This window comes from Anolis carolinensis, chromosome 6, assembly GCF_035594765.1.
Source record: "Anolis carolinensis isolate JA03-04 chromosome 6, rAnoCar3.1.pri, whole genome shotgun sequence".
NCBI classification, from domain to species: Eukaryota; Metazoa; Chordata; class Lepidosauria; order Squamata; family Dactyloidae; genus Anolis; species Anolis carolinensis.
In genome coordinates this window covers 72,317,077-72,438,972 of record NC_085846.1, presented here as the reverse complement: position 1 = coordinate 72,438,972, position 121,896 = coordinate 72,317,077, and the positions used below count along the sequence as shown (strand labels likewise).

At 39.6% G+C, this 121,896-nt stretch overlaps 2 long non-coding RNA genes across 2 annotated transcripts; one reads left to right on the top strand and one right to left on the bottom strand.

Moving 5' to 3' along the window:
- Window positions 1–347: 347 nt before the first annotated feature.
- LOC134292433 (uncharacterized) lies at window positions 348–13,795 on the top strand. Its single transcript, XR_009999669.1, has 2 exons — window positions 348–1,142; window positions 12,871–13,795. It is a non-coding gene; the product is annotated as an uncharacterized LOC134292433 (long non-coding RNA).
- On the bottom strand, window positions 8,873–106,116 carry LOC134292432 (uncharacterized). The gene is made up of 4 exons (XR_009999668.1): window positions 104,758–106,116; window positions 80,679–80,814; window positions 14,453–14,538; window positions 8,873–11,277 (listed from the first exon to the last, which is right to left on the bottom strand). It is a non-coding gene; the product is annotated as an uncharacterized LOC134292432 (long non-coding RNA).
- Window positions 106,117–121,896: the final 15,780 nt, after the last annotated feature.

The following is a 121,896-nucleotide window of genomic DNA, read 5'->3' as shown; positions in this document are numbered from 1 at the left end:
GGGAGGTTGTTGAAGAAACAAATGTAGCATTATTCTAGGGGATGTTTGTAGCCTTTACAAACATCAGGCTAGCTCCTACCCTCCAAACCTTCCGCACACAATTAAAGACATGGCTTTTCCGACAAGCCTTTGGTCATGTTTAGACTCTCTTATAATACATATGAGGATCGTTAGACTCTTTTTTAGCACTTTACAATTCTGAGGTCGAATACTGCTGTTTTATCTACAGCAAATGCTGTATTTTATTGTTTTTACCGGGAGGCACTGTGAATTTATGATGTTGTGTTGACGGTTTATTGACTATATTTTGTTTTGCACTTGTATTTTGTGTCACACCTTAAGTGTTTTGTGAGCCGCCCGAGTCCCTCTGGGAGATGGTGGTGGGATATAAATAAAGTTTTATTATTTATTATTATTTACAGCTAAATTAGCAGGCAGAAAATCCTTGGTTCAACTTGAATAAGGAAAGAGTGTGATTGCAGCTGCATGATTGAAAACCCACAAAGCAAAGGGCTTTCATCATAAGGGAAGAAAGCTTACCTTTAAATTAATCCCAGATGTCTCCTGAGGAATATGTGTAACAACCAAGTAGCAACACTAAGAACAGACCACGGAACAACAGACTGGTTCAGGATTGGGAAAGAAGAAAAGCAGGGCTGTATACTCTCACCCTACCTATTCAACTTGTAAAAAGAACACATCATGTGATATGCAGGGCTCAATAAATTCCAAGGCTGGATTTAAAATTGCTGGAAGAAACATTAACACACTTAGATATGCAGATAATACCACTTCAATAGCTGAAAGTGAGGAGGAGCTGAGGAAAGCGTTTATCATGCTTTCCAACAATTTATGTGATTTGTAGTTTATCAACTTCCCGTGTTTCTTAAAATCATCTCTACTAAACATTTTAGAATCTTAGAATCTAATAATTATTGAATCTGATATGTTTATTCTATAGGAAGGACCACCATGTCTGCATATTTGTTAACACATATAAATATTTCTGGATGTGATGCTAGTGACTAGACTACTAAACCATTACTTTTGATCTATTTCAGGAATGTTTAAGTGAATACTTAGACCCAATGATGTTCCTGATTGCAAGTTATTAATTCACACCATGCCGAAAAATGTCTCAGGTATGTGTCAGATCCATGTGTCTAAAATGTTCCACAGTAGAGTCTAAGGCAAAGTATACACTTATCATTTCTGTACTCTTGCAAATACTCATGTAATAATCCTTTCATGTGTTTCACATCTTTGTTGTCTAATAAACTAAATACATCCCAGTCTGCTATTTAGCTTCATATCTGGAAGTGTCAAGAATATAATGTCAGAAATATATTCAAATTCTCGTCTTTTCTTTATTGTCAGTTCACATATGCTTCACCAGAGCTTGCATTTCTTTTTTATTTTCATAATTTTAACAAGACCTTTGCTTCCGAAGGTAACATTGTTGCAATTTATAGCTTCCATGCTGTTACTTACTGGCACTATTGACTTGTTCTTGTGATCAGTGTTACAATGGGCTTGGAGCAGTTCCAATTTGAATGACAATTCCACTTGGCCTCCTGTCTAAGAGATGCTTCATAAATGTGTGGGTGACTTGAAGGCAACATATATGCACATGTAAATACACACAACTTCTGTAGCTAAACAATCAGGATTGGAATGTTCAGTCATCCAGGGATTAGATATTTGGATGCATTGCTGGTGCACAATATTAAAGCCTTATCACTGTTATAGTGATTGTATATGACATTACCCTCTGATCCCATCCCTACTAAGTAACAGCATTCAATACCTGCAACTTTAACACTGTAGCTCATCCATGCATCTGCTAAAATAAAGTAAATTGGTTGACCCAAAAAATGCTGCTACCTACCCTGCTTCCTTTCCCTTTTTGTACTGCAAAAGACTGACTTGAATATCTTCCTTAAATATGTTTACAATTGTAAAATATATCAATAGTATGTTATAGTGAGAAGACATCACTTCTTAAGAGAAATGCTCTTATTTATATTTTAGAGATGGGGTACTCATGCCAAAGCAATGACTTGCTCAAGGTTCTCCAGTCCTTGCACAACTGTTGAAATTATACTAATATTTTTAATCCTTCTTAAGCAGATAAGGAATAGAAATTGAACAAGAGTGTACTTCCACCCCATCTCTGACTGCATGAATATATACAAAAATATTATCTGACAAAGTTGAGTATAACACTGCAGGCTGTTAGAAAGGGACCCTATATATTTTTTTGAGTGCCTCCATGTGAAATACACAAGAGAAAATGTTCCCCACAGATAGAAACTATCTGTTAGGGCGAATAAGTATAGCTGAGTCTTTCATCTCCTGTAGTAGCTTTTAATATAGAGCTTTAAGAACATGACTAGCTGTGCCCGGCCACGCGTTGCTGTGGCTTAGTCTGGTGGTGCTGGTCAGTCTACATTAGGTTGTATTTATGCTGTGAGCTCCACCTTCTTTATACTCACATTAGTAGTAGTATTTGAAGTCTGTTACCTTCTTCAATTTTTGTGTTGATTGATAATTGCTTGAGATCCCTGTTGTCTTTGGTTTGTTGTTAGTTGTAATGTCTGATTCTGCTGAGTGCGGTTTATATTTTTATTGTGGTACAATAGTCTTTTTTTTTTTGCCTGTGTAGGTGTTTATTATTATTGTTGTTGTAGTGGTCATGAAGGTTGGATAAGTTAGATGCTACTGTATTTTTTGGAGGCCCAGTGTAGCACTGACTGGCCTCTCAGCCTCAGTGCCTGGCTGTTTCTTGCCTGTGATGGTGTTGATTCTTATTGCTGTTGTTGTTGTCATTGTTATTATTGTAATTGTTTTTTTGGAGGCCAAGTGTGAATGTAGGGATTGGGGAGGTGGATGAGTTGTGTTGTCAAATTTTGTATTTGTTATAGTCACAATGCGTTGTTGTGAGTTTTGTGGGTCCGGATTGTGGTTTTGTGGTGTGGTTGTGTTGTTACAACCGGGAGAAAAGGCTTTTGTGTTGTGTTGCCAAGTTTTGTATGTCTGGGGCATTTAGTTGTGTGCCAAGTTTCGTATTTCTGGGACATTTAGTTGTGTTGTTATAGTCACGATGCATTGTTGTGAGTTCTGTGGGTCCGGATTGTGGTTTTGTGGTGTGGTTGTGTTGTTACAACCGGGAGGCAAGGTTTTTGCGTTGTGTTGTCTAGTTTTATATTTCTGGGGCGTTTAGTTGTGTGCCAAGTTTTGTATTTCTGGGATGTTTAGTTGTGTTGTTATAGTCATGATGCATTGTTGTGAGTTTTGTGGGTCCGGATTGTGGTTTTGTGGTGTGGTTCTGTTGTTACAACCTGGAGGGAAGGCTTTTGCGTTGTGTTGCCAAGTTTCGTATTTCTGGGGCGTTTAGTTGTGTTGTTATAGTCACGATGCGTTGTTGTGAGTTTTGTGGGTCCTGTGTGGTTTTGTGGTGTGGTTGTGTTGTTACAACTGGGAGGCAAGGCTTTTGCATTGTGTTGCCAAGTTTTGTATTTCTGGGGAGTTTAGTTGTGTTGTTATCGCATGATGTGTTGTTGTGAGTTTTGTGGGTCTGGATTGTGGTTTTGTGGTGTGGTTGTGTTGTTGTAACCTGGAGGCAAGCCTTTTGCATTGTGTTGCCAAATTTCGTATTTCTGGGATGTTTAGTTTTGTTGTTATAGTCACTGCGCAAACAACTTTATCATTTTATATATATAGATGGGATATACAATGTTCATTCCTTCAGGAACTATTGGCTTGTAGTTCCCAGTACTTTTCACCATTTGGTATATTATCTAGTTTGACTGAGAATTTCAGTCCAGCAACACCTAGAGATCCCAACTATGTCCCAACTTAAATAATATGATCTCCCATCTGTCAACTATCCTGGTGCAGACGTTTCTTGTGCCTGATTTGTGTAGACCAGGGGTCCCCAAACTAAGGCCCGGGGGCCAGATGCGGCCCTCCAAGGTCATTTACCTGGCCCCCGCCCTCAGTTTTATAATATAATATTTTATATCAGTTTTAACAATATAATATATTCTATATACATATAATATTGATAATAATCTTATGTTATACAATATAATACTATAATAGTAATACCATATGATAATATTAATTATATGTTATATATTACATATTATATAATAGTATAGTGGTATAGTTCAATATAGTAATATATAATGCTAATATTGTGTTATGCTAATAAAATAATATATTGTATGTACATACAGCTGCTCTGAGTCCCCTTCGGGGTGAGAAGGGTGGGATATAAATGTAGTTAAATAAATGCAGTAAATAAATAACTAATTTTAGACTTAGGCTCGGCCAAAGTCTGACATGACTTGAAGGCACACAACAACAACAACAATCCTAATTAACTTGACTATCTCATTGGCCAGTAGCAGGCCCACACTTTCCATTGAAACCCTAATAGGTTTATGTTGGTTAAAATTGTTTTCAATTTTGAATATTGTATTGTTCTTTTGTTGTTGTTGTTGTTGCACTACAAATAAGACATGTGCAATATGCATAGGAATTTGTTTGTATTTTTTTTTTCAAATGATAATTCGGCCCCTCAACAGTCTGAAGGATTGTGGACCGGCCCTCTGCTTCAAAAGTTTGAGGAGCCCTGTTGTAGACCAAGGCCATTTCGTAATACATGCTACATGCTACAATTTGAATTACCATGGCGCCATTCTATGGAATCCTGTAGTTTGTTATTTAGTACGAGAGCTTTCTTGCTGAGAATTCTAATGTCCTCAACTGCAAATCCCAGGATTGCATAGGATGTTAGCATGGCAGCTAAAGTGAAATTATAGCATCATAATTATGCAATATGAAATGTATCCAAATTTTTGCCAGTTTTAATAATTCATCTTGAATATAAGTGGGTTTTCTTTTCCTAATCTCATTTTACAGATTGGAAAGTGAGATTGAACTGGAATTACTTACCCAAACTACTGTTTTCCTCAACCTCTAGGGCATTCTGTGTCCTAAGAAACAAACTCAAATGTGTGTTTTTACAAATATTCAGGAGGGGGCAGTTTACATTCTGCAATTTTGTGGGAGGTTGTTGAAGAAACAAATGTAGCGTTATTCTAGGGGATGTTTGTAGCCTTTACAGCTAAATTAGCAGGCAGAAAATCCTTGGTACAACTTGAATAAGGAAAGAGTGTGATTGCAGCTGCATGATTGAAAACACACAAAGCAAAGGGCTTTCATCATGAGGGAAGAAAGCTTGCCTTTAAATTAATCCCAGATGAGACATTCTTATTTCTACCTCCCTTTGAGTTAGCTTGTAACAGCCTCAGGAACATACACACAACACCATCCTTTAGCAAAACTGGTGCTCTTTTCTCTTCTAAACAAAACACATTCTGGATTATGGATATTGCTTTTTCTTAATAGAAAAAAAAACATGTTCCTTATCGCATTGGGAGAAAAACAAGCTGATATAGGGTGGAATGGCCCTTATTCTTTCATGTTTCAAACTGTTAGTTCAGCCAGTCTAATTTACAGAATTTATATTTTCTTGTTTTTTAAACTCCCTTTGTAAAATTTTCTGCCTTTTCTCTACCCAGTTGATTCCTCCTGCTCCCCTGTTGAAAACAGATAACTGATTTTGGTTTTCGGTTGCTGTGAGTTTTCCGGGCTGTATGGCCATGTTTCAGAAGCATTCTTTCCTGACGTTTTGCCCACATCTATGGCAGGCATCCTCAGAGGTGTGTGGTCTATTGGAAACTAGGCAAGTGGGGTTTATATATCTGTGGAAGATCCAGGGTGGGAGAAAGAACTCTTATCTTTCTCCCGAGGGCCTTCTTGGCAGTGGCCCCCCTGCTCTGGAACTCTCTCCCTAAGGAGATCAGGTTAGCTCCTTCCCTGCCCATTTTCCGCCGGGAATTGAAAACATGGTTGTTCCAGAGCCACGTTTGAATGAATAGGCCCAATAGAGCTGTCATCATAATACTTCTTTATGTTAAAAGCGTATGGCACTTTATCACTGCTACTCATTTCCATGATATAGCACTTTATGAAACCTGTCCCCGCTGGTTTGCTTTTAATTACTCTGATTTTATCTGCTTGGATTTTAATGTATTGTCCATTATTTTATTTTGTGTATTGTTGAAATGTTTTAAGTTTTTGTCAAATATATTGTGTCATTGTTTCGGGCTTGTCCCTGTTGTGAGCCGCCCTGAGTCCCTTCGGGGAGATGGGGCGTGATATAAAAATAAAGTTTATTATTATTTATTATTGTCTGTTTGAGGCAAGTATGAATATAACAACTGATCACCTTGATTAGCATTTAATGGCTTTGCATATTCAAAGCTTGGCTGATTCCCACCTGAGGGGATCCTTTGTTAGAATGTGTTAGCTAACCCTAATTGTTTCATGTCTACAATTCCCCAGTTTTCAGAGTGTTGTTTTCTATTTACTGTCCTGATTTTCAAGTTTTTTAATACTGGTAGCCAGATTTTGTTCATTTTCATGGTTTTTCCCTTTCTGTTGAAATTGTGTACATGCTCATGGATTTCAGTATCATACAATAGGAATGATTCATTGTAACTGTTTAAACAGTATGGTCCAGTTCATGCATAAAAGCAAATCATGGTTCGTTTGTTACATGAATGAATCATAACAAATGTGTGGTCCAATGTATTCCTCCTCTTACTCTCCTTTCTGTTGAAGTAGAGTTAAAATGGAGAGTGGGAGTTCCCAGTCATTAGTGATGTTTTGGGTGTTTTGTTTTCCAAAATGGTATGATATTTCTGGTTTATGAGTTTGGCAAACAAATGGGAGTGTCTGATTTTTTTTACCCTTTAACCCTTGCTTAGATTCTATGTGGCAGATTTTATGACCAGACAAACTACATACATTCCTTATTGTAATTCATTCCAAAATTACATCAGCAAGAATGCTTTGACTAGAACTGTTAAAGGTTATGCATTACCTTTCTTTATTTTGGGGGACAATGAGAGCATAACATTGTTTATGCATAACCAATATCATTGGAATTTGTTTAACTATAATGCTACAGTATTTAGAAGATGAAGCTGCTCTCTAAACAGCTTGGAGAAATAAATCACTAGGAACTGAGAGGGCTGTTGAAAGCTAAAGAGAGAGAAATCTATCTAAATTCTAACAGAAACCTGCCAGCAGGATAGAAACACTCAATGTAAATTTCAACCTCATGAAATTCATTGCAAAGTGGTTGTATTATCTCCCATCCAAGTGAACTGATGCTCCAAATTTTGCAACACACTCTTTTGGCTATATGTGAAGCAAGACATGCTAGAAGTCAAAGTTGGGTTTAGAAAAGGGAAAGGGATTGGGGACCATATTGTAAAGAATATCATAACAAAATCAGCCTGTCCTTTTTAAATTATAGCAACATTTTGATTGTGTAGAGTAATCATGAAAAGCTATAGATTACAGTTAAAATACTTACAGTTAAAAATAAGTATGCCACAATATTTGATCATCCTGATGCCTACCCTGAATACAGATAAAAGGCCACCACCAGAACATTATATGAATAATGTATTATTATTATTATTATTATTATTATTATTATTATTATTATTATTATTATATTTAAAATTTAATTCAATATTTAGGCAATTTTTACAAATAATTTTTATTTATATTCTATCATGTTCTGCTGAGCACATCTTCCATATCCAAAACACCATCAAAACCTCTTGCTATTTTATCTTCTGCAAGCCAAATGTAGCAATCTGTCAATACGTTGACAGTGTAACTCATGAAAATTTTACAAACAGGTATTCCAATTGGCAAGAGAGTCAGGTAGGTTGTTTTTAAACACACTATCTGTTTTAACATGCATGTTGAACATATAATACATTAAGCAGAATAATACTGAGAGGAAGGAGGTGTGGAAGATTTGTCCTTTCATAGCATCAACCAGCCAGCATTCCAATAAATGGTGGAATCTGCTAAGGGAAGGACTGACTGATACTCTCTGTGCTGGGCTGGGAAGAAATTCCTAAATGGAAGTTCTACTGGTTTATATGAGAGACATTCCATGAGATAGCTGTTATCCTTGTCATTGTAATTTTCACTAATGACATTTCAACACTTTAGAAATGAAACTCCAGCGCCCCCTAATTTAATACATGCTAGTTCAGAAAATATAAGCTTGGGGTTGGATAATTTCAACAGAGGAAGGTTCTAGATTGGATATGAAGGGACAGAAAATAACAGATTATCAAAAAGCTAATTTTAAGTTTTTACCGATCACACAGAATGAGCAACACAAATCTTTCTCTCTCTCCTATTACTCCACAAAGAAACACAGACTGAGGGAAGCTTTGCAGAAATCCTTGTGATTGGTTTTCTTCTTGCCTCTTCTTCTGATTGGCTGGCAAGGAAAAAACCGCATGCAGCTACCATTGTCACCTCCTTACCCCCCACCCCACTCCAGACAATTAGGGAGTATGTTACATTGAAAAAACTCTCCAAAACAACAAATTGTTATTAATTTCTCCCAAACATTTCAGAGGGTTCTATTTCGATTCTTAATGCTTTGGAGGGGCCCCAGTCCAATTAGTAATTCAGAGATATGTATTAACAAATCATACAAAATACAAAACAGAGCTCTAAAGCTTTGCACAGCCCTAAAAGAAACAAATCAAATTTCTAATAGACTCATTCAAGCAAATCATGGAACTCATGGTCCTGAGTTTGCAAGATTGAGCAGGGCTGTTCTGCCACCACACTGTCTTTACTTGGAAAGTTAACTGGCTGCGCAAGGAACAGATTGAAGACTATATACTTGAATCAAACAAGCATTTATGAACTGACAAGAAGGACTTTCTCTCCTTCTGAGTCTCACTACAAAGTCTTTATGAGGAGATATAAAGTCTTTGAGAGGCAGAAACAGCTCTGGCCGAACTGAGGCTCTTGAATCTTTACTTCTTATTGTCTCTTTCTTGTATGGTGTTCTACTGTTTCTAAGATGGTCCCAAAAATAATTCCAACTGAACTTGAATACAGCTCCAACTGGAATTACTATTTGTAGACCTTCCAGCTTTCCTCTCTCTTCACCTTTCAGTCACAAAAAAGGCTGACTCTTCCAAGAACCAGAGGTGCCTTGTCTGAGGCTCCACCCTGAGAAGATTCTTAAAGGGGCAGGGTGACGGAGTCTTCAAATGCAAAGAGGCTGTCTAGACTGACCCCAGAAACTGTACATATAATATGAATCCCTCCAACTAAAAAGAGATTAACTAGGGGTAAACATTGAGGGTCTTCATGGAGCATGACAAGGGCTGTTAATAACTAGTGCTCTTGGAGATCTCTCATTTGTAGGGTCCCTATAAGTTGTAGTCAATTTTATGACATATGATAATAAAGAACAATTCCTACTTTTAATTTCTTATATGCTTCTTCAGGGTGATCATTATGAACAACATTGGGTTATTAGGGGCCATTTTCTATTTTTAAGTATATTATTTGCAAATTATAATTAACCATAACAACATATGAATTATGAGTACAAGTAAAAACAAATGGCATCTTATTACTTTAAAAAAAAGCATGTTCTAATTTCTGACTGGCATGACAGACAATACAAAACAAGAGATAGAGAGTCATATCCACCTGACAACCCTACAAGTGAAAGATCGGTTCCAAACAAAATGATAAAGCTGATGAATACCTATCTGTAAAATTTTCATGAATTACATTGTCAAGGCATTCACAGATTTCTACATTTGGCTTGCAAAAGATAAAGTAGCAAGACTGGCAGAGGTTTTAATGGTGTTTTGGATACAGAAGATGTGCTCAGCAGAACATGATAGGCTACAAATAAATTATTTGTAATACTTGATACTGAATTAATGTTTTAATCAATTAAATTGAAAATGCTCTGCAGACAATATAGATGATAAATGTAATAGAAACGCCATTATTGTACTATTGCATAGCGCAGTGAAAAAATATGAATGTCTTTCAATAAACAGACTACAAACAAAACATGTAAGAAATGTATGCCAGACTAACATGTAACACAGAAGCTGAACTACATCTCCCATTAATCTCAGCCAGCTTTGCTAGTGATTTTTTATTGTGTCAAAAGCGAATTAAGAATATACTGCAAGTTGCTTCTGGTGTGAGAGAGTCTACAGAGGCATTGTCCAGGGGACACCTGGATGTATTACCATCCTGTAGGAGCCGTCTCTCATGTCCCCACATGGGAAGCTGGGGCTGGCAGACAAGAGCTCACTCTGTCTCATGGATTTGAACCGCTGACCTTTAGGTCTTCAGATCAGCAGTTCAGCTGGCACAAGGGTTCAACCCATTGGACCACCACGGCTCCCTTTGCTAGTGATGAAGAATGCTAGGAGTTACCACCCATGCTGTAAAATGACTTACTGTAGGTTGGATGTCATAAAGAGTGAATGTCTCTCACTTTTCTGCTATCATTCATTTTGGTTTTTACATGCTATTTTGCAATCCTATAGCCTTTCTTCTCTAATGATTGCTAATATCTGAAATTATTAGAAACATCCTGCTCTATAATGTAGTGTCATAGTCAGAAACCACCAGTAGCAGTATCAGCTTGGCAGATAGACTCATTCTCTATTATACTCTATGTCGTTCTTTGAAAGCCAGGAGGCTTGCCAGCTTTATTCATTTCCATATTTATATATTGCTTTTCTTCCAGTGAACTCAAGATGGCATGCATGGCTCTCATTCTCTCCCACTTTATCCTCACAGCTAGGGATGGGTGAAAAAATCATTTCTGATCATTATTGATGAAAATGTACCAAAGTTCACAAAACGTACATGGAAAATAAAACAGATACATTTGTCCATCAACAAAGCTGTGTGGTTGTGAAGGTAGAAATAGAGTGACTACTTCAAGTGGTGAAAGATGTCTCTTTTTCAAGTATGCACTTTCTCTCATCTGCGTTTATTGTGGCTTGTTTTGTGATTGGTCACCGATGGATTTTAAAGGACAGACTGAAAGGTTATGCAGATTTAAATGCTTCAATAAAACAATACTTCTTAATCTTGCCATGAAAGGATTGCCAATAGATTGCTAATGCTGGTTCCTAATTGCATCTCACTTGTTGAATAGTGCTGGGCAGGATAGCCAGGTTTTCCATCTATGGAGAAGATATTCACATGGACCTGTTGTTGTTTTTAGATCTTCTCTCTCTGTCCCATAATTCTCGCAGCAACATTTAGCAGAAACATGGGAGACAACCTTCTTAATAGGTGCTTTCAGGGTCTGGAACTCCCTCCCTAGGAAAGATAGACTGGTGAATTACTTACTATCCTGTAGGCCAGTGGTTCTCAACCTGTGGGTTTCCAAATGTTTTGGCCTTCAACCCCCAGAAATCCTAACAGCTGGTAAACTGGCTGGGGTTTCTGGGAGTTGTAGGCCAAAAACACCTGAGGACTCCAAGTTGAGAAGCACTGCTGTAGGCAGATGAAGACTTTCATTTCTCCAGGGAAAGAGCCTCACATGATGTGTTACATTGTCTACTAATTGCTTTCTTTTTAATGGTTATATTTTACATGGCTTTATGTTTCCAAGTAAATTGATTATTGTTAATGTTTCTATTTTCCGAACATTTAGCCAAAATGTTTGAACTTTTGTAGCCACCTTGAGCCCCAAATTGGGAGAAAAGTGGAATAAAAACTAACAATCACAGTAACTGTAACAAAAAAGCAGTAATGGAAATAAAACTGACAATGATCTCAAACAGCAATTCTAAAAATGAATGAAATAAAGGGTATGAATTATTATAAATACATTGTATATCAATGATGCTATTGAGATTACTAGCAACCCTTGTTCTGTGTCTAATAATAATGGTTCACCAACTGTGCCTTTATATCAAAGCAGTGGAAAGTACTACACTTAAGCACACGAAACTGCCAAAGAAGTGTTATGGACTTTTGTTTTTGTTTTTGCAAAGCCAAAGTCAAGACAATCACATAGTTTTATCTCATTATGCAAAGCTGACTGGATTTCATTTCAACTGGAAAAAGCTTAGAAGAGAAATGTAGCTCTAGGAGATGGCTGTTAACACAAAGCAGCATTAAGAAAATACAGCTCCAGCTTCTGTGAATGCTACCAGACAGACAGTGATAGTTAATTCTCTAATGCAATATTATACTAGTAAATAAGCACCTATTTAAAATATTTATGTACAGCTTACTTAACTTATGCATTAATGGATTGAGTTACTGCTGCTGAAGCTATGATCCTCTATAATGAGCTCAGCTATGCAACAGAGACTTAACCAGGGTTGATTCTGAAAAGAAATACCTTAATGCCAGGGGGAAAACTGCATTGCCCAGATGAATTATATTACTACTGCTGCATATTATGGAAAGTTTTGTTGACATCGTATTATATTTCTGAAAGTAACTACACATCTCAGATGTTTTTCTCCAGTCTAGATGTTCATCTAGAGCCCATCTCAGGTGCCCATCTAGAATTTTTGCTTTGCTATTAGTATATTGGTTAGAAGCCAGTCTAGATCCCAACCATATATATTCATAGTAAAATAATGTGACACTTCTCACAAGAGATACTGGATGTGTGTGTTATGTCTATATGGAAATTCATTATCCCTATCAGACAGAGAAAGGTTTATGTCTGGATAATCCTAAAGTGCTTAAAAGGTGAGATGCATAACAAACACATTTGTAGTGTTTTCAGGTATTCATATTTTTGCTTTCCTATGAACATTATAGTCTAGATATTCAGAAATTCTCATTGTACTAAGTTTGTGCAGTAGGAAAATTGCACAAATACATGTAGACATCACATCTACCAGTAGCTTTTGTCTCTTGAGACCATGTCATTCTGCACCACATTTACAGGCTGAAGCAAGTAACTGAGAAGGAGGAGGAGGAGCAAAAGTTCAAAAGACATCAAGGCAAGAGAAGTTACAGTGCTGTTCCCGTGAAGGACAACAAAAGTTGAAAGTAGATCACAGTGTACAGTAAATTGAAGAAATTGTTATCAAGTTTCTGCAGCATGTCTGGTTCTTCTTGGTTACTTCTGTTGTTGAGAACAGAAGGTAGCATCTCAACTGGAAAAGTACCAGGACGGTTGGACCTCAAAAATACGGTAGATTGCTTACAGCATGTCAAATGATCAACTTACTTGCACTGGCTGTTTTCGCTGGAGGATTCTGGGGGTTTTAATCCTAAAATAACTTTTGCATGCTCTGGTTTCCTTTAAAGATCTATTCTTTCAGTTTTGAAATCCTTTAGCAAGTCTACTTTTGTAAAATGAACACTTCAGCTTAGATGATTCTCTGCATGTGGGTATTAGCACTTGGGTACAATGTGGAAAATGAAGATAATTACATTTTAAGTCAGTAGGAGCCAGCGTAATAAAATAGCAACAAGTAACAGAAGAAAAGCATGTTAATTATTCTACTGTATAAAGGCAAAAGGCATATATTTAGATAAATGGCAATTGTTCGAGCCACAGAAGCAGATCAAAACCAACATATTATTTACTTGGCTCTGCATAAGAAAGAAGGCTAAAGAATATTCTTCTATGTGCCTTTAAGGAATACATAATAGAGGGTTTCATTCATGAGAGTTAAGTGTGTTATTAATGCAAATAATAATTAGGCTCTGCTGTAGCAGCTCCGTTCTAAAGAATATAATAGAAACTTCTGCAGTTAGAATTCTCTAGAGGATAAATTTGTAATACATAAAGGGCAGATAGGTGTGCCAAGAATTCTCTGTAATGCATATTTTAATAACCACAAATGCATACTTGAGAACTATATTTGCTTTCTGCATCTAGGTGTCATTTTTGCTTATCGCATTACTGTTACACCTGAACGGGGTATTTCCAAACAAGAAAAGGTGACTATTTATTCCAATGTCTAAAACAAAAAAAGTCAGTCCACTTTCCTGTCCCACCTAAAAAAATGACATACATTTGCATAAAACCATACAGATGCAAATTCTGGAAATATCAACTTTAATCCATGGCCTATGAGGAACAGCTTTGGGAACTCAGCATGTTTAGCTTGGAGAAGTGAAGGTTAAAAGAGGACATGAAATTCATGTTTAAACATTTGAAAGGATATCATTTTGTGAATAAGATTGTTTTCTTCTGTGCCAGAGACTATGACACAAAGCAAGGGATTAAAAAAAAAAACAGGAAAAGAGATTCCACCTAAACATTGGAGGGGACTTCCTGATGCTAAGTGCTGTTCAACAATGGAATACGCTGCCACAGAGAATTGTAAAGTCTCCTTCACTGGAAGGTTTTAAACAGTGTCTGGATGGTCATCTGTCAGGAGTGTTTTGACTATATATTCCTGCATGGTAGGGGGTTGGTGTGGATGGTGGTCCTGGTGGTCTCTTTCAGTTCTATGATTCCATGAAGCCAAAATACAGTACATATCACTATAGTGAGGAACATTACCATACTAACCCAAAGATCCGAGTCCTCTGTAGAGTTGTCAGGTCATCCATGCTCTGGTGGTATGTGGGAAGCGTGAGAAGTGTAATCCAATACCTCTGGAGAGAACAAGAATAAGCCAAAAATGAGCTAAACACTTCCTGGGTAAAATTGAGGTATGTGTTCTCATCCTTGTCCTCAGCTGAGAAGCAACCAGAAGAAAAGGAAGATTGCAGGTGTCTGGAAAGATATCACTATATACCTGATTGTCAGTGTTTTGCTTGGTCGTAGGTTGTGTTGACCTACTTTAAGGTTGTGGTAACAACAGGAAAACTACTTCAGAATCATAAATAAATAAATGTTATTATATAACAAAAAGGAGACTTGTGCCACCTCTAAACGTATTGAAACATAATGTTTCAAGGGTTTCAATCCACAAAAGTCTATAGAGAAATAAATCTGTTAGTCTTAGAAGTGCCACAAGACCTTTTTTTGGTGATGTTATAATCTATGCATAATAATTTTGTGAGATTTGGATTTGGGACTTTGCTATTTGGGCCCAGCTCTTTTTAAAAGGTTACGCCCCTTCAATAATAGAATAATATAGCCACCCCTTTGAAAATTTCTGCATTGACTGATGGAGCTGACATCACGAGAGGTAAACACATATGGTTGGATCTACTGAGCAAGGCTGGTAACGTACGGAATTCTGGGATCTGTAGTTTTGTAGGATAGTTATTCTTCTCTGTCAAAAAATGTTGGTGCCACAAAAAAACTGCAAATCCAATTCTACAGCATGGCACCATGGCAGTTAAAGTGTGTGCAAGTGCTATATATTTGCAGTGTAAATGGTCTGTAAATCAAGATGCTGCTCTGTGACTGGCACTGTCGCAGTCCATCCCCTTCCCATATGATGTCCAACCTCTTTGTCTGCTGAAGAAGCCAATAAACTTTTGAAAGCTAGTATGATGCCTTTTACACCTTTCAGTTGGCCTAATAAACCCATCAGAATGATGGGTTTGGATTTAGATGCAATTTGTCTACAACACATTTCCTCTACTATTTGCTTTACACCACCATTATTCCCAAATCTGACAAGAACTTCCATTCTATAATGAATTCAGTTTTTAAAAAAAAAAAAAAAAAAAACAAGACAGCTATCAGTTGCCACCTGCATGCTAACAATTACAACTTGAAAGCCACAGTTCAAAGCATATTATCTTTCAGATGAATTGTATAGACTTTTTCTGATCAAGTGTAATGGGGATAATACTGCTCAAGCAGAAAGATGTATTCAAAAGAACATGTTTCCCATGGATTATTGACTAGAAGTGACTTCTTTCTCATGATCTCTTTGTTCCCCTCCAGGGGGCTTTTGATTCAAAGCTTAAAGAATTCAAAGGTTTTGTTGCTGTTCAGGATATTCAAGTACATGCATAAGTAAAAGACATGATTGTCATGAGCTGAATGAGACTCAGTCACAACAAAGTAACCCTGATAACAGTATCACAAGACAGAGGGGCAATCTGGACCAACTTCCATGCATTGCAATCCTAATGCAAATATTTCTTGGCCACAACCAGGATGAACAACTGTAAGAATCTGTGGGCTAAATTATCTCACTCTCCCCCTTCCCCCAAGACCTTATAGGGCCACACATCCTCATCTCATTCCTCTCTAAAAAAGAAAAATCTTTGTTTGCTCCCAAATGTCCCCTAGAGGGCATATGAGCTGACCTCATGTCAAGGACAGATTAGGTGGCCGAAATGATGGATTTTGATATGACCATGGATAAGTCGAGGCACACATTAAACCTGAAGAATTTTCTTCAGGTCCCATATTTCTGCTAAGGCTTATGAAAGGATCAACACTGATCCCCTAAGAATGTTTTCCACTACTTTCAGGACTTACATAAAATAAATGGTCTGCTCCAGATGGCAAGGTGAATCCAAAGGCATTTAGTAGCAACTCTCTCCATAGTCCAGTCCCCTCACGATTGACCTTTTGGCATACCAATATGTGTTCAAGTATAACACAGATATAAACTCCTTTGTCTTGAGCCAGTGATCTCCTTGGTCCAGCTAAGACTGGATGGTGGTGGGATCTCAGGCTTTAAAGTAAGGCCATGTAGCCCATCGAAACTAAGGCCATGTGGCCCATCGAAGCCATTTATCCGGCCCCCACGGCACAAAGGCAGAAGGGGGTTGGGCTAAATGACCCAAGGGTTCTCCTCTTCTCATTATTATTATTATTATTATTATTATTATTGTTATTATTGTTATTATTATTAAACATTGAGGCTGGGAGGCCATCTGTGAGGGGTGCTTTGCTTGTGCTTTTGATACACAAAGGCAGAAGAGGTTGGACTAAATGGCCCAAGGGGTCTCTTCCAACACTCTGTTGTTGTTGTTGTTGTTGTTGTTGTTATTATTATTACTGACAACATTGAGGCTGGGAAGCCATCTGTCAGGGGTGCTTTGCTTGTGCTTTTGGTGCACAAAGGCAGAAGGGGATTGGACTAAATGGCCCAAGGGGTCTCTTCCAACCCTCTTTATTACTGTTGTTATTATTACTATTACTATTATTATTAACATTGAGGTGGGGAGGCCATCTGTCAGGGGTACTTTGCTTGTGCTTTTGGTGCACAAAGGCAGAAGGGGGTTGGACTCAATGGCCCAAAGGGTCTCCTCTAACCCTCTTTTTTATTATTATTATTATTATTATTATTATTATTATTATTATTATTATTATTGCTTGGTGGCCAACTATAGTCCAGCCCTCCAATGGTCCGAAGGATCGTGAACTGGCCCCCCGTTTAAAAGGTTTGGGGACCCCTGCTTTAAAGTCACTGCACATACACAAATCAGAATTCATTTTGAGGTTTGCCTTCATTGGGACATGTGGGGAAGCACTGGTATTCTGAGTAGTCACTCTATGATAAGACACAGGATAAGATCTCCCCAAAACATACTTGGAACAAGTAAGGTTCTCATTACACAAAACAAACCAAGTCACTCTCATGCACATATATGATTCTGAAATTCAAGGATATAATTATGTATCTGGGGTAAAAATAGATGCCCTGTTATCCTATAATCACTGTTTCAAAATGTCCCATGTGGAATATATGTAAGAAATAGTTCAGCAATTGTCTCTACCCTTTTGTTGGGAGAAGCATCACTGTAATGGGTCAGGCCTACCTTACAAGTTTGGTGGGTGGCCCACTTCGCAGGACTGATTTGCAACCATTTTGTAGGAAGGGCTGATGAGTGGCCATTTTGTAGGCCTGGCAGAGCAAGGGGGAGGAGCAGTCAACCATAGGTGCAATCTGATTGGCTGAATGCAAATGAGAAGTTGCTTAGCAACTGGAGATGGGCAGAGCCAAAGTGACAGTTGGAGCCAGGAATTCTTTTTCAATTAGCAGTCGGGAGTTTGGAATTCTGTCAGTGAGCACTTAGTTTTTGAAAGTCAGTCAGTTAGGAGTTGGTCTTTGGCATTCAGTCAGTTGGAAACTGTGTTTTGAGAAGGAAGTCTCTTTGAGGAAATACAGGGAAAACCTTTTAAAAAGAAAATGCTAAGACCTATATTAGGGAGCTCTAGGGTCTAGAGCACTGCTGTTCAAATCCCAGGAGAAGTGGATTTAAAAGTACATTGTCCTGTTTGTGTTTCCTTGGTGAAGGAACACATTTACACAGAAACCAAGTCATATGTACATTAATGTTAATGAAACCATTACACATATTTACTATTCAAACTACAAATAAACTACAATTTCTTGTTTCTTCTCATATAAACTGTCACGCGTCTCTCACTCTCAAACATCCTGAATAAAGCATTGGTGGCATCATTCGATATAAGTAGCGAGTTCGAATCCTCTACAAATTTGGTGGCAGCAGAAATAGAAACCTCTGATAATTTGAGAAAATCCTCCCCATTGCATATTGTTTAACCCCTCTCCCCATCCTCCATAATCACCTTGCCCTTAACTTTCTCACAATAGTAGAAACATTGTCATACTTACTGAATATGGAATATTCTGAAGCACCATAGTAATTGCTCATCTGCTTTCATCTTTTCAGAGATATATTAGATAGAGTCTAATGAAGGGAAATACTTCAGTGACAGAAATATGTATGTCCTCATGAACAACTTGACATAGAATGGAGTAATTAGAAAAATAATACTTATAATTTTGTTACTCCAAGTGGTTTTTTAAAATAATATTCTAACTATTATGGCAATAAAGAAAAGCTAATTAGTTTTATAAGAGAAGCTACCAAACAGGAGAACACTTAATCAGCATGATTTCCCTTCCTAATTTTTATTATTATTATTCATTTAGTCTGAATACTAGTGCTGAGGTGGTAAGTGCTATGGGATTTATATCAACCTGCCTGACATTAATTAAACCTTTCTGAAAGCAATAGATAGTCAAACATTTTGCTTAATATGCTATTTTGAATAGTGAAAACTAGAACATTGTTGGATTTACTGAGACTCGTTTTTGTCATGTGGATTGGCAAGCTGTGTCTAAAGTTTAACCCAAGCATCATACCAAATCAGTAAGAGAAATCCTGTGGCCCAGGGGTCTTATGCACCCCCTACGGCAGTGGTTCTCAAGCTTCCTAATGCTGTGACCCCTTAATACAATTCCCCAACCATAAAATTATTTTCATTGCTACTTCTTAACTGTAATTTTGCTACTGTTATGAGTTGTAATGTAAATATCTGATATGCAGGATGTATTTTCACTCACTGGACAAAATTCGGCACAGATACTTGATATGGTGGGGTTGGGGGGATTGATTTTGTCATTTGGGAGTTGTAGTTGCTGGGATTTATAGTTAACTTACAATCAAAGAGCACTCCGAACCCAGCCCACAATGGATCATCACCAAACTTGGCACACTACCTACATGACCAACAATGAATACTCGTGGGGTGAGGATGGGGAGATGTTTTTGAATTCTGGAAGTTGTAGTTCACCAACACTCAAAGAGTATCCTGTACCAAACTGATGATAGAACTAGTAAACATGCCACATCTACCCGATATGCCAAACTTTGAATACTGATGGGATTTCAAGGGGATTGACCATAGAGGTTGGAAGTTATAATTCACCCACATCAACAGAGCAATGTGCACCCAACTGATGGATCTGGACCAAATTTGGCACAAATACACAAATGTTTCCAAAAAGGAAGAGAAGGACAGGTAGAAAGTTCTTCAGTCTTCTCTGCCAAAGGGGTTCCCAAGATCATCAGAAATATGTGTTTGCTGATAGTCTTTGGTGACCCCTCTGACACCCCACTCACAACCCACTAAGGCAGTGATGGCCAACCTATGACCCGCGTGTCAGCACTGACATTCCTAGCCATTTTTGCTGCCACGCTGCCACTTGCAGATTGATTGGATGACTAATGTCTTTTGTGACCAAATTCGGTGTGATTTGGGCCAGTGGTTTTGTTGTTTACTCCATGGGAATTATGCACATTACATTATATATTATTCTATTATTATTGTAGTATATTATTATATTATTATTATATTATTCATTATTCATGACTACATCGAAACTACAATAGAGAGAAATCAGCGTGGAAACTGCAAGAGGTACCATAGATTGTTGTACATGGAAACAATGGTAGTAGTTTTTGATTTATTAAATACAGTTATATATTACAATTATATACTTTTGTTATTTGAACTATATATACTGTGAAATTATGGGTTTTTTTTCTCAAAGTGACACACCACCCAAGTCATGCTAGGTTTTTTGGTGAATTTTGACACATCAAGTGCAAAAGGTTGCCCATCATTGCCCTAAGGTGTCCCGACCCCCAGGTTGAGAAACACTGCCCTAGGGCCATTTCTGGCTCCTTATCCACTTTGATACATTCCAAATGATTGGGAAATTAGGATTCCAACTCCCGAAAGCTCCAGAAGTAGCACATTTCCTTTTAAAAGATGATACAGCCTCCCATTGCACCTTGTTTTGACTCAAAATATTAGAATACTGGCCACCAGTAACTTTGTTTCGAGGGAGGTGCTCCTAATGAGTATGGTGGACAAAAGATTGCTACCCAAACTCCAGCAGCTTGGACATTTCTGCACTAAACTTTTGTTTGATCTAGGGAAAAACATCCAATTTTACTGCAGTAGTCTGGAAAATGTTTGTTAAAAATTATAATCGCCAGAAACACTCAGATAATGTGACCAATAGCCATACTGGCAGCGAGATTCTTTGAGTCTCTTTTAAAACCACTTTGAGTTGCTTTTACAAAAGAAAAAGCAGGATAACCACAACATTTTCCAATCTCTTCCTATGTTAAAACAACATAATTTGTGGTGTGTTCAGAAGTGATTATGATTCTTTCAGAAATGGGAGAAAAAGCCATCCCCAATCCCCCTAGAATGAAAAGTTTGTTTGGAAATTGAACAAGTGATCTGGAAAATAATATCTGCCAAGGGAAAGACAATTTCCAAAATCACCTCTCACATAATGCTTAACTCTCATACTGCCTATGGACTTAGGCATTGAGGAAATAACTGACTCTGTATAGAGGCATGGGAGGCGACAGTGTAACCAAGGCAGTGGAGCTTTCTGCTCTACTGGGACTGAATAGGCTCTTGGCTTCAGTGTGTAGGAACTCACTGAACTCTATGTACCTCACTACTCCCAGAGAGATAGCCGTGCTCATTTTCTGCAGCAAAACAACAGATGTTTCAGTACCTTTATTTACTTTTTTAAAGTCTCACTGCTGTTTTAACAAGGGCCTTGAACCTTGACTAAATGTGCAGATTTGCAAATGTTTGAAGCATTTAGAGGTGGTTTGAGCATGAATATGTATTTTTATTTACTCTTTCACAAACACACACTTGGTAAACAGAAGCAAAAGATTCAGAGTGGCAATTTTTTTTAATGATTTGCTTTGGTGTTATTAAATTTTGCCAAAGATTATGAAGAATGCTTTTGGATTTTTCAACCTCCTATCCCAGCCACCCATTTCGTAGTATCTCTGCTACGTTGTTCATACAGTGTTCCCTCACTTATCGCTGGGGTTAGGTTCCAGGACCACCCACAATAAGTGAAAATCCACGAAGTAGGGACACTATATTTATTTTAATATTTATACATTATTTTAGTAGTCATACACTATTTTAAGTCTTTATCAACAAATTTTGTGTTGATAAATCACCTCCTTCTCCTCCCGTTGCTACTTGGGCTCCTTTTCTCCCCCTTTGGCTTCTCCTTCCTCCCTTCCTTAGGCTGTAAATTGTAATTTTTTATGATTTATAATAGTCTTTTAGAGTTTATTGAAAAACTACAAAACAGGAAATCTGCAAAAAGTGAACCGCAAAGTAGTGAGGGAACACTGTATTTAAAAATCAACCAGCTCTACCAAGGCCTGGTTAGTATTTGCTTCCTTTTTTGGAGTGATGGAAACATTCACGGGCAATAGGTAGCTAGGCTGCCCACTCCCACAGAGTGCTGATACTATGATCCCACTTGCAAAAGGTTGGCCTCACATGCCAAAGGAGTGCTGAAACTGTGAAATAGCTTGTGTTATGGTCCATTGCATGCACAGTTTGACCCAGATGCATATTTACATATTACTTAATCCTCTCCATCCATCTTATTCTCCAGTCTATCAATATACCTGACCTAATTTCAAAATTCCTGCTGTTGCAGATGTCACTGACATAGAGGATATTTAGCATATTGGGAATATACATCCATCAGAGCAATATAATGTAGTCCTTTCAGCATCGTCTTCTGTCAGCAGCAGCTGGAGTTATTGCTTGCTTGGTCACCCCAAGGCATTCATAATTGAAAGGCAAGAATCATGCATGCCAATATGGGCTATAAAAGATACATTTATATGCCAAAAGCAGGTTGAAAATGTCTTTGTCAGTACAGCAAATGGTTTCGTTTATACCTTAATGAAGGCAATTTTCTTGCGTTTCATTTTTGTAGTTTGCATAAATACATTTGATCTGGTACAATGAGGCACATTATGATCAGTTGCAGTGGCCCAGACCCAAATTGTTAGTTCCATATGAAGTAAATGATTAAAACACAGACACAATTGAAAATATAACAGCAAGGATCTGGTTTCTTTCTCAGTGGTGAGTTCATCGCAAAACAAAATCAGATAAACATCACCCTTCAGTCCAAACTTTGGAGTCAAATGTCCAAAATCTGACCCCACTATATTTATTTATATATATATTTGCATAAGTGAGAGAAAAACCACAAGCTGCCATACACACTGATTTCAACACTGCAATTGAGCATTGCTGCTTAGGACTAGAAAGAGTCTGGATTTTTTCAGATTTTAGAATAATTCCAAAAAATATAATGAGGGATCTTAGAGATAGGACACAAATTTAAAAACAACATTCATTTATGCTTCATGCACAATTTATACACACTGCCAGAAGGCAATTTTATACCCAATATTTTGATAATTTTGTGCATGAAACAGTTTTCATACACCGAACCATCACAAAAAAGGAGTCACTATCTCACATACCCATGCAGACAATTTTGGATTTTTTTAGTATTTTGGAATTCCATATAGAGGATAGTCAATCTGTAGTAAGAAAATGTTTTAGTATTATTGAAATCAGTGTTAGGGAAAACTCTCAAAACAGCAGAGCATTCAAAATACAAACAGGATACCTATAGTTGAGCATTCAGCTCACAGCAAGCAGAACGTGAAGTGTTATGGTTGGAAAAGAATTTAGAGCTTAGGAGGCAAAGACGCAGAGTTCTATCTTAAACATTACAAAAGGTTTATTTACAAAATAATAACAATTTCTTATTAATAAAGAACTGGGTCTGAGCTACTCTTTACCTCCATCTCTTCTAGGGCTCAAAAGAGAGGGGGAAATCTCCAAGCACTACATCTCTCCTGACACACACAACCAGAGAGAGGTTTCAATATACAGTAGAGTCTCACTTATCCAACATAAACGGGCCGGCAGAATGTTGGATAAGCGAATATGTTGGATAATAAGGAGGCATTAAGGAAAAGCCTATTAAACATCAAATTAGGTTATGATTTTACAAATTAAGCACCAAAACATCATGTTAGACAACAAATTTGGCAGAAAAAGTAGTTCAATACGCAGTAATGCTATGTAGTAATTACTGTATTTATGAATTTAGCACCAAAATATCATGATATATTGAAAACATTGACTACAAAAATGTGTTGGATAATCCAGAATGTTGGATAAGCGAGTGTTGGATAAGTGAGACTCTACTGTACTAGGATGTAAAAAGTAGAAATCTGAAACAAAGACATGCACCTGTAAATTATCCATTCTACATAACCAGTCAGAATGGGAGCAGAAAGAGAGGGAAGAAAACAAATAGACATATTCCAACTGTCATTCAGGAGTCTGCAGGAAAGTGATTCCCTCAGCCTATTCCTAAACTAACTGTTCCTCATTGAGGACTGCAGACTTGAGCAGTGTGGGATTGAATTCCAACAATCAGTACGTATGACAACTTACTGTATTTAGTCCAGTTATGCAAAACAACAATAGTCGTACCTCCACAAAGGCCTGAACTATGTTTCCCTTTAGCTTGTTGTTTATTCGTTTAGTCGCTTCCGACTCTTCGTGACCTCATGGACCAGAGCTCCATGTTGGCCATCTCCACCCCCAGTTCCTTCAGGGTCAAGCCAGTCACTTCAAGGGTAACATCCATCCATCTTGCCCTTGGTCGGCCCCTCTTCCTTTTTACTTCCATTTTCCCCAGCATCACGATCTTTTCCAAGCTTTCCTGTTTTCTCATTATGTGGCCAAAGTACTTCATCTTTGCCTCTAATATCCTTCCCTCTAGTGAGCAGCCAGGCATTATTTCCTGGAGACAAGTAATCAAAGACCATCTTTAAAGCAAACCTCTAACTCCTTTTTAGAGATTTTGAGCTATTAGATCGGGAGGAGTTGGGAGTTGAACTTTTTTATTGTTCCATTAAAGTTTTTATCAACTATTCCTTTGTGTATATCAACTCTGTTCCCAGTAAGACAAGAACACCTCTTGAAACAGCTTGCAGGGGCAGAACAACAACCCAACAACAACCCCAAAATGTTCTCAACGGAAAGCAAAGGCAAACCGTCACTGAACAAATCTTGCCAAGAAAATCTTGTGATTGGTTCACCCTAGGGTCACAATAAGTTGGAAATGATTTGAAATATACTCATAATGAAAATTGACTCAGAATGATCACAAATTGTGGTATCTATTTGGATTAATTTGAATCAAATTCCCTCCGTTGTGTGAAAAGGACAATCACAGCCTGGCAAGATATCAACAGAAAGGTCATCAATGACACTCGGTCTCTTATACCCACATTTGTTCTGGAGCTGTCAGAGTCCTTGCTCACCATAGTTGCATGCCAGCCCTCAGTCTGTGGTGCCATCTGTTCCTATTTCTTGCCAAAGTTTTTCACTCATTGATGTCAAAGTCTCTCATGTCAGGGGTTTTTGTTGTTATTTTTTTTTGCAAACATTCTTATACTAGAGCTTTGAGCGACTTCCAGGTCTCTTGAAATTGGCCCTTTCACTCTCATTCATTCACTTAACATACTGTAGTCTCCTCAAAGCCTACATAACCCTCCCTTTTCAAATATTGAGTAAGTTTGTCTGGTGGAAAGATGCCCACTTTGGCAACTTTACCTTGTTGTAAAATGACAAGAATGTGTCATCAAAGGTGAGAGCTGCTGAATGTCCTAGTTTACAGAGCAATCCTAATGAGAGGATAGCACAAGGGCTAGTTGACCAGACACTAGGCCATCTAATGCCCCGATTAAAGGCATCTACAGTTCACAGGAATTGACAGGGGAATGCCAGTGTAATCCTAAAACTTACACAAGGATATAAACAGAAGTATAGTAGAGGCAGTCCAAGTTTCAAAGAGATAAAGCAATTCTGAGCAGAATTCAAAGCCAAGAGGGGAGTTGCTGGAAATGTTAGTCCAAAAACATATGTTAAAGGTCAGACTGCCAGGCAGCCAGAAATTTTTATTTATTTATATATTTGCCATATTTGTACCCCGCCCTTCTCATCCCAAAGGGGATTCAGAGTGGCTCACATATATATCGGCAATAATTTGAAACCATACAAATATACATCAGCAAATAACTCTATACATTAAAATCCAACCACTAAAAGAATAATAAACATTAAAATCAATTTTAAATTCACGTAATCCAATATCATAGTCCAAGGTCGTTCCAGTTTTCATTGCACCATTCCGCATCACATTAGGTAAAGGTAAAGCTTTTCCCCTGACGTTAAGTCTAGTCGTGTCTGACTCTGGGGGTTGGTGCTCATCTCCATTTCAAAACCAAAGAGCCAGGATTGTCCATAGACATCTCTGAGGTCATGTGGCCAGCATGAATGCATGGAGTGCTGTTACCTTCCCGTCAGAGCGGTACCTATCGATCTACTCACATTTACATGTTTTTGACCTACTAGGTTGGCAGATGATGGGGCTAACAGCAGGAGCTCACCCCGTTCCCCAGATTCAAACCACCAAACTTTTGGTCAGCAAGATCAGCAGCTCAGTGGTTTAACCCACTCCACCACCAGGGGCTCACTGAAAATATCAGATTGGAAGCTGTTGCTCTACAGCAATGGAATAGCCTAGGCTGGGCTAATTTATAGCCAGTAGTTAATCATCCCAGCAGCCTTATTAGTTCTGTGTTTAGTATTTAAAGTAGAGCAAGGTTTTGCCTGACTGTTTACTCCTAATGTTAATTTGCATTGCTTGCAGCATGCATGTCCCTGTTGCAGAAGATGCCATACTAGGCTTCGGTTGGTGACCAAAGTGGAAACTACATCTGGGCCCTTGCTGGGTTTATCCAGCCAATGATTTCAAACCAGAAGTTCAAAATCATTGGCTTGCTCTCCGCTTTCCATGTAGATGCCAGAAGCTTCCTGGCCCTATGGACACCCCCAAGGCTAACTCTCTGCTCCCACCCAGTCCTAAAACTGCTGCTGTGAGATAAGTAATGTACTCCTCTTTCAAATGTTCTTCTTTTGCTTCTTTTTCTATCAGTTTTCTTCACTGCCCAGTTTTTAAAACCATGCATAGACATTGGAAATATGATGACATGGACAATCTTGATTTTAGCATTCGATAATATATCTTTATCTTTACATCCTTGTTCAACTCTATCATAGCTTCTCTTCCAAGACCTAGCCTTCTGATTTCTTGACTGCAGTCCCCTTTTTTATTAATGACTGACCCAAAATCTAGGAATTTTTTCACTTTCTCAAAGTCCTGTTTAAGTTAAGATTGCCTGGCAAATACTTAAGCATGGTTCACAGCCCACTATCAACAAATCAGGACAAGTTCTCAGCAGTGTTGTCTTTGTATTTAGCTTGTCAATCCTTTCAGACATGATTCATAAATCTTCCAAAAGGGGTGGCTACTCTCCAAATGTATGTGACTGGGACTGGAAGCAACACATTACCATTCCCTTACTGCTCTGACCAAATTTGAATGTGAGAGAAATGGAAACTGACAAATTTATCTGAGTACCTTCAATGTGCAGTTGTTAAAAGTGTCAGTTTTACTCCTTGTGTATTAAACCATGCCAGGAGTGAATCAGTTTCCTGGTCTTTTTCCCTAAGAGTCTCTGCAATTTTAAATCCTCTAAGGGAAACAGTACGGCATGGCTATTTTAGGAATAATTGCACCCATTCATTTTGACTGGTGCAAATGTGGGAGGTATTATTTGACTCATTTGCGAAGAATTCACCCAACACTCACAAATTTCATCATATTCAAGAATGAGGATGGAAAGAGGTAAGAAAATCTGAATGTGGAGGAACGTGAAACGGTTTGCTTTTCCCACCTGTAGAATCCAGTTACCTGTGGCCAAGAAAAGTGTGTTTGCATCTTGTTGCTTAATTCTAAATGGCATTTCCCTTTCTATTTTGTACCTGACTCCATTGGGAGTATCCTGAGCTTCAAGTTAAACACAAAATAAACCCTTCTTGCTTTATGTCTACTCATTTCTAGTCTTATAGGAGTCTTTGCTGTAATTCCTTGCTTTGGCTAGAGTTTGTCAATAATGCACAGGCTTAATCCCTACCTGGATCCTTCAAAGCTTCGGCTGGTTTGCATTGTTTTCTGCATATTTCCTGTAACTCATGCTGACAGAAGTGTTGGAAGTGGGAAAGACAGAGATGTACTGTCTTGCACAAGCAATTATGTGCCTACAGGTGGCAGTAAAGATTGAGATTGACAACGCTCTCTGGTGTGTTATCTTTTTGTGTTGTCTAATCTATTACTTTCCCATTCAGAGATATAATAGATACTCTCAATCTGTCCACTGTCTCTTCCTGAGCCAGTCACCTCTTTCTGCAGTCAGAAGAAGCCACCACTCTCTATCAATGGTGTCATTATTCCAATCAATACATTCACATAAGGAAGGCTGAGCAAAGGAAGAGAGACACTTTTGAACTGTGGTGTTGGAAGAAAATTCTGACAGTGCCTTGGACTGCAGGAAGATCCAACCAATCAATACTCCAGGAGATAGTGCCCGACTGCTCACCAGAGGGAAGGATATTGGAGGCAAAGATGAAGTACTTTGGCCACATCATGAGAAGACAGGAAATCTTGGAGTAGAGAATGATGCTGGGGAAAATGGAAGGAAAAAGGAAGAGGGGCTGACCAAGGGCAAGATGGATAGATGGTATCCTTGAAGTGACTGGCTTGACTTGAAGGAGCTGGGGGTGGTGATGGCCGACAAGGAGCTCTAGCTTGGGTTGGTCCACGAGGTCACGAAGAGTTGGAAGCGACTAAATAAATAAACAATAACATTCACTTAAAATGGTTTCTGGACAACAGACACCAAGCATCTATTTCCTGACAAACCAAAAAGAAGATCTTAACCCCACTGATCCCACTTTGAATCTCTACTGTTTTTGAAGGTCTCCTCAAGGAGTATTCAAAACCAGCTTGACCAGCTTTTCCCCCCTAGTGATGCTGAGAAAGAAGATTACAAAATAGTTATTGCCGTCTCCGTAGTCATCCATGCTGTTTGTAGTACAAATATGCTGCAGCAAAATGTATACACTGATAGATCTCTATGGGAGCCTGGAAAAGAGGGTAAACTTGGAAGATATATAAACCTTCCTTGCTTAGTTTCTCCATACCTCACAACTTTTGAGGATGCCTGCCATAGATGTGGGTGAAACGTCAGGAGAGAATACTTCTGGAACATGGCCATACAGCCTGGAAAACATACAACAACCCTCTCAGAAGATGCTCATAAAGTTGTTCAAGAGGAACATTATGTCCTTCATCTGGAATATTGACCTTTAACTATGTCTTTCTGCTGCCCAAGATATCTATATCTTAGTTTACTCTTATAATCTGAGTGGGAACCTTTAGCTGCCTAAGGTGAAGGGTGAGACAATCTCTTCCCTCATCCTACACAAAGAAACTAACTTGACTGCTAGGTATATAATAACAATGGCATTCCCACATTGTAGCTGAGGGCATTTTAGGGAAACAAGGTAGGCCTTGTGACACATAGCTTTGTCTTCAAACAAAGCCAGAAGGGTTCAGGACGTAAATCCAAAACTTGCTTTACTTGCCTCTCTGCATTTGCGGCCTGAGGTAGAGTTTTCACCTTGCCCAGTGATTGGGTTGGCCATGAATAAGGGACACTTGTCACAGAATCATAGAATCATAGAGTTGGAAGAGACTTCAAAGGCCATCCAGTCCAACCGCTTGCCAAGAAGCAGGAAAATCACATTCAAAGCACGTTCTGAAAATCACATTCTGTCATGACAGAAATATCTGTCCACAAAAGCACTGTCCAAAATAGTGATTCATTCTGCAAACCAACACTGGTGAGCTCTCTGCCATCAGCTGTCCCATAGGAACAATTTTAATGATAGTGCAATAAGACTTGTGCCTTCTTACTCCGCATGATAAGAAGATTCCCTGAGTTAGGGACAGTTTGTATTTCATAAAACAGGACAGTCCTAGAACGTGTAGCTCCTCTCTACATCATAGTCTCTGCTGATTTAAATTCCTCAAATAGCTTTAGAGTTGAATGATTATGAGGTTATAGGTAAGCTCTATACTTACATTACTGGCATAATTTTATCTCATGAAGACTCAAATTACTACTTCTCAGAGTTCTTGACTAAAGACAGCTGCAGCTGTCTCACCGATTATTGTTTTTAAACGCGTCATAGACTTCTCCCATATTCCATTACAGGTTTATCTTGGGTGTTGCCTGCTTAATAGTCTTTGAAAATGCCAGACACCAGTCTTAGTCTTTTATTGTTGGGATGCTAATACATTGCAAGTTTTGATGTTTTAATATACGTAGTTTGCCTTTGACTTTAGAGCATATAAAAGACTAATCCGGATGAATGTTTGTTTCTGTGTCACCTTGCTGAATGGGTTAGGCAAGTGCTGCTCAAAGTGGTGGACTGGTCCTAGTCTATGAGCCACCAGTTGCTGGTCTCTGCTGGCATTTCAGGAAAGAAGAAAGGAAGGAAGGAAGGAAGGAAGGAAGGAGGAAGGAAGGGGGAAGGGGGAAGGGGGAAGGGGGAAGGGGGAAGGGGGAAGGGGAAAGGGGGAAGGGGGAGGAAGGTAGGAAGGTAGAAGGTAGGAAAGTAGGTGTAGCCACTGGACACAAATACGATACAGATCATTGGCACTTTAGAGAAAAAATGTTGGTCCCACAACAGGTAGGCTAAAAAAACATTTTTTCAATATGATTTCCTTCTAAAGTGCAATTTGTTTTCTAAGGCACCACCAAAATGAGGTATTTGACAGTTTCACACCCACTATGTAGTAGGTTTCTGACAAATGTGACAGGAATAATTGCAAGCACAAAAACAGAAAAGTCAATATCATAAGGTGTATATCAGCAGCCAAACTAAAACATGCTGAAAGAACTGACCTATTCCCAATTTTTAAGTCAAATATTTTCAGTATGAATGTGACAGTCTAGTATTTCAATGGACAGAAAAGGAGCAAGGAATGTTTTCACAGCAGATTTGTACACAGTGGACAAAGTTAGAAAGCCATTTTGACTCTCCTTTTGATAGATTAAAATAAATATTTTATACTATAGTTAAAGAATATGATTTTTTCTTCAGCACAAAAGAAAAAATAAAAGTATCTATCTGCAAGAGATTTCAGGTGTGAGCAAAGTGGAGAGCTGCTTGACACTTTTATCTGGCCATTTTGCTAATCTCTCTTTTTCTCTCTCTCTCTGTCTGTCTCACACAGGACCTTTGTATCCAAGGTTAGAGGCAAAGATGTTGAGCACAACATCCCCAACCACTCTTCCTTTGACATTTACAGAAATGCTGGGTAAGGTTTGTGTCTGGGTCAATGGTCACCTTTACTTTACTCTTCTCCACCCCCCCCCCCCTCACTATGAGTAAATGTTATTGTGTTTCACATTCTGTGATAAAAGTTTTCAATAAAAATTTATTTTTTTAAAAGAAGAAATGCTGGGTAAGAAGGGTATTAATTGAAGAAAAACATGGTTACAGAGTATCATGCGTAATTTTGGGTGTATTCGGCTCCAAATTGACTGCCAAACATATTGAATGGGTCCTCCCTCCTAGTGCAAATCTTTGCTTCAGGTCAACGATGTTCTGACTTTTGTTTAATATAAGCATTTAGTTATCACCTCTCAATCCATCAAGGTCATTTATGCATTACAGAGCACAACAGAGGACACAGATTTCATCAAACATGCATGTGCTCATAGATATAGAGTTATGCACAATATTGTGCTCCTCATAGTGGGAAGGATTGTGACCCAGTGACCCATGAGCCTGTCTTTTCAGGCTGCTCTCTAGGGAAAATGTTCATACTGATTGTTAATGTCTGACTTCAAGTTGCCTCCTTTCACTTTTTGAAACTAGATTTTTTTCTGGACAACTCTTCAAATAGAAGGCAGTCTCATATAGTGGAGTGCTGTCCATTAGACCTTCAAGTAGAGGATAATTCATAACCAACCAACCTACAGGATAAGAAAATATGGAGAAGAGTTGTATTCTCCATATTTGTTCTAGTTCCTGTATTTGATGCAAATATTCTAACACCATGCTTTTCCTATCTATCTACAACATGATACACACTTATAACTGAATTTGATATGCATAGTTTCACTCACCCATGCCCCAAAACAATTTTCCCCCAGGTCTCTCTAGGTTATCCAGTGCAATTATTTGGTATGATTCTATCAAATATAGTCAATATTTAGGGTTTCCTATTATCCATCCTTTCAGGTATCCACAACAGGCCTTGGGATCTATCTATCATCTATCTATCCATCTATTTCATATGCAGCTCTAGTCCAAATATGGAAGCCAAGGTTAAAGAAAATAAATTAGGGGGCACCAGTGTTTTGTTTCTAAAATGTTTCTAAAGTATTGTTAGTGAAAATTTTGTTACTATAACAAGAGCATCGAAATTTCGTTACTTTTTGTTATAGTTATTGTGCAAGTGAATAAACTTCAGGGACTCCTTTCTCCCTAATTTTTACAGCTATTGGGGTACAATTTGCTAAAGTGGTAGAACACATTTAGCACTTTTAGCCCATCAAGTTTCAAAATGTTTCACTTATCCACTGAGATTTGAGGAATTTTCAAAAATTTTATAAACAACATTTTTTAAAAAAGCTACAAGAACTACCTCCTTGAATTTCCTATACAATGACATCCCCCCCCCAAACTTTCAGAAATGTCCACGCATCTACTGATTTTAGGGAATTTTTAAAGCTTTGACAAAAACATTTTTAAAAAATAATTCAAGAGCTATCTCCTTGAATTTTCAATACAATGACACAACATAACAGGGTAGCATTCCCCCCAACATTCAGAAATATTCATATATCTATTAATTTTAGAGATTTTTTTTTTAAAAAAATTACATGTTTAAAGCCACAGCAGATGTCTTATTGAATGTCTCTCATATTAACCAATATAACTTCAATTTAGGGATTTTTTTCCCCAGCCCAGCACAGGAATTTACTTACTAGAAGTATCAGTCAGTCCTCCTCTTTGCAGATTCAACAATTTATTGGAACTGTGACTGGCTGCTGCCACGGACAAATTTCTTCCCTATCCTGATTGGGGATTTCTGAGGCTGAGCAGAATTCTGGGAAATGTAGTTTAGGGAATGACCTTTTGAATTCTCTAGCATAGGGCCTCTTGCCTTCACAAACTACATTTCCCTGTTGCTTCCCTCTCCTAATGGCAAGAGGCCATTAATTTAAAGAGGAATGGCAGCCTTTTTGGCTTTGCTTTGCTTGCTTGCACTGAAAATGAAGCTGACTTTGGGAGGCCTTCAAGGTTTACAAAATTCAAACGAAAAGGTTTTGGGTAAGTTTCGTTTCTTAGATTTTTGGCACGGGCCACGCCCCATGTGTTGGATATCTCGTTGTAAGTACAAATTTGATCCGACTTATTGGGACTAACAATAATTTTGCACATCATATAGCCAGTTAAGATGGTGCTACTTAAAAAAGGATTCAAAGCATTGAAGATACAAAAATAAAATAACAGCTCCAGAACCACTCTATGTTTTAAAAAATCTTCTAAAATTTAGAAAATTTAACAAAAGGCTGTCTTTTATTTTAAAATGTCTACTTTGGCTTTAAATTGCACAAATTCATGTGACACACAGAAGTACTTTGTTTCCAAGTGACATAGTACTACATTTGGAGTAATGCCTACATATTTTGTGCAGCAGTTGCATGACAATTGTGAAGTTATCATACTAAAAAATAACCTCATTTGAAGGGCCTGTATTAAGGTATTACACAGGGAAATATTTCTGCAAGGAACAGATGCAAGTTCTTGGAAGTGTCAAGCTTAATAAAAGGCATGGGATCCTGTATTAGGAAAATGCAAAAAGAAAGAGCAGGGATTTATACAAATCCCATTTGTTGGGATCTGTGTGACCTTAAATGCTGGCAACATCAAGCAGGACACCCATCCTGGCAGATGAGCTGAAGGGAAATCTCAGGAAAAAAAGACAGCTTTGAAGACAAAGAGTCAAGTGCGCATTTGAACTTGGAATTCTGCCTGAAAAGATGAGAAGCATCTAAATTTCAATATCATGAACAGTAGGGAAGCAGGCAATGCCAGTGTGGAAGCCAAAACCCGTACATAAAAAAGCATACAGTGACCAAATATTCAAGTTCAAACAAATGACTATAGTTTGTTCCCATGCTCCCAAAATAACTGCCTGGTCACATGATGAATTATATGTCTTAGCTTCAACACAGATAATAAGTATTACATGTACGGAATCTCCTGGTTGATATAAATCCCAATGTTCTGTAGGGACTTACTAAATGTGTTTATGATAGCAGCTTACTAGATGTTGAGCCATAAATCCGTTAGTATGATTAAGGACAAGGAAGGAGAATTGTAGTCTAAAATTTCCTGCTGTTACACACACAACCACTCATGACACCCTTCACCACAGCATAAAAAGGAGATCTGGTAGGAACAAGAAACAATAGTTTTTTCAGATCAATTCAGGATTGGTCCTAGAATAATATCCTTGTTGAGCAGAATCTTTATTGGAATCTCTTCCCATGTTGGCAGGTTTCCTTGCTTCTGTAGAAACCTGACACCAATAAAGCTGCATCTCGCTGATTTTGTTTTACATAAAGCAAACATTGAAAAGTGCCATTTAAATCTAATTAATGGAAGTTTTTTTTTACCCAAACTATTCAATTCATATCAAAGATAGAGTAAGGGTGAAGGTTTTCCCCTGACATTAAGTCCAGTTGTGTCTGACTCTGGGGGGTGGTGCTCATCTCATTTCTAAGCCAAAGAGCCAGCATTGTCCATAGACACCTCCAAGGTCATGTGGCCGACATGACTGCATGGAGCACCGTTACTTTCCCGCCGAAGCGGTATCTATTGATCTACTCACATTTGCATGTTTTCGAACTGCAGGGTTGGCAAAAGCTGAGGCTAACAGCAAGCGCTCACTCCGCTCCCTGGATTCTAACCTGCAACCTTTCGGTCTGCAAGTTCACCAACTCAGTGCTTAACCGGGGGCTCATATCAAAGATAACTTATTGATATTTTTCCCCGCACTCACTGCAGAAATTACACCCATGAAATACCAAGCTTAAGGTTGGTGGTCTTTTCTGCTTGGCATCAAAGTTGTACTTCCTGCTAATCTTTTCCTATGCCAGACACTGAATGAGTTGCCCATGTTTATATGGACTTACACTGCACATGCATAATTACATGTTTCTTCGTGATATTATGTGCATCAATCAACATATTGCTTCTGAATTTCTCAAGGGCAAGGCTATTTTTCTGGCTTGTCCACTGGCTTGTAAGCAGGAAGAAAGATCGAAGGAAAAATACTTCCTACATCCATTCCTTGGGGAGAATCTGTGAACATCTGGCTGCTTTCAGTCTGCACTGTTTGAAGTCAAGTGGAAGATTTCAACCACCTGGATGGGATTGCAGAGGTGGTTCTTGCCATCAAATTGGTTTGCGTTTAACACATACAGATAAAAACAGAAAGAGTATCTTGTTGTCATTTCCTTTTTCAATCAGCTTCCACTTTACTCTTTAGGAAGGATTGTATTGAGATATTTGCATTGCTAGCTGTCGGTATACATAGCTACATGGATGCGTGCAGTCAAGGTTGCCCATGGCCACATGTTTATATATAAGATATTTTCCCACAAATGTCCTCATTTTAGAATCGCAATATTCTTTTTGTATATATATTGCTGTTCCATCCTGATTCATTTTGACTTTTTGATCTGACAGCATCAGCCTATCATTTTGGATTCCTGCCTTATTAGAGGGAAATGCTGAAGAACAGGTTGGCATCTGTTCTGCCGTCATCTCTGGCAGAAGCAGAGATGTGTTAAGGTAATTGAAACCATCTACATGATGTGATGTAGCCTGCTATCTAATATAACTGCATACAAAATAAATCAAAAAATCCTGAAAGGAACTTTTAAAGGAACTTCTATGAGGAAAGCTGCCTGGTTATTTTTGTGGGCTTTTTGGGGATTTAAATACATATACTGCCTGTTTTTGAAAGCTCCTTGGAACTGATTGTAACAGATCAATTTCATCGTTTTAAAACTTGAAGAACTTTTAAAATGTCTTTGCAACGTATATTCTCCCTCACGGTTAATAATAATTAGACAAATGTGTTTAAAATGTTTATTTATTTCTTATTGTAAATTTGTTTTCATAGGTTATTGTTTTACATATGTATATATTTTGCATTATTTTTTATATAATGTTATAAGCTGCTTTGGGTCCTGTTTAGGGAGAAAAGCAGGATATAAATAAAGATCTATTGTATGATACAGCAAACAAGATAGATATGCTGGATTTCGTATCACAAAATCACAAGTCGAACACTTCCCAAGTGTCTAGGACAGATTTATTACTATTATTATTATTATTATTATTATTATTATTATTATTATTATTATTATTATTATTATTATTATTATTATCCCCATTTATCCTGTTAAAAAGCACAGTCTTTTTCTTTTACCTTTTCTATGGATTTGGTTTATGTTTCACCATAGATAAAGGTAAAGGTTTTCTCCTGACATTAAGTGGAGCTGGAAGGTGCCATCATGCCAGCCACATTACCTTGGAGGCATCTACAGACAACGCCAACTTTTCGGCTTAGAAATGGAGATGAGCACCAACGCCAAGAGTCGGACACGACTAGAATTAATGTCAGGGGAAAACCATTACCTTTACCTATTATCTGTTTTCAAATTATACTTAGTACTCACTCACTGGATGATTTTGGACTACTCACACTGGCAGAGGTGGTTCAACCACCAGGCCAACTAGGCAGTTGCCTGTGGCGCCATCTTGTTGGGGGCACCATCGAGGCAACTCCTGTCTCCTGCGGCCTGCCTCCGCTGCTGCGCCTCCCTCCGCAAGGAAGGAGCCTAGGTCGCCGCTTTGGGGAGCAGAGAAGCAGCGCTTCTCTGCTCCACAAAGCCTCGAACGCCTTCCTTCTTGACAGGAATGCATTCGGGGCTTTGCAGTATGGGGAGCAGAGAAGTGCTGCTTTTCTGCTCCCGAAAGCGGTGACCTCGCCAGGAAGGCCTTGCCAGGAAGGCGTTCAGGGCTTTAGGGAGCAGAGAAGCGCCGAACACCTTCCTGGCGAGAACAAAGGCGTTCACCGCTTTGCCTCGCCAGGAAGGCGTTCGGGGCTTTGCAGAGCAGAGAAGTGCCACGAGGCCTTCCTGGTGAGGCCTTCCCCTTCTGGTCAGCGCTCTGGTGAGCACCGGGCAGCCCAGCACTCACTGGGTGGCCCAGCACTCTCCAGAGCACCGGACCTCCCGGTGCCCACGCCAAGCAGTGCCCAGTGCCCGCGCCGGGAGGTGCCCGGTGCCCACGCCAAGCAGTGCCCGGTGCCCACGCCGGGAGGTGCCCGGTGCCCACGCCGGGCCTCCCGGTGCTGGCACTGTGCCCACCTTTGGGGGCCTTCAGAGATTGTGAGGTAAGTGGGATTTATATATCTGCAGAAGGTCCAGGGTAGGAGAAAGAACTCTAATTAATTACCTTGATTAGCATTTAATGACCCTGTGGTTTCAAGGCCTGGCTTCTTCTTGCCTGGGAGAATCCTTTTTTGGGAGGTGTTAGCTGTCTGGATTTCTTCTGTTTTCAAAGTGTTATCCTTTATTTATTGTCCTGATTTTAGAGGTTTTTTAATACTGGATGCTATCTGGATTATCTAAGTCCACACTGCCCTATATCTCTGTTCAATGTTTGGTGCTAAATTCGCAAATATAGTAATTCCTACATAACATTACCATGTATTTTTCTGTTTTTTCTGTTGATTTTTTGTAAAACATGATGTTTTGGTGCTTAATTTGTAAAATCATAATGTAATTTGATGTTTAATAGGCTTTTCCTTAATCCCTCCTTATTATCCAACATTTTCACTTATCCAACACTTTTATTTTTCAGTGATTGGTTTGGGGCAGGGGGTGCCAAAATTCAGTTCGCCTACACTTGAAAAATACCTAGGGCCGGCTCTGCACACTGGGCTCTTTCACACTCTTTACAATTACAGTAGTATGATGCCACTTTAACTATCATGCCAATATCTCATTGAATTCTGAGACTTGAAACTTTGTGTGGGGTATTTAGAAATTTCAGTCTAATCCCTCACTATATTTAAATACCCAGAATGTTGTCATGATAGTTGAAGTGAAATCTTAGCACCACATCAACATGGCACGAACATGTCAACTGTCTCAACCTGATCCACTTCAGTTTTGTATCAAGCATAATTTGGAAAGGAAGTGAATCATATGGTTTTCATTTTTCAAAAAGCAAGTATCTACCTACACCTTAGAAATGTAGAAATCTTTTCACCCAGTTTCAAGTCATTGAAGGAGGAATGCGGTATATATTTAACAAATAGAAATACATAATTAATTGCTGCATTCAATTTGAAATTTGAACAGCCCAAGGAATATATATGTTGAACAAGTGAGAAGTCACACAAATCCACAGCCAAAAGAATTCAAGTTATTGCTTATTCTTAACAAGGCAAAGAAGAGAAGTGAATGTTATTGCTGTGGAGACACGATATAGCCTTGACTGTGCTCTTCCAAGGTAGCTTTTCATTTCTAAAGTGATTTTAATGACGAAAGCATTTTCAAAGTTGGGTTTTTTGTCATCAGAATTGTTAGCAGCACTGTCTTAAACGGTGTACTACACCCAACAACATTTCACATCTCAAAACAATCAGCACAAAGGGTACAAACTGGATTTGCAAGGGTTTCATTTAAACATATACTTAATTTCTTGGTGTGGAAAAGCAGCATCCTATATGGGAAGTATTAGCTCCTTGACCTCACAAGGGAAGGATTGCCAGCTGGTGGCCTCAGTTAAACCCTCTCCAGTGCAGCAGGGCTAGAGGCCAGTTGATTCTGACCTATGGTGACCCTAAGAAGAAGCTATCATCAGGTTTTCATGGCAAGATTTATTCAGGTTGGGTTTGCCTTTATCTGAGGCTGAAAGAATGTTTCTTGGCCAAGCAGGGATACAAACACTGATGATGATGATGATGATGATCTTTAGCTTGCTGTGAGTTTTCCAGGCTGTATGGCCATGTACCAGAAGCATTCTGAAACATGGCCATACAGCCCAGAAAACACACAGCAACCCAGTGATTCCAGCCATGAAAGCCTTCAGCAACACAATGATCTTTATTTCTATCTTAACCTTTTCCTTATAGGGATTCAAGGTGGCTTGCCTTCCTTAATTATTCTAATATTTGATAGCTTTAGTATACTCAGGAATTGAAGTTTTGCCTCTTTTGTAGTAAGTCTTTACTTTTTTTGTGCATTCTCCAATCTGGGCAAACCCAATCTGAACAAACCTTGCCAACAATAATATGACACAACCCACTAAAATTTAAAAACATGAAAAATACAAAACATAAAAACCAATTAAATATTTGTGTCCTGACTACAAAGTTAAAATACAATTAAAATAAAAAAATACAATTAAAATTCCATTTAATTGAACGATAATGTTTACCTCCAGTTATAATTTGGTGCTCAAGCCACTACACCATGCTGGCTTCCTCCCACTCCTTATTAGGCTTTTTATGTAAAAGTAATAAAAAAAGTGTAAGCCTAAGTTTTGTTTTTCAAACAAAATTCTGGTCTATTTCTTACATCCTACAATCAGTTGGCAGCAGGCATGTAGCCGGGGGGGGGGGGGGGGGGCTTGAGGGGCTTAAGCTCCCCCCCCCCCCCCCGGAAATTCTTAGGGTGGTCCGCGTGAAGCCCTTACTGGTATTATTTAAACTGTTATGTTTATTCATATCATGATCTGATCACCATGCTCAATATATCCCATATGCATGGGGGTATTATGATAATGATACAAAAGGTTTGCTAGGGTAGATCCTCTCTCACTCAGATTCAGCCCCCCCCCCCCCCCCCGAATCAAAATCCTGGCTACGGGTCTGGTTGGCAGCAATGTCATTTTTCACCTTTGTGTGTCTTTTTTTCAGAAGATTTTCAGCTGAAGCATGTGTAACTACTGTTGGTCTGATACCCAGTGTCAGCAAAAGAAAGAGAAATGAATGGGAACCAATTTGGAAAGCACTGGGTTGTGCTGTTTCAGGCTAATGATTCTGCTCGTTTGCTGTCAGTCCAAAATCCCTGAGTCATCATTGTGATCATTAATGCCACCTTTTTGCTTACCTAGCTTTAAAAAGATTACAGCGATCAGCAAGGGGCACCAACTTAATTGGTACATAAATTAAACCGAAGCTTCATTGGCGTTCATTAGAGAGGAATCCTGCCCTTTTGATATTTTGCCTCCTCGGTGGTCCTTTAAAGTATGTTAACCTCTGTTTATTAAAACGACATTTAAAAAATCATAAAATAGCAGCATGTTTTAACCTCGTCCTCTTGAAATGCACAATTTGGCCTGCCCATTTATCAATCTAACCTGTTTTTAAATGGGCCAAGTACGAGTAATGTGTTTAGATTTTTCTATACATATAAGGAAATGAAAAATGCTTTATCCTTGCAGACTATTACACATCTTTGTATCCACAGCGAGTTTTCTTTTCCTCTTCTGTAGCTGACATTGGAACACGAGGATTATCAGCATCCTTATATATGTATTTTGGAGCCCCGGTGGCGGAGTGTGTAAAAGCACTGACCTGGAGACCGAAAGGTCCCAGGTTCAAGCCCCGGGAACGGCGGGAGCAGCCGCTGTTAGCTCCAGCTCCTGCCAACCTAGCAGTTCAAAAACATGCAAATGTGAGTAGATCAATAGGTACCGCTCCGGTGGGAAGGTAACGGCGCTCCATGCAGTCATGCCGGCCACATGACCTTGGAGGTGTCTCTATGGACAACGCCGGCTTTTCGGCTTAGTAATGGAGATGAGCACCAACCCCCAGAGTCAGACATGACTGGACTTAACGTCAGGGGAAAACCTTTACCTACCCTTATATATGTATTCATTTCTAATCATTATATATGAAGCATCTGTAAGATAAAGATGCATATGTCATAGTTAATGTGGTCATGCTTTGTGTTAGAGGAGTGGTTCTCAACCTATGGGTTAACGGGTGTTTTGGCCTACAAGTCCCAGAAATCCCAGCCAATTTACCAGCTGTTAGGATTTCTCGGAGTTGAAGGCCAAAACATCTGGGGACCCACAGGTTGAGAACCATTGTGTTAGAGGGATAGAAGTAGGACACATATCGTTGAACTGAAGACCTGCCAGAAATCTTAGAGGTAAAGGTATACAGTAGGCACTCTACATTTGCAGGTTTGTTTATTCAGGGATTTTATTTATATGTCCTCTCTAGGAGTCTCTAGGTCCCCAGTGTGACTCTATGATTAATTTACGCCATAGAGTTGCACTGGAGGATCTGTTTCCTGGACAGAACAGTCTCGCAGATATTGGACACAGAGTTGAGCCGGAGGACCTAGAGATTCTTAGAGAGGTGCTCTCTCATGTTAAAAATAAATGTTTTTATTCATATTTTCCCACTTTTGGGTGAATATTGCACCCCTAAACCCAGAGAATACAAGAAGTTGACTGTAGTTGTAAACAGTTGCTAGTCTGAATGTTTTTCTGAGAGTTTTGGCATGACTTATCTTCATGTCATCTCTGTTTGCCTTAGGTACACCTTCTCTCTTCCTACATTAAGTTTTTTCTTCCTCTGTTTTGCAATGAACAGTTTTCTTTCTCCTCCATTTTTGAGAGTACATGTTATAGAATTTCTCACCATGAAATATTATGAACTCTCTAGATTGTGTACATAAAATTAACTTTATCTATCTATCTATCTATCTATCTATCTATCTATCTATCTATCTATCTATCTTTCCATTAAACAAGCAAAGAAAATTAAGTCTGCTTCATTTTATCTTCTAGACCTTATGGGATTGGTATGGGACAGGTTGTTGCTTGCCTTCTGGCTGTGAGAAACAATTAAGCATCTCTCACATTCCCCAATGAAAACATTCTGCCAACTGTTTGAAATGTTATAATACAAAAATCTAGCATAAACTCACATTTAAAAAATGCTGTAATTGTGTGCAGAGAAATACAAAGGCCTTAATATACTTGATGCAAAGAGTAATAAATACCTCCTTCCATTGTGAGTACACAAGTTGTTGGGTTTGGCAAAGGAAGCAAGCTAGTTCATCTGATGCAGAAATATATTGGAGTGGGGGAGAATAAACAAGGCATTAGGAGTAGCATCTAGTGAGCAGATAATGTCATTCCATAGCTTCTGCTACCTGAGATAGCTGCCCCATACTACCTTATAGCAGAGTTGGACATAATTGTTCCAATGTTTACTTACGAAAGAGCAAAAGCTGCAGGTTAAAATGGAACTTCATATGACTTTGGAGCACAGTGACACCATTGTCCTTTAAAACACCAATCACGGTTCTTTAGGCTAAGCCACTGGTGGGCGAATGTACAAAGTGAAGGCTCAGTCAGACTTCATTGCCTGGTCACAGTCAGTAGCCATGGGCTATCATTTCTGCTGTGTTGTTTGTCCTTTGGAACTATATGCATGGCTGAATTTGAGATACAAAAGCAGTGTCAGACCTAAAAAAATAAAATCAAATCATTAACCTATTTGAACATTTGTACGGATAGGAATGCTTCTAATTTATCTATACCCATAATAAAAGTGAAAATTTGTATGTGTGTATGTGGCACACACAAACAGGCTATAGTTCCCGATGCTGAGGAGCCACCAAGTCACTCCCTCCCGGGACATTGCAGGTTACAACAAGCACATCCCAGTGTTCTTTTCTCTCTCCATTTGCATTATTCTGCCCATTGCCTCTCCTTTAACCCTTTTCTACCCTTTCCTATGCACACAGCAAACAGAGGAATCGATCAGCAATTCACCATGATAATAATGATAATTCACCATGATTTCTAGGAGTTGTAGGGACTGGGATGTATAGTTCACCTGCAATCTAAGAGCACTCTGAACCCCACCAATAATGGACCTGGAACTAACTTGGCACACAGACATGGCCAGACTTGCATACTGGTGGGTTTGAAGGTGATTGACCTTGACATCTAGGAGCTATAGTTCACCATATTCAGAGAACACTGAACCCATCTGATGACGGATCTGGACCAAACTTGGCACACAAATTCAGTATGGACTGCTGGGAATACTGATGGACTTTGGAGGTGATTGGCCTTTATCTCTGGGAGTTATAGTTCACCTGAGCCCTCTGAACCCCACCAATGACAGATCTGGACCAAACTTGGTGACAGATCTAATACTGTCAACTGTGAATACTGGCAGACTTTGCGGGTGATTGACTTTGGCACCAGAGAGTTATAGTTCACCCATATTCAGAGAACACTGAACCCAGCAAGTGATGAATTTGGACCAAACTTGGCACACAGACCCAACATGGCCAACTGTGAATACTGGAGAAGTTTTGGGAGATTTGACCCAAGATTTTTGGGAATTGTAGTTCATCCACAACCTTATGCATTTTCTAATGGGAGCATTCATTAAAAACAAAAGCAAAGACTGAGGTTTTTCCTAAGAAATTGCATAACATAGGACCGAACTGATATTACCTAACATCCAAAAACAAACAAGCAAGTAGATAATAAAAAGAAGAACACCATATACAGTTTTTGAGCTGTTTCCCTAAAAGTTCAAAGCTCTTAGAACCCAAGCTTGGAAAAATTACTTTTTGGATTACAACTCCTTTTTCATCGAGTTTCCCTCTTAAGAGTTCTTGCTGGGGATGCAAAATCCCATTCACTGTTTATAGCACATGTAACTGATAAACATATGTAAATGCAAACATTCAGTACAGTGGTGTCAACACAATTACTCTTAATGTGCCTTTCAGGTTAGAAAGATAAATAGCAGCTGACCTCTTTGCATCCCCTTCCGAGCACTGAAGAACAAATAGCTTTTTAGAATACTGTGTTAAAGAGAGACGGATATTTTCCTGCATTTCAAACATGCACATACAAAAACTCCTTCCAATTATTTCTAGGTCAAAAGAGAAGCAGGCAGGAACCCTGACTTCACATATGACAAGTGACAAAAGCAGCCAAAAAAGTCTTTCATTCTCAGGAAACTGCAAACAACTGGTGGTGAAAACCGAGCCTTGCTGGAAGAGATTAATGAGAAGTTAAATAATTGACCAAGCTCGGTGTCCTTGTTTGACTAGGAATTAGATGAATTAACTTATAAAAGAGCAAAGAACTGATGAGACAGAGGAGGATCTGCATAAACAAAGCACAAATAGGACCGTGAACATGGAAACAGCAGGAAGAAGAAATGCCTTGTGCAGAAACAGTGCCTAATGCAAATTAAGTATTAAGCATTGAGATGGAAATCAGCTTATAATCAACATAAAACACCACTAGCTAAATCAGGGGTGAGTTGCTGTCTGCATATAGTCCACGGGGTCATTTCCGTGGTCCACAGGTGTGCCCAGGGGTCCAAAGGCTTTTCTTTTTAAAAAGTTCAAGAAGGAAATGGCCACTAATGCACCCAATGCCCTCTAGGATTCGGGGTTGTTGCATTCCACTTCCTCAAATCCAGGCACTTAAGGATAATTATATTATGCAAATTATTCTAATTATATAAATCACTATAATTTGCATCCTGATTATGCAAAATACGCACATAGGTTGTTAAACCTTTTTCTTCTACTGGGTTTTACCCTTCATGGGTTTTTTTTTAAAACAGTTACAAGTGCTCGGAGAGAACCAATACAGAGTAATGTTTAAAGCGCCAGGACAGGAACATGGGGATCTAAGTTCAAAATGAGCCCCCGCTGGGACAGTGGGTTAAACTCTTATGCTGGCTGGACTGATGACCTGAAGGTTGGGTTGCTGACCTGAAGGTTACTGGCTTGAATCCAAGCCGGGGAGAGCACGGATGAGCTCCCTCTATCAGCTCCAGCTCCATGCGGGGACATGAGAGAAGCCTCCCACAAGGATGGTAAAAACATCAAAAACATATGGGCATCCCCTGGGCAACGTCCTTGCAGACAGCCAATTCTCTCACACCAAAAGTGACTTGCAGTTTCTCAAGTCACTCCTGAAATGAAAAAAGTTCAAAATCTCTACTAGGTCATGGTCCTTCTTATCATGTGACTTCGGACCACCATTACCTCTCAGAAAACCTACCTCACAGAGTTGATGTAAAAGAGTAACATCAATAATAATCTGAACATTTTATCATGCATAGATGCTTCTAAGGCCCCTTCCACATAGCTGAATAAAATCCCACATTATCTGCTTTGAACTGGGATATATGACAGTGTGGACTCAGATATCCCAGGGCCCTCCCACACAGCCCTATATCGCAGAATATCAAGGCAGAAAATCCCACATTATCTGAGCATGGACTCAGATAATCCAGTTCAAAGCAGATATTGTGGGATTTTCTGCCTTGATATTCTTGGTTATAGGATTGTGTAGAAGGCCCTAAGTGTATAGTCATCAGATTACTGGCTTTTCACCAATGGGAAAAAAGCTTGAGATTTATCACAGAGTGGCTCCTAACATTGCCATCTCATTCCTAGGACAAGATGCAGAGGAAAATCTTTTGTTTAAAAGACACAGAATAGATATTACTACAGAAAACAATCTTTTTTTCACCTATTAGACTTTTCTCCAAAATGTACTTGCTAAGCATCTCATCTATGCCATAGTCCAACCAATTGTTTGTGAATTCCAGTTAAAGTAATGATAAATATTGAGATTTTAAAAAATATTTCAATTCCATCTCCCCTCACTAATTACATTCTCCCACCAACTATGTGCATAAATATCTGACAACTGAGGTAATATTTCATGCAACTGATGGACTGACCTGCAGAAAAGCTTTTGCCAAATCAAACATGGCAGTCTTTAAGAGTAGGTACTGTTCACTAGATAAAGATAGGTGTTAGATCCTCTTGGTTTTGCTGCAAAAGTTTTAACAAGCTACCCCTTTGAACATTTTTAAAGGCATTCTGTGGTGTAAGAAAAAATATTTCAGAACAAGTGCCAATTCCCCTGCAAAAATGAAAAAAACAAACAAACCAGGATTCCTGGAGAGAATATTTTTCTATGCATTTGTCATGCCTTTCTCCCAAAATGGAACTCCAGGTGTCTTTTTAGTATATATTTTTTTCTGCAAAATTTTTTACAAAACCAGTATGAGATACGTGCATGGAATAAAGAAACCAAAGTGTTTTCAGATATTAATTTAAAACTACACAAGTAATAAAAGCAATTACAATGTATTATATACAGCATACCTATAGCACCTCTTTCTACCCCAATCAGTTAAAAGGGGAATAGAAAAGTCTTTGACTGCTATTGAAAAGAGAGTAAAGAGGGGGATAAGCAAAGTTACCTTGGAGAGGGATTCACAGCTTAGGAGCAACTCTCAAGAGTCCGCACCAGTTGTGTCTGGGAGGGTAGAGGGACAGATCTCTCTCCCAAAGTTTGTCATTCTGGAGCGGGCTGGTTTATTTATTTATTTATTTATTTATTTACAGTATTTATATTCCGTCCTTCTCACCCTGAAGGGAACTCAGGGCAGATCACATTATATACATATAGGGCAAACATTCAATGCCCATATACACATAGAACTAAGACAGAGACAGACGCAGAGGCAATTTAACGTTCTCCTGATGGGATGTTCGATTCTGGCCACAGGGGGGAGCAGCTGCTTCATCATCCACTGTGATGGCACTTCCTCATTCCAACGTCATAAATTAGTTAAATTTGCCTCCCTACTTTATAAGTGGTACCTTATTTCCTACTTGATAGATGCAACTATCTTTCAGGTTGTTAGGTCAGCAATGAGCAGGGGCTATTTCTTATTTTTTAATTGAAGGGTGCTCACCCCACCACGGGCTGGCCTCAGACTCATGACCTCATGGACAGAGTGATTCAATGCAGCAGGCTGCTCACCAGCCTGCGCCACAGCCCGGCCCCACAGACGGGTTCCCTGTCTCAAAGTCATAGACATCACCAGTCACCACTGTTAAGATTTCATTTGTGTCTATATCAGGCATAGGCAAACTAAGGCCCCGGGGCTGGATGTGGACACTGTGGTGCTTACCTCAGCCCCTCCTCATTTATCCTCATAATGTTCTTGGTATAAGGAAACAGTGGCCTGAAGCGGCTGAGAGTAATCTGGAGTGTTCTCAGCCACCACATGTCTCGCCCTCCTCTTGGCATAAGGACCGTGAAAAAGCGGCCCACTTCTTATGCTGGGAGGACTGCTCAAGGAAGGCACGTGGTGGCTGAGAGCCCTCTGGCACTCTCTCAGCTGCCGCCTGTCTCACCTTCCTCCTGCATAATTCCAAGTGGACAGCCCGAGGATTGGGGAGGAGGATCGGGGCAGTCACTACATGTCCCACCTTCCTCTTGACATAAGGTTGGGCAAGCAGCCCCATCCTTATGCTGTGAGGATAAACTGAGGATGACCCAGGCCCTGTCCTGTCCCCTCCTGGCCCTAACCTTTTGTGGGTCCACCTCATCCAGCAAGCAAACTGTCCCACTCCCTCCCAGCCTTGCCCATGCCAGGTCTATATAAATAACAAATGATTTGCACTTGCACCATCAGAATCTCCTACTAAAAGTATCCCACACTGTTTTATATGTATGACCATAAAGTATTTACTTGCTTTGAAGGACTTTTGTGGGTTTTTAAAAAATCAATTCAATCAGACTGCTTATGGGCACAAAAACAGAGAGAACATGCAGTTCAAAACAAGAAAAAGGGATTATGAGCACACAGGGTGTTCATGTCACATGCTTTATGTGGTTCCGAGGTTTATTAATGTTTTGTCTTTAATCAAGCCTGCTTGTAGTGCTGGCATTTTAGTTAGCACAGAAGGGTTGCCTATCCTTTGAGGCTGATTGTGTTGTTATCAGTTGGTTCAAACATATTTCAAACCCCATCGGAACTGAATTTAAACATAGTCATGGCAAATGTTGCAAATAGCTCAACAACTGTATGATATCTTTGTGGCAGTAGGTTTGCAGTGTCCCTCTCCTTATGAAACATGCATGGATTGGGGATGCTGACTTGACATTGATGTACAGTAATTAATTCTGTATTGACAGAGTGTGAAAAAGTATTTTTTGAATTACAAAAAAGGTGGCCAAGCTATGTGGGAGATTCTGGAGGTTCTAGTCCAAAAAGCAAGATAGGTGAAGAACAGATACACAATAATGTATCTGGCATGTTTGAAAATAGAAAATTCTATTAGAATTCTTTTTGTCTTCAACCTTTAATTGTTAAAAAAAAAACACTGTTCCTTAGTGATTAGAGTTGCAACTAGAAATGTTGCAGTGTTTGTATTAACAAAGCAGGAAATTAAATTTGGTTTGTGCATGATGCTTTAAAAATCCCAATAGAACTAGAATGGGAGTTATTTGACAGTTAGAGAACAGGAAACTTCATTAAGTCCCATGTTAGACAACAAGTTGGGCTGTGGCACAGCTGGCTAGTAACCAGCTGCAACAAATCACTACTGACCGAGAGGTCATGAGTTCAAAGTCCGGGTCGGGTTAAGCCCCCGACCATTAAATAGCCCGGTTTGCTGTTGACCTATGCAGCCCCGAAAGACAGTTGCATCTGTCAAGTAGGGAAATTTAGGTACGCTTTATGCGGGAGGCTAATTTAACTAATTTACAACATCATAAAAACTGCCAGCAAAACACGAGGAAAGGAATGAGGAAGTACAGCCACTAGTGGACAGTGAAGCAACAGCTCCCCCTGTGACCGGAATTGTGAAGCTGGAAAAAAAATGTTAAATGCCTCTGTGTCTGTCTATATATTTTGTTTGTCTGTTGGCATTGAATGTTTGCCATATATGTGTTCATTGTAATCCGCCCTGAGTCCCCTTTGGGGTGAGAAGGGTGGAATATAAATACTGTAAATAAATAAATAAATAAATAAATAAATAAATAAGTGCTCATTTTCTTTATTTGCACAATCTCACTCTTATGCGCTAAATTAAACATGTCTAAAGTTCACAGCTAAGCAGTTGTTAGGAATAACCAAATGTGCCCAAAATTCTGGGTAGGTTATAATGATTTTTTATCACAAAACATGACAAGAGAATTTGTCAGTAAAGTCTGCACAGTAGGGAGGTAATGCTTTGCTTATTTGCTTCTCAGAAGAAGTAACAATTTTAGCAATTTTGTCCCCATTGTAAGAAACTCTACAATACTGTGCAGTTTTCAAAAAAATATTTACAGTTTGGGACCCTTTCTTTGCAACATTTACATATAAGACGTGCATTTTTACCATTTATTGACTACATTTTTAATAGTGTTTCCATCACTTCTGCAAGACTTTTTATAGACATAGGAAACACCACAAAGTTAAATGATTTGGCTTCTACTACAGTGGTAAGCAATTTCCACGGCACTGGGATCTAAATTCTATTCCTCAGAACATAGTGTGAGTTGTATGCTGTCTGTGTAGGTGTTAAATGTTTTTGTCAAGTGTTTTGGTACGGCTGATGAGCTAATCAATAAAATGTACTATTCCTCAGAACTTGTCCAGGTAGGAGATGCAAGGCATTTTCCCCTTTGAATCATGCATCTTGTTTTAGAGCATTGTATGGAAAGAAAGCACCTTTTTGAAAGCATGGTCTTGTTTCTAGAAGGTTTCTGGAAGAATGGGTGTGCTTTTAAGAAAAACCCTTATGTGTCTTATTTCTAAAATTGATGACAGCAAATTTTGGATGCCATAGCGTTTCACTGCTAATTTCAGGGGCAAATGAAGACCATCTGTTATGAATAATTTTTCAATAACTTTAAAGCATAGGATCTTTTTATTGCAATTTTCCAGTATGAGAAAGGGTGTCAGAATTTTTACACTTACACAAAAAATGACATTAGACATACAGATGTAAAGATTCTATGTAACTACATTGGACACACAAACAACCTACAGTTACATTGGCTAACAAACAAAGGGGAACTACCTTTTTACTCAGCATTCACATTACAAATACACATTCGTTCATCGTCATCCATCCAAATATTACCATATTTGGAGAAGCACCTGCTTAGGTCTGACCCTGCTTTTTCTGCAGTCTGTCTACGCACTGTTCAGAAACTTCCAAAATGCTAAAATGCATCTTCTTTCCCTAAGAAAAATGCCAAGGATCAGATCTCTGTTTTCCTTACAGTAGAAACTGACTCCCTGCAAACGTATCATGACTCCAAAATTGAACTCCTTTCTCTTTCCTTGAGAAAAGGAGCAAATGATCAGACTGTGTCCCATTGCAGATCTGCCACTCGCAAAGGTACACTATCTCTTTCCTTCCCAAGGAGGAAGGGCTCGGGCTGTGGCACAGGCTGGAGAGCAGCTGCAATGAATCACCGCAATGAATCACTCTGACCAGGAGGTCATGAGTTCGAGGCCCACTCGGAGCCTATGTTTGTCTTGTCTTTGTTCTATGTTAAAAGGCATTGAATGTTTGCCTATATGTGTAATGTGATCCGCCCTGAGTCCCCTTCGGGGTGAGAAGGGCGGAATATAAATGCTGTAAATAAATAAATAAATAAATAAATAATGAGCAGAGCGGTGGATGGACCAGACTTCTCCAGTCTGTCACAATTTTGTAATATTAGAAGGTCTCTTATATAGCAATATTTCTTGCTGATGTTGTTCCAAAGGTGTAAATGAATGATAGATGTTATTCCAGACTGAAACATCCTGGCTTTCTAGTTCCTGGCAAATATTGGCTCTCCTTAATTAGTGTTGGTAAATGTAAGCAGCCTTGTTTTGACTTCCTTCTTAACGTAAGAAACCTTGTAAACATTTCCTCAAAAAAATTAAAAGTTTGGTCTCCAGACAGTTACATGCTCTAAAATTTTATGAAAAACTTTCTTTTTCTTTTAAAAATATTTGAAATGAAACTTGAAGTGAAGTGACTTCTGGCCACATTGGGCATACCAATGATGTCTGTGCACATTCAGTGGGGAAATGAATATTTCTGTGTTTTAGATTAAACGTTCAAGGAGATATAAGGTTCTGAACCTATATTAGGGATAGGGTTTGGAATTTGGTTAGCTTCTTAAACATTCGGAAACTGAAACTCAAAGAAGACTTACTACCCCACTCACAGGTAACACGTTAGACACTGCTCTGTGTATTTTAATGCAAAAAGTAGCCATTGTTAACTGCGTTATTTATATGTGCCTACCGAGCATAAAGCCCACTCAGTTCAGTGATATTTTCAGCAATGTGGGCACATGCATTTGCAGTCTAATATACTTGCATACAATCATCTGAAATAACTTATTTCTCAAAGGGGAGCATATTGACTGAGTACTTTAGAGAAGACCCAGCGAAATAAGTGGGATATGACTAAGTTGTCCTAGTTATTTCAGTGGGGTCAATGTAAGTATGATTAAGTCTGGATCCAACCATTCAAAGTAATTTTCTTGAAATTGGGTAAATTTCATGCAAACCAGAAAATGTTTTTGTTTAGATCCTACTGATTTTAAAATAATATTTAATCTATAATAAAGGGAAATGAGATTCAATAATATTCAAAGAGGGCTGGGCTTTTGCACATTTAATGGTTGAATACGGGATGGAGGGGGGGGGGGGAGAACAAGAAATATGAGCAGGTACAGCTTGGATCCTGTCTCCTTTGGATAGATCCTGTCCATCTATTTGCATCCATGAGTAGCCAGAAGTAATTAATCCTTTCACGAGAACCATCTCATGAACTGTTGGATTTTCCACAATGGACCAAAAACCTGTGTGGTTCAGGATTCTGTTCTCCCAGTGGTCAGACACTTACTAAATAGTAACAAACATGACACAAATGCCTCATCACCATTCTGCTCTTAATCTCCAGCAACTGGTATACTGAGGCATACTATCTCAGCTTTCAGTGATGATGATGATGATGATGATGTAATAATAATAATAATAATAATAATAATAATAATAATAATAATAACAACAACTTTATTTTTATACCCTGCCTCTATCTCCCCAAAGGGGACTCAGGGTGGCTTACATGGGGCCAAGCCCAAATAAAAACAATAGCAATATAAAACACAGCAATAGACAAAAGACATGCACAATTATAAAAATTTAAACATTAGCCAATAAAAACAAATGACAAGAACTAATAAAAACATGGGTTAAAACGAGAGGTTGTAAAAGTAGACTGGGTAAGGTGAACCATATAAATATTGTAAACATGAGGTGACTGATAAAGTGCTGCAAATTCTTGGGAGTATTGGAGGAAATATATTTAGTACAAACCCCATACCCATGGGGGATACGAAACACAAATTCTGTAGATACCTGAAAAAACACATTTTGACTATACTTGGGCCAGAAGCATACCATTGAACTACAAGATCTAATGAGAGACACACACTGTGGATATTGAATCTGTGGATAAGGGTGCTGTACTATATCGCTTAGGTAGTCGGTGGTATCCCCATTATCCATTAATTTATCGAATACTCTTCCAAATCCATAAAAGTAGGCTTTCATTATGACATCTTGTGATAACCAATTCCATAGTTTATTGTGTAACATTTTAGGAAGTACCATATTTCATTGACTCTAAAGTACACTTTTTCCCATTTAAAGTGCTTAAAATTGGGATGTGTATTGATTCGATGGCACCTTAGATTCACTGGGGAGGGGTAACTGTCTTACGTCCGAGAGAGAGGAGGAAGAGGGGCCCCAACCCCAATGCCTTGGATAGGTCTCCCACCATTTTGTCCACAGCCTCAGTCAGAGAGCTGTTTCCTGGTATTTTAGCTAAGTGCCACTTCCTAACAGACCTATAGACTTAAGAAAACAGATTCATGCAGACAAGATGACTTTGCATTTCTTCACACTCCCTCCTCACCCCACAGGAAATGTAGAGGAAAATCTAAAAAATATTACAAGGAAATTGTTGTCTCCTGAAACTGAAGTTTCAAAAGCTGGTTCACCTTACATTCAGAGAAATATAGTACTACTCCTTTTGTCTCTCCTGAATCTTCCACTTTAATTTCATTTACCTTGTTTGAGTCAGTTCTAGTCTAAATGGGGGAGTTGGGGTCAGAAAAAGTTTTCCCAAATCACATTATCCACACCAGACATCATTTTATAAACTTCTATAATAATAACACATTAACACTGCAAAACATCCACACATCCTATTTTGAATTCCTGGCCACGCATAAAATCTGGTTGTCTACATAAGAGAGAGCACAGTGCAAAAATTATCAGCTAGGCCAAAGGCATTCCATTATCTTCATAAGCTGGGTGCTCTTGCAAAGAAAATGGAAACAAATACAATAGCTGGGGGTGAGGGGTGGAGAGGGGGGAATCATGCCTAGCATTTCCAGGAGAGATGCCCTCTTAATGGATAAAGTGAACTCCCAAAATGCAAAAATGGTTTAGGCAGTGTATTCCGAAGAAAGTAAATGAAACAAATTAAACAGAGTTAAAAAATCTGGAATGAATAACAAGTAAAACACCAGCAAGACTTTTACCTGTCTGTGTGAAAGAATTCAATCTGATTACGTTTTCATAGCTTTTAATCTTTGCAGAGAGATTAATAACAACAACAGAATTGTTAACAATTTTGAATAAACCTGCACACCTATATCATTCCTTCAAGTACTGGAAAATGCAACGAAAACATGCATGTCTATTACAGTGGGTTTCAGAAGTTAAGCTGTATCAATCCTATTGGTACTGAAATTGGGAAATGCAAGAGAACACCAGGAATCTCCAATTATGGGTGGGGAAGAATTCAGCCTAAAATCTTACCTGAACAGCTACTGCCAGTACTGGGCCAACTCCATAGAAGACAGATTCTCACATTCCTATGAGAACCCAGCCAATTTCAACCCCTTTAACATAATAAGAACCATCTTCTCCAAGCACATACTCTGCAATTCTCAGGACTTCAGTTCCCATAATCCCACAGGAGATTATTGGGATCAGAGTGTGTTTTTTGTATATTTTCTGGACCATACAGAAAAGCAAAGAACCCTAGCTGCTGATCCTTCTCTTCCATGTAAGAAGTTCTTTTCATAGATAGTACTAATAGTGCTGTCCTATCAAGTGAAGTGGGTGAAAGAGTCCTTGTAGATCAGTGGTTCCCAGTCTGTGGTCCATGGACCACCAGTGGTCCCCAAAAACTAAAATATGGTCAGCAGCCTCACCATTACTACACCATTGCAATGAGAGCAACTGGTGTCACGAAACTCTCTTATAGTGCTGAGGCAACAGAGATGTCAGGAGGGGAGAGGCTGACTACCCATGAAAGGCATGGCAACAAGCCTCCTGACTGCTGCTCCTCCTCCCTCTGCCTGAGTGGAACTGTTCCATGTGGTGCCTGGAAGCAGGAGCGCCTTTGTGTTTTCATTTTTAGGTCTGTTCCTGGGGTATTTTGGGTGCTCATTCAGAAAATTGCATTAGATAGACCGCATCAGCTCTAGATTATTAAATATGGTTTTCTGTGGGCAAGCAGATGGCGACTACTGGATGGCAGATTATCTGTATCAGAAACTAGAGCTGATGTGGTCTACCCAATGCAATTTTCTGAATCACCACCCCAGATAACCAAATTGAATCTAAAGTTGTCCACAAACTGATTCATAACCCTTTTGGTACTAATGTTGGAAAATGGTCCCTGGTCAAAAAAAGATTGGGGACCACTGTTGTAGATGCTTGCCTTCTAAAATAGTTGCCTTCTTATCAGAAAACATGAAAAACCCTTTAGCATACTAATGCTCTTTCCTTAGTTTGATGTTCTCCAATTATGCTGGATTATGACTCACATCATCTCCATGCTGGCCGAAGATGATAGGATTTGCCATTCAACACAACTGTAGGGCACCACAATGAGGGAAGGCTGATTAAAGTTTAAATCCTATTGATAGTTGCAACTAGAGTAGCCAATTGAATGAATAAGATCTGTTAAGTCAACATTTATATATTGCGTAAGTGGTTTGGAACTAACAAATGCATTTAGCTTGCTGACTTCATTTAGCTTGCTGACTTCATAACATGAAATGTTTGAAATTGCTTTGAGTACTTGTTATCTAGATGGGGATTCAAAAATATTTTAGTAAATGAAATAAATATATTTATGTTCTCCATGCAGTCAAATCATGCACTTTAAAATCTTGTGCACCCTCTCTCAATTTGTCAGAAGGAATTATATGCTTATTTTAAATTAGCCAATCCCATTTCCTTACAATGATTTTTGGCATCTAGCCAAATATTTGACATTGGTTCCATATTGTTGTGCACCTTAAGGTCATTTCAATCTTATAGTGACCCTAAAGAGAAACTCTATAGGGGTTTTTGGCATCTACGAGAATTTTGATCTGACATTCAAGCCATGACATAACACTGTCTCTACATCTGTACTATCTATAGTTCAATAACAGTCTCTTTTCATCCTATTTTCTTTTAAAATCAGCCTTTGAGTTCTCTGCTAGTAATTATTGTTTTTGTTTAGAATGTTTTGCAATTATTTTCTGGCATTGTGCCCAGAACCTCCTGTCACAATGCAAATCCCCATTAATCTTTGCTCTGGACAAAGTCTCATCTTGGATGAGTTTTTGGAAGAGTTAATTATATGGTACAGGCAGCTTAACCTGTACTCCTGCAATATCAGAAATAACTGTACCTTGCTTACACTGCTGTCAAGCAAATGCCAGGATAGAAGGGAAGTTATGTTACATGCTCCCAGCTACAAAATAAAAATCATAACTACAGAAATGAGAAATAACACAAAACTGAAAGCCATTCACACCTGGTCCTCTGCAACACATTGCTACCCAAATATTATTCTGCATTCAAAGTATGATTATTATTACTATTATTATTTTCAGTTATATGACACCATTCCCAATACTGGGACTCGGGGTAATTTACAGAATATTTTTTAAAGAATTGATTAAAAACATATAAATATCAGTAAGAGCATATAAAAATGTACTCACTAGTGTAAAGCATCAGTGAACCTATAGTCCTTGCAGAGATCCTTTTTATTATTTTATTATGACACAGCAAACAAGAAAGATATGCTGGATTTTGTATCACAAAATCACAAGTCAAACACTTCCCAAGTGTCTAGGACTGTGTGATGTATTTTCAGATGATGCGTGCAGATCCCAGTAGGGTGGCCTTTTACAGTTGGCAGATCGTAATTTTGTCAATGCCTATTGTTTCCAAATGCCGGCTGAGATCTTTTGGCACGGCACCCAGTGTACCCATCACCACTGGGACCACCTGCACTGGTTTCTGCCAGAGTCTTTGAAGTTCAATCTTGAGGTTCTGATAGCGGCTGAGTTTTTCCTGTTGTTTTTCGTCAATGCGACTGTCACCTGGGATGGCAACATCAATGATCCAAACCTTTTTCCTTTCCAGAACTGTGATGTCTGGTGTGTTGTGTTCCAGAACTTTGTCAGTCTGGATTCAGAAGTCCCACAGTATCTTTGCGTGCTAATTCTCCAATACTTTTGCAGGTTTGTGATCCCACCAGTTCTTTACTGCAGGTAGGTGGTACTTGAGGCATAAGTTCCAATGAATCATTTGGGCCACATAGTTGTGAATCTGTTTGTAGTCTATCTGTGCAATTTTCTTTCAGCAGCTGAGGATATGATCAATGGTTTCGTCGGTTTCCTTGCACAGTCTGCACTTTGGGTCATCAGCTGATTTTTCGATCTTGGCCTTGATTGCATTTGTTCTGATGGCTTGCTCCTGGGCTGCAAGGATCAGGCCTTCTGTCTCCTTCTTCAGGGTCCCATTCGTGAGCCAGAGCCAGGTCTTCTCCTTATCAGCTTTTCCTTCAATTTTGTCAAGGAACCTTACACGCAATGTTTTGTTGTGCCAGCTGTCAGCTCTAGTTTGTAGTGTGATTTTCTTGTACTGATTCTTTGTCTGCTGTGTTTTGAGGAGTTTCTGATTTTTGACTTCAATCAAAGCAGGTTCTTCACTTTGCTTTACATATTCTGCCAGGGCATGTTCTTCTTCTTTGACTGTTTGTTTTACTTGTAAGAGTCCTCTGCCCCCTGATCTTCTAGGCAGATATAGCCGGTCAACATCACTGCGAGGGTGCAGTGAATGATGAATGGTAATGAGTTTTCTTTTTTTCTGTCCAAATTGTCCAGTTCCACCTGTGTCCAGTTTATGATGCCAGCAGTATATCTTATGACAGGTATGGCCCAGGTCTTTATGGCCTTGATGGTGTTATTATTATTATTATGATTATGTTTATATTATTATTATTATTATTATTATTATTATTATTATAATTTCTTGGCTGCTCACCCTTTTACAATACACAGTTAGAGCACTATGAACCTGTTTTGACTTCCATGACAGCCTCCTATTTCAGGGTTTGTAGTTTGGTGAAGCACTTGTATTCACTGGATGAGAATTCAAAATACTCCTCATTAAGTTCAAAATCCTAGGATTCCATTAAAAAGAACCATGACAAATAATGTAAAATTATGGTGCTATGTCTGCATAGTCTAACAGGTCAGGCAGGTACATGTTTCCCAGTGTCCCCAAACCCAAGACCCTCCAGTTGCCTAGGAGAAGAAATCCCACTATCCCCAGCCAACTAGGTCAATGGATATGAATCTCATGTAATTGGGGTGAAGTCTGGATTTGACGGAATCTCATGTCCTGTACACAACTGGAGAGATCTGAGAGATAGCTATATCAAATTCCTCCGAGAAAGATCAAGAAAGCTGAATTGGGAATAGAGATTTGGAAATATGAAAAGAATCAGACTGTGTCCTTCAAAAAATACCAATTTTCCCTCAAGCTCAGCCTGTAACAAAACTTTTAGCAAAAGAAATAAGGGGGGGAAGTTTTGTGACTGACAGCCTGAGTTTCTAATCATGACAGATGGTTTTTGTCAGAGCTCTCTAGTTCAATTGCTTAAGGCCAGTAATGCTAAAGTTATATGTAGAAGGATTGTGCCAGGATTGTTTGTTAGTTTTCTCTCCCAGAAGCAAGACTGTTAAAGTAGTAGAGTCTATGACCATTTCTGTACTACCGTATATCCCAGGATCTGATTTCGGATTGTTTATCCCAGATTATCTGGCAATGGAGACTCATATAATCCAGTTCAAAGCAGATAACTGGGATCAGATCATGGGATATAAGTGGTTTTTTTGTGTGTGACAGGAGCGACTTGAGAACCTGCAAGTCGCTTCCTGGTATGAGAGAACTGGCTGTCTGTAAGGATGTTGCCCAGGGGATGTTCTGATGTTTTTACCATCCTTCTTTCATGTCCCCACATGGAGCTGGAGCTGATAGAGGGAGCTCATCCACACTCTCCCTGGGCTGGATTTGAAACAGCAACCTTCAGATCAGCAACCCAACCTTCAAGTCAGCAGTTTGCTGGCACAAGGGCTTAACCCACTGCGCCCCTGGAGGCTCCTTATAAGGATAGTATAAAAGAGGCATATGAGACCTTTGAGGTTGAAGCCATGGTTTCTTGCTTGAAAAATGCTGGATGTTGAAGTTCAGTTACTGCCACTGTGTCCCATTTCACATCCTGTCCCATTGTCCTTCCTCTGACTTTGGTGTCACAGGGGAAAAACTTTACACTGTTTTAAGTCATCATTTTTCCATTTCTTCGCTCATCTTTCTGAAACTGTGTAGACTTCTTTTCTAGGCACACTTTTGCGATACTTGCAATTTGTATACAAGTTGTCAAAAAATGGAGAAATGAAAAGAGAAGACAATTACTCATCCTGTCTGAGTATTTGAAGACACTCCCCAAAATGAAGACATTGCCCCCTCAAATAAGTATCCCGGGAATTTTTTCTTCAATCCTCAAATATCTATCATTTCAGTATCAGAGTAGAACTTATTTCTAAAGTGAATTGAGCTGCTTTCTGAATTCCTGAGTCCAAATTAAATCTTGTGACTAGTGTTCTTGCCAAAGCATCAAGTTATTCTGGATTTTATATTTTCTTCTGAGCAGTGCTGTTTTCTTTCAACCAGAATCTCTCTTCATTCCAGCCTCTACACTACTCTATACAATAGTTAATGTCATGACTGCATTGCTTTGTTCAAATACATTATTCCTTAAAGAAGGTCACTGAACTTTATCATACAAATGTTTTCAAAAACTGGTCCTGTATACTTGAAGCCTCGGAAACACAAGGTACATAAGATTCCTTGAAATTGGTTAATGTGTTTGTTATGTTTCAAGGAAATCCACTATTGTATTAACCACAATGGTGGTATTACACACCTTGGCCTCACATTCTCCTAAGATGAAGCACACAGAAAGGAATGCAAGAGTATCCAAGTTTTGATTGCCTTCAAGTAGTAATGAGCAATTTAAGCGTACATAGAAGGATTTTAAAAAAGAAATACAGGAGACACAATGGAGAAGTACCACTTGTTGCCAGTTGGCTTCCACTGCCTGAGCCAGGAGAGCCCCACTCATTCCATATACAGTCAACACAATCCTTTGTAGCTGAGAGCAGTTGACTTAGCGCATACCCTTCCTCACTTCTGAAGCATCTGCCTCACTTATCCTAATGACAAGGCAGGCTCTGGACAAGAACTTGAAGGGTTCCCTCTATAGCAGGCCCTCCTTACTTACCCTATCGTTTTGACATAAGGACACGGTGGCCTACAGCAGCTAAGAGCCCTTTGGAGCTCTCTCAGTCACCACATGTCTTGTCCTCCTCCCGGCATAAGGACGGTGTGAGCAGCCTCATCCTTATGCCAAGAGAGACAGCTCAAGGAAGACACATGGCAGCTGAGAGACCTCCGGAACACTCTCAGCTGCCGCCTGTCTTGCCTTCCTCCTGGCATAATGTCAAGAGGACAGCCCGATTGGGGGAGGAGGATTGGGGCAGTTGTCACGTTTCACACTTTCCTCCCAGCATAATGATGAGGCAAGCAGCAACATCCTTATGCTGTGAGGCAGAGCTGGCCCTAGGTATTTTTCAAGTGTAGGTGAACAGAATTTTGGCGCCTCCCCCTCAAACCAATCACTGAAAAATAAAAGCGTTGGATAAGCGAAAATGTTGGATAATAAGGAGGATAATTAAGGAAAAGCCTATTAAACATCAAATTACATTAAGATTTTACAAATTAAGCACCAAAACATCATGTTTTACAAGAAATCAATAGAAAAAGCAGTCTCAACTGCGCCCCCATATGTTTTGCGCCCCAAGAGACCACTTAATTAGCCTCATTGTTGGACCAGCTCTGCTGTGAAGACAACCTGAGGATGACCAGGCCCTGCCCTGCCCCCACTTGGCCTCGCCCTCTCCCAGACACTACCCTCACAGGCCCACCCTACCCAGAATGTGAACGGTCCCACTACCTCCTGGCCCAGTCCTCCTGGCTGTGCCCACAATGCAGCCCCTAGGCAAAAAAGTTTGCCCATGCCTGCTCTATAGCAACATAGCATGTAAACTAGAGATGAACAGCCTCAAGTTTTTCAATGCTACTCATTACTTTTTAGATTATATGTTAGTAACCAGTTCTTAATGAACTGCCTTTTGATTAATTAAAAAATGTTTCTAAATTTAAAAAAATACAATTCTCCCCAATCCCAGTGTTTTAGAGGTAACAGGTAAACATTAGGTAAAGGTAAAGGTTTCCCCTGACGTTAAGTCCAGTCATGTCTGACTCTGGGGGTTGGTGCTCATCTCCATTTCTAAGCCGAAGAGCCAGCGTTGTCCATAGACACCTCAAAGGTCATGTGGCCAGCATGACTGCATGGAGCGCCGTTACCTTCCCGCCGGAGTGGTACCTATTGATCTACTGACATTTGTATGTTTTTGAACTGCTAGGTTGGCAGGAGCTGGGGCTAACAGCGGGTGCTCATTCCGCTCCCGGGATTTGAACCTGGGACCTTTTGGTCCGCAAGTTCAGGAGCTCAGCGCTTTAATACACTGTGCCACCGGGGGGCCCTGGTAAACATTAGTTGTCATCAGAATATCCCCTATATGAAGAGAACCTGTGGGTGCCGTGAGGTCGATGCAGAAGTGGAGGACTCAGAACACCTTTTCTTAAAATGCCCCTATTACAACAAGATTCGATCTTTCTGTTTAGAGCCTCTACTGGAGAACCATACTCATTTAGAGAATAAGGAGAAATTGCACATCCTTCTACAGGGTTCAGATAAAAACTCTATTTTAAAACTGACCCTTTTTACGCAAAAAGCGCTGGCCATCCATGAGAAGATGGAAGCAGAGAGCTGTGATATTAATGCCAATAACAAAATCCAAATTTAAAATTTACTATGGACAAGCTACTAGTTTTACTTACCCTTGCCCCCGCTTAAACCTTACCTTAAGGGAATAATTAATTTTAATCTTTTTATTCTGTATTTGCACAACTACCTAGGAGTGGGTTGGTAGGCTTGTAGGCCGGGATACACGATTTTACTGTATGTATGGGTAAGTGTGTATGTTTTGTATGTCTCGCATGTTTTGATATGGTCAAAATTGACTAATCAATAAAGAGTTGTTGTTGTTGCATAGTTGTCACAAAGAGGGTAATAATGCTGCTAGTTGTGATGTTAAATTTTCCAAAATAACACAATAGCCCCTCTTTCATTATTTGCTTAAAGTATCAAGTAAGAGGTAACATAAGCATAAGGTTTGTTTTAAGACCTCATCACACTTACCAGTTTAAGCATCCTAGGATGCTTACCAGTCAGTTGACGGACATATGGGCACACAGCCCATCACACAACATTTCTTAACTTCCAGTGAAGGCCCCACTTCCAACAAGCGTGGAAGCATCCCATGTTGTCCTTGCTCCAATGAAACCAGCACACTTCTGCCTTGGTTGGGCAACACTTCCTCCATGTGGTGTGGGAGTGATGTCATGTCACCCCACTTGCTGATGAAACGGCATGGAGTGGGGGTGGTGGTATTTGTGTTATAAGGTTCTTAGTGTGGGAGCTTATCTGTTTCGGTCTAAAATATATCCTTTAGTCTTAAAGAAGTCATAACATTTGCCCTTCTTTTGATACTGAGTTCATGACCAGAGGTTGTCAATGGAAAAATTGTTAGTGGAGAACAGTGATAGAGAGGGAGTTAGTAAGATGATAGTTCATGGAGAGAAAAATGGAAGGGTGCGTATAGCCCTTTCCCCCTGCAAACCTTTATTTCAATTTTGTTAAGAAGGGTTTTTTAACTCAAATAACTCCAACTCAGCCCCTCAACTGCCTACTTGATGTTTTTAAATGAATCCTAAGTAAGTCTTAGTTAAACACTGATCACTTTTCAGTTCTTGCCATCTGGGAAGATTAACATTCATGCCATGCTGGAACATGAATCCATTTTGCTTCATTAGCTTTAAGTAATAAATAAAACAGAATTTAGAAGTTCCACCAGCCCATTCCCTTCATTCTTTATTGCTGCAATATACTAAGTTGCAAATGCTTCACCATGGCAGGCTTCTATTAAATCCAAGTTATTTCACCATGAAATGGATCACTTCAGTGCGTGCATGAGATGTGTAGATCAAAGACAGAAGCCCAGAGCCTCTGCCAAATACTGAGAGGAAAATATAACATAAACAGAAGAGGAACTATATTTAAACTTAAACAATGTGATGGTGACCAGGCCTGGCATCAAGTAAGCACAATTGGACAGTCAAGGGCACCTTTCAAACTCCAGGGCAGATTTGAGGGTCACATGTTTTGCAGTATCTCTGAAGAAATATTAAATCAATAAACAATGCAAAAGTTGTTTCTATAGGAAACAATGTTTTATATAAAAAAAACCAGCTGATTTTGCTGAGGGGCAACATAAGGACAGAAGATATATTTTCTGCACAACAGTTGAGCCATTGTGTTGTAACCTCTGCATATCATTCCATCTGCAAACATGCCTTAGCATGGTTTTGCTTGGGCATGGAATCTTTTGGGTAATCCTCCTGGCTATTTGTTGCAGTGTTGTTTTGGGGGATTTTCTTACAACCTTGATGATTTTCTGTGTGATGCCTCTGGTTATTAGAGAAGCAATTCCTGGAATAAATTTTCCCAGATAGGTCTAAAAACAGTGAAAATGTTGACGGTGTTCCTAAAGGGCATTTAGTTCAGTAGGGGTGGCCTTCCAAGATCACCTGGCAGGGCTAATGCAAATTTTCAGCTTCCCAACGTTGCCCATCTCTGACCTAGATGAAGGTTGGTGAATCTGCTCAGGATTTAAACAAGAGGCATCCAACTTAAGTTAAGGAGTATGTTCAGCACCTTGGATAGCTTATTCAGGTCTGTAGATGACACTGACATATTATATTACAGAAAAGCGGTATCCTGTACATCAGTGATTTTCAACCTGTGGGTCCCCAGATGTTTTGGCCTTCAACTCCCAGAAATCCTAACAGCTGGTAAACTGGCTGGGATTTCTGGGAGTTATAGGCCAAAACACCTGGGGACCCACAGGTTGAAAAGCATTGCTGTACATCCTCATGCAACACACATGGTCCTGGCTGCACGATCCTAACTGTGGGTTGCAGATCCATCCCCTGACAATTGCTCAGCCACATTGATGCACCCAAGTGTATTCCAGCTGTCCTCACATGCACAGGAACAGGGACCAAATGCTCCATCTTCTCAGGTGTGTAACAATAACCAAAACATGCCTAGGTGCATTCCAGCTGCTGAACAATGACTGGGGAAAATGTATGCAACTAGCCCCTGTCCTTCAGCTGCTGCTACATTGCTTTTGTTTCACAACCAGGCATGAAATGCAGGTAGTAAAATACATTGAGGAGATTTGTATTTCACTGTGTAGGTATTAAATCTATATCATAAACCTAGAGTTGATTCCCCATTCCCCATCATCTTTGAAGCAACCAACATCCATTGCTACTCTCTTCTTTTTTCTACCAGACTTCTCCTCCTTAATTCCTATGTGTCAGGGAGGTATAACATGGTCTTATACATGCTGGGAAGAATACCTATAACTATAACTATAACTATAAAATTAGGTAAACAGCTCGTTTCACAAAAGAAGGAGTTGCATTGTCCTTAATTAATTTACACTCATAATGTGATGTCATTTCACTCTTGTTATTGGGACAAGTGACTAATTACTTGTAAGTACAGTAGAGTCTCACTTATCCAACATTCGCTTATCCAACGTTCTGGATTATCCAACGCATTTTTGTAGTCAATGTTTTTAATACATCGTGATATTCTGATGCGAAATTTGTAAATACAGTAATTACTATGTATCACTACTGCGTATTGAACTACTTTTTCTGTCAAATGTGTGTATAACATGATGTTTTGGTGCTTAATTTGCAAAGTCATAACCTAATTTGATGTTTAATAGGCTTCTCCTTAATCTCTCCTTATTATCCAACATATTCGCTTATCCAACGTTCTGCCGGCCCATTTATGTTGGAGAAGTGAGACTCTACTGTAGTTACTTCCCAGTTCTTGCAAAATGTGTTTGGTTCTACCATTTCCAGGAGCTTGTAACTGATGTGACAGAGGCCCACATGAAGATGGCAACCCTATTCATGACTGTGGACTGAAGTGTTCCAAGAATGTTTTAATGGCTACTTTAAAGATCTATTATGCACCAGCTTTGAGTCAAGCATATGTGGCACTAATGCTCCAAAAGAAATAGATGTTGTGCTAAACTCAGTAAGGTTTGCCTTGCTAGCTCTTAGAAACGCCGTGTGAAGAACAATCATTGTAACTCAAGTTCAGTTTCTTGCGTGTACTGCATAGTGTGCTTTATGTCTTACCTATTTATTGAAAAAGGTAAGCATTTTAGTTGATTGCAGTGCTACTCAGAGGGTTGGTCTGTGGACAAGGACTGGTAAGCAGTATGTTTCCAGGAAACAAAGCAAATGCTTTAGCTAATGGGCACAAATATGGTCCTGCATTGGGAAACTCTGCCAGTCCCTCACAGATAGCTTTTGAAGTTCTGTGTTAATGGGTTTTTGTTTGTTTAGTTCTACTTAATTTTCAAGGCAAAGCAACAACATGGTTAAATACTAGATGCAACAGCCACAACAGCAAGCATGCAAAATACAATGCAAAGCTGTTTTGCTTGGGAAGCCGACTACAAACTGATATGAAGGCAATTTAAAGCAGAATTGCCTGAGTCCAAAGGGATTACTCCATATGAGTAAGAAAGAAAATTTATACATATAATCAAGAAGGTCTTATCTCTTCTGTATGTTGATCTAACACAGGTGGATCAAGTGTGGTACTTGATCCAAGCAGTGTCATTACTAAGGTTCAGGGTCATCCAATGTACCCTGTTTCCCCTAAAATAAGACATCCCCAAAAAATAAGGCCTAGTAGAGGTTTTGCTGAATTGCTAAATATAAGGCCTCCCCCGAAAGTAAGACCTAGCAAAGTTTTTGTTTGGAAGCATGCCCACCGAACAGAACACCAGAGAATGCAGGATCGGTCAATGTTTGTACCATAGATTATTATACATGGAAATAATTGTAGTAACAAGAAATTCTTGATAGGATTCACAGTTTGTCTGGTTATGCTGGTTTGTGATGACAACTACTGTACAGTATATAATAAATGTTCACTTTTTGTTCAACATTAAATGTGAATTCTTCTTCATGAAAAAATAAGACATCCCCTGAAAATAAGACCTAGAGCATCTTTGGGAGCAAAAATTAATATACGACACTGTCTTATTTTCGGGGAAACACAGTAGTAACTCATGGTGTCACTGCCATGGACCTCCTCCCAGAGCATGCTACACTATTGTAACTAAAATACCAGAAAGTTTGACAAAATCAAATATTTTTAAAAATGAACAATCATCATTGGTTCTAACAAAAGGAACCAATGCCTGAAATATCTTTTTTGCATCCTCTTTGACTATAGGTCAGATCTCCCCATCTTGGAACAACACTGATAGTTGATAGAATTATCCATTTGTAGCTCCTGACATCCTTACTTTTCTATATTTATTTGCTGTGATGTTCACTTTACATTTTGGAAGACAATCACTGTTTCAACAGCATATCAAAATGCTGGGAAATAGCTGCCTTTGGCAAAAGTCACATCATTTGTAACCATTATTATTTCATGCCACATGTATTTTTCAGTGACCTGCTGAGACCTAATGAAGATAGAGTATTTTATCTGAACAGGCAGCTGATATTAAATTATCAGATTCAAGGCACTGGTATTAGTTTTGTTTTGGCTACAATCCTGGGCACCAAGGTTGGGGAAAGTGACTTCTCCATCATTTTGAGACATTTTTGAAAATTAGCTAAAGACACTCCTGCACACCTGAAACATGATGTGGGAGTGATTTAACTTTCTCCTCATTCACTATAGGCCCAGATACGTCCTAACCAGAAAGTAAAGCAGAAGTCAACATCCTATTTGTTTCCTGGTTAAAAAAAAACCAAACTCTTCTGGCTTACATTAGCCCGAGGTGTCAAAAGCATGGAATATTTGGCCAAAAGAAAAGGAAAGAAAATAATAAGTAAATAGACACAGCTTGCAGAGACCCCCGGGGGGAACAATACAATTCATCTGCCACTAGTAGTTGCCCATACCTGCTCTTTACCTTCAACCAGAAGTATGTTCCATTGAACTCAATAGTGCTGACTTCTGAGTAGACACATTTAGAACATGCAAAGACATGTCAACCCTTATATATTTGCCTCATATCCTCCAGTAGTGGTAATTATAACCCTATCGGTACAAAATGGCACATATCCACACAGTGTATTTTAATACCTTACATGTAAAGATGGAGCCCGCAGTGACGCAGTGGATTAAACCACTAAGCTGCTGAACTTGCTGACCGAAAAGTTGGCAGTTCAAATACGGGGAGCAGAATGAGCTCCCACTGTCAGCTCCAGCTTCTGTCAACCTAGCAGCTTGAAAACATACAAATGTGAGTAGATCAATAGGTACAGCTCCAATGGGAAGGTAACGGCACTCCACGCAGTCATGCCGGCCACATGACCTATGGACAACACCTGCTCTTCAGCCTAGAAATTGAGATGCGCACCAACCCCCAGAGTTGGACACGACTAGATTTAATGTCAAGGGGAAACTTTTACCTTAATTTTTACATGTAGAGAACACTGGATCAGGCCACCACTTACGTTTTAGGGTATACTTTACTATGGTTTCTTAGGCTTGGAACTCAAGGCATTGACACTTGTCTTGGGATTTGTCTATATGGACCAAAAAAAAGTACTGGCTGCAAACTCATTGGTGTCAGTTTTCATGACACACAGCAGCTTCTGGTGAGTATTCCTGATCCTTTAAACTAATTTGTCTTCCACTTTGGGCAAAGTTGGTGGATACTCTTCTGATGGCTTGAAACTCTGGAGTATCCTAGGGTTTTGGGCAATCTAGCCAACTGATCAGCACAAGGAAAGGGAGTGAATGACTCCTGCCTGTGTTGCAGCTGACACTCCTAACCAGCCACAGACTTCCATCCAAGTGCCTGGCTGTTGTCTATCATGTCTGTGATGCCAAAACTAGAAAGAAGAGGGAAGTAGTCCTTCTTGCTGGTTACATGGGCACCCATCAAAGCCTTCTAATCATAGGCAACTGGAAGTAAGTAGCCTTCTCAGTCATGCTGGCAGAAATTGACTGTCTCTCAGAATTGAACCCCATGGAATAACTAAGAAATGAATCTGGCCCAAGTAATGACCTCTTTTACTTGAGATATTAATGTATGAGCTTATCCTCCCTAAAGGCTCTTTATATCTTCAATCACACTTTTAGCTTTCTTTTAGCTTAAATGTTCTTGTTATGGATTTCTACAAAAGATTTACTGAAATCCTGAATAAACTATATCATAATTACCCTGATTTTGTCACCTTACCGATAGCTGGTTCCTGCAAGGTGATGGAGGAATATGTAAAAATTAGCAATGCCAGAAACTCTTTTCTCTTCCTGGCTTTATTCACTGGGTGAACTCATCCATGAAGATACCTGCATATTGCCATTAAGTTTAAAATGTCTACTCTATTATTACTTTGAATTGCTGTTAAGGAAGGAAGCAGGACTAGGCAATGATATTTTGCTGCCTGAATTAAAGGACAAAAATGGTGATTTCCTCCACAACCAGAGAATAAATCAAATGGAAACTGGATTTTACATCTATCCTTCAAAATACAGAGAATCTCACACCATAACTTGAGGCAGTGTGAAAGTGTAAATAGTGCAGGGCAGGCTATACAGCACATGACAAAAAATATCAGTGAATTATAGAAGGAATGGCATTGTGAGGCTATGATATTGTGCCCCAGGATCTGCTGCCTAAGGGTGTTGTCTAATTCAGCATAATGGTTTTGTTTGCCCTAGAACAGGGGTCCCCAAACTAAGGCCCGGGGGCCGGATGCGGCCCTCCAAGGTCATTTACCTGGCCCCTGCCATCATTTATAATATAATATTTTTATATCAGTTTTAATAATATAATATATTGTATATACATATGATATTAATAATAATATTATCATTTTATACAATATAATATTAATAATAATACCATATAATAATATTAATTATATGTTATATATTACATATAATATTACAGTACAGTGGTATAGTTCAATATAGTAATGTATAATACTAATATTGTGCTATGCTAATAATATAATATATTGTATGTACATACAGCTGCTCTGAGTTCCCTTCAGGGTGAGAAGGGTGGGATATAAATGTAGTAAATAAATGTAGTAAATGAATAAATAAATAATTTTGGACTTAGGCTCGCCCAAAGTCTGAAATGACTTGAAGACACACAACAACAACAATCCTAATTAACCTGACTATCTCATTGGCCAGAAGCAGGTCCACACTTCCTATTGAAATCCTGATAGGTTTATGTTGGTTAAAATTATTTTCATTTTTAAATATTGTATTAGTCTTTCATTGTTATTGTTGTTGTTTTGCACTACAAATAAGATATGTGCAGTGTGCATAGGAATTTGTTTGGTTTTTTTTCCCCAAATGATAATTCGGCCCCTCAACAGTCTGAAGGATTGTGGACCGGCCCTTTGCTTTAAAAGTTTGAGGACCCCTGCCCTAGAATAAAGTCACTGGATGTTTTATTATGTTAAATATTGAGTGAAGTGTGAATTTTAATTTACAGTTATGCTTAATAGTAGGTAGATGTTTTAAAAGGGTAAGTATTTGAGATAGCATTACCTGAGGGATGGTAGCCAGTTCAGCACATTCTGAGATGGGTTGCCATAGAAACAGGGGAGGAGCCAATTGCCACTTGGCAAGAGGAGGCACATTTTTAAAAAGTAGTCAGTCTGTGGTCAGGGAACCACAGGGAAGGCTGGTTCTACGGTGTTGAAAATCAGGAAAGTTTAGGCTTCTAGCCTGTGTAGTTTAAATAGGTCAAGTTGACTTATTTAGATTAGTAGCAAGGGTTTGAGCAACAAAGGGAAGAAAACCCCAGTAGGAGTCTGTACTGTAACGAAGCTAAGAGAAAGATAGAGAAAGCTAGTACATAGAGTGATCAGTTAAAGCAAGAAACACCAGTTTAAAGGAAAAAAGTTTAAAATCTATTTAGTAGAAGGAATAGTACCCTTGAGAGTTGTTTCATGGAATGTTATCAATGTAACCATTAAAGAATTGTACCTCTAAGAGTGAAGAAACATTGAAACCGTTAAGCTTCTGTACATCAATAAACTTATTACATTTTTCTTACATCCAAGCCTCTGTTACGTATATTTTTAAATCAAGCTATGTTACACAACAAAGGAAAAGTAAACTTCTCACAGCAACCTGGTGGCGTCGTTACAATTTCATCATGGTTTGGTAACTGCACAGTGGCCGATAAGAAGGCGCTCCAAAGGGTCGCCACTACTGTATAGAGAATCATTGGTTACCTCTTCCCTTTCTGAAATAACTTTGTAAGTCCCACAGCCTTAAGAAAGCTCAGAGCATTCTTAAGAACCCATCTCACACAGCATATTCTTTTTTTGAATTATTACTATATTTTTGAATTATTATCTGGCAGACGGTACCGCATGACAAAGACAAGGACAAACAGATTGAGAGATAGCTTTTTCTAGAGTTCCTAGAGCTGTAACTGTACTGAACTCCATGGTTTCACGTTGATGTGGCATTGGGGGCTGTGCGGCGGTGGTTAGAGTGTGGAGGGATGGGTGTGTTGTTTTTGTGATGTGTGCTGGGGATAGCATTTAATTTCATTGTACAATCTGTGGCACAGGCGGGAGAGCAAGCCAGCAATTAACTGCAATGAATCACTCTGACCAGGAGGTCATGAGTTCGAGGCCCACTTGGAGCCTATGTTTGTCTTGTCTTTGTTCTATGTTAAAAGGCATTGAATGTTTGCCTATATGTGTAATGTGATCCGCCCTGAGTCCCCTTCGGGGTAAGAAGGGCGGAATATAAATGCTGTAAATAAATAAATACAATCATAATAAAGTTATTCTATTATAAGTAACATGTTATGCAATATTTTTGTTTCACAGCATGATGGTGAACCTGGTCCAACTGTTCTACAGCTGTTGACCAATTATATTACTAATGGGTTCAAATTAGAGGAAAGGAGATTCCACTTGAACATTAGGAAGAACTTCCTGACTATAAGAGCTATTCAGCAGTGGAACTCTCTGCCTCAGAATGTGGTGGAAGTGCCTTTCTTGGAAGCATTTAAACAGAGGCTGGATGGCCATCTGTCAGGGTTACTTTGATTGTGCTTTTTCCTGCATGACCGGGGGTTGGACTAGATAGCCCATGTGGTCTCTTCTAACTCTATGGTTCTAATATAGATTTTTAATGTGGAGTCAATCTCATCCAGCTTTGTCCACCAGGTTTCCATGGGGTGCACCAGCAGGTTTTATGTGGCAACATTGTGTGCTATTTGTAAGAGGCCCGAGTCCCTATGGGAGATGGTGGCAGGTTATAAATAAAGTTTATTTATTTATTATTTATTTAGTGTACACTTAACCTCAACCCTGTATGCATTTCAGTTGGTTTCAATGTATCATGAACCTATCCTTTGCAACAGGTTTGTTATTGGCCGACTCCATTTTATGGCAATCCTATTGTAATATTTTCTTGGCAGTACTCATTGACTCAGTGGGTTTCTGTGTCTGACCTGGAATTCAAATCCTGGGACCCCAATTAAAAAAACCAAACCATTACATAATGTAGTGCTTGTTGTGTGTGATAATTCTAACTAGGTTCCTGTCTGTTGTGTTAATTTTTTATTTCTCTTTTTATTTTCGTCGCTCTTTACTGTTTTCTTTACATATATCATACTAATCAGATCATTGATCTGTCTAGTTCACTATTGTCTACAATCAATTGTGTCAAATTTATGGCCCTCCAAGTGTTTTGGACTTCAGTTCCCAGACTCCCTGACCATTAGACAAGTTGGCTAGGGCTTCTGTGAGTTGGAAGTCCAAACATCTGGAAAGCCACAAGTTTGACACTTCTGTGACGGGCAACTTCTATATAGTCAGAGATCGCCTTTTTAGTTTGAGCAAGTGCTCAGGACTATATGTCTAAGGGCTATGATTAAAGGACAAGGAGTAGAGATTAGTTCATGAAAAAATACATGGAGAAGTGTAACAATTAAATACTTTCCAATTTATATCAAATTTAAATATTTACAAAGGTTTAGTATCTCTTATCTAAAATGCTTAGATCCAGAGATGTTTGGGTTTTCATTTTTTTTTTGGCTTTGGAATACTTGTATTTGTATATCTATATATATAAAAGGATAAAGTTGCGGGCGCAGTGACTATAACAACAAAACTAAACATCCCAGAAATACGAAACTTGGCAACACAATGCAAAAGCCTTGCCTCCCGGTTACAACAACACAACCACACCACAAAACCACAATCCGGACACACAACAATCACAACAACACATCATGACTATAACAACACAACTAAACGCCCTAGAAATACAAAACTTGGCCACACAACGCAAAAGCCTTGCCTCCCGGTTGTAACAACACAATCACACCACAAACCCACACTGGACCCACAAAACTCACAACAACGCATCGTGACTATAATAACACAACTAAACACCCCAGAAATACGAAACTTGGCGACACAATGCAAAAGCCTTCCCTCCTGGTTGTAACAACACAACCACACCACAAAACCACACTCCGGACCCACAAAACTCACAACAACACATCGTGACTATAACAACACAACTAAACGTCCCAGAAATACGAAACTTGGCACACAACTAAATGCCCCAGAAATACAAAACTTGACAACACAACGCAAAAGCCTTTCCTCCTGGTTGTAACAACACAACCACTGCACAAAAACACAATCCGGATACACAAAACTAACAACAAAGCATCATGACTATAACAACACAACTAAACGCCCCAGAAATACGAAACTTGGCACACAACTAAATGCCCCAGAAATACAAAACTTGACAACACAATACAAAAGCCTTTCCTCCCGGTTGTAACAACACAACCACACCACAAAACCACAATCCGGACCCACAAAACTCACAACAACGCATCGTGACTATAACAACACAACTAAACACCCCAGAAATACGAAACTTGGCAAAACAACGCAAAAGCCTTGCCTCCCGGTTGTAACAACACAATCACACCACAAAACACAATCCGGACCCACAAAACTCACAACAATGCATCGTGACTATAACACCACAACTAAACGCCCCAGAAATACGAAACTTGGCACACAACTAAACGCCTCAGAAATACAAAACTTGACAACACAATGCAAAAGCCTTGCCTCCCAGTTGTAACAACACAACCAAACCACAAAACCACAATCTGGACCCACAAAACTCACAACAATGCATCGTGACTATAACAACACAACTAAACGCCCCAGAAATACAAAATTTGACAACACAACACAAAAGCCTTGCCTCCCAGTTGTAAGAACACAGCCACACCACAAAACCACAATCTGGACCCAAAAAACTCACAACAACACATTGTGACTATAACAACACAACTAAACTGGATGGCCATCTGTCTGAGAGGTTTGGGTGGGTTCTTCCTCCATGACAAAAAGAAAGAAAGGGGTTGGACTGGATGCAAACTACAAATCCCAGCACTTCAATTAGAGGCCTCTTCCTTCTCCCTTTCCCCGCCATCCAACCCATTGACCCAGTTCCATGGCTCCGCAGGCAGGAAAGGCTGGGACGGATAGAACGAAGGAAGGAGGGAGGGAAGGGAAGCGAAGGAACGCCAAGGACAAGAGCCCTCCCTCTCTGCCCGGAAGGCCAAGAGCAAAAGGGAGAGAAAGACCATTGATCCGGTGATATTTACCCTCCTTTCTGACCAGTGTGTTCTTATCAGCGAGCTCAGGATCGGAGCAGAGAAAGGGAACAGCATAGGAATAAAGGAAACAAGGAGAGCACCCACTCTATCTATCCATCCACTCATCTATCCATCCACTCACCCACTAATAATAAACACCTACACAGGCAAGAATCAGACATGCACTGAGTCTACAAGGCCATTCAGTGCTCATCCACCTCCCCAATTCCTACATTCACACTTGGCCTCCAAAAAAAAAACAATTACAATAATAACAATGACAACAACAACAATAAGAATCAACACCATCACAGGCAAGAAACAGCCAGGCACTGAGGCTGAGAGGCCAGTCAGTGCTACATTGGGCCTCCAAAAAACAATACAGTAGCATCTAACTTATCCAACCTTCATAACCACTACAACAACAATAATAATAAACACCTACACAGGCAAAACAAAAAAGACTATTGTACCACAATAAAAATATAAACCGCACTCAGCAGATTCAGACATTACAACTAACAACAAACCAAAGACAACAGGGATCTCAAGCAATTATCAATCAACACAAAAATTGAAGAAGGTAACAGACTTCAAATACTATTACTAATGTGAATATAAAGAAGGCTGGAGGTCACAGCATAAATACAACCTAATGTAGACTGACCAACACCACCAGACTAAGCCACAGCAAGGCGTGGCCGGGCACAGCTAGTATTACATAATGAGATATCTTGGAGATAGGAGATAAATCTAAAAACAGAATTCATTTGTGTTTCATGTACATCTTTTACTCATAGCCTGAAGGTAATTTTATTTTTAACAATTTTTGCATAAGACAACGTTTCTGTACATTGAACCACAAAACAAAGTTGTCGCTAATTCAGCCACCCACATGGACTAACTTGAATTTTGAAGTATTTCATATTTTGGAATACTCAGCTTGTATTTACATTTCATTTCTAACAATATTCCCGCAAATCATTTTTTCACTCATACTTGGTTAAATATAATTAAATGTAAATTTAGACCTACATAAACTGGAATAATACTTAAACTATTTTTAATTAATATGCTGTTGATTATGGTATTGACTATTGTTTTGATATTCTCTGTTCACTTAACTAGAGATAATTACATTTTTTACTTCAACTGCATCTAGCAGTTTGCCATTGAATTATAGCAGCAAACCACAGTGTTGATTTAAAAGAAAATTCTGAAGAATACTAAGGAAAGCACAAAGAAGCACTTGAGGCCACACTTTGCCCATCTTGGTTTTAAGTGGATTGTCATTAGTTGACAACTGATTATCATTAGCTGACAACTTTCCCAACTTTCCCAAGTGCTGTGCTTCGTCTTTCATATTTGGCATATTTTAATTTTTTAAAAAATATTTCAGAGGTTGTTTTAATGATAATTATCACATTAGTGTAAAGCTGTTCATTAATGTTATTGTTTCAAAAAATCTTAATTTTGTTCTAATAATAAAATTGCCTTTGTTTCTGCATTAGAGAAAGACAGGATAGAAAGATGAAATAAGAGAGGGAGGGAGGGAGGATGGAAGGATCAGTGGAATCGAACTTGAGATTTTTACCATGAAAAGTGTGTGCTCTAACCTTTCACCATCATTTTGTTCTCATTCTCAATGATGGCCAATTCAGATATTGGATTGTATCAGATGTTACATCTTATACCATGACCTCTGGCCCTACATACTTACCCGGAATAAAAAATTAAGACGACAAAGCCCGGAGGGGTGTTCTGAGAAGGTAAATATGCATCTCCACCAGAATAAACATAAAACCAAACAGAAGTGAGAAATATAGTGCTTCTATCTCAGGGACACACAGATGCTAAAATGTATCGCTAACAAATAATAAAGCATTGTAAAAACACAAAAGAAAATGACAAATGTTGCAAGTATTGCCAACAGCTGGAACCTTGTTAGTGGATTATGACATAATAAATCATACTTAAATCATTACAGCTCACATTTTTGGTCAAAGGCAGGAATTCCCTATTGATGATACAATGAACAAAACCCATCCTACATCTCCAGCCCACCCTCTGTTTAGATATCAGCCAGAAAGCCAACGCCTTAAATCAAGAAATAGCTTCCTAAGATCTACAGAGATACCCACAGGAACACCTCAGCAAGTGAGAGTCCAAAAGTGGCAGGTTAAAACCCAGAACCTCAATCCGTGGCTGATACCAAATGAGACATTCCTTCCTGGGCACACAGAAGACCGGGCGACTTGGAAGGCACTGAACAAACTGGGCTCTGGCACCATGAGATACAGAGCCAATCTTAAGAAATGGGGCTACCATGTGGAGTCTGTGACATGTAAACGTCGAGAAGAACAAACTACAGACCACCTACTACAATGCAGCCTGAGCCCTGTCACATGCACTATGGAGGACCTTCTTATAGCCATTCCAGAGGCATTCCAAGTGACCAGTTTCTGGTCAAAGGAAATTCGGTATAATGCCAAGTTTCTAACTTTGTTTATGGTTTTTCTATACATTATAACTGTATCCTCAATTCACTTCTAACACGATCCTACAAAAATCCCATTTCTCAGAAGCATCCTTCCAAACCCAGATGTTTCTTGGTCAGTGGAGACTGGGGAAAGCAGCAGTGGTTTTCCGTTAGATAGATGGAAGTAAGCAATGGCATTAGCTGCAAGGTCTCTTGGAGGACAACCAGAAATCCTTGAAGATATCTGTTGCTGTGCAGCCAGTTGTAAAAAGGTGTTTGGACCCTTGACTACAACAACCAAGAAATGGTTGGTTCAGCAAGCTGCTACTGAGCAAATGTAGAACTGGAGGGCTGTACAGGAAATTGTTTTAGCTATATCTCATAGTTACATTGTTTCTGTTGCTATTGCTATTATTGTTATCATCATCATTATCACCATCAGCATCATCTTTATCCCACTTTCTTCAATATAGGCACTCAAGGTGGCTAAAAATAAATATACAGCAATGCTAATTAAAACAATGTAAATACTTTAACATATAAATATAACATTTCAAAAACAATTAAACAATTTAGATTAATAAAAGCAAAAAATATTTTAAAATATTAAAATGTACTAAACCCTTTTTGCATTTCTCAATGCAGTATTTTAGCCAGTCTTTCCACTTCTCTCATTGTTTACAATGTAGATTCAAAAGTAGAGTGTAAAAAATTAATTTATTTTATGTGTGCAGCAGAACGTTTAGAAATTGCTACAACTGAAAAGAGGTTTCTAATCTATCTTTGGACAGTTAGAGAGGCAGGTTATGAATTTTTCTCTCATGGAGAAATTGACTGCTCTGTCTAAAATACTGAATAGCATACAAATGACTGAACATTTTTGCGTGTCTGGTCTCCATGTATTGAATATGTCAATAATAGGTCTGGCGTTATTTGTCCTCTGAAGTCACATACAAACTTTTGAAATGATGTCCTCTCTTTTTAATTTTGGATCAATGGATAGTTTATATAATTTCCTTCTTTCAATTATCCTTTTGAATCCAAAGGCATTGTCCAAGGTTTTTGTGATTTTTATCACTGGCTTTTTAGAATGCAATGCTATGTATAGTTTGTATGACTGCATTATCTAAATAAAGACATTTCTCAATTTAAAAAAATACAAAGGAGGCAAAAGTCTTCTAGGAGCAACAACTAAAAGGATTTGCTTAAAAAATATTTAATATGTTCACGAAGTGTGGAAACTTTTTAATTTCCAAACGTTATCTGAGACTCTCCCTCTTGCTTTCCATATTACAATATAGTGAAGCTCCTGTTTATATATATATATCCCTCTCTTTTTTAATCTAGTGGGAAAGAATGTATTAATAAAAAGGTATATGATAACAAATTCTTCCAGTAAAGGTACCTGTATTAGTCTGTTGCAGCAAAAATAATACAGTGTACCTTAAAAACTAAAAGTAATTTGTCATAAGATCTTGTGGCCTGCCACATACTTCATCAGATACATATAAAGTTGCCTCAGCCAGCAGATGATATCAGTTGTGTATATGTGTGCATCTGAAATGGTTAGTATATCTCCAGTGGCTCATAGCTCTTAGGGTTTGAAAAGTTACTTGTTAAATGGTCATACAGTAGAGTCTCACTTATCCAAACCTTGCTTATCCAAGCTTCTGGATAATCCAAGCCATTTTTGTAGTCAGTGTTTTCAATATATCGTGATATTTTGGTGCTAAATTTGTAAATACAGTAATGACAACATAACATTACTGCATATTGAACTACCTTTTCTGTCAAATTTGTTGTATAACATGATGTTTTGGTGCTTAATTTGTAAAATCATAACCTAATTTGATGTTTAATAGGCTTTTCCTTAATCCCTCCTTATTATCCAAGATATTCGCTTATCCAAGCTTCTGCCGGCCCGTTTAGCTTGGATAAGTGAGACTCTACTGTAGTTCCAAAGCTCAGAAAATAGCTGGCTACCACTATAATTACATTTTTGAAGAAGCAGCACCTTTCTTTACAGTTTCTCAAGGTAGCTGGAATAGTTATCTTGGGATGCATCTTCACTGGACAGAAATGGTGATGTTGATCCGGAGTTGGATGCTTCGGATTGCTGAAGGCTATACTACATGCCTCTGAGCCCATTCAGAAGCTACATGGCAGCTATACTATGTGGCTCCAAACCAGTCCAATGGCTGGATGGAGTCGCACAGCCAAAATAGCAATGGAACTGGTTTGATATTGCTCATCTACAATCCTTGCCTTGCCACCATTGGTCTGGTGTTTGCGATGTCTACTGGGCATAAAAATGGCACCAAACACCACTTAGAGACTGGAGTGATGATACCCAGAGCAACAAAGCAAGGCAAGCGAAGGAGGGGGAAAGGAGGAATCACTCTCTCCTTGCCCCTCTTCTGTGTCTGATCACCTTCTGGCTCTGGATATCATTGCATTGATATCCATTGCACTGTGTACATTGTTGGACACAGTGCAACCTCTCTCTTCCAACAGGCCTTTGGCAATTGATCCTCGCCCTTAAGTTTAGGGCTTGTCCTGTTTGATAAACAGTATCTCTGCTGCACTTTATTCCATTGCTTCTGTTGGAAATAATCTCTAGCCCCTTATCATGATAATAGTTCCTGGCTATTTACCTCTTCTCCAGTTTACATTTTTCACTACATGCACTTTCTCTGGCCCAATTCAATTTTTTGGGCCTACTCAGGTTTTTAACCTTATTATCTTTTATAGTAAATGTGATTTCAATATGCTTTATAGATTTGTTTTTACTTGTTGTGTTGTGTCTTTTACATTGTTTGTAACTACCAGGGCTTGGCCCCGTGTAAGCCGCCACGAGTCCCTTCGGGGAGATGGAGGTGGGGTATAAAAATAAAGTTATTATTATTATCATTATTATTATTATTTAAACACAGCAAGATGAGTCCACAGCAGAAACTCTGCTGGCTGTTGTATTGGATCACATGTCGGACACTTCCCAAGTGTCTAGGACTGTATGATGTATCGGCGAATAATGCATACAGATCCCAGTAAGGTGGCCTTCTGCAGCTGACAGGTGGTAATTTTGTCAGCGCCAATTGTGTTCAAGTGCAGGCCAAAGTCTTCAGGCACTGCACCCAGTGTGCCGATCACCACTGGGACCACCTTGACTGGCTTGTGCCAGAGTCTTTGCAATTTGATCTTTAAATCCTCATATCATGTCAGCTTTTCCAGTTGTTTTTCTTCAATCCTGCTGTCATCTGGGATTGCAACATCGACAATCCATACTTTGTTTTTTAACACGCTCATGAGGTCAGGAGTATTGTGCTCCAAAACCCTGTCTGTCTGAATTCAGAAGTCCCAGAGTAGCTTGACATGATCATTCTCTGTAACTTTATCCGGCATGTGATCCCACCAGTTCTTTGTCGCAGGCAGATGGTATTTGTGGCACAAGTTCCAATGAATCATCTGAGCAACGGTGTTATGCCTCTGCTTGTAGTCTGTCTGTGCGATCGTCTTGCAGCAGCTGAGGATGTGATCTATTGTTTCATCTGCTTCCTTGCAGAATCTACATTTGGGATCTGTCGTCGACTTTTCAATTTTGGCTTTGATGGCATTGGTTCTAATGGCTTGTTCTTGGGCTGCCAGAATCAGGCTCTCCTTTTTCAAAGTTCCATTTGTGAGCTGCAGCCATGTTTTTTCTTCGTCAATTTGGCTCGATTTTTCCTAGGAACTGTCCATGGAGAGCCTTCTTTTGCCTGTTTTCTCTTCTGCTCTGGATTGTGTTTTTACGGTATTCACTCTTTGTCTTTTGCACTTGAAGCAGTTTACTACTGTTGACTTCCCTCAATGTTGGTTCTTGACTGCCTTTCACATAATCTGCCAGGGCATGTTTCTCTTCCTCTACCGTTGGTTTCATTATTATTATTATTATTATTATTATTATTATTATTATTATTATTATTTTACCACCAACGGGCACCACAAATGCCTAATCAACAGAGAAAAGCCAGGTCCCATCCCCTGTCCACCCAAGGCAAGTGGGATGGTGGTATAAGTTGTGGCCACTTCTCTAACAAAAAGCGACACTTATTGTTACATGGTCCTGAAGTTGCAGTTTACTCCAGATTTTGGGGAAACGCCAGAGTATCCCATGACTTCAAGGGCACTTTAATCCAAATCAGTTCTGTGTGTTGTGCAACCGCCATGGAGCTGATTCAGCCCCCATTCAGGATAAAGTGTCAATGAATACAACACAAGCCAGCACTTGAACCATGTGATAATCAACCTCCATCATTTACTAAGGACCTCTTCACACGGACCATGGCAATTCCAGGGATACCTGTCAGGTTGTGTGGAGAACTCATCAACCCACTCCCTGCATCACCTGACTTATTGGTAAGTCCATTCATTGCCTGGCTTAACCCTGTTGATCCATGTTGCTGCCACCACTTCACCTTCCCCTTCACCATGTAAGCCTGCTGGAAGTTGTAGTGTGTCATGGGGTGGGATGCAGTCTGAGCCCTGCCACATGCACAATGGAGGACCTTCTTACAGCAACACCAGAGGCACTCCAAGTGGCCAGCTACTGGACAAAGGACATTTAGTATAGTGCCAAGCTTTTATAAAACTTTGTTTGTGTTTTCAAATACATTACTACTTGTACCCTTCTGACAAAATAAATAAATGGAGTGGGATCCAGCAGACTCCATGGTGAAAAGTAAGTTGAACCGCCTCATGCCACCGATTACACCCCCATCTTATGAGGTTGTAAGGCTGAATCCCCACAACTGTAAAAGTCAGTAACAAAATAGTTCTGGTTACGCTGCAATAGGAATGCATTCATTGCTGGTTATTTGCGCTTTACGGTAGTTATAACAGCGCTCCCTGCAGTCATGCCGGCCACATGACCTACAGACAACAGCTCTTCGGTTTAGAAATTGAGATGGGCACCAACCCCCAGACTTAATGTCAGAGGAAAACCTTTACCTTTAACTTTATTATTGGGGGAAATAATTGAATTACAAGTAACTCATTATTTGTACTTACCATAGCCTCTTCCAAGCTGTTTCCCTGACTAGTCTTCTGTAGTTGCAACAATCAGTATATGCACATACCTGCTGGGCCTTTTCCACTAGACAATTGCCATGCTAAGAGTTCACTTTAACTGCCTTAGTTGAGTCCTATGGAATCCTGTGGCTTGTAATTTACAGAAGCACTAGACTTCTCAAGCTAATCATGTTAAATACTGCTCCAAACTGCAAACCCCAGGATTTCATAGGCTGTTGCCATGGTAGTTAAAATGGAATCATACTGCTATAATTGTGTAGTGTGACTATACCCCTGCTGTTTCTATGTAGCTCCTAATTCATCATGTTGGGCAATTATAATTAACACAAGAAACAAACAAACAAAATCTTTCAAAGTTCATTTTTTTCTGGATTGGAAACTTACGGTTTTCTCAAATTCAATACTGCATTTGTCCCCTGCTTTTTCTTCTGGCCTGCTTTCTCCAGGGCTGAGAAGGAAGAAGGGTGGGGGGACAAAAGCCCAGGGTTGAAATCACTTGTGATCCAGAACTCTAGGAGGCCTGGACATGAAACAAAGAATACACGACAAAATAAAGGTTGTCAATCAACAGGCCAGAAAGGGACTGTAATGTCTGTTGCTAAAAAATTGGGGGGGGGGGGGGGCGGGGGGAATTTTTTAAAGCAAATCATGAAGAGTAGTTCCATAATGCAAAATAATTTAGAAATCAGGATCCATCAATAAACTTCAGTGGACATTCAAGGCACATACACTTCAGTGGACACCCATGGGGATTTGGTTAAACAGTTAAAATTCATGAGTAAACCAGGGGTTTTTTTTAACCTGAAAAATTTTGGTGGTGGGAGGGTTGAACCCCTACCCCCCCCCCCCCCTTGGCTACAGCCCTGGTTGTTATGTTAAGGGAGGAAAGCCTGATCATGAAACTAGGGACCTCCCATAGAGAAATGCATTGATCATTAATCTCGCTGACGTGCATTCACTTCATCTGCAGAAATATCTGTTTCTTGATGGAAGATATCAAGACTGATAAGTGTCTCTACTTCAACATTGAATTATTCAGACTACCCAGGTTATACTCAGGTCACCCAAAATCAAAATTTCTGGCCATATTTCCATGCTACAAGACATAATTCCTCAGCTACTGAACTAGAAAATAACTGCTCTGAAGCCTGATCATCAGCGGGTAGCATCTCTTCTTCACAATGCATTCCTCTTCTGCTGCCATTATTTATCCCTGTAACTAGATTATTAAATTTGGTGAAACGTTGGGGGATTCAGTTTAATCTTGAGGATGCTGAGTGTAAAAAGAAAGATTCATTGTATTCCTAAATCGGATTTCAATGACTGCACATTTCATCGACAGGAGCAGGAAGGTGAAACGCATCCCAGAAATTCCCCACTGGTGCTTGCTTAGATTTGATCATTCATAATCCACACTGTGGCATACCAAGGAGAAACAGTAAACGCTCCTTTGCAGCCTATTTTTCTCACACATATCGAGTGCTTTGCCTGAACCCTTGAAAGAGAACTTTCAAATAAGGGAAAAACAGAACAGTCATTCAGCTTGAGCAGAAAAGGAGGAGGAATAGAAACGGCACAGAACAACTCCACGTTCTCTTTCTGCCCCAGTGCACTTTCCCATTTAAACAACATTTCCCACTGTTGTGAGGTTTACCAGTTACATAATGGACTGTAACAAGTGTTTCCCCGAGTTGGATGCTGCAGCTTGGGAGGAGACGTTCCTTCTGGCAGAAGGAAAAAAAGTAAAGGAAAACACAAAGGAGCAATCACATTATATTCACATAATATAGTTGTGGATTTTTTTACGTGAGGAAAATGTGAAATGTGTTCAGTCTATTGAAATGCAAGTAATGACCAGATTCTTATCTTTTTCATACAAACTCTATAGAAGGTGATGTGGGGTGTTTTTGGGCCAACTTCTACACTATTCACACAATCACATATAGTAGAGTAAAATAATCTCAATTACATTAAACTCACATGTGTGTGCCTGTCTATTTAAAAGAAAACCCATTTGTTCTGGAAATCAATTTTTGTGGCCTCTGTGTTACCATTATGAGAATGGCTGAGGGACATAATAAAAGGAAGAGTTTAAAAAAGAGTGGTCCTCAAAGGAATAACACAGCCACCCAGCATTGGAGGCTGCCTTCACCAAGGAAAATGTTCAAGGCAGTGGAACAAAGAGGCAATACTTAGTAGCATGAAGACTGACAGAAAATTAGCTGATAAGGCCAAGAGTTATAGCCTGATATGGGAAGGACATTTTTTAAAAGAAAGGTAATAAAGAGTTGGAATTGAGTTGAAAGATAAACATCTGTCACTGTTCTTCCAGTAAAATGACATTGTGTTAATAGGCAGACTTGGGAAAGATACTTCCAGGGGATGTATGTCAGCGTCCCAATTATACTATTGATTGCATCAATAGAAGCTTGATAAGCTACTTAATATAATTTCCATTGATTCAGCGGATATGTGCTATTTGGGACTAAGAACTGAAATTAAGGTCTTGGAATGCAACTTCCAGAATCCCCAAGCCAGTACGGCCCTGTGGCATTGTGAGAACTGCAACCCAAAGGGAGCTTTTCTGAGCTCTGCTAAAAGGACAGGTATAACTTTTTAAGACCTACATGAAACCACTGGGAGAGGTCATCCGGAGTTCGGTGCCATCTCTATGCAGATGACACTCAACTCTACTACTCTTTTCCACCGAAATCCAAGAAAGCCTCTCGGATACTGGACCAGTGTCTCAGCGCTGTGATGGACTGGATGAGGGTGAACAAGCTGAAGCTTAATCCTGACAAGACAGAGGTTCTCCAGGTCAGCCGCACGTCGGATCGGGGTATAGGGTGGCAACCTGTGCTCGACGGGGTCGCACTCCCCCTGAAGACACAGGCCTGCAGTTTGCGGGTCCTTCTGGATTCAGAGCTGACACTTGATATGCAGTGTCAGCAGTGGCCGGGAGGGCCTTTGCACAATTAAAAATTGTGCCCCAGTTGTGACCATACCTCGTGAAGTCTGACTTGGCCATGGTGATCCATGCTTTAGTTACCTATAGATTGGACTATTGCAATGCGCTCTACGTAGGGCTGCCCCTGAAGACAGCCCGGAAACTTTAACTGGTCCAACAATCAGCAGCCAGACTACTAACTGGAGCGAATTACAGGGAGCGGTCAACCCCCCGTTTAAGGAACTCCATTGGCTGCCTATCATTTTCCAGTCCCAATTCAAGGTGCAGGTTATCACCTATAAAGCCCTGAACGGTTCGGGACCCGCCTACCTTTGTGATCGCATTTCCCCCATGAACCTGCGTGATTCCTTCAATCCTCGAGGGAGGCACTTCTCTTGCTCCCACCTCCATCACAAGCATGGCTTGTAGAGACGAGGGAGAGGGCCTTCTCCATGGTGGCCCCTCAGCTCTGGAATTCCCTTCCCAGGGAGATTAGGCAGGCAACCACCCTGAAGACACCGTATCTCCTATCACAAGCCTACACGATACCTTCGTTCATCAGGGGAATCCTTCCTGTCCCCACTCCCGATATCCCAGACCCGTCTTGTGGGAACAAGGGAGAGGGCCTTTTCTGCTGTGGCCCCCCGATTGTGGAATTCTCTGCCCGCTGAGATTAGGCAAGCCCCCACACTAGCAGCCTTCAAGAAAGACTTGAAAACATGGCTCTTTCGCTGTGCTTTTGGAGAGTAACCATTTTATATTTCTTTTCCGTTGCTCCCTCTAATATCTATCCTCCAGAATATCCCACTCCCTTATGACCCTGTTCGCTGTGGTTTTTATTTTTTATGTCTTTCTCACCCCAAGTTTTAACTTAATGTTCATGTGGTCTGCCCTTGTTTTCATTGTCTCCTTGTTTTATTTTGTAATGGATATTATTTACTGTATTGCTTATTGTACTGTGCTGTGCTGTTTTTTTATATATATATGCTGTTTACATTGTATTGTTTTGGGCATGGCCCCATGTAAGCCGCCCCGAGTCCCCGTTGGGGAGATAGTGGCGGGATATAAATAAAGTTTTATTATTATTATTATTATAAGGCCTGATCCTTGAAGCCCAGGAGCAAGCCATCAGAACAAATGCAATTAAGGCCAAGATCGAAAAATCAGCTGATGACCTAAAATGCAGACTGTGCAAGGAAGCTGACGAAACCATGGATCATATCATCAGCTGCTGTAAGAAAATTGCACAGATAGACTACAAACAGAGGCACAGCATGTGGCCCAAATGATTCATTGGAACTTATGCCTCAAGTACCACTTACCTGCAGTAAGAAACTGGTGGGATCACAAACCTGCAAAAGTATTGGAGAATGAGCACTCAAAGGTACTGTGGGACTTCCAAATCCAGACTGACAAAGTTCTGGAACACAACATGCCAGACATCACAGTTGTGGAAAGGAAAAAGGTTTGGATCATTGATGTTGCCATTCCATGTGACAGTCGCATTGACGAAAAACAGGAAAAACTCAGCCGCTATCAGGACCTCAAGATTGAACTTCAAAGACTCTGGCAGAAACCAGTGCAGGTGGTTCCGGTGGTGATGGGTACACTGGGTGCCGTGCCAAAAGATCTCAGCCAGCATTTGGAAACAACAGACATTAACAAAATTATGATCTGCCAACTGCAAAAGGCCACCCTACGGGGATCTACATGCATCATCCGAAAATACATCACACAGTCCTAGACACTTGGGAAGTGTTCGACTTGTGATTTTGTGATACGAAATCCAGCATAACTATCTTGTTTGCTGTGTCATACAATATAATAATAATACTTTATTTCTAGACTGCCCTCTCTCCCCGAAGGAATTCAGGGTGGTTTACAGACACAAAAAAAAGGAAAACGTTCAATGCCTCAAATGAGTACAAACACATCAAAATAATCCAAGATAATGCACAATAACAAGAGTAAATTTACAACAAAGAATTAAACATTGAGATGAAAATAATAAAAAATGATCCAATAAGACATAGTAAACTAAAACATGAGCAAAATTTAGTATTGTAGTCTGACATGATAGTTTCTACAATCATAGTAGTAATTTTGACAGGTATGTTTTATAATGTTTTAACTGATTATGTATTGCTAACTGATGTATTTGTATGAATTGTATATATTGTACGCCACTTTGAATCCCACCCACAGGAGAAAAACACAATATAAACGAAACAACAACAACAACAATAATAAATGTACAATGGACTGATATGGCACACTGACGAAACAAGACACAGCCAAAACTTGGAGATGTATTTTTTAATACAACTCTCACTCTCCCAATCCAATTCTCGAAACTGTAGTATAAACAAATAATTGTTTTTACCAACCATGAGCTAGATAGAAATTTTAGTTTCCTGGACTAAAGAATCTTTCCCTAAAGAAACAAAGAAAATAACTCTTCTTATAATGCAAAACATGCATGAGGTATTTTAATATATCAATTGAGTATTACGACAGGTTTCTGTTGAAGCTCACAGTTATACTGAAGATGTCATCATCTGTGAATGAGTAGGACTTTTACTTAATCATTCTTGGGAGAAAGGAAAAAAATGCAAATCAATGAGTCATTGCTCCAATTAGGATGAAGTGCCCTCTAATGGCCAGCTTCATTCTGTTTGATACATCATTTAAGGTTCCACGCACGTCTCCAGAATATATAAATAGTGATCATTGAAGACATCTCCTTAATGCTCTTATTTTTCATAACCATTTGATACACAAGACTTTAATCCCTTGAGGCCACGGGCAGCTACAAGATGTGCAGATTGACTGAATGTCCTGCAAGCTTAGTAAAATAAATGGATTTGCACTAAATATATATATATCTAAAAACTTGTGGCACTGGGCCCAGAAAGACGATAGAGATTTAGTGTGTTAAAGGTTAACTTGTAGAACAGCATTTTCATCCGACAAATTATGCTTTCTGCAAAAATGAATATAAATCAAGGCACAAAGAAAGGTGAGGGTGAATAAGTGATTTCCTCAGTGCAGGAAAGAATAAATACATTTTTGTTAGTGCTTGTGGCTTGAATACAGGAACACCATTATTCTTCTTCCATTGGATCACACTTCTTCCTGGGAATTAACCAAGTCAACATGCATTTCAATTATATGCAAACGAAGGAAATCACCCAAGCAATAAACAAATATCTGCCATTGTTTTTCCCTAAAAACTGACATTCAAGAATACAAGCAGGACCAACAATAAAATGTTGAAATATGGGATGATCCTGTCACTGTTTCAGCCATGCCCCTTGCAAAAGCCATTCCCCATTCCACCAAATATTCTGTTTTGTCACAGTTCAACAAGATTCATTGATCATTCACCATACTCTGTCTTCATTGGGCTGCATTGAGATTTTCTCCTCCACACATTGGGATTCCCCCCCTGTATTTCTGTAAACCCACGGGTTCCCCAAACCTACTGATAGTTCCTTTGTTTGTGGGGTGATGCTATTCCAGCTGCATCAGCAATGGCACTTACAATTGACTAAGAGAAAAAGGAGTGATGTTGCCTTTGAATATGGATGTTGGACATAGCCTTGATGGCTATTATCCATTGATAGATCCATCCTCCATCCATTTGCCTAATATCCTTTGAAAGCTATCACCACAGTTAATGGCAATTAATTCCCTGAATTCTACTTTGTGGATAGACTCTCTTTTGTCTGTTTCAATTCTGCTCCCAATCAGTTACATTGGATTGGCTCCAAGCTTCGTCATAATTGCAACAGATCCATTGAAATCAGATCCCATTGACAACAAAGAGTCTTGTAGCATTTTATAATTAAACAAATATATTGCTGTCATGGATACAGACCAATTGATTGATATGAATAAATCTGAATACAGAACCTTGGGATCCAAAGATGGATTCATTCATTTCTTATGATACTGATTTCAACAGAAAGTCATAATCTAGAAAGCAGGTCAAGACTTTCTTCTGCCAACAGGTATTTGGGAAAGGGTAAGGGACAGGCTTTATGGAGGTTGGGTGGGATTGGCGAAGGGGGGTATGAGTTTTAAAGGCCATTTTAGTGTATTTATTATTGTATTTTAATTCCGTTTTTACCACACTGGTATTATTTAATTGTTTTTAAACTTTTGTAATGCACTTTTTAAACAAGTCTAGTGTGGATTGTTAGCTGTTTTGAGTCCCCATTGGGGGGGGGGAGAAAGGTGGGGTATAAAGATAATAATAATAATAATAATAATAATAATAATAATAATAATAATAATAATAATCAGCTGATGACCCAAAATGCAGACTCTGCAAGGAAACCAATGAAACCATGGATCATATCCTCAGCTGCTGTAAGAAAATTGGACAGACAGACTACAAACAGAGGCACAACTATGTGGCTCAAATGATTCATTGGAACTTATGCCTCAAGTACCACCTGCCAGCAGCAAAGAACTGGTGGGATCACAAACATGCAAAAGTATTGGAAAATGAGCATGCAAAGATACTGTGGGACTTCCGAATCCAGACTGACAAAGTTCTGGAACACAACACACGAGACATCACAGTTGTGGAAAAATTGTGGCAAAGAAAAAGGTTTGGATCATTGATGTTGCCATCCCAGGTGACAGTCGCATTGACAAAAAACAACAGGAAAAACTCAGCCGCTATCAGGACCTCAAGATTGAACTTCAAAGACTCTGGCAGAAACCAGTGCAGGTGGTCCCGGTGGTGATCGGCACACTGGGTGCCGTGCCAGAAGATCTAAGCTGGCATTTGGAAACAATAGACATTGACAAAATTATGATCTACCAACTGCAAAAGGCCACCCTGCTGGGATCTGCACGCATCATCCGAAAATATATCACACAGTCCTAGACACTTGGGAAGTGTTCAACTTGTGATTTTGTGATATGAAATCCAGCATATCTATCTTGTTTGCTGTGTCATAATAAAATAATAATAATAATATCAAACAATACTGCTATGCCAATTTAATTCTCTTAATTGAAATGTAACTCATATTTCCTAAGTTGGCCTTTCTTTCTTCCAAAAGTATTGAATTTACAACTTCTATCATCTCCAGCTGGCATAACTAATAGGAAAGCTAGCCTAACCAATCCCTATGCATTGTAGCTAAATGTGCTGCAGATTGGCCCACCACATTCACAGGTTTCACAGTTTTGATTATTTGATAACTTGCATTGCTGTCCCTGTCTCCCAAACATTCACATGGCTACCCCATCCTTGAGAGATGGAGGGAAGCACACAATCACCATCTACATTGTGCTAGGCTCACAAAGAAGCAACTGCCCTGTGAACATTCACAAGACAGCCCAGTCCTCAGGAGGTGAGCAGGATCCTTTTGTGTGGCCCATGTTTCTGTTCCATAACTCTCTTCCTTTGACTGGGTGAAACAGACATGTGCAGCACATAGGAAGAGGAGGAGCAGGGCACATGCTCCACTTCAATTACCTTGTAAACCCTAACTTCTTTTCCTCTTCCTGTGTGGTGCAATCTGTTTTACCTGGGGGGTGAGGGGGAGGAGGTAACTGGAAAAATAGAAATATGTGATCTACAGAAAGAGGAAAAGGAGCCAGATCTGTGGGATAACTGATCTTGCAGATGCATGCAACACTGTTCCTTCTCCTCTTCCTATGTACCACGTGTTTCTGTTTCCCCCAATACCTCCTTCCCTCTGCCTGGACAAACAGACTCTTGTGGAACACAGAAAGACAAAAAAGGGCTGGAATTCACAGGGTAAATTAAGTGGCCCACAGGGATTGCTCCTACTCCCCCCCCCCCTCCAAGAACCACAGCGATGGCATGCCCTTGGAACAAATACAGGATGGATGACGCCTGGCTTGATAACAGTCCGCATGAAAAAGATCTTGGAGTCTTCGTACACAAGAAGTTGAACATGAGCCAACGGTGTGATGCAGCAGCTAAAAAGCCAATGGGATTTTGAGTTGCATCAAAAGGAGTATAGTGTCTAGAGATCAAGGGAAGTCATGGTGCCCATCTATACTGCATTGGTCAGACCTCTTCACCTGGAATATTGTCTCCAATTCTGAGCACCACAATTTAAGAGAGAGACTGAGAAGCTGGAAGGTGTCCAAAGGAGAGCGACTCAAATGATCAAAGGCCTGGAGTCCATGCCTATGAGGGGTGGCTTAAAGAACTGAAGATGTTTACCCTGCAGAAGAGAAGGTTGAGAAGAGACATGACCACCATGTTTAAATATTTGAAAGGCTGTCATAAGAAAGAGGGAGCAGGCTGCCCTGTAGACTGGGTCTCGGAATAATGGGTTCCAATTGCAGGGTAGGAGATTCCACCCAAACAATTAGGAAGAACTTCCTGACCATGAGAGCTGTTCAGTAGTGGAACTCTCTGCCTTGGAGTGTGGTGGAAGCTCCTTCCTTGGTAGCTTTTAAACAGAGGCTGAATGGCCATCTATTGTGGTGCTTTGATTGTGCATTTCCAGCATTTCAGGGGCTTGGACTAGTTGGCCCATGGGGTCTCTTCCAACTCATAGAGTAAGAGTCTAAATATTTGTAGTTTTTCCACTTTGGAGGGGGGGAGGAAGGCTATGTCCTTAACCACCACAAAAGTGTAAGAACAACTACCCTATTTACTCAAATCTAATGCTCACCTTTTTGGGCTAAATGGCTTTGCCAAAATCAGGGTATGCATTAGATTTGCATCACATGCTAATCTTAGTGCTGAGCCAAAGCAAAAAAGGACGGTGTTTAAGGAGCTGCACCTGGACACCTCTCTCTTTCTCTCTCTCTCTCTCTCTCTCTCTCTCTCAGAGATACATTATTTCTCATTTAATGGCCACAGTTCCATGCTATGGAACTCTAGGATTTGTAGTTTGGTAAGGCATCTACATTCTCTGGTAGAGAACACTCAAGACCTTGTCACACTGCATGATTCATAGCATTGAACCAAGGCAATTAAAGTGGATTCATTCTACAGCTTAGATGCATCCCAAGATTTTTTTTTCCATTACTAGAAGCTTTGGTGCTCTAACACTTTTGTTTTTAAAGAAGAAATTCTAATGTGTACATTTTTCATCCAAACTACAAAGAATGCCTCCTTTGTTCTCAGGAAAGGATGCTACCAAGATGCTTCCTCTATGGAGCCCAACTGGAAGCAGCCTTAGGGTATGTGATAGCGTCTGGTGGACTCCATCAAGGAAGCATCCTGGTAGTATGCTAGGATGCTTTCAAATCTTGATGTGATGAGGTGGTAAGTGTATATACATACATATGTAATTTAGCAAACAAGAGAGGAAACTGAAACATAGGCAGCTGGAATGAGGTGTGTACTTTCAGACACATGTTGAATCTCTCACAAATACTCTCTACACCTTGAATTAACTACTACAGAATTTTTTGAACACAGGGAGAACAAAACAAAAAGTAGACAACAAGTTCAAGGAGAGAAGTATTCTAATCTCCCAGATATACAAAGAACATGTTTTTCTCTGGCTTAACTTACCAAAAGATATCCTTGGCTTTGCTCATGAAGGCATGCATTTTTGGAATGGCATTAAATTAGCGGATTTAGTCAATTTAGTGAGCAGAGCAGCCTAATATTAATGCTGTGATGTGCCAGTTGCCAGATAACTTCTGTTTAATGATGCTTTCACCCCACACAATTTGATGCCATTCCAAGTGCCACAGCAACATCCCATGAAATCAAGGAGTTTATAGTTTTGTTAAGCATGAAAGCACTCTGACTCTGAATTCTAAATTATTGCTATTAATTGCCATCAAGTCAACTTTGACTCATGATGATCCTGTGAATGAGGAACCTCCAAGTCACACTGTCATGAACAGCTCTTGCAGACCTTGGGGCATGGATTCCTTGAGTGAGTCTATCCATCTGGAATAGGCTGCTGCCTTTTACATTACTAAGCATTATTGTCTTTTCTAGCAAACCATGTCTTCTTATGATAGCCAAAGAACAATAGTCATCTTGGTTTCTATGGTGAGTTCAGGCTTGATTTGATCTAGGACCCATTTGTTTATTCTAAATATCCCTTCTTAAACTTCACACCTATAGTTAAAGTTGAATTATAGTACTATAAAAGTGTTGTGTGAAAGACCTCATAAATCAGTAATTTATGCTGTCCCAATAGCACAGCTGAGAAGAAAATCTATGTTCCACATTTCCCTAACAGGCACCGCAGTGGCACAATGGGTTAAACCCTTGTGTCGGCTGAACTGCTGACCTGAAGGTTGGGTTGCTGACCTGAAGGTTGCCAATTTGAATCCACAAGATGGAGTGAGCTCCCATCTGTCAGCTCTAGCTTGCAGGGACATGAGAGAAACCTCCCAGTAGGATGGTAACACATCTGGGCGTCCCCTGGCTAACGTCTCTGTAGACAGCCAATTTTCTCACACCAGAATCGACTTACACTATGTTCTCAAGTAACTTCTGACATGATAAAAAAAATCTCCCTAACATACATCTATTTCTATACTATACAAATCTGCCTAAGCAGATTTTCAAAATGTCCTCTACTACTTTGCCTCCTGCCCAATGAAGTAGTCTTCTCAGCAGTGGCTGAAAGAGGAGAGAGAGAGAGAGAGAGAGAGAGAGGGAGAGAGAGAGAGAGAGGGAGAGAGAGAGAGAGAGAGAGAGCAATTCAAAGACTGTGAGGAGAGAGGGACAGACCTGGGTGTGATATATAAGGCTGCATAGACATGACAGACTGATGTAGCTTGATACAGCAGGTGACACAGCTGTTGGAAACAGTGTGAAAGGGGAGAAGGCAAGGCAAAGTCATTATTTAAAAACAGTACAATCCCCCTGTCTATGAGGAGATACATTCCTGAATTTCACATAGACGCATAAAACCACAGATAAATAATGAACCCTATTGTGTTTTTGGTCCAAGAACACCATAGAGTCATGCTGGAGGATCTAAAAAATGCCTGGAGAGTACACATTCTGTTGAAAAAATGAAACCATGGATACCAGTTCCACAGTTATAAGGGTTGCACTGTACAATAAAGATTAGTAATGTACTGCACATACTGGAGGGGTATTTCAAGTGGGAATCATCATAGAGATCGATTGTTTGAAGTGATCAGCAAATGTAGCCTTTCTTTTGCTTTTCAAAATATGGTAACCTCACCTTGTGTGGGGTTTTTTTTTCCTGTGTCAGGAGCAACTGGAGTTGCTTCTGGAGTGAGAGAATTGGCCATCTGCAAGGATATTGCCCAGGGGACGCCCGGATGTTTTGATGTTTTACCATCCTTGTGGGAGGCTTCTCTCATGTCCCCACATGGAGCTGGAGCTGATAGAGGGAGCTCATCCACGCTCTTCCCGGGTGGGATTCGAACTGGCAGCTTTCAGGTCAGCGAGGCTTTTATCCCCTAGGCCACCGGTGGTGAAAGATAGCCATTGGTTATCAGTATATTATTCATTGTGTATCTTTATATGCTGATAGAAAAGCATACTGGACATTATAGTGCACTTGCCACAATCCTATGTCATTCCTGTGATGTGGAATAGCAGCAACATACTATCATGGTAACGGACAGCTTCTCTCTGCCTCCGGTGTTTCACAATTGCAATGCCTCAGCTCTGTGGAGCTGCACTTCTAGCAGAGCGACAGAACTGCTCCCTTCCACTGTGCCATTCACCCCTTTGATTCTTTTCCTTTTATTTTTAAGACACTTTGCAATTGTGAAGCAGAAAGGAGCAGATTTCACCACAGAAGCTGGAGGACCTCATTGCATGAAGTAAGTCTCAGTACCATGGAGTGATCAGCTGCTATTGGTGGGATTCTCCTATCAATAGACCCTGATGGCTTTGTCATGGGGAGGTGTGGACTGGCAATAACATTGCCAGTCCACACCTCAACATTTGATGATGATCTTGTTACTGTGCTAGTTTGCCACCTCCATGCAAAGAAGTCTATTTTTTACTTAAGTTTATGACCATTGAAATTAAGGTGTGGAATGAAATGAGCTACAATAACAGTATCATATCCAGAATAATTTTATCCAATGACTTTATCACATGAAATAAAATCAGCGTTTCTGCAGATTTAAGAAACTGCAACCAATAGTGCCCTTCACACAACCAAGCTTCAAATGTGGAGGAGAGGTATTTTGCCATTTCTAAAGTGTGGGTTTTCCCAGTGATTCCTAAGCTGGTTGGCAAGTGACTTATTCCTCACTTCTCCACATGAGACATGTAAAAATGTCCAATTTAACATATGATGGGAATTCAGCTATTACTGTTTTGGAACTGAGGAGGTATAGTAAACATTCAAAGATATTCAAAACATTCCATAGAAAATAGCAAGCATGCAAATTCTGTGCTTCTTCTAGTGTCTCCGTAACCTTAGCAAGCTCTCTCTTTCAACATTCCCCTCTCTTCCTGTGTCAGTCATAAAAGTCCTTTCTAACTCTTGCCTCTCTGAAACTCTTGCTGTGCTGTCAGGCTTTTGTTTTGCCTATCAAAGGGTTAGCAGAGAGAGACATATAAGAGAGCTAAAGCTTCATTTCCCCCTCCCTCCTGTTCTCAATTCTGCAACATAAGGATAACCCCTCTATATATGTTGTTGTGAAATTTTCAGACTGTAAATTGAATTCCCAAGATTACAAAGAGAGAAGTTTTTTTAAAAAAAGAAAATGCGGAGGGACAGTGGGGAAAACAAGTCTTTATCATGTAGTGGCAAATCAAATGGATACATCTTAAAGAAAGAGGAGAGAAGGATTAGGTGTGCTAGGGGTTGGAAAATCTTCCCTTTACTTTAAAAATGGGGTGTGGTGAAGCTTAAGGGAAAACCAACTCTCCAAAATGCTTGACTTATCCTGTGGGAAGAAGTCCCTATACTGTACATATCTGATCAAGATCACTGCTCCCCACTGTATTTTTCCCTCCTTGGTGAATGTGACGTAATATTTTTATTTGTGGAAAATACAAAATCATTAGAGACCATGTGTGGTTCAGAAAATGTGAATTGATAAATAATCTTGAAAATGTAAACCAAACAAATTTCTCATCCATCCTCAATCCTACATACAACCACCTGTGAATAAATACCATGGAACATTCTTCTAGATAAACAAGGAAGAATGTGCCTCCAATTCCACATTTTAATAAAATGAAATAACTCCTGTGGAGTTTGCATACGACAAATACAAACGTCATTTCTGCCTTCTTTACAATGGCAGTTTCAGCACTATGTCTGTGTTTATTTATGGGTCAGATATAAATGGCAGGAAGCCCCTTGTTCTCACGCTCTTCTAGGACTGCATTGATACTACACAAACTGCTCCACTCACCAGATGCTTAAGGTGAGGAACTGAAATATACAATTTAATGGCATATTCTATGTCAGCAAAACCTCCAGACAATCTCAATCTTTCTTGTGAGCCGCAGGCCACCTTTGGCTCTGTACATCTCTCTGACCACCTGTTTCACACTTCTTATCAGCCTTGAAAAATCACTGAGATAAAATTCCAGCCATAGGCTAGTGTTGCAACATCCATTCTTGCTCACTTCATTTTCAGAAACATAAATGATTTACATAAAGCTTTTCTAAACCACCCTTCAAAGAAACTCTCTGTCATCCTGCACATTGAAACACCATAGCCATAAAACTGGCATGCCCAGAAGGGAGGCATTAACACATCCTACAAGATACAAAATAAATAATATATAAATACTACACAATTTGCTTCAGACTATTTTAACCAGTGCTAATCTATCATTTAAATTTTATTTAAATTTAATTTTTATTGAATTTATATCCTGTCTTTCTCCCTAGATGGGATCCAAAGCAGCTTCCAGAAACTTAAAACAAGAATACAAAGATCTTTAAATATATATATTAAAAACCGTTGTTAAAACAGTCACGCTGTTTATTGTTTATTGGGTTTTTAATTAGCCAGCTTGGGTTTACTGTGCACTGCCCTGGAATCTTTAGATATAGTGTGGGGTTTTAGTATAGTGGTTTGGGTGTTGGAGTATGACTCTGGAGAACAGAGTTCAATTCCCCACTCAGCCATGGAAATTCATTCTCAGTTCCAGAAAGCCTCCTAATAGGGTCATATGAAGGCTGCCATGTTGGAAATGACTTGAAGGCATAAACAATAATGATACATATTTTAATAAATATAGTATTTCACCACATAATAGTTGCACTTCCTCTCCCTCCCAAAAGGGGAAAATGCTATTATTATGTAGTGGCAACTATTATGTGGTGAAAAAGCCTCTTTTGGGGCAGGCTTTTTTCACCAGATAATAGTCTCTTTGAAGTTTCACCCGTCCATGTACCTGCCCCCTTTTCATAATAGTCACATCCATGAATTAAGGGTGTGACTATTATGTGGGGAATCCTTAAAAAAACAAAATGAGAAACCAAAAAAAGGGGGTGACTATTATTTGATGGTGACTATTATGTGATGAAATGTGGCATATTATAATATAAAATAAATAAATGCTGGTGAATACTTCAGCACTGTCTTAGATAATGTTAGTAACATTAACACATAAAGATGTAAATCAATGATTTTTTGCCCATGTTTCCATGAGGAAAAACAAACAATAGCACAGCACATAGGAACAATCAAAGAATGCTGCAGTGACACCCTTCTCAAAGCATTGTTGTGTTCATTCACAATAAAAAGTATGCAATTCTACAGTGAATAATCTGAAAAAAGTATTGCTCCCCAGAGAGCCTAGGTGACACTAATTCCTGATTTATCATTATATGTTGATACATAAGCACATTGTTTACTTAGGTTTATGACCCTTGAAATTAAGGTGTGGACTGAAATGAAGTACAAGAGTAGTCTCAAATCTAGGACAATTTTGTATGTGTGTGATCACTGTGTCATTTGTACTGATGTAATGTCATCATGGCATATAAACTATTTCGTTAGCATTAATTTAGAATGGCTTAGTGAAAAATGCTTATATGCATTTCTCTTTCTCACTGGCGTTCAGAATAAAACAACGCTTTTTTCTTCGCCACTGCAGTGCAAAATATTGCCTGAAATCTCAGAATAACAGCTTCTACTGTCATCAAAATCATTCCTAGAAATTGTACAGTCAGTTGGTTAGTCATGAATCAAATATGCACATGTGGCCTCCATGCATTTGCTGTATGTATTTGCAGTCATACTACTAGTAATACTAATAATGAGCCCAGCAACACAATCCAATAGAGTAGCAGAAACTATATTTGTATTCATTTCCTGGATGAAAAATGGGTTGCCTGACACTGAAAAAACTCAGTGCATCTACACTGCAGAATTAATACAGTTTGATACCATTTTAACTGTCATGGCTCAATGCTATGGAATCATGAGAGTTGTAGTGTTACAACGTATTTAATTTTCTCTGTCAAAAAATGCTGATGCCTTATTAAATCCCATGATTCTATAGCACTGATTTATGGCATTTAAAAGTGATGTCAAACTACATTAATTCTACAATCAGATGCACCCTCAGTGGGGAAAAATAATACAATGATGAGAATTGTGCACAGTTTCACTCAATATTCACATATCCCAAGGTGTTTGGAAGAATTATTATGAAAAATAAATGCATGTGCTTTTTGTGCAAGAATTGTTGGTATATGTGCAGGAAACAGTATTTCCATATAGCCAAGTAAGGGTTTTTTTTCTTTTTGCACAGGATGGCTCTTTTCTATGCAAAAGGGTCAACTTTGTACAAACCTGTACAGCAAAATCACATACAGAGATAAAAATGTGCAAAACAACAACACAAAAATAGCCACGAGTCAAGATCCTGCATCATCATCATAACTACAATGATAGAACTCTATTATTGGAGTTATAAATGATGATGCTCTCCCTCTTCCCTTTGCAGCCTTGCAGTAACCTGATTAAAGTAGGCGAACAGAATTTTGGCGTCCCCCCCCCCCCACTCCAAACCAATCACTGAAAAATAAAAGTGTTGGATAAGCGAAAATGTTGGATAATAAGGAAAGATTAAGGAAAAGCCTATTAAACATCAAATTACATTAAGATTTTACAAATTAAGCACCAAAACATCATGTTTTACAACAAATCAACAGAAAAAGCAGTTCAAGACATGGTAATGTTATATAGGAATTACTATATTTGCAAATTTAGCACCAAACATTGAACAGAGATATAGGGCAGTGTGGACTTAGATAATCCAGATAGCACCCAGTATTAAAAAAACCCCTCTAAAATCAGGACAATAAATAAAGAATAACACTCTGAAAACAGGAGAAATCCAGACAGTAAACAATCAGGGACAGCTAACACCTCCCAAAAAAAAGATTCTCCTAGGCAAGAAGCCAGGCCTTGAAGCCACAGGGTCATTAAATACTAATCAAGGTGATTAATTAGAGTTCTTTCTCCTACCCTGGACCTTCTACAGATATATAAATCCCACTTACCTCACAATCTCTGAAGGCCCCCAAAGGCGGGCACAGTGCCAGCACCGGGAGGCCTGGCACGGGCACCTGGCACCCCCCCCCGGCGCGGGCACCGGGCACCCCCCCGGCGCGGACATTGGGAACCTCCCGGCGCGGGCACCGGGCACCCCCCAGCGTGGGCACCGGGCGTGGGCACCGGGCACCCCTCGGCACGGGCAACAGGCACCGGGTGCGGGCACCGGGCACAGCCCGGAGCGGGCACCTCCCCCTCCCAGCCCTGCATCTTGGACTAGGGGAGAAGCTCAGCCCCGCCCTCTTGAGCAGGAGCCACGCCCACCCCTCTAAGCCACGCCCCCTTTCCAGGGGCACTGAGTAATGTTTTTTCTGGAAAGGGGGCGGTAGGCCAAATAAGTTTGGGAACCACTGTTTTTAAACTATGAGGTTTCAAAAGAGTGTATATCTTTTGGGCACTTACAACTGCAAAGAAACAACCATCCTCTGGTAACCAAATATATTTTTGTAGTGGCATGTTTTTGTCCTTGGTAGTTCAAAGACATGGTTCTTCAGTTTAACAGTCGAGTTAGCTATGTGCCGTTACATGAAAGCTTATAAATATAACTTGTTCAAAGGGTTGACTTCTAACAAGGTCACGCTTTTCTTGACTAGTAGTTTTCAAAAGGTGGTCTCAACATAGTCATGGAGATTTACATTTGCCAAAAGGATACGTGCCCAGAGACTGGGTGGAGTTATTTTCCAATACCTCCTGCTCCTCCCCCCCCCCCCCCCCCGGTATGATTAGTTCCTTGTTTAGCATTTCCACAATTCATCTTTAATGCTAAATATTACTCATTCTGTAAGGTCATCTTTGGTGCCAAAAGTCACAACCACCCCTCCTTTACCTGCTGGTTTAAGGATAATGTCCTGATATTTGTGTCGATTGCTCTGGAGCCAGATTTCTTACTTGGCATAGATTATGTCATGTTTGAACACTGGGAGAAGACAAATGTTTAAACATGGCACAGTCTAACTAGGGCAGAAAAGCTTGTCCTGAGCAATCTACACAAATGTCAGGACATTATAAATGAGACCACATTAAAGCTTTAGATGTTCAATCTAATTACTTCAGAACTGAAACAGAACCTATGTCACAAAGGCAGCAACAGAGGGGGGAAAGCTAATTTAGGCAGGAAATGCTTTCCTAAATAGAAGCAATGTTTACAGAAGGGTAAAATGAAAGCAAAGCAAGCCCTCTTTGGGGAAAGGATTCCAATCTCTTACATCCAAACATGCAGAATTTATATTGTCACAAGACACAAGACTTGCCATTTATAATGCAGTTCTTTCTACGCTTGTGCAATCTGTAAAATAAACCTCACCGTGCTACTCATGAGGACAGGATTTTCTGGTCACATTCCACAAAAGAGCAAAATGAATGGCCATGACCTGAAGGTGGTTTTCTAACTACCATATAGTTGATGGTCCCATTGCATTTGTCCATGGGTGTGCTGACATCTAGTGCCCAGACCAGTAAATAATGGGCCAATTATGTCAAAGAAGGATGTGGCAAAACAGTTGTGCTGATAAGGAGGGCATACAGAAGAGTAGAAGCAAATTTGCACTAGGGAGCTAGAGAGAAAAGGCTATGTTTGATAGCATCCATTGTTTAGCTATCCTGTCTCATTTTAAATTTAATGTTTGGCTGCACTCACAAAATGAATATATACAGCTTAGTATCGATTCCATTGCTGTTTCCTTGATCTTGAAAGTAATATTTTAGAAAACAACTAATTTTTTTAAATTAGTTATTTAGCCAACAACTAAGGTTTAGAACTACATTGCCATTGTAACTCAGGATGTAACAGTCTAGAACAGGGGTCCCAAAACTAAGGCCCGGGGGCCGGATGCGGCCCTCCGAGGTCATTTACCTGGCCCCCGCCCTCAGTTTTATAATATAATATATTGTATATACATATAATATTGATAATAATATTATAATGTAATACAATATAACACTAATAATAATACCATATAATAACATTAATTATATATTCTATATTACTAATAATATTACAGTATAGTGGTATAGTTCAATATAGTAATATATAAAAGGGTAATGGAATCACGGCACCGGACAAAACAACTAAACTAAATGCCCCACAACCTCAAAAATTGACAGCACAACCTCTCATCTACGCTTCTACGTTCATACAACAAAAAGAAAAGAAAAATTAAGTCCTAGCCACAGCAACGCGTGGCCAGGCACAGCTAGTAGTAATATATAATGCTAATATTGTGCTATGCTAATAATATAATATATTGTATGTACATATAATTTGTAAGCCACTCCGAGTCCCCTTTGGGGTGAGAAGGGTGTGACACAAATGTAGTAAATAAATGCAGTAAATAAATAATAAATAATTTATTATTTATCTGAAATGACTTGAAGGCACACAACAACAACAACAACAACAACAACAACAACCCTAATTAACTTGACTATCTCATTGGCCAGCCCAAATCTGAAATGACTTGAAGGCACACAACAACAACAGCAACAATAACAACAACAACAACCCTAATTAACTTGACTATCTCATTGGCCAGAAGCAGGACCACATTTCCCATTGAAATCCTGATAAATGTATGTTGGTTAAAATTGTTTTTATTTTTAAATATTGTATTGTTCTTGTTGTTGTTGTTTTTGCACTACAAATAAGACATGTGCAGTGTGCATCGGAATTTGTTTGTATTTTTTTTCAAATGATAATCCGGCCCCTCAACAGTCTGAAGGATTGTGGACCGGCCCTCGGCTTAAAGAGTTTGAGGACCCCTGGTCTAGAATAAATGCAGTCTGACACCAACTGCTATATCTCAATGGCCCCATGTACGCTGCCATGTAATGCGGTTTGAAACTGCATTCGATGGTAGTGTAGCTGTGGAAACATAAGAGTCCTCCTTTTTCCATTACATCAATACTTTTTAGAAAAATACAAGTACTTTTTTATCTTCCTTTCATCAGCTTCTTGGGAGCTGAGCAGTGTGCCATCAATAGGAAAGAAGGAGGTGGGAGAAGGCAAGATGGGAGCATAGATGCATAGACAGCAAAACAGATAGCCTGAAGGTGGTTGAGATAGATAGATGTGCTTTGTGGATCTTATATTTCTGGAAAGTGATTTCACATAATAAATGATAAAAGTCTTAGATATATAGTATAGCACTTAGAACAGTTTCCTCAGACATAAGTTATATTAGGTTAAACGGGTCTTACAACTAAGTAAAATGTTCACAGGAGATTTATCTATGTGCATTATTTAAGAACCTATCCCTTTCCTTTTTGCAATGTAACCCATAGCAGGATAAACGGTGGGCCAGACTCAGGGGTGGAAGAGGGATTTATATTTAGGTGAAATAGAGAGTGGTGTTAAGGGCAAGAAAAACAAGCCTCCCATTTCAGAGTGATACTTACTTTGCAATATTTTTTCTTGTAAATGATGTCCAGACTAAAACACAGCAGGAGAACAATATTACAACCAGGTTCTTATTTTGCCCAATACAGCAATGTACACAATAAGTTAAAAATTGGCATGTTGTACATATTTGCAAAATATGCAAGTTATGTTACTAGATATGGGGAACTGGAATGTGGCGATCCTATCTCTTTCAAAGAGATAAAGCATTGTTATGGTGTGGCAAAAAGAGCATGCACTGCTCGGGTCGCATACAAAGCAGTAAACCTAGGTCTGAAATAGCTATTTGGCAGGATATATTAAGATGGTAGGCAGAATAGGTATTCTTTTTCCTTGTTTTTAATTCAGGTGTGGGCAAAGTACCCTATGTACTCAGGTACAAGTATACATTTTAATTAAATATCAACTTATCCACAAGTCAATGTAAGTATCGTACCTTAACTTAATGGTAAAGGTAAAGGTTTTCCCCTGATATTGAGTCTAGTTGTGTCCAACTCTGGGAGTTGGTACTCATCTCCATTTCTAAGCTGAAGAGCCGGTGTTGTCCATAGACGCCTCCAAGGTTATGTGGCCGGCATGACTGCATGGAGCACTGTTACCTTCCCACTGGAGCGGTAACTATAGATCTACTCACATTTGCATGTTTTTGAACTGCTAGGTTGGCAGAAGCTGGGGCTAACAACACAAGCTCACCCTGCTCCCCGGATTCTAACCACCAACCTTTCAGTCAGCAAGTTCAGCAGCTCAGCAATTTAACCCACTGCGCCATTGGGGACTTATATATATATATATATATATATATATATATATATATATATATATAAACTTATATATATTAAAAAGTAACCATCCCCTTCTCTAAGTCGGGTGTTAAAGGCAAGAAGGTTATCTGTTCCAGGAAAACGTAAAAGAAACACCAGCCCTCTCTACTCTTTCCAATGCAGCACCGTTTCTGGCATTTCTGAATGTCTAGGAAGAGAAGTAGTGGTGGTGGAGATCATTCTCTGTGGAATGACCCTCAATAAGCAGACAGTGTGGTTCCCAAGACGTGACCCCTGAACCAGCTACAGCAGAGCTTTCCAACCATTTCATGTTACTGACACACTTTTCAAACATGCATCATTTCGTGACACAGTAATTCCATTTTACTAGCAAACCAGAGATTAAACCAACCCCTTATAAGAGATACAGACACATACAGAAATTCTATTAATAAAATGTATGGGGGCACAACATATCTCAACATATCTCATAAAAATCTTTTTTTCTTCAAATATATGATTTATGGTATTGCCTATTTACATAGACTCAAAGGTGTTTTGTTACATTTGCGCAACACACTTACACACTGCAGCCGACACACTGAAAATCTCTATAATTACAGTAGAGTCTCGCTTATCCAACGTAAACGGGCCGGCAGAACGTTGGATAAGCGAATATGTTGGATAATAAGGAGAGATTAAGGAAAAGCCTATTAAAAATCAAATTAGGTTATGATTTTACAAATTAAACACCAAAACATCATATTAGACAACAAATTTGACAGAAAAAGTAGTTCAATACACAGTAATGCTATGTAGTAATTAGTGTATTTACGAATTTAGCACCAAAATATCATGATATATTGAAAACATTGACTACAAAAATGCGTTGGATAATCCAGAACGTTGGATAAGCGAGTGTTGGATAAGTGAGACTCTACTGTATCCATTTGATTTTAACTGGATGTACAATTTAATTATACTGTTATGGGTTTTTTTCCCAAAAAATCATTGTGATTATTTTCAATGCCTTAAATTTGTTTTAATTAACTGTATTTTACATTTTATTATTTCAGTGTGTTTCTCTTTAATCGCTCCAGGAGGCTTTGCCTCAAGAAACAGGACAGAAATATTTTAAATGTATAAGAAGTAAACAAAGTCATTTCCTTTGTGTGTGTTTGTGTGTGTTCAGGGTCATTGCACAGAAGGGTATAGAGCATGTTTTCTAACTAGAAATAGAAACAAAGGATAGTTTCTCTAGGCCTTCTCTGTAGTTTACAGACCCATTGGCCCTAAGACATTCAACAGAAGGTGTGAGTAATCACCTTGAAGAATCACATCAGCGTGACTCTTTCGGGGGAATTTGTTTTGAAGCTTTTTATTCAGCTGCCTCTACAAAAGCAAGAAGTCCGCGAGATGTTATTTTTCATTGTTCACCTCAGTGCAAAAAGAACTACGGCTAATTTACTAGTTTCACGCAAAGCACGAAGCCATCATTTTCTTTTATTGGGCTCACCGGGGGCAGTCATCGCTCTTTCCGAAATGCAGATGGTCACCCCGTTCTTATTCATCCTGAGAGGATGAACACAAGCATGCTGCTCAGGTAACCAAAGAAAGCGCTGCTCCAAACAGCAGGATCAATGGCAGGGTTGTTAACTAACCATAGTTAACCATCTTTGACACAGCCGCTATAAATTGCTGCTTCACAAGGATCTCGGAAATATGCGGCATTAGGAAAGATTTACAACATGCATGTTCTGTCATCCAGACAGCGGTAATATACTTTCAGCAGATAAAGAACTGGAAATGTTGACTTGCAGAATCGTCTAGTCACAGTCAATTTTGCATTGTATTTGCTTGACATGTTGTGGTTAAGTGATACATTACTCTGTGCTTTGCATTTCCCCTTTCTGCCTTCCCATTCCCACCATCAGCTCAATGTTCCCAAAGACTTTGTCCCACATCAGAGAGACCACAGCTAGGTAGAGTTTCACTTATCCAATATAAACGGGCCGGCAGAACGTTGGATAAGTGAATATGTTGGATAATAAGGAGGGATTAAGGAAAAGCCTATTAAACATCAAATTAGGTTATGCTTTTACAAATTAAGCACGAAAACATCATGTTATTCAACAAATTTGACAGAAAAAGCAGTTCAATACGCAGTAATGCTATGTAGAAATTACTGTATTTACGAACTTGGCACCAAAATATCATGATGTATTGAAAACACTGACTACAAAAAAGCATTGGATAATCCAGAACGTTGGATAAGCGAGTGTTGGATAAGTGAGACTCTACTGTATATATATACACATCCATCCCTTCCACCGGATAATTACTTTGTTCATTACCATGGTCCTGCATTGACTATACAGCTTCTAGCTCACTTGCTCAGCACAGTTACAGCATTTCCTAGTCTGATTCATGAATTAAGAAGAGAAGGAAGGAAATACAATGTTTGGGGGCACTGGAAACATTCACTAGATGTGAAATCTCATAACTTTACAACATACTCACTGTGATATCTTGCCTAGCTTTTCCCTCCTCTGTTCATTTCCTGGTTTAACTCTCCCTTTGGTGTGGACTTTTCCATTTGCACTTAGTTTTAAAGGTGGAGTTTAAAACCCCCCTAGAAGCTTGGGTGAGTTGCTTCAGCCCTGCTGCCTTAGAGCTTAACTGAAAGGTTTTTGCCTTTCAAAGAAGGTCAGCAATTCTCTGGGTTCCTTGGCCTGGCAATCCAAACAGGCATTCTATAAGCTACCAACATAGCTTAGATTATTTTACTATATCATAGCCTAGTACTTTACCATACAGTTACTATAGCAAGTATATACCATAGCACGTTGTAGTGAACCTTACCTATTAGGCCGGGAATGAAGTCTTGGTAACAGTGAGTGAGGCAGGCATCCATTTTGTTGAGGAATGCCAGGCAGCCATTTTGAGTGTGGTTAGAAAGGGGGAGGAGCTTAGAGACTCCTAGGATTGGCCAACCAGAGCAGATGGGAGGAGCCAAGTCTTAGAGTGCAGAGGGGAAAAAAAGTTCCAGGCAGTTCTGTTTGGAGGGTTTGAAGAAGGGAGTTCTGTTTTGGTGTTTGAAGAGAGCAGTTCGGTTTTGGAGTTGGGAGTGTGTGTGAGAGAGAACTGAAAGCTGTGGAAACTGACAGGCTAGGTGAGGCAGTTTGAATCTCTTGAGGGGAAGATAACTCAAAGGATTGTTTCTCACTACTGGGCTGGTTAATAGAAGGACTCTAGGTTAGAGTTAATTAACAACCCAGGGGAACTCGTGCCTATTCTCAGCAAATAGAGCAAGAGTTTTTTGTGACTAATAGATAGATTGGTTGGTTGGAACAGTTTGAAACTAAGTGAAGTAACCTGAAACATACAACTAAGTTAAGCTGAAAAACGTCTGTAACCATTTAAATTTTTATTCTATTTTCAACTTTCAAGAGCCTCCACAGTGTATATTTTCCATCAAGAAGACTTTATAAAAGTTCCAGCAATACAACAATAAAATATCACAGAAAAGCCTCATAGTGAACATCAGTTTGGGAGTCATGGGCAGAAACCATGGGGGCAGGAAATGGGAGAAGTTTGCCTCAGACACATTTGACAACAAAAAGCCTAAAAACATTTTAGGTTGGTGGCAGCTACCATTTTTAAAGAAAATCTGTTATAATTAGCCTCCCCGCTTTGCTGATTCCTTTATATTGGTTGCAGCGGTGGGATATTTGATAAAAAGATTCCCCCCTTCCTGATGAAGTAGCCTCTCCTCTCCGCTCGTTTCCTTTATACACGTATATACCATATACCGGTAGTTTATAAAGCCTAATGTACTTACCTATAGCCTAGTATATACCAAATACCGTATATACTTGAAGATAAACCGAGTTTTTCAGCCCGTATTTATGAGCTGGAAAAGCCTCCCCCGGCTTATATTCAGGTCAAGCCAGCAGCGGAGCCTGGAGGCCACAGTATGTTTTCTTTTCCAAAACCTCCCTCATCTGCTTCTCCTCCCAGGCTGGCTATCTTATATTTTTTTTGAGAGAGAGACAGAGAAGAAGGGAATGTTTTCAAAAGCGAAAGGAGAGTGTGAGAGAAACCCTTGCAATCCAGATTGTATGGGCAGAAGGGGAAGAAAAAAAAGATATTCTTGCAAATTTGCATGATTCATTACTATTACTATTATTATAATAATAATTCTAATTACTACTACTACTACTATTATTGCAAGAACATTTGAGTCAAAAGGGAAGGAAGGAGGGAAAAGAGAGCAACAGAAGGTGTGTATTTCTTTTTATAGAGTTAATTTACTGTTTTTCTTTGAAATACAGTAAATATTCAAAACATTTAACCCACTGATGCCTCAATTAATGTAATTTTATTGGTATCTAATTTTATTGAAATTTACCAGTAGCTGCTGCATTTCCCACCCTCGGCTTATATTCGAGTCAATAAGTTTTCCCAGTTTTTTGTGGTAAAATTGGGTGCCTCAGCTTATATTCGGGTCAGCTTATACTCGAGTATATATGGTAGTTTTCTTTTTCTTTTTCCCAGCGTGCCATCACACCCACCAACATTTCAAAGATGAAAACTAAGACCCATATGCCCAAAGAACATTATGGTGTGGCCAAAATAATAAAAGTAATTAATAAGGAGGAAAATACAAGTTCAAAGAAGCTGCAGCAGGTTGTTTTTTCCTGAGCCTACTGGGAAAAGCAGGATTCTGCCTCCTCTCCCCTTGCTGATTTAACTGAAAGCAAATTGCTTTTGCACTTTTAAAATCTGAAGCAATTATTCCCAAGCATTGCCATTGTGGCCGTACTTTAGGTGGCAAAATATCTTGGGATGTCACTGAGTCCATCTTTGATGTAGTTTCCCAAGTCCGAAACATCATTTCATTTGGCAGCTATTCAAGAATGAACACAGTTTTCAGGAAGATATAAGCTCTGTTCCTCTCTTTGAAAGGGCAGTTGGTTTCCCCTTGTATTATCTTATTTGTATATCTATTGTAATATCAACTTTCTCCTCTGAAATTATATCTAGAAGGCTTTTTGAACAGTGTTGATGCATCAATGGTGGTGGTAGAAACTGTAAACAAAATACAGTCAGACCCCCATTTCCACGGGATCTCGGATTTTTTTTGTCTATTCGTGCAAAATCCATGTATACTGTGCTCATCCTGTATTTCATCTACCATCTCTACCACAACCATTGATGGAGATAAAGGCTCCTGGCCCAATAATACCATAGTTTTCTTATAGAGGACCTAAACGTGCCTATGACATATTCTGTCAGACATAAATAAACGAAGCCACAGATATCAATCCTGCAGACATAGAGGTAGTACATCGCCTGTTTGACATCTGATTCCACCTTAAATGCTTCATTTTGGGAGCCATTGCTGTCCAGACTGTTGCCATCATATCATCATGGAGGAGCTGCAGAATGTTCATGAATTTATCAGGGCATCCAATTTTTAGGAGAATGTCCCAGAGAGTATTGCGATTCACTGTGTCGAATGTCTTTGCAAGGTCTTTGCAATATACAGAGCTTGTTTTTGTTCTCTGCATTTTTTTTTGAGCTGTCATACAGAAAAGATCATATCCACTATTCCTCTGGAGGGGTGGAAACCATTCTGGGATTCTGGGAGGATATCTTCAGAAATAGGTAGAAGGCAGTTTGCAAGGATTTTTGAGAAAATTTTCCCAGCAGAGGTTAAAAGGAAGAAACCTCAATCGTTTCCACAGTCTGTTCTTTTCCTCTTTTTGAAGAGGGTGATGATGGTGACATCTCTGAAGTCTGCTAAGATTTTCTCAGTTGCCCACACTTTTTCAATGAGCTGGTTAAGTTCTTGTGTCAGCTCAGGTCCACCCTCTTTAATGACTTTGGTATGGATCCCATCAGGTCTGCTGGCTTTTTTTAGTTAGCTGATGGCTTTACTGACTTTCTTCAAACTAGATTTGCTAGAGAATCTTTACAGCCACATTGGAGCTGTGGTTAAAGAGGTTATTGTAGTGCTCTTTCCAATGTAGTGCAATTCATTTTTCATCCTTCAGAAGTTTAGTTCCAACGTTCACTTCATGATTTGTTCACTTCATAGCTATGATACTGCAGCTTGTTGATAGGAAGCTTCCCACTGGCATAGAAATCACCTATCGTGCAGATGGCAAGTTATTTAACCTCAGCAGACTCAAAGCCAAAACCAAGGCCACAACAACATATTTTATAGAACTCCAATATGCTGATGATAATGTAGTGTGTGCTCGTTCAGAAGAAGACCTACAAGCCACTCTAAACACCTTTGCAGAAGCATATGAAAAGTTTGGCCTCTCAGGACCTCTTCACAAGGCCCCTGGGACCATGCCATTTTGCTGGCGAAATGGCAGGTGTGTGAGGTGCCCCATGGCACCCCTGTCCCCATCAGATGGGGTAAAGGATAGCAATGCGTATTGCCACATTGCCCTTTCCCCCATCAGTTGGGTGAAAGGGCAAAAAAATTCAGGTAGCTCCATGAAAGCTATCCAAAACACACTTTCCTCTCCATCGTGGCACTTTGTGACAGGAATGGGGGTGGGGCCAAGCCAGCATCTTGGATGGCGCTCAGCAGGCCCCATCCAGAAGAAGGAAAAGAGGCCGTAAAAACCCCAATGTGATGAGGTCATCACTGAACATCAAGAAAACTAAGTGCTCTATCAGCAGACATCAATCAATCCCCCTGCAATGCCAAAAATACAGCTTAATGGTGTAATGTTAGAAAATGTTGACCATTTCCTCTACCTTGGCAGCCACATCTCCACAAAAGTCAACATTGACACCGAAATACAACACACAGTTCTGTGAGTGCACCATTTTTCTGAATGAAGTAGAGAGTGTTTCAGGATCGAGACATTCATAGAGAGACCAAGATGTCTGTTTATAAAGCTATTGTCCTCCCAGCCCTGTTACATGCCTGTGAAACATGGACCATCTACAGATATCACACTCAGTGTCTGGAATGATTCCATCAGGGCTGTGGCGCAGGCTGGTGAGCAGCCTGCTGCAATAAATCACTCTGACCATGAGGTCATGAGTTCGAGGCCAGCTCATGGCAGGGTGAGCACCCATCAATTAAAAAATAAAAAATAGCCCCTGCTCGTTGCTAACCTAGCAACCCGAAAGATAGTTGCATCTATCAAGTAGGAAATAAGGTACCACTTATAAAGTGGGGAGGCAAATTTAACTATTTTACGACGTTGGAATGAGGAAGTGTCATCACAGTGGATGATAAAGCAGCTGCTCCCCCCTGTGGCCAGAATCAAACATCCCTTCAGGAGAAGGTTAAATTGCCTCTGCGTCTGTCTCTGTCTCGGTTCTATGTGTATTGAATGTTGGCCCTATATGTATATAATGTGATCCGCCCTGAGCCCCATTCGGGGTGAGAAGGGCGGAATATAAATACTTTAAATAAATAAATAAATAAATAAATAAATAAATAAAATCCTGCAAATCTCTTGGGAAGACAGGTGGACAAATGTCAGTGTGCTGGAAGCAATGATCCTCCACCATCAACTTTGCTGGATTGGCCACGTTCTCCAAATGCCCGATCACCACCTCCCAAAGCAGTTGCTCTCAACACAAGAATGGAAAATAGAATCTTAGTGGACAGTAAAAGAGATGTAAAGATGGGCTTAAAGCTAACCTTAAAAACAGTGACATAGACACCGAGAACTGGGAAGTCCTGGCACTCAAGCATTCTAACTGGAGGTCAGCTGCTATGAACAGTGCTGTGGAATTTGAAGAGGCACAAATGGAGGGTGAAAGGGAGAAACTTGTCAAGAGGAAGTCATGTCAAGCCAACCTTTGTTGGGACTGTCTTCCATCCAAAATCAATGTCCTCATTGTGAAAGAACATGAAGATACAGTCATCTATGGACTTACTGTCAAGACCCTACACTTGGAAGGCAATCATACTCGACCATGAGTGATAGCATATGATGATGATTTAGGGAGTGGCTTTAATTGCAACAAGTAATCAAGATCTGTTTTAAAAATATTTTTATTGAATTTTGTATTCATAATCATAACAGTAGTACTTCCTTTTCCTTAACATTTGTTTTCCAAATCATCCCATATTTTCCCTCCCAGCAAGTAATCAAGATCTATTAGCTTTACAAAAGATCCATCCCTGGACTCAATGACAATTGCTAGAATTGGTTTGTTGATATGGCTCAACATAGCCACCAGTATGTTTTTCCTTCAGAGTGAGGCTGTGGGGGCTGTCGGGATAAACACCTGAATTTCATCATTTAGCACTTCATTAGTGTTGGCATAATGATAGTTTTGCAGAACCATACCTGCCAGATTTCTACATTTTGATGATTAATGTTTTGTCAGTGGTTCAGCTTGAAAGGAAGTAAGTGTTGAAGTGCTTCTCTAAAAACAACCTGTTTTTCAAACAATGTTCAAACAGAGCAAAGCTGGAGAACCACAAGCCTCTTCACCACCTATTCAGTGAAGCCATTTTCTCCCTCTTATCACATACCCTATTTCATTAATAGCTTTGCCTAGCAATAAACAGTGTGCTCTCAACTCAAGTAAGTGGATAATGCATGGCCCATATATTTAAATAGGCAATATAAATCTAACTAGAATGCCACACACAGCAGTCACTTTGCTTTTGGTAGCTCACAAGTTATCAAAATAATCTGGCCACATTTAATGATATTAAAGTTCAATTTGGCAGATAGTTTAGACGGGATTACCTTGCTGTTTTAATAATAAAAAGGACTAATAAATGTCAATGAACTATAAATACATGTAGCAGGCTGAGGTAGGGTGGCAGGATTGCGGGTTGACAGGTGTGAGGTGAGAGGAATGTCAGAATTGGTCCTGCTGAAAGATTAGCAGTAAAATTCTGGGCTGCAGAATTCAGAATGAAAAGCCCTTCATGACAAAAAGATTAATATTGATACCTGCTAATATGTAGAGATCAAGCCACTGTTAAAGAGACAGGGTGAATCTATATGGGCAAGAAAACTTGGACTCACTTCAAATTCATTGCTGACTGTTTCCACAACATTTGCCGAATTCTGGTATCACAGGGTTTTTTTTAGGTTTAAACCAACTTTGTACTGCTTTGGGCAAACTCCTGAACTTGCTGGAAAATCCAAAGTGTCCCAAGACTGTGCAGCAGCCTGGACAGCCGGATCGGATTTGATTCAGATTGATTTGCTGCCCAAACATTGTATCAACACTTTTGCAATGTGCTGAATAGCACAGAAGAAAGAAATGGCTCATCCCATGTTACAGATATTGTTTCCAGCTGGCCATGGAACTCTGTCTGAGCTCTGGGTCATCATGGGTGCCTCTGTTGATGTCAGAATGGGGCACCTACATGACCAGCTAGAACATTGGTTCTCAACCTGTGGGTCCCCAGGTGTTTTGGCCTACAACTCCCAGAAATCCCACTCAGTTTACCAGCTGTTAGGATTTCTGGGAGTTGAAGGCCAAAACATCTGGGGACTCACAGGTTGAGAAACACTGAGCTAGAAGGATGGGGCAATCTATCATTCTGACATCAGTAAAGGCACCTGAAACAGTCAGGAGCTCAGGCAGAGTTCTGTGATTGACTGGGATCAGTGGCAGTGACATAGAGGGTGAGGTGACAGCAATAATAATAATAATAATAATATAATAATAATAATAATAATAATAATATAATAATAATAATAATAATAATAATAATAATAATAATAATAATAACAACATGACCATTCATCATTCACTGCACCCTCGCAGTGATGTTGACCGGCTCTATCTGCCTAGAAGATCAGGAGGCAGAGGACTCTTGCAAGTAAAACAAGCAGTCAAAGAAGAAGAACATGCCCTGGCAGAATACGTAAAGCAAAGTGAAGAACCTGCTTTGATTGAAGTCAAAAATCAGAAACTCCTCAAAGCACAGCAGACAAAAAACCAGTACAAGAAAACCGCACTACAAACTAGAGCTCACAGCTGGCACAACAAAACACTGCATGGAAAGTTCCTTGACAAAATTGAAGGAAAAGCTGACAAGGAGAAGACCTGGCTCTGGCTCATGAATGGGACCCTGAGACAGAAGGCCTGATCCTTGCAGCCCAGGAGCAAGGCATCAGAACTAATGCAATTAAGGCCAAGATCGAAAAATCAGCTGATGACCCAAAATGCAGACTGTGCAAGGAAGCCGACGAAACCATTGATCATATCCTCAGCTGCTGTAAGAAAATTGCACAGACAGACTACAAACAGAGGCACAACTGTGTGGCCCAAATGATTCATTGGAACTTATGCCTCAAGTACCACCTCCCTGCAGTTAAGAACTGGTGGGATCACAAACCTGCAAAGGTTGTGGAAAATGAACACGCAAAGTTACTGTGGGACTTCCGAATCCAGACTGACAAAGTTCTGGAACACAACACACCAGACATCACAGTTGTGGAAAAGAACAAGGTTTGGATCATTGATGTCGCCATCCCAGGTGACAGTCGCATTGATGAAAAACAACAGGAAAAACTCAGCCGCTATCAGGACCTCAAGATTGAACTTCAAAGACTCTGGCAGAAACCAGTGTATGTGGTCCCGGTGGTGATGGGCACACTGGGTGCCGTGCCAAAAGATCTCAGCCGGCATTTGGAAACAATAGACATTGACAAAATTACGATCTGCCAACTGCAAAAGGCCACCCTGCTGGGATCTGCACGCATCATCCGAAAATACATCACACAGTCCTAGACGCTTGGGAAGTGTTCGACTTGTGATTTTGTGATATGAAATCCAGCATATCTATCTTGTTTGCTGTGTCATACAACATCGTTGTGTCAATAATAATAATAATAACAATAATAAAAACTTTATTTATACCCCGCCACCATCTCCACACGGGGACTCGGGGCGCTCACATGGGGCAAAGCCCAACTAGCACAATTTACAAAAACAACAGCAAAAATACATTAAACAATATACAAAAAATAGGAAAACACAGTAAGACAATAAAACAAGAGTTAATACAGCAGCAAATCAATCAACCACCAAGTACAATTCAGTCGACTTCATTGGTTGGGGGGGACTGCAGCAGCAATATAAAATAACATCATCACTTAAAGTACCAGAATAAAAGGGACCTAATAAAATTCAGGATAGGCAAGGCCAGTACAACCTCACCCCAGGTATACTAGCTGGGTGACAACACAGCAATGCAGTGGGTTCATTTCAGTGTGTCTAGCTTCAGGTTTAGTGGCCACCAATATAGACTCAGCCACAGAAACAAGGGCTGAAAAAGGTTGACAACCCTAAATGAAGGAATTTGTGTTTGTGTTCTGATTATGTGTAAGAAAGTGAGTACCATTCTTATAAAGGTGGGACTATCCCAAAAATATAATTTGAAAACCACTGTTTTCTGTCGCAGAAGCACAGAAAGTTATGTGAAATTAGGTCATTGGCCCACCTAGCTTGGAACTGTCTGCAGCAACCAGGACTGGACCTAACATTGAACAAAGTGGACAACTAAAGCAGGCAATAGATGTTGGGTGGGGACAAGGGAAGGCAGACCTGAAAAGGTCTGGAAGAGTAGGGTCTGTCATTGTTCTTCTCCTGTCTTTGCTGCCTGAGACAACTGCTCATAGGTAGAGCCAGCTTTGTTAGCTGTCAGATTCTAGGCAGACACATGGAACTACTTGATATAAAATTATATGAGGGATAAAAACGCCCAGAATGGCTCCATTATTTGGCATACCAGCTGTGGGTTTAGGACAGATTGTTAAAAAAGTAACTTCTTACTACTCTGGGTCTCAAATGTTGAAAGGGGGAAAACCTGCACAAATCATGTTGTCAGCAGTGATAGCCAACTAAGTGATTTTTAGAAATACAGAAACACCTACACTTGAATCCAAGCAATCAGTCTGTATTCAAATACATTCCTGCCTTGAATAACTTTCAGGCAGTTTTCTCAATGGAGAAGAAACACTATATCTCCTTTTTAAATACACGAGACATGTTAAAGCCTTGACTGCGTTTATTTTTATTTAGTAGGAGAACATTCTCTTCTCACCTTAGTGGAAATGGTTCAGGGATTCTGCAGAAGAACCACAAGCAGAAGATTTAAAACAATTGACAGTGGAAACAATATTCAATCTAACATGAAAAGATAATTGCATCCCATGGAATGTGGATTGTTTTGCCTTTTTGGTGGACTGTGTGGCATTTTAACAGAAGTTATTTATTTAATTAAAATATTGATGCAATTAATATATTTTAATTCTGCCCTATGTCACAGGGTGGTATACAATTAAAATCAATTTAATCAGTTCAAAACCATTTGGAATGTAACATTAGTAAGTAAGTAAGTAACTTTATTTTTCTATCCCGCCACCATCTCCCATCTGGGACTCGGGGCGGGTAACACGGGACAAAAGTCCGAAAATACAAACAGGTAAAATAGTTAAAACATGTTACGATAAAATACAGTAAAATCGACAATTATACAAACAGTTAACTTAAGCAAACAATGCAATAGACCATCAAAACTCAATTAACAATTAAAATCAATTTAAAATAAAATAGAATAATGAATCAACCAGGTTGGTGGAGGGGATAGCATGGAGGGGCCACTTGAACTAAAGTGCAAAAATATAGTTCTAAAGTGCTTTGGGGTCAAGGACAAAGTGCAAATGTTTCTAGACCGATTGAGTGCTAGATGGACGTCCAAATTATTATGGAAAGAGGGACATTAATAATAATAATAATAATAATAATAATAATAATAATAATAATAATAATAATAATAATAATAACAACTTCATTTATACCCCGCCACCATCTCCCCGTGGGGAATCGGGGTGGCTCACAACGTTACAAAAGTAACAGTGCAAATACATTAAACAATATAGACAGTTTAAAACACAAGAAGATAATAAAACAGAAGTTAAAACAAAGGTTTATACAACAGTAATAATATCAAACAACCACCAATGCACTTTCCATAATAATGACTTTTCCATAATAATTGTGAAGCCAGCTAAAAACATATTCTAAAATTGAACAGATAGGACCTACCTTAAAAGGTTAAAGCAGTCCTAAGCCCTGAATCTGTACATTTCAGAATATATTTATTAGACTACAAAGATTTAATTAAAAAGTGTGTTTTTACTTGACACTGGAATGAAGTGTTGCGATCAATCAGGCCTCCAAGTGGTAAAAGAAATCAGTTAATGGGGCACAACACAACAGCAAAGAATTCCAATTGTATTCCTTCATGTTCTTTCCTCTCCAACAACTACAGGTCCTACCATTGCTATTGAAGCTTGTAGACAAATTATGAGTTGCTTCCACAATATGATTGCATCCAGGGGGAGATGTATGGGACTCTGACATTTGCCATGTTCACATTCCCTTGGTAACATTGCCTTCCCCCTTTTCTTCAGATACTTTAACTGTATTTCTAAATGCTCAACTGAATGAAAATTACAGCCCCTTCTTATCAGTATTTGTTCAGAGGAGGATTGGCTTTGCCTTCCTCTAAGACAGTGTTTCTCAAACTGTGCTCCTCCAGGTGTCTTGGACTTCAGTTCCCAAAAATCCCAGCCAGTTTACCAGTTGTTAGGGATTGTGGTAGCTGAAGTCCAAAACACCTGGAGGAACACAGTTTGAGAAATTCTGCTCTAAGAGACTGTGACTTGCCTAGGGTTACCCAGTGGGTTTCCAAGGCACAGTGGGAATTCACATCCTGATCTCTGGAGTTGAAGTCCAACTCTCAAACCATGATGGCTTTCCTGATACATCTCATGCCTTGATTAATCTTTGTTGTGCATAAATTTTCGACTTTCTCATTAAGCAACTGATGTGCAATATTTTACTTGGGGTTTGATTGATTAACATCGGTCAAAACCTTGCACAGGATAAAAACTCCCATGAAGACTCTGACAGAAAGAGAAGCAGTTTTGTGGGGTGAAAATCTTCCGGAATTACCATGGAGCCATTTCTTTTTATTTGGCAATAAAACAAGGAAATGCCTCAGCTGGTATTTTTCTTTAAAGAATATAAACATTATAATGTTGTTTTCATACAGCACATTTTGATGCATGTCAGCAGCGAATGAATGGAAGCCCCAAGTAGCCTCCATGGTTGCTCCCGTGGGCACAGAAAGGCTGTCAAAATGAAAACAGAGCAAAAGGTAAGACATGCATTTGGGGCTGTCATTGTGCAGCTCATATTTTCAGTTGTGGAAACTGCATAAATACATGAATTGGCAACAATGCTTTGGGTTGCAATGTAAGAGCACACAGAGGTATCAGACCACTCAGTGTCTATGTTAATTTTCCTTCTGCTATTGATAAGAGAACTGCCTGCCTAAGCATTATATTCCTCCAGGAGATTCCAGTCACATTTACATTTAGACTCTTCAGTACTTCTGGTATTTTCCTGGCTATGAATTGTAACTCCTAATATGTATGATATTTAAACATAAAGATACAGACTACCTAGAAGCAAATATGTGATTCAATGAATTAAAATGTCAAATAAGTTGCTGAAAATGTCTAAGAATGTTTCCAATTAATGCTGAAGCTGTCTAGACAAGAAGGGTTTCTTTTTTCATATAAGTGAAATGCTATTCATCTGATCTACAGACTAATTCTAAAGGTAGATCTCGCAATGTCACCCAAAATGTTTTTGTTGGTGATCATGGGTAAATAATTGGGTAGTGAATATGGAGTACTTCTCCATAGTCTGATTTATTTATTTTGTGTCAAAAGCATTGCATTATAAATACGTTTAAAAGTGATAAAATAAAGGAATCACAAACAGCTAAATAGTTTTAGACTAAAAGTGGGCAACAGCAGTCACATTGTCCGTAGCTTTAAACAACTCCTCCTCCGTGCATGAGGCAGGGCATTGTGGGCAAACATACATATGAGAAGTTGTTTGTTCAACTCCATAGTCACACAAGGTGGAGGATTCCTCCAGGTAGTGCCATTTTGCCAGGTTGTCTTTTGATCTGCCCACTCTGCTTCTGAGTCTGTTTAGGGACTTCCAAGTTGCCCATTCTTGGTTTGCCCCTGGAGACAGACCCTCATGGGAGGGGGGGGGGCATCCAATTGGCATTGCCTGGTTTAGCTGCCCAGAGGGATACTCTAGCTGCTGCTGGAGGAACATTAAGAGGAGTGGTGGTTCTCATGAAGCTTTTCCTTGATTTGAGTCTACTGGGAGGAGACTGATAGTCATGCAGTGGATGGCTTTCACAATGTTCAACCTTATTTCTCTCACAGTTAGCAGCAACTTCCCCTTGCACATCGGGGGGGGGGGGCAATGCCAGCTATCTATATCAACAGGTGTAGGTTTAAGGCATCCTGTGATTATTCTACATGTTTCATTCAGTGCTATGTTCACCTGCTTCGCATGGACAGACTTGTGCCCGACAGGACAGGCATACTCAGCAGTTGAGAAAAACAAGGCCAAGGCTGATGTTCTTATTAATTGTGGGTCTACACCCCATGCACTGCCAGTAAGTTTCCGCGGGATGTTATTGTGTGCAGCAACTTTGTGCTTGGTGTTCAAGCATTGTTTCCTATATGTTAGTGTTCGATCTAAGGTGACACCAAGATATTTAGGATGGAAACAGTGTTTGAACTCTTGGCCTTCCCAAGTAACTTTCGGTTTCCTGATGTCTTCACAGTTAGGTAAAGGTAAGGATTTCCCCTGACATTAAGTCCAGTCGTGTCTGACTCTGGGAGTTGGTGCTCATCTCCATTTCTAAGCCGAAGAACCTTGTTTCATCTACAGGCCAAACAGCACCCTGAAAAAAGTTTCTATCAACCTACAAGAGCAGTACAAAGAATGAGTTTTAAATGTTTGAAGATTTTATTTGTGTACAGCTCCTGTAAATGAAAAGCCCTCTTTAACCTTGGTTAATAATAATAATAATAATAATAATAATAATAATAATAATAATAACAACAACAACAACAACAACAACAACAACTTTAATTAATTTTTAACTGTTTTATAGTGCATTGTACAATTTTTATATATGTGTTTTATTGTAAGCCGCCTTGAGTCCCCTGTTGGATGAGACGGGCGGGATATAAATATTGTAATAAAATTTTATTGGAGACTGGCCATGGATTTACCAACCAGTGTAAATGTACCATGGTTGACTTTGATCACATTCTCTCTCAACTTGGTGTATCTCACAAGGTGAAGATAAATGGGGAGGAAGACAACAATGTAGCCCCCTTTGAATCTGCTAATGGGAACAAGATATAAATGTAAATAAAACATAAAAATAAAGCCATACCTACGAATTTTAATATATATCCCAGTGCAGTGTAATAAAATATAATACTAATGATGATAAATATACAGGGTGTCTGAAAAAATACCTTTAGAATTGAAATTCTAAAGACAGTTCCCCAAAACCCTGTATTTCACACCTGTATTAATATAGCACAGATATTCCTTGCAAAGTTTGTTTTCATTGGGTGTTTTGCATGTCCTGGCATCACACCCCAATGAATGTAGTTTATAAAGCTAATGTGTTGTTGAAACAGGGAATCTTCTTTAAAATTCAACATGACACTAGTCTGCATTTTCATTTGTCACAGACTGAAGGTTGTGCAATTTTCCCTGCTCTGCCCATTGCAGTGAAAAATAAACAAAGAAGAGAGCTGGGAAAGGTTTCATATCATTCATCATAGTTGCCTCTGCAGTGCAATAGGACCATTGCTTCCCTTCATAATTGAATGAAATTACACAGCATTGCTCATCAGTGCAGCTTAGCTTATTTTTATGATGATACAGAAGCCCAAATTTCATTATGACAGCAGCTAATTTGAATTATGTGTGAGATACAGAGTCAGAGAAGGGAAGTGTAACACTGTGCGCTCAGTCCACAGAAACACTGTGAACTTGATAGCCTTCTTGTCTGTCCCTAAAGTAAAGCCTCATGAGGTTGGTTTATTAATTAATTAAGGCTAAGGCATTGTAAAGATGAATGGCTCAGAGCAAGTAGGTTATGGCCAGAATCCAGTTAGTGACATATATGTACGTAATGTATCATACTCATATATACATTAATCTCATATATAAATCAAGGGCAGGTTTGGGGGCCAAAATTATGGATTTTATATGAACTCTGGATAAGCTGGGAGTCATTCTTCAAAAAGGGGAAAGATCCAATGGCATTTTAGGGGATCAGCCACCCATGGGTGCTGTCATCATTTCTGTACTAATTCATTAAAAAGGCCAGAAGCAGTACCACAATGAAGAAAGCAGAAATGGGTCAGTGTTTCTTTTAGATTCTCTACTATCATCTTTCTATCTATCTAGCTAGCTAGCTAGCTATCTATTAGGTGAGATACAGAACTCCCATTGACCCATGGACACATCTTTTGGGGGTTAATTTTTTAAATGAAACTTTCTAGATGTATACATATACTGCTTTCTGCACAACATCCAACCCTCAACCCCAATCCAGTTTCAAGTCCCAATATTGGGTCAGCTTTAATGTACAGGTTATCACTAACCTGGTGCCCATAATATCTTGCTGTTGAGCAGTGGTTCCCAACCTTTTTTTGACCAGGGCCCACTTGACCGGGGACCACTTTGACCAGGGACCACTCTCCAACATTAGTACCAAAAGGATTACGAATCAGTTTTTGATTAATTTAGATTCGGTTTGGTTATTTGGGGTACTGATTCAGAAAATTGCATTGGATAGATCACACCAGCTCTAGTTTCTGATACAGAACATATGCCATCTAGTAGTCGTCATTTGCTCGCCCACAGAAAACCATATTTAATCATCTAGAGCTGATGTTGTCTACCCTGTGCAATGGTCAGCTCTGCAGAAAGGAATGGAAATAAAATTAAGAATATAAATAAATAAATAAAGAGGAAAGAGGTTTGCAAAGTGGATTTTCATTCTCACGGGCCACAGGTTGGGACCACTGCTGTAGAGTAATTACTATAAATGTTGCTCAGCCAATGGACTTGCAGATGAATACTTGTTTACAAAGATACATCAAGATGTCAAATGTTATGTGTTAAAAAACAACCTCTGTCTCCTAATCTCATTTTCCTACTTTGTTCAGGGATAAGGCGTCCAAACACTAAGCGGCTATTCAGTCAGGTGAACTGGGAGCAGCAGCTGTGCAAAGAAAATCACAATGTGCACAAGCTAATTTGCAGTCAGCAGAAAACCAGTAGGTACATGTGAGAAGTCAAAATAAACAGTATTTAGACTACAAGAAATATCAATTCTCAAAAGGCTATATGGTAGAAATTGCCTTTATTTTCATATTAATATTTACTGTTTTCAATACATTGCATTTGCTACATCATGTTTTGTGTAGGAATTTGTTAATGAAAGATAGATGTAATGCAGTATCATGTTCATCCAAAAATATGCAATACTACTAAATCTCAGGGGGCCCTGGTGGCACAGTGTGTTAAAGCGCTGAGCTGCTGAACTTGCGGACCAAAAGGTCCCAGGTTCAAATCCCGGGAGCGGAATGAGCGCCTGCTGTTAGCCCCAGCTCCTGCCAACCTAGCAATTTGAAAACATTCAAATGTGAGTAGATCAATAGGTACCGCTCTGGCGGGAAGGTAACGGCGCTCCATGCAGTTATGCCAGCCACATGACCTTGGAGATGTCTATGGACAACGCCAGCTCTTCGGCCTAGAAATTGAGATGAGCACCAACCCCCAGAGTCGGTCACGACTGGACTTAACGTCCCCCTCGATGGATTGTCACCTTGCCGTGGTGAGGGGGCGTGCATGTTCCGATGAACCTGTGGGCACAACCACTGGAGTGATGCACTCCCAGGAGTGGCCGCAGGGGAGGAGCCAGACCAAGTACAATCCGAAGACCCAAAGATCTCAACGGCGGAGCAGGCGGAGGATAACATGGTACATGTTACAACGGCTGTGAAGGCGGAAGAAGGCTGCAACAGACTGAGAAGCCACTCTTCGTTGTGTTAACCACACCACTGCTGGAACCTCACTCTGTGAAGACTGTGTGTTGACCGGCCGTGCACCGATCTCCACACATTAAAAAAAAATCACGCACAGGCGTCTTCCAACAAAAATAAAAACAAAGCTACAAAAGTCCCATGGCGATCAGCGAGTGGCGACGGGGGCAGGACTGTGAAATCTGGAAGCCCCTAGTCACAGACTGGCACATGGGCGGTGGATATGGACTCAGTCGTTCTACCTCAAGGACCGAGGCAGTTGAGTAGTCCGACAGCTGTATCCATGACTGAGCAGCCCTTTTTAGGATCCGTTCTGCTCACCCCACATGGGGAAGGGGCTAGAAAAGGTGCCCTAAACATAGTCTGCCTCTCCTACCCTGACTGGACTGCCGCGTCCAGAGGGGTCACCACTCTGCGGCCAAAAAAGAAAAATGAACTTTGGAACATGGAACGTACGGACATTGTTAGATAACACTGACAGCGAGCGCCCCGAACTCAGGACTGCTATCATTGCAAGGGAGCTGGGACGCTTTAAGATCGACATAGCAGCCCTTCAGGAGATCCAGAGAGCAGGAGAGGGACAGCTGAAGGAAGAAAAGGGAGGCTACACCTTCTTCTGGAAGGGACTGCCTGAAGAAGAGCGAAGAATACACGGAGTTGGCTTTGCTATCAGAAACGACCTGGTGAAGCACCTGACTGAAGCACCCACTGGCATCAATGAACGACTCTCAACCCTCCGAATTAACCTTGCCAAAAACCAACAGGCAACCAGCATATGCGCCTATGCACCAACTCTAGATGCTGACGAAGACATCAAGGAAAAATTTTACTGTCAGCTGGACACCATCCTATCGGAGATACCTAAGGAGGACAAAATCATCCTCCTGGGGGACTTTAATGCAAGAGTCGGAAGGGACTCTGACCTGTGGCCAGGGATCATAGGAAAAGACGGGGTCAGAAACAGCAACTCAAATGGCATCTTGCTTCTCACTAAATGCGGAGAGCACAACCTTGTCATCAC